Raw genomic sequence first — 144,179 nt, 5'->3', positions numbered from 1 at the left:
CCCCTATAAATCTCTACTAGGCAGAATACAGAATTCCATGCCAATTCTGCCACCATCTTACCTTCTTGGTTCTTTCAAGCCCTGTATCTGCCCTCAGTGGGACTTTAATTATCTCTCTGCTATCTATAGGGGAGTTAACAAATGTCTCCTGGAATCTGGGGACTCCAACCGAAGTCTATGAAAATCTTGTGGTTGCCTGTGCTGGTTCTATGGTTTCAGAGGGCTGGGGTTCAGCTCAGTGGCAGAGCGCATATGTAGCATGTGTAAGGCCCTGGGTTTGATTCCCCAGCACTGCAAGAGAAAAGAAACAAATGAAGACCAAACAAGAGGACCAAGGTTGTTGTAGATAGCAAAACTTTTTGAGACATGGAACTTTTGAAGACAAGGACAACTGGATGGACAGGTTAGATATATATGTTAATAAGCCTCTAGACAGTACTAAAAACTAAATCAATACTATGGATTTTTCCCTAACACCTACTGGCAAAAGAAGATATTAAAGATAATTTTAAGCATAGAGTACTCTGGCAAAAAGTCAAAGCCCAAGTAACATGCCAGGAGAAAGGAGGGAAGTGGAAGGCATGCCATGAAGTGGCAAGGAGGCCTAGCAGGGCTGACCTGAGAGGAGGTATGGCCACACTGGCCACACTCACCACCCATGTCCAGCACTAGGAAGCACTGTATGTACACACTGGACAGTTTTCCCTGGGCTCATCCTGGGGCTCAACTACCATACAGGGTCCTCTAGGTAAACAATGTGCATTGAGTTATAGTCAATGCATGGTGAACACATCAGACATGAAAAAGACAGGAAGTGGCTTGACTCAATTTATTGCAAACAAGGGACAGTTGAGGTTATTTTTCCACCCACATGACCCAAGAGCACGCATGTGGCCATGGACCCTCCATGCCTCCCCTTTTATAGCAGACCTGCTCTAGAACCCCAGTTCTTAGGGGCTGATCCAGGTTCTCTGGGTGAGCAGCCACTCCACTGAAATTCTCCCCAACAAGCACCTCCCAAAACTAACTCAGTGAGAGGTTTTGTCCCAAGGAATCCAAAAGAAGAGATAAAACAAAACATAAAGACTATTCTTTCCCCTGATGCAAAAGGAAGAAACTAAACCACCATGAAATCCAGTCCAGAGGCCAACAATCTATCTTCAAGTCCAAATTCATGTCCAGGTTGTTCCTGTGCAATCCACAAAAAATGGAGCAGGCTGGCCCCCAGGGTTCAGTTCAGGGTGGAACAGAATGTACGCAGATGGAGCTGGGATGTGACTACTGGAAAGGCCTCTTCCTTAAGTGGGAGCTCTGATGTTTGTCAAGGCTGGAGCTCCAGCTGAAACTTTTGCCACAGTGGGAGCATTTATAAGGTTTCTCTCCTGTATGAACCCTTTGATGTCTAGTAAAGTTTGACCTCTGAATAAAGCTTTTCTCACAGATGGGACATTTATAGGGTTTCTTCCCTGTGTGGATTTTCTCGTGGTGGCGCAAACCAGAGAAGTCACTGAAGCCTTTCCCACAGTAATCACACTTACAGGGCTTCTCCCCGGTGTGAGTTCTCTGATGTTTCACAAAGTCTGAGCTCCGCAGAAAGGCTTTTTTGCAGATGGGGCACTGAAAGTATGTCTCACCAGTATGGGTTCTTTGGTGAAAAACCAGCTGCGAATTCCTGTAAAAGGTCTTCCCACACTCCCTGCAGGTGGGGAGCTTTGGGGCCAGGGGGGCTCTCAGTTGCTCCTTCTGAGAGGCCTCTTTCTTCTCCTCCAGCCATAGGGCAGACAGCTCACCTGGAGGGGGAGGCAGGTAATGACCTAGTTGTTTCCCAGAACTCCTTGCGTGTGGAGAAATCTGTCCTCCTGACCCCTCACCCTGGAGGTTTTCTGGAGCCTCAGGGAGGCGCTCTCCTTCCACAAAGCATCCTGGCATATCTTCCTCACTAAAGAAGCCCCTGAGTGCCGCCTGGGGAGGGGCCTCCCCAGAAGCCTGACAGGGGCCTTCCAGAGCTTCCGGGGCCCTGTGATCTGCCAGGTTCAGGATCTCTTTGTCATTCTCTTGCCTTTCTCCTGAAAAGAGAAAGAAAAGTTTGAAATGGCTTCATGAACGCTATATAGTTGTCTATCTCATATTCAGTGATGGGGTCATCATAAAGTATCTTTTCTCTTTACCAAGAGAGCATCTCCGAGTGAGGAAGGAAAGCATAGAGCCTGAGCCCTTTGGACTCAGTTGCTCTGTGCTGGGTTTAGGGTTAAGTGGGCCCTCTCTGGAGCTGAGAATTTCTGATCAGTGCAAGAGGGCTTGCAGCAGGCTTCTCTGAGCCCTCCAGGAATAGGATGCATAAGTATAACATTATTTTTTTTTGGGGGGGGGGTCCAGTCATGGGGCCTGAACTCTGGGCCTGGGCGCTGTCCCTCAGCTCTTCAGCTCAAGGCTAGTGTTCTACCACTTGAGCCACAGCGCCACTTCTGGCTTTTTTTCTTTTTGCTTATGTTGTGCTGGGGAATCGAACCCAGGGCCTCAGGCATGCATGGCAAGCGCTCTACCACTGAGCCACCTTCCCAGCCCCAAGTATAACATTTTTAAATGATTGAGTTTTATCTCATTATAAGTAAAAGATAAACAATCATGCTCAAGAATTTGGAGGAAGAAAAGATTAAAAGGACTGGAGGTATGGCTCAAGCAGGAGACTGCCTCCCTGGCAAGCCCAAAGCCTGGAGTTCAAACCTCAGTATCACCAAAAGAAAACCAAATCAACCTCAACCATACTACTTAGGCAAGTCTAAGCACAGACATCCTTCTGGAGGTTTTCATTTAACCTGTACATATGCATAGATTGCTATTTTCAGATATAATTGATGCATTATATATAGTTCTGTATCTGGCTATGTATGTAGGTGGTGATTTTGGTCAGTGTAACATGGAGTCTCCCATTCACAAGTAACTTAAAAAATTCATGAAATTCACTAATGTGTCATTTCACTATAGGTGCAAGGCACTGGATGGAGCTACAGTGTGAAAGTGAATCCTCTAACACTCACTTAAATGCACATTTACATGTTTTTCTATCATCCTTCCATCTATCCATCCAGCCATGAATGAGACCAGATACCGCTGTGTTACCCAGACTGGCTCCAAACTCCTAAGCTCAAGTGATCCTCTTCTCTCAGCTTACACTACAAACAAGGGCCGTTTTCATAGCTATCTGTGCTTTATTAACTCACATAAACAGTTAAGGTTTTTCTTTTTTTTTATGACTGGTACTTAATGATGCATATAATAAATATTTTCATTTTGGCTGTAAGACTTATTTTTCAACTTTAAACATTACTTGATCCTTAGATCTGAAGAGACTATTTACTGCCAGGTGTGGTGGCACATGCCTGCGATACCCGGAATAGCCGCATGCCTGCAGCACTTGGGAGACTGACACTGGAAGTTCATGTCTGAGCCAGACTAGGCTATGTAGTAAGATCCTGTCTCCAAAATAAGCATATATCCTTAAATGAATACATACTTACTGAATGCTTTTCAAATATATGCTATTTAAATGGGTGAAAATGGTTTTACGTTGCTTTGGTTTCTTTTTTCCTTTTTTTTTTTGGGGGGGGGTGGGGCATGCCAGTCCTAAGGATTGAACACTGGACTTGGGTGCTGTCCCTGAGCTTTATGGCTCAAGGCTACCACTGAGCCTCAGCTTCACTTCCCACCTTTGGTAGTCTAATTGGAGATAAGAATCTCCTGACTTTCCTGCCTGGGCTAGCTTCAAACTGCAATCTTCAGATCTCAGACTCCTGAGTAGCTAGAATTATAGGTGTGAGCCAACAATGCCTGGCTATTTTAAATTTTAATTCCTGTTATAAAAGGATGGATCTTTTTTCCACATTTATGAGCTACTTCTTATACTCCAAGACTTCTGAACTGGAAAGCTACTTGTTCTTATCAACTTACTTTCATTTCTTCAATTAGGAAAATTAGGACTGGAGGTTTGGTGGAAGTGACAGGCCCTGAGTTCAGACCTACTAATAATAATACTGAATATTATTTACTATCATGTTCATGAAAAACATTTTTCACTATTTAATTCTGCTTGTTTTAATGTTTGGGGTTACTTTTATGTAAAGAAATGACTGAGGTTTTACTTTACAGACCTACTCAAATATAGTATTCCTTTCCTTAATGTTCTCATACTTCACCAGGCACTGTGCAAAGATCTCATTCATTCTTTTTCTTTACATTTTATTTTTTTCCAATTCATTTGATGTATGACACAAATAAGAAATAAGCCAACTCTTCCCTCTTCACCCACAGTATCTTTTCTCCTAGCTCTGTTCACTGAGAGTGGCTCAGGCCCATGTGTATGGCATCTTTCCTCAGCATATGCTAGCTCTTACACAGAGCACATCTCTTCCTGACGCTCCTTTTTCTGTTCCATTGATTTTTCCCCATCAATTTCTATATCATGCTCATGATATTTTAATTATCTTACCTTATATTTGTTAGATCTATCTAGGAGAACAGCCTCTCCCCCCTTCCTCTTCCTGAAAGACAGCATATAGTCTTACCAGAAATCACCTGCCTGAAACCAGTAATTACCTGTCAGCAAAGAACCCCAGACTCTGAGATCACTTCCACATCCACTGTGGTCACAATTCCCCACCTTCCCCTATATAATCCCCCTCAACCACAAGTTCCCTCCTCTTTTTCTCTTCTCTTTTCTCTCTGCACATCTCCATCTCATTCAGCTGGCAGTCTGCTCTTCCCCCAATAAACTCTTTTCTGCCTGAACCATGTGGCGGGCTCCTTCCGGCAAACCTTACAATATATACAACACATTTGATATTTCTATATCATTCATAAAACACTTTTCTTTCAAACTTTTTTTTCGCTATTCTTGCCTGTTATTTTTCTCTCTCTCAAAATCATTGTGCCAACTATTCATAATAGTCAAGTTATGGAAACAGCCTGGATGCCCAACAATAGATAAGTGGCTCAAGAAAACGTGGTACCTATACACAGTGGAATTGTACTCATCCATTTAAAAGAATAATACTATGTCATTTGCAGGGAAATGGATGGGCCTAGAACAAATCAAGTTAAGTGAGGTAAGCCAAGCTCAGAGAGACAAATGGCACAAGTTTTCTCTCATATATGGAAGCTAGATCTAAAACACAACTAAACATGATCAATTACATAGGGCTTTATGTATTTATACACAAACAAACAACTGACTAAAGGGGAGGAATCCAAAAACATAACTCCCCTGGAACAGCTAACGTACTATTTATCAACATGAATTCCAACTAAAGTACTATTTATCAAAATGAATTCTAAGAAATGGAAACATAGGCTATTTTTTAATGTTGTTTTCTTTTTTGTAGGGTAGGAAATGCAGGAGCACAGAAATGGAGGGAAGAAAGGTGCAGTCATTGTATTCAATATACACTATGTAGGAAGGGGAAAATGCGGCAAAGGAAGAGAAGGGGTGAAAATGCCCAAGAAGCATTGGACTCATAACCTGGCTTAGGAAATTATTACCATTTTGTACAGCTTCTTAAAATAACAATAAAAAATACCATTATACCAAGTAATTTTTAATCACTTGGGATTTTGGTGATAAGTGTGAGGATATGGCATTCTGAAGGTGACCCATGCTCGTCTGCTTTTGCTATGAGCTCTTCTTCCACAGCATCTCCATTCCCTTGTATATTTTCAATGTAATTTTATTGTTACTATCAAGGTGTTGTACAAAGGTGTTATCATTTTATAATTCAGTAATATGTACATTTCTCTTTTGGACAGCACCACCCTTTCCTTTGCTTTCCCCCAGTTCTCTTGTCTTTCTTCCCTAGATCTGACTATAGATCTAGAAGTCTGGCTAATTGTCATATTTCCTAGAACCATTACTTTCCAATCATGCTCCTGTATCTCCACTTTAGCCCAGTTCCCCTTTCCTGGGCCTCTTGCATTAACTCCACACAGGCTTCTCTCCTCCAACTCTCCCCTTCCTGTCTGTCCTATACATCACTACCAAATTAATCTCCCCAAAATTGCTTTCACATATCCCCCCAAGAACCCTGAAGTGTATCTTTTTGGCTATCAAGGTAGCCTAGCCTTCAAGGAAGAATCTAATGGAGCCATGTCAGCATGTAGGATGAGGGAAAAGAGAAAAGAAAAGGATGAGACTAAAATCAAAACAGAATGAGTTCAAACAGAATGGCCTAAATACCACACAGGAAATTCTACTTACACAAGGTACATTAGAAAAAAAAAAAAAAACTCTTGAACTCTGATCAATTTTGCGATGAACTTAAAAATATTCTAAAAATAATCAAGAAAAAAATCTTACTCACTGGCCATGAAGTGCACTTTGAAAAGTATTCCTCCAAAGGAATCTATGAAATTGTATCATGATAAACATATTGCTTTATATTAAAACCATGGCTAGGGTAAAACTCAGCAATAGGCCCCAGGTTCGATCCACAGCACCAAAACATAAATTTTAAAAAGTTTATATGTCTCTGTTGATGATTGCTGATATTACTATGTAAAATATTAGCAAATGATAACCAATTAATTATACTCCACTGGGGAATGTTATAAATATGCTCTCCAAGAACCACTAGAGTCATAATGATAGACATGAAAATAAACAATCAGCAATCTAAAATTTACTTTTGCAGAAGGGTACATCATCAGCCAAAAATCTTGCAGCAGGCCTATTGCAGCAGGCCCTGCCCCTTTGCTTAGATTGGTTAAGCTCAGGTTCACAATCTGCCCCTGATTGGCTGCTTTGAGTAGGATAAAATGAATTTATATAAGGTGACTTGGAAGTGGTGCTGCAGCTCAAGTGGTAGAGCACTAGCCTTGAGCTGAAGAGTGTAGGGACAGCACCCAGGCCCCGAGTTCAAGCCCCAAGACTGACCAAAAAAATAAATTTACAAAAATAAGGTGACTTTGAAATGGGTACCTAGGTAATCTCAAAATATAGCCACAACCTCTGTTATCTGTAGAGCAGTCTGAGGTGTGTCTTAATCCTAACTGGAAAAGAAACCAGTTTAAAACAAAACCTTATGTTTCAAAAACCCTTCCTTATCACAAAACAATTCATCTTTTCCTAAATAAGAGACAATCCTCCTGGCAGAAGCAGGGACTTTCAAGCAACACACTTCCATAGAAAAGACACTTTTTCTCACAGGAGAAAAATTGTGCTCATCACACAATTCCCATCCTTGGTATCTTTTGTTCTTCCTTTTCTTCCTCCAAGGTTCCAGAACTTACGGTATGTGTAAAAATATATGTGTGCATGTGTATATAGTTTTACAGCTAAGCTTTACACACATGCTTCAGAAAAGAGTATAGAGGGGGCTGGGAAGGTGGCTCAGTGGTAGAGCACTTGCCTTGCATGCTCAAGGCCCTGGGTTCAATTCCTCAGCATCACATAAGCAAAAAGAAAAAAAAGCCGGAAGTGGCACTGTGGCTCAAGTGGTAGAGCACTAGCCTTGAGCTGAAGAGCTGAGGGACAGCGCCCAGGCCCAGAGTTCAGGCTCCACGACCGGACCCAAAAAAAAAAAAAAAAGAGTATAGAAAGCAAAGGGTAGCTGCCTATTTACAATAAAGTAAGTTCAAATTTCTTCTTTCTCAACCTTAAGATATAATTTAGCTCAAGTGTTTGTTGATGCTGCTGTTTAACAAACATTAGGGCCATACCAATTAAATAAAACATATTTTCATGTTTATTTTGCCAACCGTGGAAGGCTATTACTATCACCAGGGTGAGGAAAGTCTAGTTACTCTGAACTTTCTCACTAGCAAAGGTTATTACATAAATCTTTATATAAAGGAATTCTAGCTGTTATCTGCATTGGCCTCTATCTATGGCAATCTTAATTCTAATTCTGTCTAAGAAGAAAATGTACCAAAACAGACAAGACTGAAGACAGCTGATCAAATGTGTGGCCTTCTTTTAACAACTGAACACATGTGCTAACATGTACTTAACATCTCCTATGACAAGGATATTCATTCACCTGTGGTACTCAAATAAGACCAGCTTAGACATGGCTGGCTGCAACCAAGGTAATAAAAGCAAGTCTTAATACCTTGTTTACCAACTCCAGTTTAATAAGAGGAAGTAAAAAGAAACTGGAGTCCCACAATCAATCACTGACCTGCACAGGTGAGTCTTGCAATCTTCTCACTAATATGGGGGGGCAATCCTGTCAGGTCTTTCCCAAGCTCTGTTGAATTAGGCAGGCTGGGTTTGGAGGTGGAAACACCTGCCATAGAGAGGAAGAAGTGTGTGGGTCTGGATGAATGAGGAAGTCAAGAGCTGAAGCTGTGTCTTTCAAAGGAACACCCTAAGCATGAAGGGAATTTTGAAGGCTCTGTAGTCCACTTGAGAAAACTCATATGAGAATAGTATGGAGAGCATGAAAGACACTGGTACTAGTGCACATGGCAAAAGCTCTAACAACCCGAGTCTGGACAGAGACTCTGTAGACCACTGACAGATAGGTGCAAGGATCAGGACAAGGAACTGACCAGTGGTTATTTTGAGGCAGTGTGATTTAATAGGAAAGAACATGAGCTCACTTAACTTTCATCATCCTTAAAAGAAAAATACCACCTCTCATTTTATAAAGATTTACTGCAGCACATTCAACCTGCCTGTAACAAAAGAAACTTGCAATATGAGAAGTTCTGTAGCTCTGCTAGCTGTAATTCACCCTAGTTCCCAACTGTTTCTCTAATGACTTTCTTTACCCTCAGACCCTGAAGTTGAGCAGAGGAAGCATAGAAAATGCCTTCCAGTTTTTCCAACTTACTCTAGCAAGCTAGCCTTACCTCCTGAGACCATTTTCCCATAGGTCTCCAGCATGAGATCCCAGTATTGCTCCTTCTGAGTGGAATCCAGATGCCTCCACTGATCCTGGAAAGAATATAAGAATGTCACATCAGTGAAGGTGTCTGAACCTGACTTCTGGGCCACAGGAAAGCTGAGAAGAAAGGGATATGCTGCAGGACCTTGGCCATCAGATGATCTGAGAATTCACAGGAGCCTGGACCAGGGAACAAAGAGGCCGAGGGGAAAATGACAGGTCCTTACAACAGTATTTCTTGCCATGGTTAGAGAACATTTAGGGTTTAGGTTTTGTGTTTTGTAAAGTCATATGCATTTTAGAGTAGAGAACAAACAGTAGGTTGAATTCTTTTTTATAGTGTTCCCTGTTTTAAAACTCTTTAGGGGCTTATATTATGTGTTTGTGAATAATAGGAAGCTGATGCTCACACTATGTAATTACAATTTGGGAACTCAAGAAAGCAAAGAAACTAAAATTGGTGGCTTTGAGAAAGGACGGATGTTGCAGCCATACATATCTGGACTCTGGACCAGTTAAATTGGTTTTAGTCCTACATAGGGAAGTAAAAATGCCACAATATCCACAAAGCCTTCTTACAAAAGTACAGCCTGAAGACCCAAAACTGAGAATGTTGCCTAGCTCGAATCTGCTCTTCTCAATTCAAAGTTTAATCTCCCCAGCAAGAAGCTGGCCACTAGAAACTGACTAGTTAGTGGACTATCCTTTGGAGTCAGACAGACTGGATTCCAAATGCCTACTGGCCACTTTCTAGCTGTGTGATCTTAAGCAAGCTTGTGACATCTCGGTGGTCACCTAGTGAGAGCACTAGGGTCTAAAGACTGTCAGGAGATTTGAAAGCAACAAGGTTAAGTGTCATGTTTTCACAGCACACTGCATGCTTCATTACTAGCACCCACACATTAAATATTTACATGTGCATGTGCATATATATGTATATACACTGACAAGTAGTTGATGAACTGTTGCCACTACTAGCATTAATTTCTCTGAGAAAGGTGCTCTGCTATTAACTTTCACTGTACTTCCTAAGTCCCTAAGACCCTGCTCACAATACTAGAGATACTTAATTTATGTCATCAGGGTGAAATACAACAACCCTTGGCTAACAAGTACTTGGTAGAATATAGGCAGGCAGGCAGGCAGGCAGGCAGGCAGGCAGGCAGACAGACAGACAGACAGACAGACAGACAGACAGACAGACATAATTATTACTATCATAGGCAGTCTCCTAGATCCATGCCAAGGCCTTGTGGAGACAATTAAGGGATTCTGCACCGTTTCTAGGACCCCCAAGTTGATATAATGGTTTATTTACTTTATATTATTGCTTTTAAGTAGTTGTACAAGGAGTTGACATTTAACAAAGCAGTTTATAAATGGAATATATATCACTCCTTTCAACATTCTCACCCATCCCTTCCTTACTACTTCTTCCATCATGATACAGTTGTTTATATCATAAATAGCCTGGCTACCGGGAACAGATGAGGAAAGGATTTTGGAAGTCATCTTCCTATTACATACAACATCCTGCTCAGTCAGGGAAGACATTTCCAGCCCTGACTCAGTGCTCTCCCTGCAGCACATCTAAAGATCGTGGAAATGGCTCAAGGAGAGAAATGTCAAAAATACTGAATTATCAGATGCTGAGAGAATGAAAGGAAGAAGAAAAAGAAGAGGAGGAAAAGGAGAAAGGATGGAGGAGGAAGGAGATACTGGATCTTTTAGTGTGGAAAAGGACTGGTAGCTGAAGCATTATCCCAATAAACATTATGTATACCAACTGTTAACTAAAACCATATTTTAAAAATGACTTTTAATGAAAAATATTTATTTATGTCCTGGGGCTTGAACTCAGGGCCTGAGCACTGTCCCTGAGCTTCTTTTGCTCAAGGCTGGCACTACCACTTGAGCCACAGCACCACTTCTGGCTTTTTCTGTTTATGGGGTACTGAGGAATCGAACTCAGGGCTACATGCATGCTAGGCAAGTATTCTACCACTAAGCCACATTCCCAGCCCCTAGACATTTAATTTTTAAAGTATAAATTGCTAGTGGTTTATTCTGCTAGTGTCCTATGAATGGGCTATTTAAATAAGTACCTGCAAAGAACCAACCGGGCAAACACTGATGAACACTGGAGTCCTCCAACCTTGGGGTCAGAGCATACAGATTCTGACTTCAGAGGCAGCAGAAGAAAAGTCTGGCATCTGCAGATAGGCTGTCTAGCCTGGGCCCAGGGCCTATCCATGGGTACCAGCACAGTCACTACCAAAATAGTACAAGGAACCTAAATCCCTAATCATCACAAACAGCTCAGTCTAAAGAACAAAAAAGTTGCTTCAGGAGTCTCTGAACAGAATACCTCCAGTTTAAGGCCACACTCAAAAGACTTCCAAGAAGCCAGGCACAGTGGCTCAAGTCTATGATCCTAGCTACTCTGGAGATGGAAGGTGGACTAGTGGATGGACATGGTGCTATCCATGGGTGTCTGTTGAAGTACAGTGACTGGGTACAGTGGGCACATGCCTGTCATTCCAATGACAAAGGGAAGTAAAATAGAAGGATCATATCCTGGGCCAGCCTGGGAATAAAATGAGACCCTAACTTGAAAATAACTAACATTGGCAGGATGGTTCAAATGGTAGAGTATCTACTTATCAAGCAAAAGGTCTTGGGATCAAACCCTAGTATTGCTGCTAATAGCAATAACAACTTAGCTCTAAGAAATTAGAAGAGTTTGGACACAAGCCCTACTTGAGACACAACACAAAACACCAGTGGCAGTCATCTTGCTCCTTTTTCAAATTTCCAGAGAAGGAATAGGCCTAACTTTCTATTCTGGAGGGAAGTATAAGGTTTGATATAGAAATACAGTGTCTCTATTTTTATGTGGAAATAGCACCACCTTGTGGGCTTACAAGCTATTACTACACATGAGAAATTACTTGTACTGCTGCAAGGCATGCATTCCACCCAGTGTAGGTCCATATGGGATCTAGAACTGTTAGACAGCTACAGACAGAGATGGATATATAAATGTAGATATATACACAGATAGGACATGATTCAATTGTGGGACTATTTGGAGGTCTGAGAGGAAGGGGTGGGGAACAGAGAATGAGGGGCATGAATTATATCCAAGCTTCGATGGTACAGTACTGGGTATAAGCTAGCTCCCAAATATACTATGTCTATGTATGAAGATGGTAGAATGAGTCCCACTGAACAACATGAAGAGAAGATGAGGAAAAGAGAGAACAATAGAGTGGGCTGATCTGATCAAGAATAATACATGCATGTACGGCATACCACAGTGAAGCAGGTTATACAATTAATAGATACGAAGAAAAACTACATAAACTCAGTAAAAAATGAAAATATACAAAGAAAAGGGTAAGCATCATTTGGCAATTTTCCATCTTACATAAAATTTTGGACAATGCAAATTATTGTATGGTAATAGAAAATAGATCAATAACTGCTGAGAAAAGCATGGGGTAAAAAGCAACAGGAATGAACTAAAAAGATAAAAATGTAGCCTGGAGCCAGGGACTGGAGGCTTATATAGGTAATCCTAGCTACTCAGGAGGCTGAGATCTGCAGATGGCGGTTCAAAGCCAGCCTGGACAGGAAAGTTCATGAGACTCTTATCTCCAATTAAACACCAAAAGATCCCGAAGTGGAGTTGTGGCTCAAGTGGTAGAGCTCTGAGCACAAAAGCTCAGGGGCAGCACCCAGGCTCTGAGTTTAAGCCCCAGGATCAGCATACTTAAACACAAGTAGACCACTGCAGTAGCTTATAGCTATAATCCTGTTATTGTGGCCCACCTCCGCTGTCCTCTCTACCCCCTAGCAACACTACATCCCTGTCAGTCCTCCCAACTGTGACTATGCTATGTCCTGGAAGCCTGGCTCAGCTTAAGAAAAGCAGAAGCTAGCTCACCTGTGGTGTTCCTGGGAGGAGCACTGCTCCCAAGTCTTGGTCTCCCAGAAGCCTGTCCTCAGGTCGTGCAGGAATCTGAGAAGCAGCTACAGCTGCAATGAGAAAAGGAAGTGTTCAGAATCCAGATGTCTTCGTTAACCACTCCCCAGAGAGCAAAGAGCAAACTCTTCAAAAACACTCTGTTCCACTGCCTGAATTTTCAGGCTTGTGTTTAATTCCTCTCCAAATTTCCAGCTGCATCCATGTCTGTCCTACCTCCTTGCTCAGGACCTCATATCCAAGTGGTCCAGACCAGTATCAAAGTGGTTTAAAATTCAAAGTCTCCAAGTCAAAATAGTTCTTCCCTGTCTCCAAACACTGTATTATTTCATTTCACACTCAGGCCTGAGCCCTACCCCCAAACTTCTCCAAGAGAGTGACTGTCCCCTCACCTAGCTCTGGTTCCTCCTTCACCGTGTGGCCAAGCAGCTCCCCAGGATCCAAAGGTGAACTCTCAAGTCCCTGCTTCTGATGTTCCACTTCTGGGAGGGGCTCCGCATCCCAGCTTGGAGATGCCTTCTTCTCTGATAAGATTTCTTGCCCTAGAACTTGAATGCTGATCTAGAGACCGGATAGTACTTGTTATTGAAGCATACACATTCAGGATATGGAGCTATCTTTTTTAAATGGATGAAACGATCTTTATAGCCATGGAAGAAAGAGAAAAGATCCAAGAACTAGTGAGAGAAATATCCCAAACGACACAAAAAAATGAGGACTGAACTAGGCCTGATACACCCTCAAAACTTACCAGCAATACTGAATTCTATTAGACAGTACAACTAAACATTTAAAAGTCAGAATGGGATGACTTTCTTTAATCCCAATGGCTATAAAGTATTAAGAGTCAGAAAGGACTTTAGAATTAGAAGAACTATATATAGAGCAATCCAGATTTGGTACAAGCCACATGTATTTGATCTTTGTCCTCAGTTTTTGCCACAGAGCTCCCAGAATGTCCTGAGTGATAAGAGTGAAAGAATGCATATACATTTGTCTAATTTGGGGAGGAAAGGGGCATAATAAAACCCTGAAACAAGGACACAAGATGACCCATTGCAACAATGATACCCACAAGGCAATATATTGGAAATGAACTTTACAACTTCGGGGTGGGAAGTAGGGAGGAGTGAGGGAGGTGGGGGAGAGAAGGAATAGTGGGAGAACAACAAAGGAGGGGATAACAATGCTCAACAAGAGAGGAACTCACTACCTTACTCATGTAACTGAAACCTCTCTGTACAGCATCTTTACAATAAAATAAAAATTAAAAAAAAAAAAGTGAAAGAAGTGCCAGGTGCCAGTGGCTCACGCCTGTAACCCTAGCTACCCAGGAGGCTCAAATCTAAGGACTGAGGTTTAAAGCCAGCCCCGGCAGAAAAGTCCATGAAACTCTTATCTCCAATAAACCACCAGAAAATCAGAAGTGGCACTGTGGCTCAAGTGGTAGAGTGCTAGCCTCCAGCTGAAGAGCTGAGGGACAGTGCCCAGGCCAAGAGTTCAGGCCCCACAACTGACAAAAAATAAAAGAGTGAAAGAAGTATTTATTACTCATAATAAAGACTCTCCATTCAGACCTGCTCTATGCTAATGAGGTTAACTCGAGGTGGGCTCCCAGACAGCTTCAGGAAGCTGTGGTAGGAGGAGCCAATGTACAAGTGGCTCAGGCCTATAATCCTAGCTACTCAGGAGGCTCCAATCTGAGGATCTTGGTCCAAAGCTAGCCTGGGAAGTCAAATCTGTGAGTCTATTTCTAATTAACCAATAAAAAGCCACAATGGGAGGCATGGCTCAAATGCTAGAGCACCAGCTGTAAACAAAAGAGCTGAGTAAGAGCACCATGGTCTGACTTCAAGCCCAAATACTAACTTTAAAAAAGGCAAGGGCAGGGAAGGCAGGCATGGTAGCACATGCCTGCATCCCAGCTACACAGGAGACACAGGTAGGAGGATCATGGTCCATGGTTGGCCCAGGGTAAAAGCACAAGATCCTGAAAAATAATGAAAAAGCAGTAAGGGCTGGAGGCATGACGCAAGTAGTAGAGTACTTGCCAACAAATACAAATCCCTGAGCTCAAAAGCCCAGGACCTCCAGGGGCAGTGTGTGGGGTGGGGGGTAAGAAGCAGTCCTGGAACTTTCAGTCCGCCCTATCCCCAACACTGGGAATGGGAGAAGGGTTAGACAATTTCAATCAATAATCTAATCAAGATGCCAAAACAGTGAAACCCCCACCCCCCAAAACACCCTTAAATGATGTTTTCAGGAGTACCCAGGCTAATCATGTCATCAAGATATAAGTGGTGGGATGGAAAGGTGGCTCAGTGGTAGAGCGCTTGCCTTGCATGCATGAGGCCCTGGGTTCGATTCCTCAGCACCACATAAGCAAAAAGAAAAAAGCCAGAAGTGGTGCTGTGGCTCAAGTGGTAGAGTGCTAACCTTGAGCTGAAGAGCTGAGGGACAGCGCCCAGGCCCAGAGTTCAGGCCCCATGACCAGCCCCCCTCCCCCCCAAAAAAAAGATGTAAGTGGTGTGCTGGGAGAGGACAGGGAGATACCTTTTGTGCCCCTTCCATTTTGTGTTTGGGAGTTGACACTTTGCACTCACCTGACAACATAAGAAAAGTACTTTCCTGAGCTCTTTACTGAATCCAAAAGAAACTGGAAACCCCCAGTCAGAAGGGCATCTGACCCTAGACACACACAACCAGCCTGGGAAATGGAAGTAGTGCTGTGTGCCCGAGCCATGAACATGTAGGGTCTGTGCTGACTGCAGATCATTAGTATCAGAATTAAACTGAATGACTAAGCCAGGGGCTGGTGGCTCACACCTGTAAACCTAGCTGAGACTGAGATCTGAGGATCACAGCTCAAAGCCAGCCTGAACAGCAAAGTCCATGAGACTCTTATCTCCAATTAACTACCAGAAAACCAGAAGTGATACTGTGGCTGAAATGACTGAGCGCTAGCCTTCAGTGACAAAGCTCAGGGACAATGCCCAGACTCTGAGTTCAACCAAAAACAAAACAACAACAACAACAAAAAAAAAAAAAAAAACCCTAAGTGTCTGGATGCTTGGTTTGTATTGGATAAACCGCACACTTCTGGTGCCATGAGTGACATCAGAAAGAAGATAAGCCTAGAGGTGGCCTGTGCCCATTCACCCCTACTAATCCCACCTGCTTACCCACTGCCACAGTTTCCGAGGATCGCCCTTCAAGCTCTCCACCAGGGTCACTGCCTCTTCTCCACTGCCTGGACACTGTTTCCGCACCCACATCTGGATCTCTCCAGGAAGGATGGTCAGAAATTGCTCTAACATCAGGATCTCCAGGATCTGCTCCTTGGTGTGGACCTCCGGCTGGAGCCACTGGAAACAGAGCTTCCGAAGTTGTTTCAGTGTCTCGTGGGGTCCAGACATCACCTGGTAACGAAACTGCCTGAACAACTGTCGAGCAGCCTCTGGGCTAGAGAGCTCCCCTTGAGAGGCAGCGTCTGGTCCAGAGAACAGGGAGTCTTCAGCCTGGGCTAGTGGAGGCAGCAGGCCTAGGGCCTGCCCCAGGTCAGTGGGCATCGTCTGGCTTTGCAAGGCCTCTTAGGTAAACAGCTTCCAGGGTGGATCTAAGCCTTCACAGCGATGATAAAGACGAGATGAACTCAAGTGCTGTTCAGGAGAGAAGGGCACATTCAGAAAGAACAAATGCACATACCATACTTGAGATACCCTGAAGTCAATTATGATCTTTTTGAAACTGCTCAACTCATATATTACTCCATTTTGAAGGACTGTAAATGTGAAGCTACAAAGCAAAGTACTAACCCATATCTACAGAGCTACAATCACCTGGTCTATCTGTAACATCCTCTGCTGGTCTTCAAGCGTCCAGACCACGAACAAAAGTGCAATGTGCCAAGTCAAAGCATAAAATACTTCTATGTTGCACCTAGCTAACTGCAGGCTGAAAAGTAAAGCAGGACAAGAACATAATGGCCTAGGGATCTCCTCAATGGAAGAATCAGATGCTTCCATAACAGGTGAGCACATCTCCTCTGCTACATGCTCCCACCACAATGAACTATCCTTTCATAGCCCAGCCCAAAGTGACAAAGTGTCCAAATATAGAAGACAGCAAGTGAGGGAGGCTGTGAATAGCATCACAGTTAACACAAAGATGTTTCAAAAGTACCAATTTTGCAGGGATTTCTAATAGTGAATCAATGGGTCAATCCATAATGTGGTGAAGAAGCTGGAAGGCATCCTTTCTCCATAACACAAAGGGCAACCATCAAAAACACACCCAACCACTTGGCATCTGGCCTAATCACAGGTGAATACAATACCCTAGCTGCATTTCTCTTGAGGCATAAGAAATGTATTTCCCTACCACTTCTCCCAAGTATATTCATACTACATCAGAAAAGCATGCAGCCTGATGTGGTGGGTCAGGCCTGTAATCTCAGAGCTCAGAAAACTGAGAGAGAAAAATGATAAACTCAGAAGTAGCGCTGTGGCTCAAGTGGTAGAGCACTAGCCTTGAGCCGAAGAGCTAAGGGACAGCACCCAGCCCCAGAGTTCAAGCCCTACAACTGACTCAAGGTCAGCCTGGATTATATGAAAACACACTGTCAACAGAGAAAAAGAAAAGAAAGTTAGGAAGAAAGGATAAAATTAAAGCAATTATAGAGAGGAGGACTACTGGGAGATAAGACCAAATTTTTTTCAGGGGTCCAACACAGAAAAGAATGATATAAAAATTATTAATTGAATGTTTCTCATTTGGACATCATCAGAAAAAAATTAAGTGAAACCTAGACTTTTTTCATTAACATCTTCATACAACACTGAAGAGAAATATACAGAGTGCTCTGGCTCTGACAGAGTAAACTGGTAATAGAAACTAAGCTTGCAACTGGAAACCACTACAAAACACCCATTAGAAAGAATATTGTGTCCCTTGTAAAGAAATAGAAAGACCTGGAAAAAATTATGTTCAGTGAAATCAGGTCCACAGAGAGACAAAGGATGCATATTCTACCTTATATGTGGAAGCTAGATTCAACTTGTAAGTAAATATGCTGGGTGCTTTGCAAGTGTATAAAAATTTATTAACTGAGATACAGCTGATTCAAGGGAGAACTCAGATAGTGTAATTCCCTAGAAAGGCAAAACCAAAGTTAAGCAAAATAAAACACCAGGACTCAGGAACTGGAAAGGGATGGAGTGGGGTAAAGGGAAAAGGGGTGGATGAGTGAAGAGGAGAAGAGGGGGAAAATGTTGTCAAGAATCCAATGTATACCCTACAAAATTAAGAAAAGCAAGGAAAGGGGAAGGGAGGGGAGGGATAGTGAACATGTTGAAAAGGGTGACATGGATCAATATATATGGCAATTCCTTTGTACAAATACTTAAAGATAATAAAAGGGAGGGAGGGAGGGAGGGAGGAAAGAAGGAAGGACGGAAGGAAGGACGGAAGGAAGGAAGGAAGGAAGGAAGGAAGGAAGGAAGGAAGGAAGGAAGGAAGGAAGGAAGGAAGGGCTGTTATAAATGCCTGTAGATGTTGGGATGTCAAGTAGGAATAAAGACACCAACTCAAAAATAACTCAGCAAGGCAAAGTGTACTTCTGCAGAAGGGTGAGCCATCAGCCTCCAAACCTGGCAAGCAAACAAAAGAGCAGGCAGGCTGTCCCTTTTTATCGCTAACTCCACAGGCCCTACCCCTCTGCTCTGATTGGCCAACCTCAGGTTTACAAGGTATTTACATAAAGTGACCATTAAAGACTTTTTGTTTGTTTTTGGTTTGGGTTTTTGGTTTGGGGTTTTTTGTTTGTTTGTTTGTTTTTGCCAGTCTTAGGGCTTGAACTCTGAGCTTCATATGCTCAAGGCTAGCACTCTACCACTTGAGCCACAGTGCCACTTCCTTTTTCTGTGTATGTGGTACTGAGGAATTGAACCCAGGGCTTCATGCCTGCTAAGCAAGCACTCTACCACTAGGCCACATTCCCAGCCCTGACCATTAAAGACTTCAAGATTAACAGTAACACAAATAATCTCAAAACATACTCTAGCCCACTATTATTTCCTAGAACAATCTGAGGTATATCTTAATTATTCACACTTCCTTGTACTTTCTTGTACAATCTGAGGTGTGTGTTAATTCCTCTCCCATTTTGGGACAAAACTTACATTTCAAAAATCCTTCCCTATCCCAAAAAATTTCCTCTTTCCCTTTCTTGACTTGATGATATTGTCTTAGCAGAATTAACAGAGCCAAACCACTAGGTCAAAAGCAGGAACCTTCAAGCAACCCACTTTGATAGAAAAGACAGCTTTTCTCACAAAACAAACATATCAAGCATCTGTTTTCACATACCACACAACTATGCAGTTAAGAATGCAGTTCCAATGAGAAAAGAAATCAGTGAGGTAACATAATCATCCTGTCTGAGGACAATTTTCCAACCACAGTGCAGAAGCCAAGGGACAGTAGAACATAAAGGTCTCGCTATGAGGCCTTTCTGTGAAGCAGAGTTTGAACATGCTGCTGTTGATACAGCTGGAAAGTGGAGAATGAGGCAGAAAGGGAACTGTGAGAAGGGGGTCTGATGTCAACAGGCTGTGTCTCCTATAAAGCCTGGCACAAGGCTTGCACGGCACATTAGCAGGAGGAAACTAGAATGTTTAACCAAGAGGGATTCAAGAGTAAAACAACTGTCAAAATGGCTCACGCCTGTTATCCTAGCTACTCAAGAGGCTGAGAATTATAGTTCAAAGCCAGCCAGGGCAGAAAAGTCCACAAGACATCGCCAGTTAGACACCAAAAGGCCAGTAGCAGAGTTGCGACTCAAATGGTAGAGGGCCAGCTTTGAGCACAAAAGAATGAGAGCTTGAGGATCTGAAGTAAAGCCCCACCCGGAAAAACATAAGTAAAATGCAGTTAAGGAGGGACATTATAGAGGGCTTTTTTTGGTTTGTTTTTTTGTGCTTTGTTTTGTTTTGGGTCCGGTGGTGGGGCCTGAACTCTGGGCCTGGACGCTGTCCCTCAGTAATTCAGCTCAAGGCTAGCGATCTACCACTTGAGCCACAGCGCCACTTCCGGCTTTTTTCTTTTTGCTTATGTGGTGCTGAGGAATCAAACCCAGGGCCTCATGCATGCAAGGCAAGCACTCTACCACTTAGCCACCTTCCCAGCCCCATTATAGTTTTTTTAACCACCCAGACTGAAAAGACTTTCTTAATACCCAAGGGGTCCTGAGACAGGAAGATTACATGCCAGGAATGGCAGGCCTACACCTGCCCTTACACCTAAATGAAGCTTCAGTAAGATTCACAAATGAGACCTCTCTACATCTTTAGTTTTATCAACTTACATGAATTTGGGGAACATGATCAACTTTCCAAAGATCTGGTCTATCAAAGCACAAAACGAGGTCTATGTAAGTTGAAAGGGATCAGTCAGTTAACTACAAAAAAAAAAAAAAATAATAATCTTCAGAGGAAGGTAATTAGGTCTGTGGCATCACTATGTGTTATCTACAATATCCAGAATGCAATCCAAATTACTAGACACATAAACAAAAGGCAGTACTGGAGTTTGAACTCAGGACCTCACACTTGCTAGGCAGGCATTGTACCACAGGAATTGTACCACTGAGCCACACCTGCAGAAAAAAAAGCATATATATATATATATATATATATATATATATATATACACATTATTCTATTAATTAAATATTAAATGATTTTGACTCTTGGATTTTAGATCATTTTAGAGTTCACATAGCAGAATAGTGATCTGTAGGGGCTGGGAAGGTGGCTCAGTGATAAGAGTGCTTGCCAAGCATGCATGAAGCCCTGGGTTGATTCCTCAGCACCACATAAACAGAAAAAAAGCTGGAAGTGGCGCTGTGGCTCAAGTGGCGGAGTACCAACCTTGAGCAAAAAGATGCTCGGGGGGGGGGGGGGGGGCAGTGCCCAGGCCCTGAGAAGCCTCAGGACCGGCACCAAAAAAAAAAAAAAAAATAGTGATCTGTAAACTTACTGGAATTTAGTTGGTTCCTGACCTGAGACAGCAGTTTCAGGTAACATTTCTGAAGTAATTACATTTAGGGAAAAAAAAAAAAAAAAAAACCACAGACCTTGCATACTATTGACATGGGGGAGGGGGTTGTTATTATACGACATACTTGGATATTTTATATCTATCCAAAAGTCCTGGCAAGAAGAAATCTCTGAAACGTTCGAAATGAGTTCACAAGTGGGTGGCAGTCCCAATTGAAAAAAAGTCCAGAGAATCAATCGGCTCTGGGTGACCAAAAGAAACGGAGGAGTGGTTACCCATGGCTATCTGGTTGGCCCGGGCTAGGGCGGCAGGTAACGAACCCCCGAAATGAGTTTTTAAGTGCACCCCCCACCCCCGCTTAGAGACACTTGTGACTCAGTACTCCCACTGTATCCTCAGTGGCCGGGGGGGGGGGGGGGCGGGGGGGAAGGAAAGCTGTCGATCCGATCGGGGGGGGGGGGTTAGGGGGCGCCTCGGGAGGGGGGAGCTGCCGCACTTCACAGCTCAGACCCTTGGGCCGAGGCCGGGGCACCCACACCGTGGTCGTCTCCATCCGCAAAGCCGATCGATCGCACCCCGGTAAAGGAGGCCTCACCCCCATCTCCCCCCCTTCACCTCCCCACCATCCCACCCCAGGGCTCGTCTGTAACCCTTGGGGGGGGCGAGAAAAGGGTTCGGTCCGCTCCCCGCGCAGAGCTCCGGGCTGGACGGCTTGACGTCGCACCCCCCCCCACACACGCACACGCACGCACACACGCCCTTCCCCGGCGCGGGAGGGCCGTGGGGCCTGGGGGTCGCGTGGCTGTGGGGCCCCGGGGCCTGAGGGCCGCGGAGCCGGGAGGGGGCTGGGCCTAGTCCGAGGCCCCCCCACGCGCCCCGAGGCCGCCCCTTCCTGTGTCGCCCGCAAGCGCGCTCACAGGCTCACGGGGGCGCGCGCCCGCCGTCCTCGCCGCAGCTTCCCGGGCTCTGGCTGAGGTGGGGCGGGGGGGAGTCACCCCCACGGCGGCATGAGCGCCAGGTCCGGACGGCGAGAGAAACCAGCGCCCCCGTCCCAGCTCACCTCGGCGGCCGCCGCGTAGGCTATAGGGCACACTTCCGGGAGTGAGGCGGCTGCGCGCGCCTCTGGCGGCCGCTGAGCGACGCGCGTCGCCGGGGCGGGGCACAGGGGAGGGGCTGGAGCTGAGATCGAGATTCCTATTGGTCTCCAGGACGCTACGCTCCGCCCACTCCGCCTGAGGTCCCAGCCTCCATTCATTCTCGCTGATGGTGTGCTTTCCCAGCTAGGTGTAGATTTGTTCACGGGGCTTGAACTCTGGGCCTGTGTTCTGTCCCTCAACTCTAACGCTCGAGGGTACTAGCACTCTAGCACTTTGAGCCACGCGCCACTTCGGTTGTTAGGTGGTTCATTAGAGATGAGTCTCACGGATTTTCCTGCCCAGGCTGGCTTTGAACCTCCATCCTCAGATCTCATCCTCCTGAGTAGCTAGGATTACAGGCCTGAGCCACCAGCTCCTGGCTTCCCTCTGGTTCTTGCTTAGTGTTTGTTTGTTTGTTTGTTTTGCTCCAGACTAGAGCTCTACCACATCAGCAACAACACTCCACCTCCAGCTCTTTTAAGCTAAGAATCTGGCATAACTGGCTCCTGTGGGCTTTGAGCAGTTAAGTCTCCAATCTCAATCTTCTGAGGAACTAGGATTAATAGGTATGAGCCACCAGCACCTGCCATATATTTTTTTAACTTTCATTATCTAGCAGACATCTTTCCCTATAACCATTATCTCTACCTGTACTTCAGCTCTGGTCTTCGTCGTTTCTGACCTAGACGTTGGCCACAACATTTTCACCAGTTTCCAAGTTTCCAGCCTTGCTCATTTTCAGGCCATCTGGCACTGAGCCACTACAGTCAGGCTGTATCATGTCCAAATCTGGGAGTTCACTCTTGAGCAATTGACAAAAGGAAAGAACTAATAAAAATAAAACAAAATAAAGGAGTTTTATAGTATTTACATGCAAAGGAATGAAAAGTCTTAAGACATCCCGGCATACACATGTTTATGGCTACAGTATTCACTGAACTGTGGAATACAGCAAATTGATCTTCAACTGATGAATCAATAAAGAAAATGTGTATAGCATACTTTCCCTTATTTTGGCAACTTATTTTTTTTTGACAGTCATGGGGCCTGAACTCTAGGCCTGGGCACTGTCCCTCAACTCTTCAGCTCAAGGCTAGCACTCTACCACTTGAGCCACAGCCTTTTCTGTTTCTGTAGTGCTGAGGAATCGAACCCAAGGCTTCATGCATGAGGGGCAAGTACTCTACCACTGAGCCACCTTCCTAGCCCCTGGCAACTTAAAATTTAAAGGGGTGTGTGTGTGTGTGTGTGTGTGTGTGTGTGTGTGTGTGTGTGTGTGTGTGTGTGTGTGTGTGTATACATAGTATTTGATTGTAACCAGGGCACTGTTTGAAGGCAATAAGAGAGATGAGGAATCCAGGGCCAGTAGCTTACAACTATAATCCTAGCTACTCAGGAGACTGAGATCTGAGAATCACCATTCTATGCCAGCCCAGGCAGGAAAGTCTATGACAACCCTTTCTCCATTTAACAACTAAAAAAAATCTAGAAGTAGAGGTATGGCTCAAGTTGGTAAAGCACTAGAAGACTTGAGCAAAAAAGTTCAGGGAGTGTGCCCAGGCCATGGGTTCAAGAACCAGGACCAGCACAAAAAAAAGAGGGGTGAAGGAGAGGGAAATAAATAATATTAACATATACTGCATCTACCCATAAAGATTGCATTGCATAAGGAATCTTACCGAAAGCTGTTAAATACAGGCAGTGAGGGATAGAGGAAAAGAGCAATGAAGGTGGCTGCTGTGATTAAATATTATCTATGTACATGTGAAGAGCTGTGATACTCCATGGTACAATTAATGTACACTAAAAAAGAATGAGTGACAAAGAAGTAAATGGGGCCTATTGGGAAGTGAGTAAGCAGCAGGAAGAGAGAGAGTGAGTAGAGGGAGAGAGGGTGGATGTGGACAAAGTACTTTAGATGCATATATGAAAACAAGACAATAAATACTGTTGAAAAATTTAAGGACAATGGTGTATAAAAGAAAGTGATAAAGGGAATGACACTGACGGAATATAATGCATGCATGTATGGAAATGTCACATACCCTTCCATAAAGAAGAATGACATCACAGTTGCAGGAAAATGGACAGAACTGGATATCATCCTGTTAAATGAAATGTACCAGACTATGCAAGACAAATATTTTATGTTGTCTCTCATGTGCAACCTAGAGAGCACCTCCCAAGGATGACATGTGTGTAAATCAGGACTTTAATTTTTGAGAGAGGTAACCTTGGAAAGGGGAAGAGTAAAATGAGAGGATGTGAAAGGGGATGAATATGAACTTATACATGTATGAAAATAGAATGATGACGGACTGGGAAGGTGGCTCATGGTAGAGTGCTTGCCTCACATGCATGAGGCCCTGGGTTTGATTCCTCAGCACCACATAAGCAGAAAAAGCCAGAAGTGGTGCAGTAACTCAAGTGGTAGAGCGCTTGCCTTGAGCTGAAGAGCTGAGGGACAGCGCCCAGGCCCAGAGTTCAGGCCCCATGACCAACAAGAAAGAAAGAAAGAAAGAAAGAAAGAAAGAAAGAAAGAAAGAAAGAAAGAAAGAAAGAAAGAAAGAAAGAAAGAAAGAAAGAAAGAAAGAAAGAAAGAAGGAAAGAAAGAAAGAAAGAAAGAAAGTAAATAGAATGATGAAACACACACACACACACACACACACACACACACACACAAACTATTTGAAAAGACAAAAAAGGGTGCCAGAGGTTCACTACACTCCTGCAATCATAGCTACTCAGGAGGCTGAGATTTGAGGCTCAAGATTCAAAGCCAGCCAGGACAGGAAAAACCCTGAGACTCTTTATCTCCAGTTAACAATTCTCCCCCCACCCAAGCCAATAAGTGGAACTTAAGCGAAAATGCTAAGAGACAGCACCCAGGCCCTGAGTTGAAGCTCAGTACCAGCATAAAAAGAGAGTGGGTGGGAAGCAGGAAGAATAAGAAAGAGGAATAGAAGGAGTGAATTGGACTGCAGTACATTATATGCATTTATGGGAATAGCACCATGAAAACCCTTTGTACAATTACTAGATACTAATAAAAAAAAAAAGAGCTGTGGAAACAGTGTAGTATTGGCTCTCTGTCCCAGTTTTAAAAAGAATTGGAGACAAAGAATGAAGTGTAGGAAAGGAGGATGATATGTTCATGTACCTGAAACCCTGACTAGTGGAAAAGGAATTCCAGGTGTCAACAAGACCCAGGGTGTGAAACAACTACTCAACCTAGGTTGACTAACAGACTAGCTTGGCCACCTACCCCCATACACCAAGAGATAAATAGTAGAGATATACCAAGAGATAAATAGTAGAGAAGGGCAGAGAAGAGAGACCTCCCTGAAGGTGGCCTTGGGAAACAGGCATTGTACCCCATCTTTGGGAAATACTGACTGACACTTCCAGCTTACAGCTGGGAAGAGTCCAGGAGCTTGCACAGATAATCAGTTTTAAACACCCCATAGTCTGATCTTATCTCAGCATGTGTTGGTGGAGCTTTGTCAAGATAACAAAGTCCTGACTGCCCTGGGGGTGGGGGTGGAGAGTAAGTTTGCTCCACTCATCAAGATATTTAGCATCTGTCCTACTGTTCTGGAACCCAACGTGGCTGTGGAAGAGAAAAAGACACAAGAGGAAAAAAAAAAAAAGGGGTTAAAGAGGCAAAAACTAGCACCAGAGAGGGACAAACCCAAGAGAGTTAAGTAAGTGAATGGCATTTTCTTCTAACTCATTCCAATTCTATGAGAGGGTTAAAGGCCAAGCATCATTTTCTACAGTATTTACTTAACTAACTGCTAAGAGGGGGAACCTAGGAATCTTGGGATGGAAGACCTTAAAACTTTGTTTCCTGTGCGTTTGGTTGGGGAAGAGATAGATTAAGTATTTAGGTATTGCAGGTTTTTACACAGATATTTCAGGCAGGATGAACATGCCTGTGTGCAGAGTTAAACAGGAGTCTGATCCAAAGATTTTAGACAAAGAAGACAGATGAAAAATGAAGTGAGGGGTACAAGGCTTTATATGGGAAGTTTAGTCAATGTATGGGCCCATTGAGGAGTCTGCGCTCCTTAGCAAAAGTGGTTTTTAAGTGAAAAAACGAACTAGAAGCTAAATAAAATTATAGGAAGGGAGGAAGGAAAGAAGGAAGGAAGGAGGGAAGGAAGGAAGGAGGGAGGGAGGGAGGGAGGGAAGGAGGGAGGGAAGAAGGGAAGAAGGGAAGGAAGGAAGAAAAAGAATGAAAAAGCAAAATTACCTCACTGGGGAGAAATAGATAACTAAAAAGCCATTATGTTCTTAGACTCCTTCAGATGAGAAAGAAATTGAGCTTTGTAATGGACTGACTGGTCCTCTCCATCAGGCATACGTTGAACCATCTTGGGTCCCAGGGTGGAATAGGGAGGGCAGGGGAGTCCATGAGGGAAAAGGAGGTCCAGCCCTTGAGAAGCTGGTGAGGGCCTACATTTTCACTTGCTTTCACTCTTTAATCAATTGATCTCCAATCTCACAATCCTCAATCCCTGAAGTGGACACATACTAGGAGCAGTGCACGTGTGGATAATATGGCCTAGTTTTAACTCTACTAACTGACAAAACAGACACATCATTTCACAAGTTCCCTGCAAAGGAATCTCAGTTTGTAGATAAGACCATAAATGTAGGCACAAACAAACAATAGGAACATAGCAGAACTTCCAACTATAATTCTAGCTCCAGCTCTTTATCAGACACAATGAGAATCAATGACAATGACAACCCAATTAGATCTGACCAAAAGTACAGCAAAATAGTGTGTGTGTGTGTGTGTGTGTGTGTGTGTGTGTGTGTGTGTGTGTGTGTGTGTGTGTGTGTGTGTGTGTGTGTGTGTGTTCTGGTCCTAGGACCTGAACGCACATCCTGGATATTTTCCCTGAGATTTTGTGTTCAAGGGTAGTGTTCTAGGACTTGAACCCATTCCAGTTCCAGGTTTTTGCTGGTTAAGTAGAAGTAAGAGTCTCATGGACAATCTGGCTTTGAACCATGTCCCCCAGATCTTAGCCTCCTGAGTATCTAGGATTACAGGCAAGAAAAATGATTTTATATATCAAGAAGTCTACTAGAAGACTAGGCATGGTAGTGGATTCTGTAATCCTAGTACTGAGAGGGATTGAGGATTGTGAGATTTGAGATCAATTGATTAAAGAGTGAGGCTTTTTCCCCGCCTGGTGCTTGTACTGGGCCTTGAACTGAGGACCTCACTACCGCTTACACCAGGCCACACCTCTACTGCCAGCTTTTTGCTACTCAATTGAGATATGAGTCTCATGGGTTTGTCTGTCAGGTCTGGCTAGGATTTACAGGAATGAGCCACTGGAGTCTGGCTGAAATCCTATCCTAAAAATAAAAGTCTATAAGAAGTCTGCATTTATATTTCTCATCATTAATGAACAATGTCACTTTACCTATATATGTGTATATATATATATATCAGTGTTTTATATTAGTATGTATAAATATATGTATATGCAAATACAATGAGTATGTATGTACACACATTTGTACTTTTGTGTGCATTTACATATATGTATATATGTACATATATAGTTATATAATACATATAAATCTGTGTGCTATGTGTGTATCTGTGCTATGTGTATAGATTATATAGACAGATGATAGACAAATAGACATTAGAAGGATGGCTAGATAGATGGATACTTAATATGGATAGATAGACTCAGAGATTATGTGTGAGTAAATAAATATATGTGTAAGTATAGTTTAATAACATGAAGACAGACTTTTCAGCATAATTTAAGGTCATATAATATGTTAGCCCCCTTCTGGAGGATTGAACCCATGGCCTCCAGAGCACGCTGTTTAGTGCTCTTCCACTGTTATACCACCAGCCCTATAAATAACTCTTTTACTCATGAATTGATCAAGGACACTTCCAACTTTAGGGAGTTCCATGCAGGCATTTGACTGATAGGCCTCACATCCCCTTTAAGCCTTTTGCCACACAAAAATTCCTCCTCTCTGGCTCCCACATGTACTTCCTCTTGATCTTTTGTTAAGTGACTTTTGCTGTTTGTGTGCTACTCCAGGGGCCTTGTTCATTTTACAGTGCCTGAGTCCTTGGTAGGCTGAGAGCTTGATGTGCTCGCTGGTTGCTGATGGACCATGTGAGGACGTTGCCCTGTGGTGACCTCTAACTCACCTTGACAGACAAAACTGGCAATTCCCTTCACCATAGAGCCATGGGAGGCCCCATCTGTGCCTGCTGCCTATGCTGGGAATAGCTGGATGCTTGCCCATGCTAAGAGTCTGCCTGCATTCCATCTTCCAGATTGAACTCATCTCCTTCTGACAGAAGTCTGCAGGAGTGTGCAATGGTTCCTGAAGGTCCCCTGGATCAATGAAAGCAGTAAGCTTTATTTTCCTCTGGAGAGATAGAAGACGAGTGGGTCATTTGTCCCTGCTAATGAGCTCCACAGGTCTGAACACTGGGTAACATACAGAGAGAAAAGGATTCACCAGACACCAGGGTGGTTTATCTGCTTTTGGTTCCTTATTTTCCAGAATATAGCCTATTCATTGTGTGGTATTAGGAGAGGAGAAAGACAATAAAGCTAGTGGTCTGATTTAGAAGATCTTAAAGAAGGCTATAAGAGAGAGCTGTGGATTGATTGTCCATGCAGGAAAACAACAACACATAACCAAAGAAGCTGCTTATGAAGAATTAGGCAAAAGCTTACAAAATTTTTATTTTGTTCTCTTCCCTGGTGCCCACATCTACTTTCCAAACCTAGAGTTGGAAACTGGCAGAAAGTATTATACTTGGCAAGCAAAGTTTAAAAATTCTTCCTTTGGGGCTGGGAATGTGGCCTAGTGGTAGAGTGCCTAGCATGCATGAAGTCCTGGGTTTGATTCCTCAGTACTACATACACAGAAAAAGCCAAAAGTGGTGCTGTGGCTCAGTGGTAGAGTGCTTGGCTTGCATGTATGAGGCCCTGGGTTCAATTCCTCAACACCACATAAGCAAAAAGAAAAAAGCCAGAAGTGGCGCTGTGGCTCAAGTGGTAGAGCGCTAGCCTTGAGCTGAAGAGCTGAGGGACAGCACCCAGGCCCAGAGTTCAGGCCCCACAACTGGACCCAAAAAAATAAAAATTAAAAAAAAAGAAGCTCAGGAACAGTGCCCAGGCCCTGAGTTCAAGCCCCAGGATTGGCAAAAAAAAAAATTTTTTTCTTACTTAGCAATGAAAAGTCATGATGTATGCATTTTGAAGTTCAACACAAATCTGACCATCTCTTAACATAGTTTCAGTACAGAACCATCATATGGCCCACAAAGGTATTTGGACATAATTGCTTCATAATATTCCCCTGGAAACAGAAGCATTAGGAGATTAGGATGCCTTATGTCTGTGCCTACTGGGGATGCCTGAGGGCTTTGTGGCCAGAGGGCCTTGCCTGTATGCAGGGAAAGAAGCAAAACTGGCTTCTGTAGACTGAGCAAGATGCTGTTCTTGCTATGTTCCTTATACCACAGTTCACTGGCTGCTGGAGACCAGCCTGTTACTGCAGCCAGATAGATGCCTCATAGCTGGGAAATTGAGTTAACTTTCCTCCACCCATGAGACAACAGATGTGCTCAGAGAATCAAACTGTTGTTGACAATGGCTTCAGGATCCACTGTATCCCTTGCCCGGCTAGTCCCAGAACCTCTTGCTCTAGGATTGCAAAGGGACCTCAGGGCAGCCACAGTCTTTTCTTGCCCCAAAGGTCATTTTTGTCCCCAATTGCATCATGGTGACCTGTAGAAAACAGCCTCCTTTGGCGGTGTTCTACCCAGCTCTGTGTTGTTTTTATTTTACTCATTTATTTTTGCAGTGCTAGGGATCAAATCCGGGGCCCCAATAAGATATATAAGCACTCTACCACTAAACTACAAACCCCTGTCCTGTGTTATTTTCTAAAATCATGGTTTTTAAAAATCATGCCTGACTTAATGACGGAGAGGGAAAAGAGATAAATCTCTTAACATTACTTCTTGAAAACTACAAAACTAAACTAAGCTATTTAAAAACATATTCTCGGGACTGGAAATGTAGCTTTGTGGTAGAGTGCTTGCCTAGCATACATGAAGCCCTGGGTTCAATCTCAGTACCACATAAACAAAAAAGGCTGAAGTGGCACTGTGGCCGAAATGGTAGAGTGCTAGGCTTGAGCAAAAGAAGCTCAGGGACAGTGCCCAGGCCCTGAGTTCAAGCCCCAGGATTGGCAAAAATTAAAATAAAAAAAACCATATTCTTAGACTTGGAGCACAGGGACTTGTGATACAGGGAAAATATAGCTAAAGGATGATGTGTGTTTGTGTGTGTGTGTGTGTGTGTTATTAAGAGAAGGTAGCTTAGAAAGCCAGGTATGCTTGTGCACATCTGTAACCCCAGCATTCAGAGGGCTAAGACAGAAGGATCTTGAGTTTGAGGCCAGCCTGGTTTGCATATCATGTTCAAAACCAGCCAAGGATACAGGGATACTTTAGACCTTACCTCAGTCTATCAATAATAAGCATAGACTAAATGTATTTTATAGTATTTTAAATTTCTGTTTCATATAATTGTTTGCCATTCACATTGAATGTGAGGTGATGATAAAACCTCAGTACAATACTTTTCTGGTGATTAAAGAAAAGAAAGAAAGGTATGATGTAAGTAATATAGCATTTAAGGAAAAGGGGAAAGGCTGGGAATGCGGCTTAGTGGTAGAGTGCTTGCCTAGCATCTATGAAGCCCTGGGTTCAATTCCTCAGTACCACATCAACAGAAAAAGCCAGAAGTGGCACTATGGCTCAAATGGTAGAGGGCTAGCCTTGAGCTAAAAAAGCTCAGGGACAGTGCCCAGGTCCTAGTTCAAGCCCCAAGACTGGCACAAAAAAAAAGGGTAATTTTTGTTTTTAATAAAACAGACTTTTCTGAAACCTTTATTTTTTTATATTTTGTGTCAGTCCTGAAGCTTGAACTCAGGGCCTGGGTACTGTTCCTGAGATTTTTTTGCTCAAGATTATTGCTCTACCAGTTGAGCCACAGTTCCACCTTTAGCTCTGTGTGTGTGTGTGTGTGTGTGTGTGTGTGTGTGTGTGTGTGTGTGTGTGTGTGTGTGTGTGTGTGTGTGTGTGTGTGTGTGTGTGTGGTTAATTGGAGATAAGAGTCTGGCTTTTCCTATCCAGGCTGACTTTGAACTGCAATCCGCAGATCTCAGACTCCTTAGTATCTAGGATTGCAGGCATAAGCCACCAATACCTGACTTCAAAAACTTTACTTCAGAATAAAAGATGATAAATATATGAACTGGGTGAAGTTGTGCATGCCTGCAATCCTAGCTATTCTAGAGGTAGACATAGAAGGATTGCAGATCAAGGCTGCATAGGCAAAAGTGTAACTCTATCTTACACATAGCTAAAGCAAAAGGAGTTGGGATCATTGTTTAAATGATAGAATATTTACCTAGTAAGTATGAAGCTCCGCTGTCAAATCCCAGTACTGACAAATCCCCAGTAGCAAATAACAACAACTAAAACAGTGGCTCATGCTTGTAATCCTACCTACTCAGGAGATTGAGATCTGAGGATTAAAGTCTGTGAGGCTCTCCTCTCCAATTAACTACCAAAAAGCCAGAAGTGGAGGTATAGCTTAAGTGGTAGAGCACTTAAAAACTAAGGGACGGCACCCAGGCTCTGAGTTTAAGCCCCAGTACCAAACACACACACACACACACACACACACACACACACACACACACACACACACACACACACACACACACTTATTGGAAAGACAAAAAAGCAGTCAATTATCACTCCTGATTTAGTAACATATTAACTTATTAATTTTCACTAAGCATTGCATTGCTTATATTCACAGTCTATGGAGGAACAGAATAAAATGCAAAGTCTCCTCTTAAGCCTCTGTCATCATCTGGTTCATCTCCCTAGAGACAGAACCAATGTTCCCAGATTTTGGTCGTCATGCAAATATACTTCGAAACAAGTTTGCGTATGTTAAAAACATACTTCTCCACTTTTATACAAATAGTAGTAAGTAGTGCTCTTCATCTGGATTTTTGTCACCTATACTAGTTAGATTGCCTCTGATTTATTGGCACTCATCCCCATGTCTCTACATGAAGACCCCCCCTCCTCCCTTCACCCCACTGCCCTCTAAACTCAAGGACACTTAAATTCATTCTAATATTTCATTATAAAAATACCATGCTTGATAATAATATGCATATGCTGTTTTTCATCCCTGTTAAAGTATTTTTATGAAGAATCTTCTAGAAAAGTTGAGTGCTGAGTTAAAGGCCCATATACATTTGCAAATATGACAGCCATTGCTAAATTCATTCAGTTCCACCAAATACACAATTTTCCTTGCTAGGTTCATACTATAGGTGTCTATAGTCATCATATTCTTGAGAAATTGCATCTCGATGCAACTTTAATTTGTATTTTTTTCAGCTTTTAGTGGCTTTGGTTGGCAATATGGAATTTGGGGGCTCTTCCATGATAGGCAGGGACGCTACCGATTGAGCCATGCCCTCACCTCCATTTTGGATTTTTTTGGGGGGGAGGGGCGGTCTGGTCGTAGGGCCTGAACTCTGGGCCTGGGTGCTGTCCCTCAGCTCTTCAGCTCAAGGCTAGCGCTCTACCACTTGAGCCACAGCATTACTTCCTGCTTTTTCTGCTTATGTCCTGCTGAGGAATTGAACCCAGGGCCTCATGCATGTAAGGCAAGCGCTCTACCACTGAGCCACCTTCCCAGCCCCTCCATTTTGGATTTTAAAAGATTCTTTTCCCACAGTGGCTGAATCATTTAGATATGGAGTTCTTTCCCACATTCCCAAACTAGAAACGTTCCTGTTTTGAGCAACAAGCTCTTAATGTACTCTGCTGAAAAAGTGTTTCATCAGTTACGGAGATTATAATTACTCACACCACAGTATTTGAAGAGAGCCAGCATCCTGAACCTATGGCTTAGAAAGAAGGCTTTCCTGAACTCTGATTGATTCAATTTGATGGTCTTATTGTATCAGAAGAGATCAGCAGATGGTCACAAGAGTTTATTGGTAGTTCTTGCTTGATAAGAAATGTACTCATTATCTTACCCATGTCATTGTAACCCCTCTGTACAGTATTTTCACAATAATAAAAAAAAAGAGTTTATTGGTAGCTCTTCTGGAAACAAGCATGTTTAATCTTAATTTATAAAAGATACAATGTCTGCTAATGTCCAGGTTAGTGGATATTGTCATTGAAATGCTTCAATTACAGTGTATAATTTCTGTATGATACTAACAATCGTTGGCCTGTGAATGTGCAAGTGTGTCTATGTGTGTAAATGCCTGCATATATGCGTGTGTGTGCGTGTGTGTGTGTGTGTGTGTGTAGAAACTGGAATTCTCATAGTGATTCAGCCACTGTGGGAAAGATTCTGGTAGTTCTTCACATGGTTAAATTAAACAGGGACTATAAGACCCATCAATTCCACTGCTAGACATGTACACAAGAGAACTAAAAACATGAAAACATGTCCCCAGGAGAACTTCTGCACAAATATTCACTTCAGAATTATTCATAGTAACCCCAAAAGTGGTAACAATCCAAAATATCTATCCAAGTACAAATATACAAACGTGCACTTTTTTTTTTTGGTCGGTTGTGGAGCTTGAACTCTGGGCCTGGGCACTGTCCATGCGCTCTTCAGCTCAAGGCAAGTGCTCTACCACTTGAGCCACAGCGCCACTTCTGGTTTTCTAGTGATTTATTGGAGATAAGAGTCTCACCGCCTTTGCTGCCCAGGCTGGCTTTGAACCAAGATCCTCAGATCTCAGCCTCCTGAGTAGCTAGGATTACAGGCGTGAGCCACCAGTGCCCAGCTCAAATGTGCACATTTGTAATTTGTATATCTCCAGGCATAGAAAGGGGTGAAGTAGGGCTGGGAAGGTGGCTCAGTGGTAGAGTGCTTGCCTTTTATACCTGAGACCCTGGGTTTGATTCCTCAGCACCACATAAGCAAAAAGAAAAAAAAAAAGCTGGAAGTGGTGCTGTGGCTCAAGGGGTAGAGCACTAGCCTTGAGCTGAAGAGCTGAGGGACAGTGCCCAGGCCCAGAGTTCAGGCCCCATGACTGGACCAAAAAAAAAAAAAAGAAACGGTGAAGTACTGATATATGTTACTACCTGAGTGAACCTTTAAAAACATGTGAAAAGAAATTAGTCACAAAAGCCCACCGGATATATGGCTCCATTTATATGGAATGTACAGAAAAGGCAACTCTATTACAGAAGCCTGTAATCCTAGCTACAGAGGAGGCTGAGTTCTGAGGATCTTGATTCAGCACCCACTCAGTCACACTAATGCTGGAAGCCCTTAGTGCCAATTAACCAGAAAACTTCTGAAAGTAGAGGTATAGCTCAAGTGATAGAGCTCTAGCCTTAAGCAAAAAAAGCTAAGATTGAACGGTGTTGAGTATAAGCCTCAGTACCAGCACAAGCAAACAAATTAGAATGTAGATTAGTGGTTTGTTGCTTACTGTTGGGGTGGGATGATTGAGGGCCACTGGAGAATGACTGTAAAGAATATAGTATTTCTTTTGGGGTTGATGAAAATGCTCTAAACCTGATTGTTGTGATGGTTGCCCAACTTCCTAAATATTCTAAAATCTGATGTATCATACACTTTCAGTGATCTAACTATAGCTTAGGAAGAATGGTTCAAGAAAGCTGTTATCAGTAAGATTCAATAAAACAAGTGTCAATAAACTCAAGCCAAATATTGTCCCTTGATCAACAACAAGACAGGCACCCAAACAACAAACTCTATCCATTACCTTCCCAGCCAATTCCCAAATGTCCTGCTGTAACAGAAGCACTTTCTTGTTTTTGATTATCTTTCTTGATTACACCAGGTCTCACTGTGATCTCAAACTTGCTATCCTCAGGCCCTAGTGTCCTAAACGCTGGAGTTAAAGGTAGATACCTTGATGCCCCCACATACTTTCTTTTTCCCTTCATTTATTTTACCCCTTCTTCCTTCTGTTTCTTCCTCTCTAAACTCAAAGTAGAGTTAGAACAGAGAATATATAATACAGAATCAGATTTGAGTGTAATTCCAGCAGCATAAGATCATATCTTTTTGGAATATATTTGTATTTGGTCAGATAATAAGTAATACTATAACTATGACATTTCTTTGGGACTAGTGACTTATGAGTGTGATATTTGCATTCTTTTATTTTTTATAAATAATGCTTATAAATATTTGTCTAAAAAGTTTATATGTATACATGATGATTACTAGCCCATATTAGTAATATTTTTTTTACCTGAATCTGGTTGAAACTTTGGTTCTTTTTTTTTTATTTATTTTTTTGTGCCAGTCTTGGAGCTTGAACTCAGGGCCTGGATGCTTTCCCTGAGCTTTTTCGTTCAGTGCCAGAACTCTACCACTTGAGCCACATTTCTACTTCTGGCTTTCTGGTGGTTAATCAGAGATAGGAGCTGGCTTTGAACAAATATCTTCAGATGTCAGCCTCTTGAATAGCTAAGAATACAGGCATGAGCCACCAGTGCCTGGCCGAAACTCTGGTTGTTTTGATGGTAGAAATAGGTCAAACTTCGCACATGGCCTATATTTCCAGTTAAATATGGTGCTCAAATGATGCACAGAAACCTGCACAGCCCCGTGCCCATTAGTCATTAGCTGGCCTTATCTTGAGTTCTGGTCATTTGAGGAAATGAATTTTGCTCAATGTCAACTGCTGAGCCCTTAAAGGAACTGTCTGGCCACTGTTTCAGCCACACGGAAGTATTTGAAGCTTCAGATTAATGTCCTACAGGCTGAATTTAGGTTTCTAAGGTGACATATATTTGTAAGTTACTTTTTATTTTTGGAACAAGAAGTAAAAAATGTATTTTTTTGGTCAGTATTGGGGCCTGAACTCTGGGCCTGGGTGCCGTCCCTACCACGTGAGCCACAGCACCACTTCTGGGTTTTTCTGCTTATGTGGTGCTGAGGAATTGAACCCAGGGCCTCATGCATGCAAGGCAAGCACTCTACTACTGAACCACCTTCCCAGCCCAAAAATGTGTTCTTAATCTAACCACTGAGACATATTAAAGAGAAGCTAGCAAGCAGCAAGCCTTTCTTAAGAAAGGCTCTCTAGGCAGGGGAGATATCAACATTACATGTCTCTCTCTGGACAGCATATTTTTATCTTTCCATGCTTTGCTCTTAGCAACAATGTTAATCTCTCATGCCAATCTTTTGATGGGAAACAGTACCTAGCAGACCAGACGCTAAAGAGTTAGGCCCATTTGAGAATTTCTTTAAGGATCACCAATAGATGTGAATTTTCTGGTTATTTTCTACATATTGCCTAGTTATCTTCCCATCTCCTCAAACAATGCCAGTGCTATTATTATCCCCCAAAACGTAAACTTCTTTTAAACAATTCTTTAAAAAATGTATAGTTTCAGTTATTAGAGGTACTGTAACAAAACACCATAGATTATGGTGCTTATACAACAGAGCTCTATTTGTCCATAGTGCTAAGGATGGAAGCCTGAAAGTGTTGGAAAGTTGATTTCTCCCAAGTTGATTTCTCTTCTTGGCTTGTGGTGCACTATCTTCTCCTATGATAGTCACCTAAATCTCCTGTGTGTGTCTGTGTCCCAGGCTCCTTTACAGGAACAGCAGTTGTGTTGGATTAAGGCCAACCTATATGACTTTTTACATCTGAATTAACTATTTGGGGAGATATATAGTAATGTAATAATATATAATATAATATATATAATATATAATAATAATTTTGGCATTATTACATTAAGTTTTCTTTCTTTTTTTTTTTTTTTTGGTTGCTCATGGGGCTTGGACTCTGGGCCTGGGCACTGTCCCTCAGCTCTTCAGTTCAAGGTTAGTGCTCTACCCATTTGAGCCACAGTACAACATCCATTTTCTGGTGGTGTATTGAAGATAAGAGTCTCACAGACTTTCCTGCTTGGACTGGCTTTGAACCGTGATCACTCAGATCTCCTGAGTAGCTAGGATAACAGGTGTGAGCCACCAGCACCTGGCTTGCCATTAAGTTTTATTATTTATTTATTTATTTATATCTCTAAGCAGTTATACAAAGTTATACAATTGAACACATCAGTTTCTGAGTACAGTGCATCTTGATTAATTACACCTTTGAAGAGCCTGTCTCCAAACACAATCACAGTCCTGGAGGTTAGGAATTGGTGGTGTGTGTGGAAGGGAGTGGGGACATGTAAAATTCAGTCCATAAGAAATGCAAAACATACATCTGCAAGAAAAATATAAACATATGAAAAGTAAGGAAGGATAGTTTTATTCTTTTAAACAAAGCAAAAGTCCTCTGTTGGTTTGTCCTATATTCACATATTTCTTTTTGTAGTTTTCCTTTGTTGTTATTGTTGTAGGTGTGTGTGTGTGTGTGTGTGTGTGTGTGTGTGTGTGTGTGCGTGCGTGTGTGTATGAGTCTTGGAATTTGAACTTAGGGTACGGGTACTGTCTTTTAGATTTTTTTGCTTAAGTCTGGTACTTTACTACTTGAGGTATACCTCCACTTCTAGGTTTTTGGTGGTTAATTGGAGATAAGAATCTTGTGGACTTTTCTGCCTTAGCTGGCTTTGAACCTTGATTTGTAGTTCTCAGGTTCCTGAGTAGCTAGGATTACAGGCATGTGCCACCAGCACCCAGCTTATCTTTGGTTCCTATCTTTTCATTTATAATACCCAAAGCAGTGTAAGTATATGTCTGTTTCATCAGGAGTCCAGGATTATACAAATAACCCAATAACCTGGTTAGTTGCATATTGCTCTTAATTCAATTTCCCTTAATGCATTTGCTTAGATTTGCTTGTCACTTACATGTTTTTCTCACATTTTCACTCTCTCAGGTCAACTTAAAAAAAACTCACTTAGCCGGGCGCTGGTGGCTCACGCCTGTAATCCTAGCTACTCAGGAGGCTGAGATCTGAGGATCGCGGTTCAAAGCCAACCTGGGCAGGAGAGACCGTGAGACTCCGATCTCCAATAAAACACCAGAAAACCGGAAGTGGCGCTGTAGCTCAAGTGGTAGAGCGCTCGCCTTGAGCTGAAGAGCTGAGGGACAGCGCCCAGGCCCAGAGTTCAAGCCCCACGGCCGACAAAAACAAAAAACAAAAAACAAAAAAAAACCTCACTTAAACTCTGTTTGAACAACTTGTACATACTATAAGACAATAGTGGGAAAATGTAACTATTCCACTAGTTGCCTAGCTTCAAGTATTTATTGCCTATGGGGGGATTTCTCTTAAATAAATATATATTTAGGTCTTATTAAAGAAATATGTTTCATTGCAAAAGGAGGTTTAATTTAAGCATCATACATGAACTGGTATGTCAATTACCCATGTCAAAGAATACAGGTAGAAAACTCTTGGTGCTTATAGGGTGGGAAAAGTCATCCTTCCTTCCTTCCTCCCTCCTTCCTTCTTCCTTCCTTCCTTCCTCCTTCTTCCTTCCCTCCCTCTCCCTCCCCCCTCTCCTCTCCTTCTTTCTGTCTGTCTGCATGCCTGTCTGTTTGTCTGTCTTGTACTAGTATTGGGGCTTGAACTCAGGGTCTTGAGCTCTTGTCTGGCTTTTTCACCCAGAGCTGGCTCTCTACTACTTGAGCCACATCCTCACTTTCACTATCCTTCCTTCCTTCCTTCCTTCCTTCCTTCCTTCCTTCCTTCCTTCCTTCCTTCCTTCCTTCCTTCCTTCCTTTTCTGGTTACTGGAGATAAGAGTCTCTTGGCTTTATCTGACCAGGCTGGCTTTGAACTTTGATCTTCAGATCTCAGCCTCCTGAGTCAGTAGGTCCCAGCATCCAAGCCATTTACTGGCAGCACTCTGAATTCTAGGAACTGCAAATAAGAAATGAGATGACACACAGCACAATCACCATCAGATGATAGGAGCAGGTTAGAAACACTACTGCAGGCATCAGAATAACTTTCTGAAGATTGCTTAATAAAACTGTCTGATATCTGGTTATCGTGCCTCGAATGTCTGCTGGTGACAGGATACAGCATTTGGAACATGGCCATCAGATTTGGGGAGGGGGGCTATTATACCATTTCCCAGTTTGCCAAAGTTTCCAGGGAGTTCCTTATTACTCTGCATCCATTTCCCCCATAATTCTGGGCAAGCTGTATTTATGTTTTGATAACCACCTTCTAAACTGCTCCCGTTCCTCTTCTATGAGCATTAGGCAGGAGTTGAAGATAGAATTTTAGTCTATATTCTGGGCTGAACAGCTTGGATGGATTTATTGGGGGGGGGGGAGCGGGGACCAGTACTGAAGCATGAACTCGGAGCCTGAAACGCTGTTCCTTAAGCTTTTTTTTTTTTTTTTTTTTTCCTGCTCAAAGCTAGCACTCTACCAGTTGAGCCACAGCTCCACTTGTGGCTTTTTGGTGATAACTTGGAGATAAGGGTTTGAGGATTTCTTTCTTGCCAAGGCTGGCTTTGAATCTCAGCCCTCAGATCTCAGCCTCCAAACTAGCTAGGATTACAGTGACAGCCCTGGGCTCTTCTAGCCCTCCCTCCCCACAACCTCCTCTGGCACTTAGTCTGGGCCAGGCTTGGTACCACAGCTGAAGCTGATTTTCCTCAGGAAGTGATGTATCAGATGGCTTTCAGTGTTACCATTCTGATGTTGGGTTCTGAGGTTCCAAGGACTGTCCTACTTTTAGGGGATCCTAGGCCTCTGTAGGCACGATGGAAGCTACCAATCTGCTCTTCTCCCCCACGCTTCTGATTCTGCAAACCACCAGGGCCGGAGACTGCTTGGCACACCCGCTGTCTGACCCAGGGGGGGGGGGGGCTGTCTGGGCCAGGGAAGCATCATCCAGCGCCTGGCTGTGGGTGGGTCCTGGCGGAGGCGTGTCCGGGGAGGCGTGGCTTGCGCCGCTCCGGGGGGCGTGGCCAGGGGGCGTGGCCGGGGCGGGCGCACGCCGCGCCCTCGCCAGTGAGAGAGGCCGAGCTTGCTGCATTGCAGCCGCCGCGGCGCCGCTCGGCTCCTCACTCCCAACAATGGCGGCTCCGAGCCCGAGCGGCGGCGGCGGCGGCGGCGGCGGCGGCGGCGGCGGCGGCGGCTCCGGGGGTGGCAGCGCCAGCGGCATCCCGGGTCCTGGAGGGTCTCCGGCGCCCGGCCACCCGGCCGTCAGCAGCATGCAGGGTAAGGACGGCGGGCGCGCCGGGCCCCGGGCGCCCAGGCGCGGTGGTCAGTGCGGTCGCGGCCTGTCTCTGCGCCCGGGGACGCTTCCCCCATCCCCGGTACCCGGCACCGGGACCCCCCCCCCCGGACCCCGGCGCCTCCTCACCTCTCCCCTCTTTCCCGCTCCCGCCTTCCCGGCTGCTCGCTCGGCCCGCCGGCCGCAGCCTCGGGGCCCGGCCTGGGTCCTGCGGCCGGCGCAGGCCCCGGGCTGCGGCCTCCGCTTGCTCTCAGCCCTCGGCCCTGCCCGGGCTTCCCCGCCCGCCCTGTGGGGCCCACCTGGCCCGGGGACCGCTCCCCCTTCCAGACCGCCGCTTACCTGGCGCCGATCGGACCCCCGTTTCCGGGATCCGAGGCGCACCCCCCCTCCCTTTCCCCTCCGCCCGGGCCTCGCTCGGGTCCGTCCCGGCGGCCACGCAGGTAAGGCGGCGGCGTCCCGGCCCCCCCGAGCCCCTCGGCCCCCCGCCGCCCCAGAGGGCCTTTCTCAGGTCCATCTTGCTTCTCAGATCGGGCTGAGTTGAGAGCAGACAGCCGGGCTGACCTCCGGGGGGAGGAACCCCCCACCCCCACCCCACCCCGAGGTGCTGCGGGGAAAGCTGCGTTTCCCAAGTGTTGCCGGCTGTCGGTGATCTCGGAGGACCTGTGCGGGGGGGGGGAGTGGGGGTCGCCCAGGCCTGTGCCACCTGTGAGGTAGGTAGACAGCCGTGGCCTTGGTCTGTGTCAAGCCGGAGCTGGGTGCTAGCATCGCATGCAGACAGACAGAGAATGCCAGAGTGGATTTGGTTTAAATGGAGACACTCAGAAACAGAACACGGTGGTGGTATTGGTGGGGGGGGTCAAAGTGTTAGTGTGGGATGCTCAGAGATGCTCTGCTCTCCTCATGAAGGGCCTTTCCCTCTGGCATGGAGGATGAGCTGACAGGGGGCCTGAGACTATTAGGAACCATTTACTTAAGTTTACTAGGGGGAATTTTGAATAATAATCCTTTAAAAAAATAATTGTGCCAGTACTGGGGCTTGAACTTAGCTCTATGCTTCATCACTTGAACTACAGCTCCACTTCTGGCTTTTTGGTGGTTAATTGGGAATAAGTGTCTCATGGACTTTCCTGCCCAGGCTGGCTTTGAACCTAGGTCCTCAGATCTCAGCCTTCCTGAGTAGTTAGGATGACAGGTGTGAGCCACCGGTGCCCGGCAATACTGCTATTTAAAAAAGAGAGCATCTGAGAGATATTTGACCACTTTAGCAGAAGACTTTGGATTGTTAGCAGAACTGGTTGGGTATCCTTGGTAATCACTAGGACCCCTGGTTACTTCTTGATCCAACTGTTCCTGAAGGGTTCTTTTTGTTTAGTTAGGGGCCAACAGACATATGTGGGCTATATTGTGTTTTGCGAAAGCATGCTGTGATTTAGGTAACAGAGATGGGAATTTTACTCCTCTTTACTGCCCTCTCTATAAGGTAAATTTAGACTGCATTAAAATAACTGTGATTGGTAGATTGGCTGGATGATGTCAGAGGTCTGATGACATGTCCTGTGCAGGCCCTAAGCTAATGAATTCAAATCAAGTTAGTTTTGGATGGTTGCTATGTCACACAGCACACTGACAAGGGGGAAGTACAAGACTGATTTCCTGATCTTACAGCTTCACAATCTAGTTGGTGTTAGGAATAAATGAAACAGCACAATGGTAGTTTAGGATTTATGACTTGTCCAAAATGGGTGGTTTATAAGGCTTACAAAAATATTTCAGAATTAGATTTTTGGAGGGGATTTTGAAAAAGCTGTATGAATTTGAAAAGCTGTATACATTTATTTATTTGTTTATTGTGCCCAAGACTGGGGCTTGAACTCAGGGCTTGGTTGCTGCCTCTTGGCTTTTGTGCTCTACCACTTGAGCCACAGATCCACTTCCAGCTTCTTGGTGGTTAGTTAGAGATAAGTGTCACTTGGATTTTACTGCCTTGGGCTGGCTTTGAACTAAGTTCTACATATCTCAGTTTCCTGAGTAGCTAGGATTATAGGTGTGAGCCACCAACACTTGACTTTTTATTTTTCACTGAAGGTAATTTTTTGTTGTTGTTGTTGGTCGTGGGGATTGAACTCTGGGCCTGGGCGCTGTCCCTCAGCTCTTCAGCTCAAGGCAAGTACTCTACCACTTGAGCCACAGCACCACTTGACTTTTTATTTTTAAGATGGGGTCTTGTTATATTATCTGCGCTTTTATGCCAACTCCTCTTTCCTCTCACAGTCTGCTTCTACTTCCTATCTGAAAAGCTGTCTTTCTGAGAGCTAATGCCTGTGCTCTTCCTTTCCTCATCATTTAATTGTGGACTTGTGGGATGCATCTTGCTCAGTAGACACTGGACATCCTTCTGTGGTCAGACACAGTGCTGGGCACTGGATAAACTTGCATACATTTTCATGGCTTGACCTAAGTGACCCAGGAATGGTCTACATTGGTGAACACTGTTTTCTTTATATCATAAAGCTTAATTGAGGAGAACTCTGGAGTCCTGGGTCTTATTGGCCTTACCAGGACTTAAGCATTTTATCAATATGAACAAGGTACTTAACCTCTCTAAGCCTCAGTTTAGTTTCTCAGTTGGAAAGCAAGAGTACTGCTTATCTTTCAAATACTTTGGGAATGCATTTATGCATTGTACATATAGTAAGGATGCAGCACAAGTAGCTGGTGCTCTTAGTAATAATCTTGCTACCTATAGAGGTCTCTTTTCATTCTACCTCCAAGTGCCAAACTTGGGAAGCTTTTTACCTTTACCTGTCAGTTCTTTCACTATTACTAGGTCCCACTCTTTTAACCTGTGGATGTCACCATTTTCAGTGTGGAACAATTCCTTTCCTAGACTATTCTGGAGGATTCTTTATTCTCAGTCAGACTTCACATTCATCTTTCTTGGGTCTGACGATTCTCAGATGGTTATAGTGAAAATGATAAGAAGTAGAAGTCACAGATTTGCTCTGCTTTTTCTTTTTAAAAGTGGTGTGTAGATGAATTACAGTGAGTTTGATTTGTAACAGTTATTCAGTTACATTGTCATACTAGCACTTGTGGGTTTTTTCTTTTCCTTCCCTTCCTCCCTTCCTCCCTCCCTCCCTCCCTCCCTCCCTCCCTCCCTCCTTCCCTCCCTCCCTCCTTCCTTCCCTCTTTCCTTCCCTCCCTCCCTCCCTCTCTTTCTCTCTCTCCCTCTCTCTCTTTCTTTCTTTCCTTCCTTCTTTTCTTCTTTCCTTCCTTCCTTCCTTCCTTCCTTCCTTCCTTCCTTCCTTCCTTCCTTCCTTCCTTCCTTGCTTGCTTGCTTTCTTGCTTTCTTTCCTTCTTTCGTACTCCTTTACCACTTAAGTCAAACACCAGTACAGGAGTTGTAACTTCTAATCTGGTAATTTTTTTTTCTCTTAATGTTCTTATCATTGTCCCTCAGATAATGGAAAGAGTTGTTAATTTTGTTATTCCTCAGGTATTTGTATGTTTTTGTTCATTCTGCCTCTTTTTTTAAACAAGTTGAATAGTTTTTAATACTTTGGTTCTTTGGTAACTAAAACTATCAAAATGTATGGTTCTTTGGTGACTATAACTATCAAAATATAGGTCAGCTTGTCATGTGAGGAAAATAGTTTTATTTAAAAAAACCAAAAACACTCCACATTAGGACAAGTTTGCTTTTCAGGAGAAAAGATATCCAAATGAAGTACTATGAGACCACAGTTTTATTCCTAATAGTTCAATAATACTTGGTCATTGTAGGTAAATGTAACTGAGAGGTTGTGTAGTAGAGTACTATAGTATGATTGTTTAGTCCATGAAACCCCAACCTAAAGTATGGGATTGACTTGTTAGTATTTGAGAATCTTCGTAGATTTTCTATGATGGCAAATCAAAAACTTGGCTAATGTAGCTAGGATAATGGAAGCCTGTGAAAAGAAGTGGATCCCACGTAATTAATCTCAGGTGGAATAGCCTATCATGGTGGATAGAGCGCTCCAGTGGAGAGTTCAGCAGCTCTGTAATGGAACTGCAAAGGCAGGCTGCCTTCTTCTGCAGCACTAGCTTTATCTTTGCCTGTAGTAGTGTTTTAGAAATGAAAACATTTTGAAGTGGGAGAACCTTGAATTTGGACCCAGGAAACCAAGGCTCAGAAAATTGCTCTACCAAGCATAAACTCTGCATCTTTGGGGGAAATTACCTTATTTTTCAAAATTTTAGAGTTTCTGATCCATTAAAACAGGGATAAGAAAATAACGAAAGAAAATAATTGGCTGTGCAAATTACATTTTTAATGTATACAAAAAGTGCCTTGAAAATTACATATCTAAGTATATAGTGATTATTAGACATGTTTGCCTGTTCTTGTTGGCTAGTCACTTAAATTTAAAAGATCCCTCAAACATCAGAAGTTAAGGACTTAAGTCTGAGAGAAAAATAAAGTGTTTGATGAAATGTTACTCAGGGAACTGAGAAATACCACTTAATTTTTTGTTTGTCTGTTGTGTTGGGTGCTAGTAAGTACCAGGGCTTCTACTTAGGACTTGCTTTGCTTTTTTGCTCTAGGCTGTTTTACTCATCTATCATGTGAACCACAGCTCCACTTCCAAAAAATGTTTTCTTAAAGTGGTAAAAATTTGTGTGTGTGTGTGTGTGTGTGTGTGTGTGTGTGTGTGTGTATTCTTTTATTCTCCTAAGACAGTGTCACTATGTAGTGTAGGCTGGCCTCAAACTTTCAGATTGACTTCAAACTTTGAATCTTTCTTGCCTTAGCCAGCTTCCTGAGTGCTAGGATTATAGGCATGCAACCCTAGGTTCACCTTAGACTCTACCATCAATTCTGGAAAATGCTGAACCATTTGTAAGTACTTTTTAAGGAAATAGATACAAAGTATCTGTGTCTCTGATTCTTGAAATGTGTTGCTCTTTTCTCTTAGGACTTCAATATTGTCTGATAGTCCAAAACTTCTGGTCCAGTCTTCACATATTTCCCCTTAGCTGAGCATGTTATTGATTAAGGTAGTTTTGGCATAGTTAGTCCCTTTCCAAAATTAGGGAACTAACATTTAGTCACTGTGCTCTCATAAAGGAGGGTTTTTACTTGTCTATTTGCCTTTTGTCTTCTTCTTAGTCTTTTCCCTTCTTAGCTTTTCCCTTATTACATGGCTGCATACAGGTTCTCTGAGCTCTATTTAAGTCATTTTTGGCTGTTCAAATACCATCAAAGAAGCTTTGCCGGAAGTGATGCACATTCAGTAGACACATAATTGGAAGCTCCAGGTTACTTTTTTGCTGTCTTTTTGTGTTACCCTCTTCTAAACTGTCTGAATGGTTACAGTGGCAATTTGAATTCAGAGGCACTTTGAGTGGGAATCTACAAATAAATAGAAAACTTTGAGTCAGGCATTGGCTCAGGATGCCAGTGTCGATTTCAAGAGAAACAGCATCCTTTTAGCAATATATATTTAATGCATTTCAAAAGTTAACACCATATGTTCCATTCTGACTAAATTTGTCATCAAATGACTGTTGTGCTGATGGACATACTCCCTGAAGTCCTACTGTATCTTCACATTCAGCCAGAAAGTATTCAAGGGCAAGAAGTCTTGTGATGTACTTAATTACAGCCACACAGGGAAAGGGAGCATTGGCTAGTATGTTAGTGCCCATCAAGATGGGTCAGGAGGACTGAGTGCCAGAGGAACTTTTCAAACTATATTGTTTCTCAGTCGAATCCTGCACACAGAATTTTCAAAAAGGCGAAACAAGACGTACCTTGAATGCATTCTGCATATAGGTTGCACTTATGTCTTCTTATTGCTTGGCTTTGCTAAAAAACAAATGACAACTAGTAAGACATGGAACTACTTTGGGCATTTCTCTGGAATCAAACTGAGATGCTTGTTGGAGGGTGTTTGGTTGTTAGTCCTCAGGACACCAGGCTGTGCCTAGGAAACATGTGGCTAAAGTATTCTGTCAGAAAAACAAAGTATCTTTTTTCTCTCTCACTCCTTTCACATTATATCAGTCATCAGAGACTTCTGTAACTTCAAAAGCTTTTTTTGATTGTTTTTTTTCAGTACTGGAACTTGAACTCAGGGCCGAGGAGTTGTTCCTCAGTGTTCTGGCTCAAGATTAGCACTCTACAACCTGTGCCACACAGCTCGACTTCTAGCTTTTGGTAGTTATTTGGGGATATGTGCCTCAGGTTTTCCTGCCTGTGCTGACTTTGAACTGTGATCTGCAGATCTCACTCAGTCTCCTGAACGGCTAGGATTACAGTAATGAGCCATTGGCACCTGGTCCCAAAAGCATTTTATTTTTTTGCCAGTCCTAGTGCTTGAATGCAGGGCTTGGCACTGTCCCTGGGCTTTTGCTCAAGGCTAGCACTCTACCACTTGAGACATAGTGCCACTTTTGGCCTTTTCTGTTTATGTGGTACTGAGGAATCGAACCCAGGGCTTCATGCATACTAGGCAAGCACTCTACCACTAAGCCACATTCCCAGCCCCTCAAAAATATTTTAAAGGTTCTACTTTGCAGAAGTATTATCAGATCGCACACTTGGAAGCCTTCTGTTATTTTGGAGTGCCATTCACAAACCCCAGGTGGTTTACCTTGTTTCTGACCCACTATCTATAAATTGGAATTCCCAAGCTGGAGTTCTGAGAAACATGTTTGCCAGTTTATAAAGAATGTTACGAAAGCTAAAGATAAACTACAGATGAAAAGATGTATTGGGCAAGATGTGAGGGAGCTTCCCTGCCTGGAGCCTCCATTCATTCAGTTCTCTGGAAGCTTTTTGAACCCTGTCCCTTTGGGGTTTTATGGAGATGTCATTGCCTATCTAATGCTAATGCTCTTGTTGGGAAAACCTAGCAAGGCCTGTCTGCTTTAGCATTTTGGCTTCTCTTCTCTCTGTGCACCAGTCTTGCCCCTATGCTTGGAAGGGAACCTAGACCTAAGGCCTCAAGCATGCCAAGCAGAAACTCTACCTCTGACCCGTACCTTTATCCCTTATCCCCCCAGCAGAGAATTGCTTTATGGCTATCTCCAAGACCAAAAGGCCAGGCAAAATTAAAAGTTCTAAGAGCCTCATGTGTGGAAGAGAAATTCTAGTTTCTGTGTCCTTACCTGGGGAGGGAGTCATGAGCCAGGAACTGTACATGGAAACCAAAAAGTATGCATTTTAGTTAAGTTTGTTGATTCATCACTGATGACAGAATAGGTTCTGAGATTGGTTTTTTGCCCTTAAACTAGGCATTGCTTTTATTGTATTAAAATATTGTTGACAGTCTACCATTTGTAGTTACATGTAACTTAAAAAATTCTCATGTGTGCTGGGTGCCAGTGGTTGACACTCAGGAGGCTGAGACCTTGAGGATCAAGGTTAGGGAACACCCCAGACAGAAAATTCTCCAAGACTCCATCTCCAATTAACCAGTGAAAATGCTGGACTAGAGGTGTGGCTTAAGTGGTAGAGCACTGACAGTTCTTTACCTGGTACCAACGCACACACACACACACACACACACACACACACACACGTAGAGCACTGACAGTCAACGCGCGCGCGCACACACACACACACACACACACACACACACACACACACACACACACACACACACACACACACACACACACACACACACACACACACACACACACACACACACACACACACACACAGCCAGAGCCAGCGAGTGAGCTAGAAAGAGAGAGGGGAGAAAGAGGGGGAAGAGGGGAGGGAGAGAGAGGGAACTAAACAACCAAAACATACTGATTCATTGATTTATGTAGTTCTGGGACCAAACCCAGCACTTTGTGCATGCCAGGCAAGTGACCTACCAATATCCTTCTTTTCTATTTATTGTTTACTTTATTCTGCACCTTTCTTTTTGGTCATACACCCTTAAATATATATCTAACTACTGGTTTTTCATACACTTCTCAAGTTTAGTTTTCATGCTCCATTCCTCATTTATACTGCCATTTTGTGCACCTCTTCTTAGTTTTTTTTTTTTTTCCTCTTTGCTACCTGGTAACAACTACTCAGGCTATTCAGAGCTGCAAAAGGAACAATTGCCTTAGAATTGTTTCAGCAGCCTCCTCTAGTTGTGGTAAGAGGTAAGATTTTTCCTTCCTTCTATGGCAAGCTTCTGAGCTTATAGAAGCCCCTAGTGCCCTCGCTCCTCTGATGCTGGCAGAGAAACCCTTCCTTCCCAAGTTGTACTCTGCTCTTTTTGCCTGGAAAGAGGCTGGCTGGCTTTTAGTTTGGGTTTGGCTGGCTTTCTTGATTTTCTTCCTGGATTCTCTTCCTGCTGCACTTGGGAAGGAGGCTGTGCAGCAAGTTGACCTGTCTGGTAAAGACAGGTCAGTGCCTCGATGTCCAGATTTGCCCCGAACTTGTTTTCCATGAAGGCTTTCTCCACTGCTACTTCCTACTTGTTTGCAGGGTTAGGAAGTCAGAAGTGGCTGCTTCCATGGTGCACCCAAGGACCTTCTGTGTCAAAGTAGCCATGTTAGCATTTTTAATTTTTGTACATTAGGAATGATAACTGTCTTCTTAGAATCCTAAAAATCATGGTAACTGGACAGTTAAATATACTTGTATCTACTTAAACATATCCTCTCTTTAATCATGGCTCTTAGTGTTACATATTTTGATTGAATTTGTATAAACAAACTTACTTTGTTTTCCCTACAACAGTAATATATACAAGCATAGGTAGAAGAGTACCCAGTAAGCTAAGAAATGAAAGAATATTTTATAAGGGTTTTGGACTTTTTTTGGGGGGGGGGAGGCCCAGAATATCAGTATGTCATCCAGTTGGCCTCAGACTCATGATTCTTCTGACTCCTGAGTGCTGGAATGGACATCTTCACCAGCGTGCCCAGCAATGACTTTTGTTTTAAATAACTTACTTTGCTAGATCCTGGATCCAAAAGAGACTCCAAGATACCCAGTTAAAGGAGCTTGAACTTCATTACAGCCCCATTGGGTAGTCTTCCTGGGAAAGGAGGAGCCCCGAACTCAGGGTAGGATGGGTTTTTATAGGGTTAGGTTACATGGAGTTACATAGACAAGCCATGCAAGGCAGGTTTGGCACATTTTCATTGGTTATGGGTATGTGACCTTTAACTTCATTTGTTCTGTATGGGAAATATCATACATAATAATTTGCAATAGGCAGCCCATAGTGGGACCACTTGGTGGTGGTCTGCAATTGTAAGACAGTGGCGATGTCACCTGTGGGCTTAAGGCCTTGCTACTGAGGCAAGCAAGCAAGGTTGCAGAAGCAACCATAGCCTTGAGTCACAAGAGCATAGGCAAAACATAACCTTGACTTGGTCAGCATGACCAGTACTATCAATGCTATTGACACTATTACAGCAACAACAACAATAATATAATAATAATAATAATAATAATAATATTATTATTTTGTCAGTGTGGGGCTTGAGTGATGTCTCTGTGCTCTTCAGCTCAAGGCTAGCGCTCTACCACTTGAGCCCCAGCACAACTTCCGGTTTTCTAGTGGTTTATTGGAGATGAAAGTCTTACAGACTTTTCTGCCCCGGCTGGCTTTGAAGTGTGATCCTCAGATCTCAGCCTCCTCAATAGCTAGGATGACAGGCGTGAGCCACCGGTGCCCAGCTCAGAAATGATTTTCATTATAAGCTCCTGACTAATACAGCCACTCAGTGCAGCTGGTGGTAAGCCTCAAGGTTGTTAGCAGCCTTCTGCAAAGCTGCCAGCTTGGTGAACTTGACTAAGGGAGAGATGTTCTTTTTTTTAATTTTTATTTTTTAAAGCAAGGATGGAAAAAGGGGCTAACGCTGACTACTAGTCAGCCTTTGCCAGGGTTTTTCTTTACCAAGAGATTTTTCCCTTTATTAATAATTTTGTTCTGTTTTCTGATTTTACATTCTAGTTCTCATGGATATCCTTCTTTTCCAAGGGAAAGGGAGGGGGCCCAGGAGAGAGAGTACATGTCCAACAGCAGGAGGCACTGAGGCCAGACAATAGGAGGAACTTTCTGCCAGTGAATAGCAACTCAGAGATTACAGATCCATTTTATGAAGAATCTGTATCTGTATATCTGTCTCTCATGCACACAGACAGACAGACAGACAGAGAGGGTATAAGGAGATCGGTTTGGACTTATAAAGTGTGTTTGTATTTGGCAGGAGATTTCACCCTTTCTTCTTGTGACTTCTGACATCTTACCCTGATCTTACAGTTTCCAAGGACACTCCATGCTCATTTAGGAGAATTTCAGCTTCTCCTCAGTAGTTCTTTGTCTTACCATTCAACATTAGTGTTTGAATAGAAAACTAAGTTGTCTTTTTATGTGTGGTTAAGTTTTATTTATTTATTTTTGGTCGGTCGTGGGGCCTGAACTCTGGGCTTGGGTGCTGTCCCTCAGCTCTTCAGCTCAAGGCTAGCGCTCTACCCCTTGAGCCACAGCGCCACTTGCGGCTTTTTTTCTTTTTGCTTATGTGGTGCTGAGGAATCGAACCCAGGGCCTCTGGCATGCAAGGCAAGGGCTCTACCACTGAGCCACCTTCCCAGCCCAGTGGTTAAGTTTTATAACTTATGAGTTAACTAAAGCTTTTGAGTCATGGATAGTAATTAATCACATAGACTTTCAGGCGTACTTCTAAACCAGTAATTTGGGTTGGTAAGATGATTTGTAATGTATTCTGAGTTTGTAGGTTGAAAACTGTGAAAATTGGAATATCTTGAACTATTAAGGGTTAAGTGATATTTTTGTTGAATATATGGGAAAAATAAAGATGAAGACAATGTCACACTAACCTTGATTCACTTTCATATATTATTATTAATTATTATACTATTACTATCATTATTATTTGGTGGTGCTCAGGGCATTGTGCTTGCTAGTCAAGTGCTCTTCTGTGAGCCATGAGCAAAACCCAAGAGCTGAGTTCTTAAAAGAAAGCTCTGGTGTTATCACCATGGTCTCTGTAATAGCGGAGGTAATGTGATTTGAACTGTTCTTGAATTACTTTTATTCAAAATGTAATATAAAAATGCAATGTCATGTTCTAATTTTGGTTTGTTTGATTTACAGTAAATGAACTGGAACTTATCTCTTTTACTTTAGGCTTTCAGATAAACTTCTGTGAAAAGGCACAAAGTAAGCTATATATTTTGATATTATGCTACTTATATTTTTTTCATATCCATCTTGGTATTGGGAATGTGTCCACTGTTGTTCAACTAACCAACCATGGCAGTTTTACATTTCAAGAGCTTCCATTTTTCATTCTGCCCCTCCCTCCCGAATCTATTCTTAACATGCTTGGCTAGAAATTGTTGTTTTTACTTGAAATAGAAAAATGGTGCATAGAGCTGGTTACGTGGAGCTGGCAGTATAGCTCAGTGGGAGAGCTCTTGCTTAGCATGTGTGAAGTTTGATCCATAGCACCTGGAATAAAAGGAACAAATATACCATTTACATAGGTGTAGGGAAATATAGTTATTTAGACTTGACTACAATTTAAATTACAGTTTGAAGGAAGATCTCTTTTAAGTTAGGTGCAAAAACTATCTAACTGCATTCATTGATATTATGCTTTAAAACTGATCTAATGAATCCTTTATTTATTTATTTATTTATCTATCTATCTTGTCTGTTGTGGGTCTTGAGCTCAGGGCCCGGGCACTGTCCCTGAACTTCTTTTGCTCTAGGACTAGGCTAGCACTCTACTGCTTGAGCCACAGTGTCACTTCCAAGTTTTGAGTAGTTAATTGGAAATTAGGCTCTCATGGGGACTTTTCTGCTCCATCTGGCAAACCATGATTCTCAGATCTCAGCCTCCCAAGTAGCTAGGATTATAGACTGAGCCACTGGTGCCTGGAAAGTTTTTTTCTTTAAAACAAACTTATTTCTTCTTCTCCTTCCCATTCTGAATTAGGATCTGAGTCTTCCTAAAATACAGAATAGATTTTCTGTCAAAAAAAAGAAAGTTTATAAAGCTGAAAAATGTATTTTGAATTTTTTTTTGGGGGGGGGGTCCAGTCGTGGGGCCTGAACTCTGGGTCTGGGCACTGTCCCTCAGCTCTTCAGCTCAAGGCTAGCGCTCTACCACTTGAGCCACAGCGCCACTTCCGGCTTTTTTCTTTTTGCTTATATGGTGCTGAGGAATTGAACCCAGGGCCTCATGCATGCAAGGCATGCGCTATACCACGGAGCCACCTTCCCAGCCCCTGTATTTTGAATTTTAAACTTGATTTTGTATACATTATAATCAAAACTTACGTCAAGGAAAATTCTCTTCATTTAACATACAGATATTCCAAAATATAATGTTTTCTATAATTGCATTTTCTTTATTCGTGGTTTGTGGAGGATGGGTTGCTACAGTGCACCATTCTTAAGTAAATTAGTGTAAAGGGAAAAATCTTATCTGGAGAGAAAACATTCTGTTATAATAGAAAAGTGTGTGTGTGTGTGTGTGTGTGTGTGTGTGTGTGTGTGTGTGTGTGTGTGTGTGTGTGTGTATGTGTGTGTATGTGTGTGTTTAAATTTAAAATGCTTAGTCTATTGGATGATTGTTGTGCCTTTCTGTGAAATATAGTGAGTAAAAATTTATTTCTTGAATAAACTCACGAAATAAATATGTGGTAAATAGCAGAAATAAGGCAGTTAAGTCCTAGAGCAAAAGTTTTTAGCTGATACCTTAACATCTTTCTCAGATGCTTCTATTCTGTTTTGAAGGGAAAAGAAGGGTACTAGGATTTGAACTCATGGCCTCATACTTCCCAGGCAGGTGCAGTACCACTGAATCTCCAGATTGTCACTTTTCTCTTACCATAAATAATAAACTAACAATAGTACATGGTTTCCTATAAATATGTAATATATACTAATAATGAAGTTATAACTTTTATGCTTTTTTTTTTTGTTGTTGTTGTTGGTCATGGTGCTTGGACTCTGGGCCTGGGTGCTGTTCCTGAGCTCTTCAGCTCAAGGCTAGTGCTGTGCCACTTACAATGCCACTTCCAGTTTTCTGGTGGTTAGTCTTACCAAGCTTTCTTGCCTGGGCTAGCTTTGAACCATGATTCTCAGATCTCAGCCTCCTGAGTAGCTAGGATTATAGGCGTGAGCCACTGATGCCTGGCTTTATACTGTTTTAATTTTAGTATAATGTGATTTTTAGCTATTTTTTTTGTCAGTTGTGGGGCTTGAACTTAGGGTCTGGGCACTGTCCCTAAGCTCTTTTGCTCAGCACTCTACCATTTTGAGCCACAGTACCACTTCTGTTTTTGAGTGGCTAATTGGAGATAAGATTCTCATGGGAACTTTTCTGCCCAGGCTGTCTTCAAACTGCAGTCCTTAGATCTCAGCCTCCTGAGTAGCTAGGATTATAGGCATGATCCACCAGTGCCCAGCTTAGCTTTTTATTTATTGTTTAACATGTCAACATAATATGTATTCTTTTTTTTTTTTTTTGGGTCCAGTCGTGGGGCCTGAACTCTGGGCCTGGGCGCTGTCCCTCAGCTCTTCAGCTCAAGGCTAGCGCTCTACCACTTGAGCCACAGCGCCACTTCCGGCTTTTTTCTTTTTGCTTATGTGGTGCCGAGGAATTGAACCCAGGGCCTCAGGCATGCAAGGCAAGCGCTCTACCACTGAGCCAGCTTCTCCGCCCCCATAATATGTATTCTATATGACAGTTTTAACTTGGACATAAAATCTAGTCTGAGAAAAAAGACTACATTTATTTTTATATTTTTATTTTTTGCCAGTCTGGGGCTTGAACTCAGGGCCTGGTCACTGTCCCTGAGCTGCTTCTGCTCAAGGCAACGACTCTCCCACTTGAGCCACAGCTCCACTTCCAGCTTCTTCTGTTTATGTGATGCTGAGGAATCAAACCCAGAGCTTCATGCATGCTGGGCAAGCACTCTATCACTAAGCCGCATTCCCAGCCCCTAAAAAATTTTTAATGAACTGGCCAGGCATGATGACCTATAACCCTAACTACTTGGGGGAAAGAGATCCAAGGATCTCAGCTCAGGGCCAGGCCTGGCAAAATGTTAGTGAGATCCCATCTGACCATAGTGGCCTGTGCCTGTTATCCCGGCTACTTGGGAGGCCATAGGTCAGAGGAGCACGGTCCAAGGCTGGCCTCAGGCAAAAAACAAGGTCCCATCTAAAAAATAATATGAAACTAAGCTCAAACATGGCATGCTACTTTCTCCCTAGTTGTATTCACACTATTGCTCTCCTTAGCCTGTACCTAATTAAGAAACAGTAAGTACCCGCATATACCTCTATGGATAGATCACAAACACCTTTGACCTTCTGAATGGCTCCCCCTCCCCTTTTCAACTGCTGTGGGAATGAGAGGCTTGGAGACCCAGGCAGGAGACTTGGGAGCTTCGCCCTGAGGGAGGGGCCTCACAGACACTGCTTTGCCTGCACTGGCTTCTCAGGTGGATGCTTTTTCCTGCTTTCCCCATCTCCCATTTTGCTTGTATCTCTTCCCCTTGAGAAGGTCTTCTTGATTTTCCAGCTTTGGGGATCCAACAGTTCTATCCATGCACCCATTCATGGAGCACATACGGGGAACTTAAGAACTGTACGTGAGTGAGCTTCTTGGACAGAATGGGTAGACTAGGCAGCTGCCCTTAGCAGGAGAGGGGTGGTGAACTAGAGTCGGTCCTTGGGGAATGATGTTCTTGTGAGGGACCAAGCATAGCGGGTGCTGGGGGGTCTCATCACCACTGCCTTTTTCTTTTTTGGGAGGAGTAGGGATGATCTCAGTTTGTTGCCCAGACTGGCCTCCAGCCAGTTTGTGGACTCAAGCATTCCTTCTGCCTCTCCCCCTGAAACAGCTGGGACTGCAGGTGCCACTGTGCCGCTACAGTCGCTGCTGTCTTTATCAGAAGCCAGGGTGCAGGTCTCCAACGGAGCACAGCCCTCTGTGCTGGCTGGTTCCGACCTCCCTGAGGGCTCAGGAAAAGGAGATCCCACCCCAGGGGGAGTGGGAGCTAGGAAGATGGTGGGGAAAGATGAAAACATTTATTTTTGTCCTAGCAGTGCTAATATTTTATGAACAATTTTCAGTTGCTACACATATTGACAGATTTTGGATTTTTTTTCTTCCAAATTTCATCTTACGGTTTTATGACTTAAAAAATTAAAAGTGCATATTTGTATGCTTGCACAAGCACTCTTTCAGTTAGCTCTGGAATATGGACATTGCACATTATTTTTGTTCAAAGTTATTACTGAGCCATGCACTATGGCTCACACCTGTAATTCCAGCTACTCAGGAAGCAGCAGAAATTGGGAGGATTGTGGGCAAGGCATTATGGGCAAAATATTAGTAAGACCAAATCTCAGTCAATAAGCCAGGCACGGTACCTTTGGTCTCACTAAAGCAAGAGGCCACTGATTGGAGGATCTTGATCTGAAACTAGCCCCAGACAGAAATACCAGACTTGTATTACCTTAAAAATAATGCATAAAGGAAACACACACACACACACACACACACACACACACACACACACACACACACACACACACACAAACACAAAAGCAGCTGTAGGTATAGTTCATACAGTAGACTGTGCAAGATCCTCAATTTAAAGCCAAGTGTCACCAACAAAACATTCCCCCAACCCCCCAAAAACAACAACAACCTCAAACAGTGGTTATTCATAGGCCATTTGTAATGACACCTACAATTTTCAGCTACTTAGGAAACAGAGATTGGGAAACAGAAAACCCAAGATCTAATCTGAAAGATAATTAAAGCTAAACAGAAAGATGTGTGTGCAGCTTACATGGTAGAGAGAGAAAGAGAGAGAGAGAGAGAGAGAGAGAGAGAGAGAGAGAGAGAGAGAGAGAGAGTGTAGGTGTAGCTTACGTGGCAGAGAGCCCATTTAGTAATGGGAAGACCGGAGTTCAAACCCCAGAATTGCTATTAAAAAAAAAAAGTCACTCATTTCTCTCAAAATCAAGGACTTAAAATCATCAGTGGAGTAGTTTCTCCCCTGTTGAGGCGTGTTCTAGTGCCAGGAGCTATGATTTTATTCTGAAAATGTCTAAGAATTGTCAGGGTAGCTTGCAATTTCATTTATCGGAAGTGATTACATACCATGCAGTAATTGTAGGTAGGGTGGAGACAAAGAGCACAAAAATTAGATTTTGTTAAAGTCGATTGAGTTTGAGTACTGTTGCTTCAAATGCTGAATTCCCTGTCACAAATCAAAGATTTATTGTCACATGATTCTGATGACTAATGGAAGCTCTGAAGGATTAATTTTTTCCTGTTGTTTGACTTTCACATAATTTTTATTCTTTATATTGCTACATCACTCTATTCCAATCAGCTTTTACAATTGCCTGTTGTAAAGTAATGGAATTTTATTGGAGAGGGATGGATATATTTACATGCACAAAAAGCGTGAAGTCACAGATTTAATTTGGGATCCAGATTTTCATAGACTTCAGACAAATCCACTATTCCTCATGGTGATCTTTTCTGTAAATTATAGTTTGTGCATTTATCTGATCTTTGGTTTTCTAAATATGCATGTTTATTTAAGATACTATATTTTAGATAAAATAAATTATTATATTTGTTTAGGACAACAATGCTTTATTTCAATCATTGAATTATTCTGAATGTTAAAATACTTTAAGGGAAAGTATCTTTTCATTTCTAAATGTAGAATTTCTACATTTAGAAGGTTCATGGATTAATCATTTGAAGATACGCTTTTGTACATGTAAAAGGGATTTGTGTAATTTATGACAAAGTTTGAATGATCATGCCTCATTGGCTTTAATGGCATAACTTATTGTTCTTTAGAACATGATTTGCTTTTGGTGTAAAATGAGATGTTGGGGGTAAAGCTGAAGGTTTACCTAAAAGCACTGAGTCTGAGAAATTCTTTTACAAACATCAGATTTGCCTGGTGTTTGTCAGAATTCTTTCTCTCTTTTTTTTTTTTTTTGCTTTTTGCATGAGAACATTGTCCTTTAAGAATCCCTGGGCATAGGGATTTTTCTTAGCCAGCACCTGAAAGAATCTTGTGATACTCAGTGTGGGAGTGGTTAGTAGTTTGTCAAATACTCCTTTAATAATTTAGTTTTTACGTAATGCTGTCAGGTGTTTATTTTTTTCCTATGCTTCAGTGTATTATCAGCCCATAGTCAAAGAGGTCTTAGTCTCTAAAGAAAATTTTGTGAATATTGAGTTTCTGTAACTTTGCTTCTACACGTTTGGTGACTTTAGGAATTATTTTACTTGGGAATGTTTGCGTAACAACTGGATCTTTATTTAGAAAATTATATGCTCCACAGCTATTACCTTTAATGGCACAAATATTTTTGGTGACACTGTACATCATTGTATTTGCAGAATGGAGACATCCTAATGACTGATTCTTGTTTATTTTTAATGTGGGATTTATTCATTTACTTTGCTGCTGGTCCTGGGGCTTGAACTCAGGGCCTGGGCATTGTCCTTGAACTCTCTTGCTCAAGGTTAGTGCTCTACCACCTGAGCTAAAGCTCTACTTCTGACTTTTTGGTGGTTAATTGGAGATAAGAGTCCCATAAGACTTTTTCCTATGCTGGCTATGAACTATGATCCTCAGATCTCAGTCTCCCGAGTAGCTAAGATTACAAGAGAGAGTCACTGGCATCAGGATCCATGTAGCTCAGGCTGGCCTTAGACGCTAAATTTTTATCATCCTGCCTCTTCCCTTCTGAGTGCTGGGACTAAGGGGATGTGGCATCATGCCCTTAACTATGAAATTGTTTTTTTTTATAAGAAATATCCATAATTGTTTACAATTGGTTATGATAAAAAAATCAACAAGAGGTATGCTTTGCAAATATTTCTAGAAATTAGGGGTTGATATTAAGCTTTCTGACCTGACAAGAGTCTCTAAAAGGTGTTGAGTTTATTGAAAATGATGTAAGAGAGCCAGGGGAATAAGGGAATGGAGCTCAATTCAAACTTTCCTGAATTTAAAACGAAGAGCTTGTAAGTTGTTGTTATTGTTGATTTTTTTTGTCTTTTTGGGAGTGCAAAAGGGCAATCATGGTATTTAATATAACACTATGTAAAAAATGAATAATGCAACTTGGGGGCAGGGACAGGAGGGGGAAACTGAGGTGAGTGAGGGAAGAGGGGACATTGTCCAAATAGAAATGGACTCATTACTTAAGAATTATAACCCTTCTGTACAATTCTCTAATAACATTAAAATTAATAATAAAATAATAACAAAAGTAAACCCTAAGAGCTTATAAAATTCAACTGATTGAACTTCTAAATCTTCATATTTTTCTTAGTAAAAATGTCACTTGAGAAATACTAAATTCAGTTGAGCTTTCAACAATATAAGGAAACAGTCGCTACATTTTATTTATTTATTTATTTATTCATTCATTCATTCATTGTCGATCATTGGGCTTAAACTGGGGCCTGGGCTGTTTTTCTCAAAGCTAGCACTCTACCACTTGAGCTACAACACCACTTCCAGTTTTCTAGTGGTTAATTGGAGATAAGAATCTCATGGACTTTCCCACCTGGGTTGGCTTCAAACTGTGGTCCTCTGATCTCAGCTTCCTGAGTAGCTAGGATTACATACATGAGCCACCAGTGTGCGACTAAATTTATTGCTACTGGATGATAGCAGAGTTTATTTACACTTATGTAGATGGTGAACTTAGTTGACAAATGAGAATTACATAGGATTAGCCATAAATAAGTTCAACTTAATTGTTCAGGTTCTTTGGTACCTTCCCAGGACTTTGGAATCAAAATTAAAAAAAAACAAAACAGATTGGTAAAGATAAAGATACATAAGAATTATTGGGTAGGAGGCTTGGCTCAGATGGTAGAGCACCAGCCAAACAGCAAAAGATAGTGAGTTTGAGTCCTGGTCTCAGACCAAACAAACAAACCCAAACAAACCCAAAAAACCAAACAACAAAAAGAGTTATCCTCCAAGTGGCACTGTAGCTCAACTGGTAGAGCACTAGGCTTGAGCTGAAGAGCTGAGGGGCAGTGCTCAGGCCTAGAGTTCAAGCCCCATGACTGACAAAAAAAAAAAAAAGACTTATCCTCCAGATATATTTAAAACTGAAAAATAGACAGACTGAACTTCTTGTGCCCAGTATGTATTTGCCCAACAGGTATCTAATGCTTTCTGAGCCAGTTCTCTTTTCCTTCTTCTTCTGTTCAGTCATCCAGCCTTAATGTATGATAGTCTTCTCTTATGATGTTCTCAAGTGGACTTTTTCTTTTACTTTTCATCACTAGATCATGAGTATGTACCAAGAAAATTAGAAACATTTCAGTCAGGGTATGCTTGTGCCCTACATACACAATGTAACACATAGCATGGTGAATACCATTCACTCTTGATTTTTCTTAATTTAGTCTAACTTTAAAAAAAGTATTGCAATCTATAGAATACATTTATGGGCAACAAGTCACTCTTAATTGTGTTCCCTAAGAAATGAAAGTCTTATTCACATCTTGATGTTTTTCAAATCAAGAGGTTTATAATGAGGGTCAAAATAAGCCATTCACGAGGGGGAGAGAAGTATAGCAGTGCTATGGTGACTGTTTATATGTGTACAATACTAGCTTTGTGTCAGGGATGGTTGTTCATTTTCCACCTCTCTTATTTGCCTTGGTAATAACACAGTTGGATTTTAATTTAAATTGGATTCTGATTTGTTTTCTTGAGCAAATGGATACTTTTCACTGTGAAATTGTCTATATTATAGCTTTATCCTAGTATATTTGCTAGTGAAGTTCTTACAGGATTGAAATCCTGAAGAATTAATTACATAATGGTGGGAAACTGTAGGTATTTGGGCCGATAAGGGAAGAATGGCTCAAACTCACTTTTGACAAGAATCTGGCTTTTGTGTGTGTGTGTGTGTGGTGGGGGTATGAATCTAAGCCAGTGTTCTAAGGAGCCAGGGGTGTGCTGCTGTAAATATGTCGCATGTTATTTGAGAGATAGATCTTAGCTATAAGGCCTGGAACCAATCAGTGGAGATCCGAGTCACTGTGCTTCAGCCAGGAAACATTTTCATGCTCCTTCATTGTGTTGAAGAAACCTTTCCATCATATACTATGGCATACATAACAAAGGTTTGGTAGTACAGAATGCAGAACTACTGATGGAGTAGTTAAAGAAATGTAGAGAAGATGCTTGCTTTGTTTATGAGTGGTGGAAAGTTAAATTTTGAATAGTCATTGTGTGTTATGGGGTTTGCTAAACAGGAAAAATGAATGTGACCCATGGGCCTTTTAGTTCTTTACTAGAGTTTAAGCAAGCCAGTCTTCCATGACTCTGTGTTTTAGTCATTTGCAATACAGGAGGAAACCTCTTAAAGTCTCCAGAAGTTCCTAAATAGCACTATAAGCTGGAGACTCCGGCTTTAACACATGATCTGGGTTACAGGGGGCATTTCATTGAAATTCTGAAACAGTTGTGTTTAATTTTTTTGTGTAGTTATACAAATTGGATAATTTTCATCTTAGTGGTTTTGACTGTCTGTTCTTTATTTATTTTCATGATACTGGGGTTTAAACTTAAGGATATATACTTATTAGGTAAGATGTTACCACTTGAGTCATACCTCAATGACATTTCATTCAATAAACATTTTCTCTATTAGGTCTGATTTTGGGCTTTAGGGGAATCCTCTTGCCTAAGAAACCTTGTTCATATCAATACTGTAAGATGTTTGATCGTGCCTGATTCTCTTTTGGAGCTAAGGGAATGCTTTGTCTATCTCTGTTGACTGGTTTGAAGCAGACAAAATGACAGTCCTTTCATAGGTGTAATGTCAAAAATTTGCAATCTTTTTTGACAAATTATTTTAAAATCTGCTGAACTAATATTTTAATCTCTTTGGCATCTAAAAGTCTGTCTCCTCAGATTATTTATGGTACAGTTAATTTCCTTTTGGGGGAAAAAAATCTTAAAATAATAGCCTATTTGTTTGTAGCCTTTGTGATTAAAGATACCTGGCTGGAGATTTAAAGCTATATAAGTGAAATTGCCTAGGATGTGAAGAGGAGAAGACCTTTTGTCTTATATCTCCAAACCCCAAAAAACTCTTTCCCCAGTAGGTTAGGCAAATGATACCCCAAGAATCAATGTTGTAGACCATTGAAAATTATCTGGGAACAGGACTGAGATCCCACCCAAGAGAACTTGGGTGGAAGGTACACTTTGCAAGCCAAATGCATGCACTGGCAGCGACTGCCAGTGTGGGCCCACCGTTTGCATCACCGGTCACCTGGTGTCAAATGGAGTGAGTTGAAAGTTGTTTCAGGGAGGTGAGAATTACACCAGTGGAGTGGAGAGCAGGCTAAGAGTCAGCAGGACTCTGAGCAACATGGCAGGTACTGCAGATCAAAGCATAAACCCTGAGCTGACAAAAGCAATGACATTGAAACAAACTAGAAGGCAGGCATCCCCAGTGACCTGGAATCAAGAAGAAAACCAGACCCAACATGGAATTGACACTTTCTGTTTACTACTTGTGCTTGGGGGTGTCAAGGTTAGGACCTCGAAAATGCCAGGTTGATAATCTGTCACTGAGCTAAGTCCCCAAATCAGAGAACCACCCGTAGTCTTAACTTGTTCAGACTTGAAACATTCCCAACAAACACACAACCAAACAATAGCAAGGAAATAATTTTTCTGTGGTTTGGAAGTGGAATCTACCTTCTTCAATAAGGAAGAATTTTTGATTGTTTTCGTTTTGTTTTTTCTTTGTTGAAGTTTTGGTGCTTTACTCTCTTCTGTTTTATATTTGCATATTTTAATGCCTGCCTGCCTGCCTGCCTGCCTGCCTGCCTGCCTTCCTTCCTTCCTTCCTTTCTTCCTTCCTTCCTTCCTTCCTTCCTTCCTTCCTTCCTTCCTTCCTTCCTTCCTTCCTTCCTTCCTTCCTTCCTTCCTTCCTTCTTTCCTTTCTTCCTTCCTTCCTTCCTTCCTTCCTTCCCTCCCTCCCTCCCCCAAGGGTTTTCACTCAAGATCTCAAATTAGTTCAGCTGGTGCTCTACTATTTGAGCCACATCTCCAGCTCAGCCTTTTGCTGGCTCACTGGAGATGGAATTTTGTGAACCCCTTTGCCCAAACTAGCCTCAAACCTTAGTCCTCTGGATGTCAGCCTTCTGAGTGGCTAGGATTATAGCCTTGAGCCACTGGCTCCTGGCTTTTTTACTACTATTTCTAGCACTTTCCCAACATATACTTTTCCCCTCTATATCTTGCTACTTCTGTGTTTCCTTTTCCTAGCCCCCCCTTCTTCTTTTTTTTTTATTAATTGTTTAATGCTAATATTTTTGAAAAGTTTAAACCTTGGTTTATTCCTTAAGTAGATCCTTTTCTTTATAAAGTCATTGGGGTTAATGTTTATGTTTTTTTTAGCTACATTTAAATAACTAATTTGTGGATATTACTACTTTCTGCTTTCTCTGTGTGACAGAAGAGAATCCAGCATCAGATGTTCAGATTTCAATGTAGAAACATAAATAGTATGAAAAAGGCAATGTGACTCCTCCAAAAGTTCTTAACACCTCAGCAGTCCTATCCAGAGAGAGATTAAAATGGCTGAAATGCCTCAAAAATAAAGAAAATAAGAATCGCCAGGTGCTGGTGGCTTGTGTCTGTAAGCCTATCTATTCAGGAAGCTAAGATCTAAGGATCTGATTTGAAGCTAGCACAGGCAAGAAAGTCTGTTAGACTCTTATCTCCAATAAACTACTCAGAACAAGCCGGAAGTGGCACTGTGAGATCAAAGAAGTTTCAAACAGATACATAAAGTAAGGAAGTCAACCTAAGATCTGTGAAACATGGTTGAGAAATCCAGCAAGGAAGTTGAGATTCTGGAAACAAACCCACAAGCAAAATAAATAAATAATAAGTAATAAAATAATGGTTGTAAAAAAAAGCTCAATAAATCTAATTTTAAAATGTATAGTGGACGGGGCTGGGAAGGTGGCTCAGTGGTAGAGCGCTTGCCTTGCATGCCTGAGGCCCTGGGTTTGATTCCTCAGCACCACATAAGCAAAAAGAAAAAAAGCTGGAAGTGGTGCTGTGGCCCAAGTGGTAGAGTGCTAGCCTTGAGCTGAAGAGCTGAGGGACAGCACCCAGGCCCAGAGTTCAGGCCCCATGACCGGAACACCCCCCCCCCCCCCCCGCAAAAAAAAATGTATAGTGGAAGTAGACTAGATCAGTTAGTGTAAAGCTTATTGGGGATTGAAGACAAATTCATGAAAATAATATATTCAGCAATAAAGAAAAAACAACAGTAAATATTAAATTCTCTTAAAAAATTCTAGGGTATTATAGCATATATTTCACTGGTAAAATTCCCTAGCAAGCACAAGACCCTGAGTTATAGCCACAATAGTGCTAGAGTGTGTGTGTGTGTCTGTGTGTGTATGTCTTTGTGTGTGTGTCTGTGTGTGTCTGTGTGTCTGCGTGTCTGCCTGCCTGCCTCCTGTCCACATTCTTGGACATAATTAAGACACCATTGAAATTAAAGGAGAAAATTTCCTAATTCTAAAGTATGATATGCACATTTAAGTCAGGCATTTAGGACCCCAAATACACATGATCAGAAAGTACCTTTCCAAGCCACATTATAGTTAAAAAGCCACGACTACAGGGTGCAGGGAAGGATTGTTAAAACTGCAAGAAAAAAAATGCTAACTTATGTACGAAAGTAAAGCAATAAGAATTACCCCTCCACCTTAGTGTAAATAATAAATGCTAGAAAAGTGTAGAATGAAACACTCAAGTTCTGAAAGAAAACTGCCAACCAAGATTGCTATATCCAGCAAAGTGGTCATTTAAAAATGATGGAGAAGTAAAAACAAGCATAAGTTAAAGCAATTCCTGACCACTAAGCCAGCATTACAGAAAGTATTTAAAAGAGCATTTCACATAAATGAGACAGAAAATCATTATAAACATGAACAGAAAGGAAAAATTTCAGGAGAGAAATTTTCAAAAAAGAGAAAAAGAAGAACCAAACATGCTCAATTTGGCAAAGGGCCTATAAACTCTTAAAAACAAGAAAGAACTAAAAACTAGTAAAATTCAAATCAACCCACAATTATAGGAATTGGTAAATACGTGTTGATGATGATTTTAACTCTTCAGTAAAAAGTTGCAGATTGGTTGGTTGGTTGTTTTTACAGATTTTTTTGTTTTTTATTCAAAGATCCACCGGGCACTGGTGGCTTATACCTGTAATTCTAGCTACTCAGGAGGCTGAGATCTGAGGATTGTGGTTCAGAGCCAGCCCAGTCAGGAAAGTCCATGAGACTCTTACCTCTCTCTAATTCCAAAAGACTGGATGTGGAGCTATGGCTCAAAGTAGTAGAGTGCTAGTCTTGAGCAAAAGAGCTCAGAGACAGTGCCCAGGCCCAGAGTTCAAGCCCTATGACTGACCAGAAAATAAATTCAAAAAACAAAACAAGTACATCTCTTAGCGAGATACATAACTGAGAGTAAGATGCCAATACCTGTCACCAAGCAGGAGCCAAAGTTAGTGTTAAAGAAGGACACTTACAGATTAGTAGAGAGAAGAATTCATCTAGAACATATATCAATTATAAATTTATATGCATAGAACTTCGGTGCACCTAGTGCAATAAAACAAATGCCACTGGACAGAAAGGTACAGATAAGACCAGGCAGAATAAGAGTAGGTGACTTCAGAATCTCGCTATCATTGGTAGAGAGAACTTCTTGATGAAAATATCAAGAGAGATTCTTCAGAGTTAAGCTGTACCATGTATCAGATGGATAATACTATGGACCTGTAGTTTTCATCCAGGAGCTACAGAATAGACATTTTCAGCAGTTTGTCGAATTTTTACAAAAGAGTCACATTTTAGATCATAAAGCAATTCTTTTATTTAAAAAAATTGTACTTTATTGTTATTTTAGAGGTGACATACATTTATATGAAGCGGAGTAATAAGTGTATTTCCTTTTGTACCGTTTCATCTGTTCCCTCATTCTCTCCCATTCCCTCCCTTCCATCTCCACTCATGAATTGTATAGTTCACTTTCATCAGTGCCAATGTGTTGCACTGATGAACTTTTTTTTTTTTACCCTTTTCCTTTGGATTCTGTGTCCTCACTAGTGTGAATACACTAGTAAGGTAAAGAATACAGAATCCTCAGAACAAAACAAAAAACAAAAAAGATTTTTGTTTCCATATCTATTTTATAGAGTTTGTTTTGGTATGTATATTATTTTATGTAAATATGGAGGTGCTTAGACATTCCACCTTTGTGATTATCTCCTAAGACTCTTTGATCTCACTGTATGTGTCTAGAATCCTGTGTATTTTGTATCAGATTTCCACACACCAGGGTGAACATGCACCGTTTGTCTCTCTGAGCTTAGCTTACCTCACTTAACATGATTTGTTATATAGTTCCACCCATTTTCCTGCAGATGGCATTATTTTAATGGCTGTGTAAAATTCCATTGTACATAGGTATCAAATTGTTTGGATCCACTTGTATATTGTGGGGCATCTGGGCTATTGTGAATAGTGCAGTGATGAACATGGATGTGCAGTTGTCCTTATATCCTGGTTCATGATACTCAGAGTAGATGTCAACAAGTGTTATGGCTGGGTCGTAGGGAAGATCTGTGTTTAGTTTTTTTGAGGAAACTCCAGACTGTTTTCCAGAGTGGTTATACAGGTTTACATCCCCACCAACATTTGTTGTTGTTCGAATTCAAAATGTTAGCCAATCTAACTAGGAAAAGATAGAATCTCAGATGTTTTGGTTTGCATTTCCTTTATGGCCAGGGATGATGAGCATTTCCTCATGTGTTTTCTTGCCGTTCTTACCCCTTCTGAGACGTCTCTCCTGAGCTCCATTACTCATTGAGTAATTGGTATATTAAGTTTGGGAGGAGTTAGTTTCTTGAGTTCTAGTACATATTGGATATTAGGCCTTTGTCTGATATGTTGTGGGTAATGATTTTTTCCCAGTTGGTTGGCTGTCTTTCTAGTTTAGTAACTATGTCCTTAGCTGTGCTGGAACTTTTTATTTTAATGTAGTCTCACTTGTTGAGTCTCTCTCCTATCTATTGTGCCTTTGGGACTGTTCAAAAAGTTTCTGCTTCTACTTATAAGTTGTAATGCATAAAGCAATTCTTTTTTTGTCGGTCATGGGGCTTGAACTCTGGGCCTGAGCGCTATCCCTCAGCTCTTCAGCTCAAAGCTAGCACTCTACCACTTGAGCCACAGTGCTGTTTTCGGTTTTCTGGTGGTTTATTGGAGATAAGTGTCTCACGTCTCACGAACTTTCCTGGGCAGGCTGGCTTTGAACTGCAATCCTCAGGTCTCAGCCTCCTGAGTAGCTAGGATTACAAGCGTGAGCCACTGGCACGAAGCATAAAGCAATTCTTAACCAATACAAAAACATTAAGATGATTTCCTTTATCTTAATATGTCATAATTGAATATAACTAGAAATTAAGAGAAATTATGATAATCACACAAATGTGGACATTGAACAACATACACATTGATTAGAGGGTCAGTGAAGAAAATAATTTATAAATTATTTAAATTAAGTGAAAACATAGTTTACCATAACTATTAGGACACAACAATAGCAGTAATAGTATAGATTATAGCTATGAGTGACAACATTTAATAGTCAGAATTGGGGCTCTAAGTGTGACTTAGTGGTAGAGAACCTGCTCACAATCATTAAACTCCTCTATTTGCACACAGAGAAGACATACTGAATATGTCTTCTAATGAAGTCATACTTTAACAGCAGTTAGGTTGTTAAAGCACAGTAACTCAAGTCTCTGAATTTGAGTAGGAAATCTTAGCCAGATGCTGTGATGGCTCAGCCTACCATACTAGCTACTCAGTAAGCTGAGATCTGAAGATCAAGATTTGAAGCCACCCTGAACAGACAAATATGCATGTCTCTCTCTCTCTCTTGCCCAGTATGAAGCCATAAATGGAAGTGTGGCAGCTGTGAGCCCAAAATCCAAGGGAGGAACTGAGTTCAAGTCTCAGTACCAATGTACCACAACACAAATTGGAAATCTTAACATAACAATGCACTTCATCCTCTTAGCAAGACAAGTATAAGTCAAAGTCCAAAATTATAGATGAGAAGAAATAACGAAGATCAGAGCACAAGTTAACAAAAGAGTAGGTTCTTTGAAAAGATAAACCCAATCGACAAGCCCTTAGCCAAACCAACCAAAAGAAAGAGAAGACTCAATTAGTGAAATTTAAGATGAAAAGAAATATTTCAGCACATAACCAAGTAAAGAATATTTTGGAAAGAAATATTCTAGTTAACTGGAAACTCTAGAAGAAATAGATAAATTTCTAGACACTTGTGGCAAGGACATTGAAGCAATAGCCAGCTTCCAACAAGAAATTGGATAGATTCACTGCCAAATGCTACCAGAACTTTGTTTCATTATTTTTGCTGGTACTCAGGTTTGAACTTGGGACTTGTACTTGCTCAGCTTGCTCAATTGACTTGTGCTGTCCACTTGAGCTATTCTAGCCTAGGTTTTTGCTGCTTAATTTGAAGATGAAGTCTCTTGTACTTTTCTGCCTAGGCTGGTCTTACATTGTGATCTTCTAGATACAGCCTTCTGAGTAGGTAGGATTATAGGTAAAAGCCACTAACACCTAACATGCACTAGGACTTTAAAACTCAGCACTTCTCAACCCGTTCTATGAAATAGAAAGAGACAGAATGCCACTAAGCCCATTCTACGAAGCGAGTATTTACATGAAACCAAAATGGAATAAAAATGCAGCAAAAAATGTCTAATTTCTCTGATGAACATAAATACAAAAGTTCTTTATCCAAACTGAATTCATCAACACACTAAAAAATTATACACCCTGATCAAGGTGGCTTAATTTCAGTGAAGTAATGATGGTTCATCATTTATAAATCAATGCATATAATGCAGAATATAAAATCAACAATAGAAAAAAATCATATAGTTATCACAACAGGAGCAGAAAAAGCTTTTGACAAAATGTGACATACTTTCACAACAAAAGTCCTTAGGAAACTAAGAATGTAAAGAATATTCCCTAATACAATAATAGCTACATATGACAGATACATTGTACTAAATGGGAAAAACCGAAACCTTTTCCTTTAAAATCAGATGGTTTTTTCTTATTCAATATAGTACTTGAATTTTTTATTAGCTAGAATTATAATGCAAGAGAAATAAGGAATACAAACAGGAAAAGGAGTGGTTAACATCCCTGTTTGCAAATGATAAAATCCTATACTTGAGAGACCTTTAGGACTTTATCAAAACATTTTAGACCCTATAAACACTGTTAGCAAAATAATAGGATACTAATTCAACATTCAAAAATCAGTAATGGGGTTGGAGGCATGGTTCAGTTGATAGAGTACTATCCAATAAACAAATGCATCAGGTATGGAGTTCGAGTTCCAATCTCAGACCTTTAAAAAAAAACAAAAAATCAGTAGCTTTTCTCTATAGTAAGGATAGACTTGCTGAGATGTACTTGCTAGAACATAGTCCATTTATAATAGACTTCAAAACTAGAATAAAATACCGTGGCATAATGGTGTTAAAGACATCTAAAGTGATAAGTGTGAAGCACTGAAGAAAGACCTGAAGCAAATTCTATAGGATGAATTGTGTTCATGGGGAGGATTAATGTTATTTAAATGATTACACTACTGAATGTGCAATCCCTAACAGAATTCCAGTTTTATTCTTTACAGAAATATAACAATCCTAAAGTTCATAAGGAAGCATAAAAGACCCTACATAGAAAAAGTCTTAAATAAAAAGAGCAATAATGGAGGTATCATCATATCTGTCCTTAATTTACACTACTGGGTAATGGTAAAATTTACCAACATAATACTGCCCTGCCAACAAACCTACAGACTTACTGAACTAGATTAGAAAACACAAAAATAAAACGGTACTATGACAGCCGTCTGATCTTCAATACAGCTACCAAAATCAGATGTTGAGGACACAGCTCTTCAACAATGGGTTGTAGAAAATGACTGTCTACATGGATAAGACTTGAATTAGATTCTTACCTTTCACCCTGTTCAAAAATCATTTCAAAGGTTTTAATACCAGACTTTGAAACTACTGTAGCAAAACATAGTAGAAACACTTGAAGACATAGGCACACAATCAGTGACTTTCTGAACAGGACACCAAATAGTTGAGGAAATAAGAGCAAGAAATAGGAAATGAGATTGCAGCAAACTAAAAAGCTGCACAGCAAAGGAAATAATTACCAGAACAAAGAAACAGCTTACAGAATGTGAGAAAAATCTTTTCCAGCTGTTCGTCTCACTAGAGACTTAATTTCCAGTGTATATAACACATTCAAAAAATTAAACACTGAAAGAACAAATAATCCAATTAGCGAATGGGAAAATGAAGTTCAAAAGAAGAACAAATGACTAATAAATACATGATTGTGTGAAGGAAATACAAATAAGAAGCAATGTGTGGCACATATATATATATATATATATATATATATATATATATATATATATATATATGAATTGTGTGCTTCCATCAGAAAAAATGACCACCCCATTTTTAAGGAAATGGAAAGACTTGGAAAAAAAATCATATTAAGTGAAGTAAACCAGACTCAAACATAGATCCATGGTTTCCCTTATTTGCAATAATTAATATACAGCTAAGATAATCTTAGCAGATGAACAGGATAGCTCAGTAACTATGTACATATGACCATATAAGATGATGCTAAGTGAAATGAACTCTAAGACATGGATATAAGGGGTTTTACTTTGTTGTTGTTGTTTTTAATGAACGATGTGATTGTTTCTTTCATTCTTCCCCCTATGATACATCCCCCTATTGTTACTGTATTTGATTTTGGTGCCCTGGTATTGTATATATGTTTGTTTGAATTAGGGAAGGGAAGGAGAACAACAGAATGGTGAGACAAAGGACAATGAGGAACCAATGCAACAGCGGTATACACAAGATAATATGTTGAAAACGATCTGTACAACTTGGGGGAGGCTAGGGGGAAGAGAAAGGAGGAGAAAAATGAGGGAAGGTGTAACAAGGTTGATGAGAAATGTACTAATTCTCTTACTTTATGTAACTGAAACCCCTCTGTACATCACCTTGACAATTAAGACAAAAAACAAAAAGCAAGATTGAAATTCAGTCTCACTTCTGTCATGAAGGAAAAAAGCAAATTCTGATGGGGATGGAGGAGGAAGAACCCTTGACCACTGCTGGTGGGAATGTAAATTAGTTCAACCACTGTGGAAATCAGTACAGCGTTTGCTTTTTCTCAGACTACATTATGAGTTCATCTTAAAGTGACCATCATTTGGAAAGTTGGGGTACACACATGAGAAATGTGACTCAATCTTATCCCAAATGCTTCAGCAAGAATTTTAGGTTTTCTTTCTCATTTATGCTTAGACTTCAAACCTTTATAATAATTTAGTATATCTTATTAGTAAATGACTATAATATATAGTTGTTTTCAAGGAAATCACAGATGTTTCTTCTCTCTCTCTCTCTCTCTCTCTCTCTCTCTCTCTCTCTCTCTCTCTCTCTCTTTCTCTCTCTCTCTCTCTCTCTCTCTCTCTCATTTTGGGGCCTGAACTCTGAGCCTGGGCACTGTCCCTCAGCTCTTCACTCTACCACTTGAGCCACAGTGCCACTTCCAGTTCTCTGAGTGGTTTATTGGAGATAAGAGTTTTCACAGAGGGCTGGGAAGGTGGCTTAGTGGGAAGGTGGCTCAGTGGTAGAGCACTTGCCTTGCATGCATGAGGCCCTGGGTTCAATTCCTCAGCACCACATACACAGAAAAAGCCGGGAGTTGCGTTGTGGCTCAAGTGGTAGAGTACTAGCCTTAAGCTGAAGAGCTGAGGGACAGCGCCCAGGCCCAGAGTTCAAGCCCCATGACAGACAAAAAAAAAGAATTTTCACAGATTTTTCCTGCCTGGGCTGGCTCTGAACCATGATCCTTAGATTTCAGCCTTCTGAGTAGCTAGGATTACAGGTGTGAGCCACCGGTGCTGGGCTCACAGATATTTCTTAAACATAGATGTATTTAAATCTAATTTATGCTAGTTATTCTGTTCATATTGAGTCATTCTGTGCATATTCTTATGGAGTAAATAGCCTTTGTAGCTTTCAATTTTTTATTTTATTTTTTTGTGTGCCAGTCCTGGAGTTTAAACTTAGAGCCTGGGCAGTGTCTCTGAGCATTTGTGCTCAAAGCTAGTGTGCTCTACCACACTCCACTTCCAGCTTTTTAGTAGTAAATTTACACTTGAGTCTCATGGATTTTCCTGTCCAGGCTATCTTTGAACCATGATCCTCAGATCTCAGCCTCCTTTGTAGCAAGGATTAGAGATGTGAGCTATCAGCACCTCACTTCTAATTTCTTTTTTTTTCAAAATAAATTACAGTGATAAGGATGACTGTTTTCCATTATAAAAACAAATGCTAATGTTCAATAAAAGTTTTGTTGTAGTTCTACATTTTAGTATTTGTCTGCAGAGGTTACCTCCGCCCTCTCTAAATTGAGCTTGTGAAGGAAGGAGCGATTTTGGTGTTTTCTTCGCATGGACTTCACAGTGGTTCTATCTTTGTTCCACCTTTGATCAATTAATCATTAATCAGTTTTTTCCATATGAAGAAACAATGAATGGTTTTTAACGTGTGATCTCAAGACAGTTCGTGCTCAGTGCATGATGTAGGGAGTTTAGTGGTGTTGAGCTTATTAAAATACACGATTTTGGGCTGGGAAGGTGGCTCAGTGGTAGAGCGCTCGTCTTGCATGCTTGAGGCCCTGAGTTCGATTCCTCAGCACCACATAAGCAGAAAAAAAAAGCCGGAAGTGGCACTGTGGCTCAAGTGGTAGAGTGCTAGCCTTGAGCTGAAGAGCTGAGGGACAGTACGCAGGCCCAGAGTTCAGGCCCCATGACTGGACCCCCCTCCCCCAAAAAAATATGATTTCAAAAATATTCAGCTTAATTGTCCTTGCTAACACTCTGCTTGGTATAGGAACACTCATGAGTTTCAGGAGTTAATAACTGGTCTCTAGGAGCCCCTCTTTAGCCCACTAGAATGTACTCAAATATTCACTTATTTTCCATGTGCAGAATACCTTCACGTTATCTTAGCATCTCACAAGATTTGTAGTTATTTTGGTATTAGAGATTGAACTTGGATCCTTGCTTTAGCTAGGCAAGCATGCTGCCACTTGAACTTTTACATTTAGTTGGTTTTTAAATAGGATATTATTACATCCTGGCTCATCTGGTCTTGGATGACAATCCTCCTGCTTTTTCCTCCAAGTAGCTGGGATTGCAACCAGGTACTGCCATGCCTGGTTCAAAGTTTTATCTCATTTTATCATCAAGTCAGATCTAACCCCGCTTAAATATTATCAATTCCCAAATGTTTTCTTAGGTAGGGCTGAGACTCAGCATTTGGTGCCTTCTGCATTGTACTCTTACTCCATTTATGGACCTAGAAACTGAAAGGCCTCCTTGCTTCTAAAATATAGTGGTAGCATTGGCATTGGGCAACAGACATTCCAATTCAAAGACGGAGAAAGCAGTAGGACTCAGGAGTCTTAAGCAATTTTAGAATTTAGTACAGCAAGTTCCATTATGTTCAGGGTCTGGGAATAATTCTCTGCCTTTGAGTATTACAAAGACACATTTCTAAGAAGCAAAAGGGCTTACTCAGTATGGTTGTTTGTTTTTTTTGTGTGTGTTTGTTTCTCAAGTTTGTTGCCCAGGCTTCTAACTGTGATCTGCAGATTTCAGCTTGAGTAGCTACGATTACGTGTGTGTGTGTGTGTGTGTGTGTGTGTGTGTGTGTGTGTGTGTGTGTGTGTGTGTGTGTGTGTGTGTGTGTGTGTGTGTGTGTGTGTGTGTGTGTTTGTGTGTGTGTGTGTGTGTGTGTGTGTGTGTATGTGTGTGTTAGTCCTGGGGCATGAACTAAGGGCCTGAGTGCTGTCCCTGAGCCTTTTTGCTCAAGGCTATTGCTTTATCACTTGACCCACAGCTCTACTTCTGGCTAACCACTAAACAGTGGTTAATTGGAGATGAGTCTCATGGACTTTCCTGCCTGGGCTGGCTTTGAACCACAATCCTCAGATCTCAGCCTCCTGAGTAACTAGTATTATGGGTATGAGCCATGGGCACCCATCTTTGTACTGTATTATTTATTTATTTATATATTTTTGTCTTTTTTTAAAATAAAAAATATCGTAAAAGTGATGTACAGAGGGGTTATAGTTACATAGGTAAGTTCATTAGTACATTTTTTTGTGGTCTTTTTTTTTCTTTTGGTAAGTCATGGGGCTTGAACTCTGGGCCTGGGCGCTGTCCCTCAGCTCTTCAGCTCAAGGCGAGCGCTCTAGCCACTTCTGGTTTTCTGGTGGTTAATTGGAAATAAGAGTCTCATGGGCTCTGCTGCCCGGGCTGGCTTTAAACTGTGATCCTCAGATTACAGCCTCCTGAGTAGCTAAGATTACAGGCGTGAGCCACTGGTGCCTGGCTACATTTCTTTTTTCAACCTGTAATTTTTTTTTTCTTAATGTCTGTGTGTTTGGTGTTCCTGGAAGTCCCATTGTGCTGTAGCACAGCCCATTCCTGAAAGCAGCAAGGAGGTCAGTGCTCTCTTGCTGTATGAAGTCCTTCTCTCCAATATGCCAATCTCAGGTCTACGTTTTGAGCTGTTTAGTAAATCTTCTGAATCCATTGGGGCCAGAAAATGTTTGGATTTAAAGATTTCTTAAAAATGGGTAGATATAGATGTAGTAAACTCTTTTGCAAGTTTTTTCAGGCAAAATACCTTTCATATGAACATGAAACCAAGATTTGTTGCAAATATTGGTGTCATGCTGTTATAATGTGTCCATGTAAATTCCAAAGAAATGATTCTGTGTGATGTATCAATACAGAAAGAAATGTAATGAATGATGAAAGTGAGTAAAAATGGTAGTTTGGGCCCAGAGACAGGGCTAGAGAAAGAGTGCCTTGCTTAAAGCTGGGTGCCCGTGGATCATGCCTGTAATCTTAGTTACTCAGGAGGCTGAGATGTGAGGGTTGTGGTTCAAAGCTAAGCTTAGGCAGGAAAGTCTGAATCTTATTTCCAGTAAACTACTAAAAAAGCTGGAAGTGGTGCTGTGGCTCAAATGGTAGAGTACTGGCTTTGAGCAAAAGACGCTCAGGAACAGTGCCCAGGCCCTGAGTTCAAGCCCCACAACTGGCATAAAAAAAAAATTAAAGAAGGTATCTGCTTAGCATTCACAGGTTTTGGGTTCCAGCCCCAGCACTGCAAACAAAAACAGAATCACAGGAAATAAAAACTGTGTTAGGGACTCACTTAAATTTTAGAGAACGAAATACATCTTATCTACTTATAGGGAAAGAAGGTATCAACAGAAGGGAATAATCTTGAAGGTGGTAAGTGGATTGATAAGTCTGTACTTAAAAATTATGAAATGGTAACACCTGTATAATACCTATATAATAAAAATAAAATTATATTATATAAACCATATATTATGTGGGCAGGTATCTGTAAAGTTTTATTTTTAAATATATTTTTGCTTTTTCTTCTTTGAAATTCCTGTTTTTTGTATAGCAGACATGTTTTATTCATGTGTTTAAAAAAATGGTTACTATCTCTCACCCCAGTGAAGCTTCCTTAAGGAGATAATTCTGTTGAGTACTTACGATAATAGCATGGAATAGACTGTACCATAAGTTAAAAAAATATATATATTATTGTAAAGATACTGTACAGAGGGGTTACAGTTACATGAGTAATGTAATGAGTACATTTCCTATCCAGCATTGTTACCCCGCCTTTGTTTTTCCCCTTCCATCCCTTCTCTTCCCACCTTCCCAACTCTTCCCCTTTCCTCAAGTTGTAAAGTTTGTTTTCCACAGTGTCTTGTACATCTCATTGTTACAGTGGGTCAACCTGTATCCTTGTTTTCAGCATTTTGTTATTTCCCTTTCCCTTTTCAAATTAGAAAAATGTATATACAAGATGCAGTGTGCCATGATGTTTTTAGACCATTATGGTTGTAGAATATTATCTTTCATTCAGGTGTGAAGTAATATTGTTCTTGAGGGGAAATTTTTTTATTAGTCGACAGGCATTATAAGGCTGAGCAAGTGGTGATATTTAAACTTTTTTTTTCTTTTGCAATATCTGCTGAGAAAAATGACTCTTGGAGTGACTGGTATTTTTTTTTTCAATTGTGTCACAGCCTCAAACAAAGTGGACAGGGGTACTGAGCATCTTTATGTCCTGGACTGTTGTATTAGTAATAGCTATAGAGCATTTTTATCTGCTTTTTGGCAATTCTGAATAATTCATTTTTACCTTTCAAAATGTTGTCCAGCAACTGTTTGTGCAAACAGGTTTTTCTGCCTTTTTGTTTGAATTTCTTATGCCCTTATAAGACCTGTTTTAGGGTACTTGAAGCTTTTACTTTTTATTTGTTATTTCTCAGGTAAACGCAAAGCACTGAAGTTGAATTTTGCAAATCCACCGGTCAAGTCTACAGCCAGGTTTACTCTGAATCCCAACACAACAGGAGTCCAAAATCCACACATGTGAGTATTTTTCCGTGACCAAATCAAACGCCCGAGTCACATAAAGGGTTTAACATGATGGTGTTTCATACATTTTTCTAAACCCAATGTTTGTTATTTCTGTTTTCTTACGATTTAGAAATGTTATCATGGGAACTTAATTAGAAAATTATTGGTTCTCCATTCTTGAATCGATAAACACAGTTTCCCCTTTTAAAAGTTTCCTTGTGGAACAAAAAGCCAGAAACAGATACATTTGTATGGTTTGAATAACTCTTACTAGACTTCCTGCAAATATCACTTATCCTCTTCCTCCTGGATTGCCAGTTAAATGGCAAGTTGTATTTTGCAGATTAAATGTCCTCTCTCCACAAATCCTCATCACTTACTTGTTGACAAAATAGATTGATTCCATTCTGAAAAAACTCAGTTCCTCTAAGATTACCATGTCATAGGACATTGAAAGTTGTGTCCATCTGAGTGTACTGGTGTCAGTGACCTTTTTTAAAAAAATTGTATAATGAATGTTTTAATTAAAGAATAGAAATGATATCATAGCATCTTACTGGAAATATCGTTAAAAATATGTTTGTGAATTTAAAGTAACTTCCTGACAATGTTTTACCTAGACCTTCAATTTAAGTGAAGTGACATATTGTATAATAATTGTCCCTTCCTCTAAACCTGTCATATTTATGCTCAGATTCATGGAGAGACTTTTTAATCTAATCCTGGGACTGTAAAGCAAGCAGTGAACGGTATGTGTTAATGAGCATAGGCAAATCCAGGCACTGTGGTGCACAGCTGTAATCCCAGCTACCGCAGACAAAGAAGTAGGAAGATTGTGGTTCGATGCTAGTCACTGGGTGAAACCACGAGACCCTATCTATAAAGAATCTATAGGCAAGGCTGGGTTATGGTTCAAGTGATAAAGCAATTTCCTAGAGGCTTGAGTTTGTCAATTGTGGATACGTCCATAAGGCAAAAACAAAAACTAAAAACCAAAAACTATCACAGAATACATTGTTTTGAATAATTTCTCAGCAGTTTGGATGTAAACCTTACTAGACTTGAAATGTACTTAGTTTTCTCAGAGACACATTTATTGTCATTTTCTTTTCATTTAAAAAGGTCAGTATATATTTTACTTGCAAAGAGTAATAAGTTGGCTGATGGTACAGTGTACTTTGACACGAATGCCTGAGTATAAATACTTTGTTATTTTTGACACTCTCCTGGGCTAGAAGGGAGGAGTGTGCATGTGTGAGTATATACTCCTGCTTTGACCTGTAAATTTAGAATGAAAACCACATTAAATGAGCACTGCAGTAAGCTTATTTCACTAGGACTGCAGCTACTGCAGAAAAAGAGATTAGAAGATTGTGGCCCAGTGTGGGCCCCTGGGCAAAACCTTGAGACCCTATCGGTAAAGAAACTAAAAGCAGAAGAACTTGTTCTGGTTTAGAACCATTCTAGAATAGAATGGTGTTCATTAGTCTGTTTCTCTATAGAAACCAAACATTATCCTGTCTCTGAAACATCTGTATTGATCAAGAAACCTTATATTTTTCAGTTGGTTATAACAGAACCCAAGCAACAAGAAAATGCTCTCCCAAAAAACCTTTCATTGTTCATTTCCTAGAATTCTTCATGAAAGCTTGTATGAAACTACTTCTTCAACAGTTTAATCCTGTTACCATGGTTACTGGCCAAGCATGTATTTGAAGCCAGACAGAAAAGGCTTATGTAGTAATCATCAAGATGATCCAATCTTTCTCTTTTAAAAGCACGTTAGTAATGAATCACCAAAATTCTTAGGTCTCTCTTTTTGTTTGTTTATTAATATTGTTACTATATTCTTTCTGGTGACAATACTAGGGCTTGAACTTGGGACCTGGGAGCTCTTGCTTAGTTAGCATTTTTGGTCAAGGGTACACCTCTGTTAGGAGGTGCTTAATTGAGGATAAAAGTCTCCTGGACCTTCTTGCCCATGCTGGCTTGGAATCTTGATCCTCAGATCTGTCTCCTGAGTAGCTAGGATTGTGTGAGCCACTGGTGCCCAGCTTTAAATCTCTCTGAAAAGCTGTTATGACCAGGGGAATGCTACTAACTTAAATTTAGAACTGGAACAATATTTACATATTTGAAAACATTCTTTTCTCCGCAGATGCTTCATTTATGGAAAATTCATAGACAAAAATCCCTTTTTAAAATATTTTAAACAAGTAAGTAGGCTGACAACAACCCCTTTTTATTTTAAAAATTGAACGGATTTGGTTTTAAGTCTTACTCTTTTAACTAGTGCTTAATAATAAGTCTGTAGCCAGCTCTCAGTGGTCCATTCTGTCTCTTAACAAGTGTAGAAGTTTGAGGCTATTACCAGAACTGGTGATGTTCCAGGAAGGGGGTCTCCCAGAAGGAGGAGGCCTCTGCCTGCCTCTCTTCCATATTCATGCTCAGTTCCAGAGCACAAAATTGTTTGAGTTGCACAGACAAGGTCACATAGAAAGAGCTACTCTCTCCTTCTGCCTTTTTTAAAAAATTCATTTTACTAAATGTTGCAACTTATTGGGGGAGTTTAAGACTGACAACCAAAAAAATAAATAGTGTCAGTGTGCTTTTAGTCAAGCTATGCATTAACACAATATTTATCTCTTATTCCTGGCTGCTGTTTTCCCATGTCTCATTTTCCCTGATGTCCCCTGCCTTAGGAGGACATGTGGTCAAGAATTCAATGTATATCCTCCAGAATTAAGAAAAGTGAGGGAAGGGCTGCCCGGGGAGGGAGGGCTGGGTGAGAATGGTGAAGGGGGTAACATTGATCAAGGTGCACTGTATTCCTAAACTGCTTTGCTAAATGACAACTGCTTGAAGACAGTTTAAAAAAAACCCATTAAAGCATGGGATTGAGAAAGATGAAAGAAAGATTTCAACCAAGAGTTTGTTGGATTTGTTGTTACACAGGTCTATATGGTCTGGATTAGAAGTAGGCCATTTACTGGAATTGATAGATAATTGTTTTATTTCCAAGGCCAGCGTGTCTGGACGTCCCCAGGCTCTTCATAAGGTATCCTTTTGTTCTCTTCCTCTGTGATATGTACCAGAAGCACTAATAAAAAAAAAATCACTGTTGCTGTTTAGAAGTACTTTGCAACTTAGAATCCATGACTTGATTTTGTGAGAGCTTTGAAGTAAGATCTCTCTTGCTATTTATGTATGTTTTCCTCCTGAAATTTCCATGAGCTTTAGTAGGATTGTAAATGTAAACCCTCATGAATTTAAGAAAGGAAAGAAGAATGACGTTAAGATGTGTCCAGGAACTGCTTTCAGATCTCAATGGGCATTTGATACTCTCCTGAGTGCAGGATCCTTTGGAAGATTGTAAAAAGTAAAAATAAAAAATAAAAAGCAAGAGTGCATCAGTAACTTCTGAGAACCAGTAGTTCAAATGAAATGCCAAGGAATGACAGTTGAAGAAGTACAGCATAAGGTAATGCAGACAGAAATGTCAAGTGAGACACAGGGGCAGGGGAGGTTAGATCTATTACTTAGTGAAAAATTTCACAGAGTAGCAAGGTTTGAATTGGACTTTGAAAGATCAAGAAGGATAGGGGAAGAGAAGCGGAATGGCATTTTGGTGAATTAAGTGTAAATTTGGAGAGCCATTTATGTAGATCTGTTTAATTGTGGCAGGATATTGCTTACAGATTGCCTTGTACCTCTTGTTGGAAGCTTTTAGCACTATTTTTGTATTATTGGTGTTCTATAATTGTATGAGAATATACATAGGTGTGGACCCATGTCTCTGGGTAGCAGAGGGGCCATTTTATTTTATCTTAAATTAAAAAAAAATGGTACTGGTATTTGAACTATACCTCCAGCATAGCTGATTGTTATAGATAAGCTTGTATCACCACACTGGGCTTGTTGGTTGAGATAGAGATCCTGCCTAACTAGACTCAAACTGTGATCCTCTTGATCTCTGTCTCCTGAGTAGCTAGGATTATCAAATAAAGACTTAGTTTAAAGATTCATGTATCTGTTTTTAGCTTTCCTTTTGCTGTCTTCCTTCACATTGTTCTAGGCAACTAATGCAAGTGAAATCAGAACACAGGTGTTTTGTTCCAAGCTCACTGAATGGAATGTCTTCAAGGACCATCCTGTTGTAGTACATGTCAGAATCTCCTTTCTTTCTGAAGAGTGAATAATAGTTTACTGTATATACATACACAATTTTCTTTATCCATTCAACTGTTGGTGGCCACTTGGGTTGTTTCTAGCTTCTGCCTGCAACAGATAATGCTGCTTGTGTGTATAATCTATTAAAGCTTTTTATTATACTTGTGAAAGCTGTAGTTCACTGATAATTCAATATTGTCCATTCAGCAGTCTGTCCATACTTTTGCTCTAAACTGGAGTGGGTGCTCTTTAGGACTTCTTCACAATTGGTGAATACCTGGTTTTGATTCTCTGTTTCTGCCACTTCATGTTTTCTTTGTCCTCCTGTCCTTCTCCTCAACATTTTTGTTTTATGTGCTGGTCATGAGGCTTGAACTTGGGGCCTGGGCACTGCCCCCTGGGTTTCTGTGCTCAAGGCTAGTGCTCTACCACTCGAGGGACAGCTCTACTTCCTGCTTTTTGGTGATTAATTGGAGGTAAGAGTCTCATGGACTTGCCTGCCTGGACTGGCTTTGAGATGCAATCTTCTGATCTCAGCCTCCTGAGTAGCTAGGATTGCAGGCTTAAGCTACCAGTGCTCAGCTTCTCCCCAACTTTCTACCTTGGTTTGGTAGAGTATACTTTCTAAGTCTTCCTGAGGAGTTCTGTCTTAATAAAGAAATGTTTTTTGGGTCTTTGAATGTTGGAAAAATGTCTTTATCCAACTAAATTTTGAAATAAGTTAGAACTTTTTTTTTTTGGCTATGGGGCTTGAACTCAGAGCCTGGGTGCTGTCCTTGAGCTCCTTTATTGAAGGTTATTGCTCTACCACTTTCAGCTATAGCTCGACTTCTAATTTTCTGGTGGTCAATTGGAGATAAAAGTCTCATGGCCTTCCCTGCCTGGGTTGACTTCAAACCATAATCTGCAGATCTCAGCCTTCTAAGTAGCATGAGCCACCAGTGCCTGGCAGGTTAGTACTTTAATTGGCTATTGGATTCTGGAGTAGATTTTTTTTTCCTTCAAAATATTGAAGGTATTACGCCAATATTTCTTGTCTTCTAGGGTTGCTGTAGAAAGTCATATAAGACTATCATTTCTCCTCCTCCTCCTCCTCCTCCTCCTCCTCCTCCTCCTCCTCCTCCTGCTCCTCCTCCTCCTCCTCCTTCTTTTGCCAATCCTGGGGCTTGAACTCAGGGCTCTACCACTTGAGCCACAGTGCCACTTCTGGCTTTTTCTGTTTATAGGATACCAAGAAATCAAACCTGGGGCTTCATGCATTCCAGGCAAACACTCTACTACTAAGCCACATTCCCAGTTCCATGACTGTCATTCCTAAACCTTGGTGACTTCACTATTATCTTTGTGGTGTTTGGTCTTTTTTTTCCCCCAGAGACAGAAATCTCATGTTATTCTCTTCTTTCCCCTTTATTCTTTTTATTTGGCCCTTAATGGTCTATTTCAATTTAGAAACCATTGCCTTTACCTAGGCACTGGAGGTAATTAATGGCTCATGCTTGTAATTATAGCTTCCCAGGAGACTGATAACTGAAGGATTGAGGTTTGAGTCCAGCCTGGGCAGAAAAATTTCAAGAGATTCATCTCCAATTACCCAGCACAGAGCAGGTCTGGAGTTATGGCTCAAGTGGTAGAGTCTGTGTCTAGATGTATGCAAGAAAGCTGAGGGATAGGTCTGGAGTTTAAGTCCTAGTGCATGCACGCGTGTGCGTGCACACACATACACGGCTTCTTTTGTTTCATTATTTAAGAGCAAGAGGAGAATAAACACATGCATATCTAGAAGTCTTTTCATTGAGTGGGTTTGAAAATTAAACTCCTTGCCTGATGCAGTGGCACCACCTGTAATCCTAGGTACTCAGAAGGTGGAGATTAGGAAGATCACAGTTCGAATGTAGCCTGTGCAGGAAGTTTGTGAGACTCCATTTCAGCCAATAGAAAGCAGGCCGTGATTGTCATCCCAGTTGTGCAGGAAGCATAAACAGGAGGACTGTGGTCCAGACTAGCCTTTGCATAAGTGGGAGCCCTTATGCAAATAATAATGGAAGGAAAAAGCAAAACAGTCAGGGGACGTGGTTCAAATGGCTAAGTGCCTGCCTAGCAAGGGCTAAGCCCTGAGTTCAGATTCTTGCACTGCCAGTCCCTCCACCCAAAAAACCAGAAACCAAAACTTGGACTAAAGAAGGAATTACGTGCTCCTTTTTATCTATCATCTGAACGTTTTTTTTTTTTTTTCCCCATTTTCTTTTGAGGGAATAGACTGAGGATTTGAGCTAACATCTTCCTAGGTATCCTAAGCAGGCCAGGAATTCTTGGGTATCCTCAATTCATTGCTGCCTCAGCTTCCCGAGTGCTGGGATTATTATAGGCCTTCCCTGGGCCTGGCTGTACGTGTGTTTTGATTCCGAAATTTTTCTTTTAAGGAAATGGGTGTGAATTTGAGTGCATTTGAGGAAGAATGTACAGTTCTTAATAAATCAGAGAAAACAAAGTAATGATAGCGTTTTGGTTATTTAAATTCCTCAGCAAGGAACTGGGTATAATCGTTAGAAGAGTAACGAATAACACAAAGGAAGTATGTCAAGAAGGTGAATTTAACCTACAAATAATAGAAGAAAATAACAGAAATCAACTCAGTAGAAGATGGATGAATAGTGGTCAGCCATTTTGAAAATTGTGCTTAGCAGATCAGTAAATAGCTGGGTGTGGTGGCACACATATGTCATCGCAGTACTCATAGGCTTCAGCAGGCTTGATTCTCGATGACATATACATAACTACCATGTTCTTTTTTGTTGCTATTGTTGGTCATGTGGCTTGAACTCTGGGCCTGGGCGCTGTCCCTCAGCTCTTCAGCTCAAAGCTAGTGCTCTACCACTTGACCCACAGTGCCACTTGCTTGACTACCATGAGTTCAGCTACTATGACTGTAGAAGAGTATTTTGACAATTTTTCTCCTCTTGTTTCATTTCCCTTATTATGATGTCTGAGGAAAAGCCAGGGTGAGATCTGATTATTTTAGGATGTTCTCTGGGATGTACCCAGGGCCTCATGGATGCTATCAGTTACTCACTTTGCCATGCAGGTACACCCTGAGCTCCAGAGTGGAACTTGAAGAAGCATCATTGAGAATTAATCTGGAGTGCTTGTGGCATCACAGGAGGTGTAGTGGATCCTCTAGAGAACTCAGACATTTGTGCCCTCATTGTGCTTTCAGAAGAATATGTATAAGCCTGGTATGGTGTCACATCCCTCTAGTCTCAGCTACTCAGAAAATTGAGGCTTGCTTGAGCCAGGTGATGGAGGTCAGCTTGGGCAACATAGTGAGATGCTTTCTCAGAAACAAAACAAAACCATTTACTAGTCTCTCTTTCTTTCCCTTTCTCTTTCTGTTTCTCCTCCCTTCCCCCCTTTCTTTCCCTCTCCTTCCCTCCCTCCTTCCTTTCCTTCCATTCTTCCCTCTCCTTCCCTCTCTCTTTCCTCTCCTTCCCTCCCTCCATCCCTTTCTTCCTTCCTTCCTTCTTTCTGAAAAGTATAAAGAAGAAAAACAAAATGGCTCATAATCTTATCATTCAGATAGTTCATAGTACCCTTCTAAAAATGAATAATACGCTAGGTGCTGGTGGCTCACGCTTATAATCCTAGCTACTCAGGAGGCTGAGATCTGAGGATCACGGTTCAGAGCCATCCCAGGCAGGAAAGTCCGTGAGACTCTTATCTCCAATTAACCACTAGGAAACCAGAAGTAGTGCTGTGGCTCAAGTGGTAGAGTGCTTGCCTTGAGCTGAAGAGCTGAGGGACAGCACCCAAGACCTAGAATTCAAGCCCCACCACTACCACCAACAACAAAAAAAGAATAATGCATACTTCAGGTAAGAGTATTCAATTGATGCCGAAAGTTAAAGAATAAGAAGTAAGCTTCTTGCTCTAGATAATTCTCTCCTAACATAAGCCTACTAAGTACAACATGACCTTGCAGAAAAATGTTAGCAAAATTTATAATTTATGCAAATCCTTAAAAATAGCCACTCAAAAGTTCACTGTATACTACTTTGTAGCTTGATTTTTTGCTAATACATCTAGAAGATATTTCAAACTTAGTACATTCCCTCTTTTCTTAGTTTGTTATATGACATTCTTTGCATTGCACTTTTTGTTTAGTTCCTTATCAGTAACTATTTAGATTATTTTCATTGTTTCAAAGAACAGCTTGTGTTGATTCAGTGTTGTTGTTTTTTTAATTTAAAAACATTTGTTGTTTTATTGGTTGGTAGTTATTATTGCCTTTCCCCGATTTTAGGATTGACTAGAAATAGCTACTTTTTTTTGACCTTGATAGTGTGGGCATCTTAGGCTGGATAATGTCACTGTGGGACTATCCTTTGCATGATCAGATCTTTAGCTACGTCTCTGGTCTTTACCTAGTAGATGCCGGTAGCATCTCCTAGTTGTAATAAACAGAATGTCTCCAGATACTGTTAAGGTGATCTTTGGGATGCAAAATTTCCCTGAGTTGAGGTCCTCTGGCACACAATGCAAGCTGGTTACTATCACCTTTTTTTCCCCAGAGATTGAGGATATACAGAAGTGAGTCAGATGTGAGAAGTCTTGGAGCTGGAATGGATGTAAAAAAAAAAAAATGTGAGAGCGTGGTGAGTGGGTTTTGGGATATCATATAGCATCTGGGAAAACACTTTCTGAGCAGCCGATAGGTGTCAGAAACCAAAGCAGCCTAGTAAACCTTTTGCTGTTCATTCAGGCAGTATTTGTTGAATGTTCCCCATGTGCAATTCCCTGTGGTATAGACATGGCTACTTCATGATCAGAGATGTTATTGGTACTTCAGTACTTCATGTAACTTGGTGTTTAGAGATAGACTCTGTGTGTATATGTGTGTGTGTGTAAAACTATAACAACGCATATGCTATTGAAGGAAATGAGCCAGGTCCTTCCGTATCATAAGGGTGTTGAAAAAGTAGTCACTGAGGCTTGTAAGCCAGAGTGTATCTTAATTAGATTGGTAGAATGGAGTGTTGCAAGTGGAAGCAGTCACAGGCATTTGGAATTGCCAATGTGCTGAAGACTCAGCTTCTCATGGAGTAGACAGGCAGCCAATTGGGATGGAGGATAATTAAAAGAGGAAGGAAAAGTGGATTCGGATCAAGAGTAGAGATAGGATGGGGAAATGGGCTACATAATGTAGGGCTTTCTAGATACACAACCATGATGACCCATTGGGTGCCAATCTCAGTATTCAAGAACTTGAGACAGGAATATCACAAATTTGAGGCCTGCCAGGGTTGCATATTGAGACCTTGTCTCAAAAACCAAGCAAGAAGGCAAACAAACAGGCAACAACTCAACAGACAAATGCTGGGGATGTACTCGAGTGGTAGAGTGTTTGTCTAGCATTCCCAGGAGCTCAAAGAAATTTTAAAAAAGACAAAAGACATTTGCAGTGTTTGGAAACAAGGTTTAAGAAAGAAATATGTGTGCGTACACTCAAACACATAAAAACGTATGGCTTTTTGGCAATTAATTGGAGGTAAGATTCTTGTGGACTTTCCCGTTGAAAAGACTTCAGAAGGCTGAGAGCCTCAGATTTCACATCCTCAGATCTCAGCCTTTCCCAAGTAGCATGTTCCCTAAAAGCTGATATTCTCTATCAACCATACTCACTGTTTACCATCACAGTAGTTTTTGGGTTCTGCTTCAAGTAAGAAAAGTTAGGAAAGCTGCCTCAAACCAACATGAGATCAAGATGCATTGTACTCATAAATTGAATTGTTCCCTGAAATCCCTTTGTACAGCTACTTTGACAAGAAATGTACTTTTTTAAAAAATACATATTTTTATGTATTTTTTTGTATTTTATGTATTTTACTGTACGGAGGGGTTACAGTTACATGAGTAAGGAAATGAGTACATTTCCTATAGAGCATTGTTACCCCCTCCTTTGGTTTTTTCCCCTACCGTCCCATCCCTCCCTACCTTCCCAACTCCTCCCTTCCCCCCAAAGTTGTAAAGTTCATTTCAACATGGTGTCTTGTACATCTCATTGTTACAATGGGTCAACCTGTATCCTTATTTAAGCATTTTGTTATTTGCCTTCCCCTCCCCAAATTAGAAAAATAGGTATAAACATACAGGGCATTGGAATCAAATACACTGAAAACGGGGGTTATACCATGTGGAGAAAACATACAAGGGAAACAAAAAAAATCACATAATACATTAGAAACAACAGCAACAAAGATAAAACCTCTTGTGTCCCTATCTTGGGGTTCATTTTGTTTAGCATCATCTTATATGGTTATTTGTACATAGCCTTTGACCTTTTCTGCTTGTCCTAGACATATACTAGTTATTGCAGATAAGAGAAACCATGGGACCTATGTTTCTTTCGGCCTGGCTTACTTCACTGAATATGATTTTTTCTAAGTCTTTCTATTTCCTAACAAATGGGGCAGTATCATTCTTTCTGATGGAGGCATAGAATTCCATTATGTATCACATAAGAAATGACCCAGCAATCCCACTTTTTGGCATTTACCCAAATGATCACAAACAAGACCATACTAAAGCTACCAGCACAATTATGTTTATTGCAGCATTATTTACTATAGCTAAGATATGGAACCAACCCATATATGCCCCTCAGTAGATGAATGGATCAAGAAAATGTGGAATATATACACAATGGAATTCTATGCCTCCATCAGAAAGAATGACATTGCCCCATTTGTTAGGAAATGGAAAGACTTGAAGAAAATTATATTAAATGAAATAAGCCAGGCCCAAAGAAATATAGGTCCCATGGTTTCCCTTATTTGCAATAACTAGTATATGTCTGGGACAAGCAGAAAAGCTCAGATAAGATGATATTAAGCGAAATGAACCCGAAGATAGGGACACAAGTGGTGTTTTCTTTCTTGCTATTGTTTCTAACGTATTTATAAGGTACCATGTGATTGTTTTGTTGCTTTGTATGTCCCTCCCCTATGGCATAACCCCTGTTTTCACTGTATTTGATGTTGGTATAATTTGGGGATGAGAAGGGACAAAAAATGTTTAAGTAGGGATACAGATTTACCCATTGCAACAATGAGATGTACAAGACACTATGTCGAAAAATGAACTTTACAATTTAGTTGGGGTGGGCGAGTAGGGAGGTGGGAGGTGTAATTGAGGAGGTGGGAGGGACGGGATGGTAAGGGAAAAACAAAAGAGGAGGCAACAATGCTGGATAAGAAATGTACCTTGCTCATGTAACTGTAACCCCTCTGTATATCACCTTGACAATTAAAAAATAAATAAATATGAACCACCAAAAAAAAAAAAAAGACCTTTTTTTTCTGTCTGGGTCCTAATGTCCACCTTGTGTTAAAATTCTTCATCTCCCACCCACCCTCTAAGAAATCAGTTCTCAGCCGATTCTACCAGCAAAGCAGCCATAGCCAGGTTCTCAGAGCATCAGACATAGCAAACCTTAACCCTTTTCCACCTGCTCTGAAGTAATGCTGAGTTCTGTAACATTCCCAGTTTCTCCCTATCTTTCAAGTGCCAATTATTCTTACCCTGTACTGTTTCTAAATGTTACACTTCTCTAGGGCTCAGCCTTGTATATGCCTTCATATAAAAACACACTGTCATTCTCCGGTCTTATTACTGATACATTGACAACTCACATTATTTTATTTTATTTTAGTTATTTATTTTTTTGGTCCGGTTGTGGGGTCTGAACTCTGGGCCTGGGTGCTGTCCCTCAACTCTTCAGCTCAAGGCTAGCGCTCTACCCCTTGAGCCACAGCACCACTTCCGGCTTTTTTTCTTTTTGTTTATGTGGTGCTGAGGAATCGAACCCAGGGCCTCAGGCATGCAAGGCAAGCACTCTACCACTGGGCCACCTTCCCAGCCCTCGCATTATTTTAATCTCCAGTTTCTACTCCCTCCTCAACCATCACTCAGACACTGCAACATCAGGGCAAAATGTGTGTGTATATGTCACCTGACATCATCTCAGTGGGCTTGTCCATGCACATCTCAAGCTTAATGTGTCTAAAATCCATTCCTTGCCCCCTTCCAGATTCCTTGTCTAGATGCGCCGCATCAGCAGTCTTCATCCTAGCCATGGCCAGAAAACCCATTCATTCAAAACAACCTCTAGCATTCATGATGGATGCTTCCCCTCTTCACGACCCTCATCCATTTTCTCTGACTTCAGTGTCGTCAGTTTAATTTCACTGTGATCCATCAAGTGCCAGCTCCTGAATTCCATTCTTGCCTCTTCCTAATCTCTGTTGGTCCCCTACAACCACCATCAGATAGTGCTGCTCACCTGTTTATAACCTGTCCATAGCTCCCCACTGCATTATGCTTGTTATCCCAATTATTATTTTCTTTATATTCTTTTTCAGTTTAGACAGGATCTCACAGAAGGATCAAGCTGGCCTGAGATTCTTGATCCTGTGTTAGCCTCCATAGTGCTGGCCTGTTGCACCTTGCCTGTGTGATATTATCTGAAAATAATATGAAAATGTTAACATTTCTATTTGGAGTTTGGAGCTGTTCTTCTGGACATCTTTGTTTTTCATTTTTTACTTTTTGCTTCCTGTGAGTTTGAGGCAAAGATGCTCATTTTCTGAGTAGTGCTAGGAAGCAGGCAGTTTCCATGGTAACCGATAGGCAGCATTTACTGTGGAAATTTCCGGAATTAACAGAGCTGCATTGCAGAAGGATGCAGAAAGCAGTATTTATCTAGAGATCCTTGGACGCAGAAGAACACTTGCCGTGTTTTGAAGGGTATGTGTTGTGTTTTTTTTTCTTCCTCTCTAAGGAAGATTAGTGGTGTTATATATGTACATGCTAAGGAGTAAAGGATTTTCGAGGTAGTTATTACATGCTGGCTTGATAAATCCAAGGTTGCTTAGAGGGAAAAGAAGAAAAGAAATGATTTGTTAAGGAGGATATGCTTGTTGCATAAATGAGAGGGACGAATGTGATAATAAAACCATCTAAAATTTGTCAAATAATACAGTGTTGTTATAATAGTGGCTTTTAGGCACAAGAAGACATTTACCAAGAGAAAAAAGTAGGCATTTGGTATGAGAAATTGAGTTTTCATGTCCAGGATGAAGAAATCTATGATGACCGTACTTTAATACCTGTTGAAAGGTAGGTAGATAGGAACAATGTCCAAGGAGTTTTGCTGCTTTTTTTATTGTGCTTACCTCAGTGATGAGAGAATTTGGGAAGGGCAGTTAGATCTTTGTCCTGTTCACTGTCATACTTGTTTTATGGGAGATGGTTAAGGAAAATTCCAAAATGCATTTTTTTGTTAATTTCTGGATCTTAAGCTGGCAGATTTGAGTAGATAATTGGGGTTTCTTATACAGCATCATTATAAGCCCGAGAGAAATGAAAGATACAGGAAATAAATGGATATGATTTAAGTCACTTAAATATGATAGGTATAGTTTAGATGCTTAGCCATTGTGGTATCCATTCTGTCATGCAGTCAGCAAGCTATATAGCTCACAAGCTGTATCTGGCCCATTTGTTTCTTGCCTGTAAAGTTTTATTGGACTTTAGCCATACTCATCAGGTTGTATATTTGCGACAGCGATGTATTGCAATTTATTACAAAGTCTCTGGTGAAGCCTGAGATACTCTGCCTCTGAATCCTTATAGAAAAAGTTAGGGACTCGTGGTTTAGGTTTACTGAATTACTCAAACAGACTTGGTGGCTCAAAGCCAACAGAAATTTGTTCTCTCATAGTTCTCTCTCTCTCTCTCTCTCTCTCTCTCTCTCTCTCTCTCTCTCTCTCTCTCTCTCTCTCTCTCTCTCTCTCTCTCTCTCTCTCTCTCTCTTTTCCCCATTCCTAGGGCTTGAACTCAGGGCCTGGGCATAGTCCCTGAGCTTCTTTTGCTCAAGGCTAGCACACTATCGCTTGAGCCACAGCACCACTTCTGGCTTTTTCTGTTTATGTGGTACTGAGGAGTCGAATCTAGGGCTTCATGCATGCTAGGCAAGCACTCTACCACTAAGCCACATTCCCAAGCCTCTCACAGTTCTTGAGGCCAGAAATCTGAAGTCAAGGTGAAAGATCCTTCCTTCCTTCCTCCTGCTCATTCAAAGTCTGGATGGAGGCTGAGTCACATGCCTATAAATGCTGCTTTCATCTGCAATTGGTCCTTTTCTCCAATCTTGATCTCCTCTCTCTCTCTCTCTCTCTCTCTCTCTCTCTCTCTCTCTCTCTCTCTCTCTCTCTCTCTCTCTCTCTCTCTCTCTCTCTCTCTCTCTCTCTCTCTCTCTCTCTCTCTTTGGCCTTAGAAGGATGGTTGTCTTATTTAGGGTCCATCTTAATCTAGGATGCTGCCATTTGTTCATTCAAATTGATTCACTGATTCATCATTCATTTCTTCATTCATTCTAGCTTACATTAGTTATACAAGGAAGCATCTCATTATTACATTTCCACCCATGATCCTAGCATGTTCCAGCCCATTTCATCCCCTCTGTCATTCTTCTCTCCCACTTCTCTTTCCCAAAACAATTTCAACAGGTTTCATAGTTGCTCAGTTTTCAGAGTTGCAAACAATGTGTTTCAACCGTATTCATCCCTTTTCAAACCATGTTTCAAAATTCTTCACTCTAAGTCGTTCTTGGACTTTTAATAATATTTGTAAAGAGTGCATTTTGAAGTTCCAGATGAATCTATATATTAAAGAATTGGGTTTAGGTTTCTTTTTTTTTTTTTTCAGGTAAGGGGTAGGTTTATTCATCGTTCAGGCTAGCACCAGGCCATCTTGGTCCTCCATGTGGTGGGGAAAGGTCTGGGAAAGAGAGAGCTGGGAAAGAGAAAGAGAGAGAGAAAGCTGGGGAAAAGAGCTAAGAGCGAACTAGAAAAGAGAAGAGCTAGAGAAGAGCTAGAAAAGAGCAGAGAGGGGGTTTAGGTTTCTTAAGCTACATTTTATGTTACGAATACCAGTTCTTGGTGAGCTTTCTTTGGAAACCTGTGAAGAATACACTCTGTAGGAGACTTGAATTACTGGGAAAGATGTTAACTCACTTCTCAAGGCAAGGACCATCTAGGCCTACTTAAAACTATAGAATGTGGTACCTATGATGCATAAGCAGGAGGGAAGAGGTAGTGCTAGAATATCTAGAGGACAGTAAGATAGTCTTTGCAGATAGATGAAGACCAATGCCTGAACCTTTATATCCTTTTCTTCCTATCTCTTCATGTCTTTTCTAAGCTCTCATCCCTAAAAAACAGCAAGTAAGTAGATTATGATAATAGAAAAATATGATTCAAAAGACATAGGTATAATAAATAAGCAGCAGAATGTCAGTGTAGAATGTATACACCAGTGTACAGGTCTCAGACGTTGCTCCTTGGAGAGTCCTTCTGTCACTGTAAGAGTATATAAATAATTAACTGAGGCTGGAGATGTCAGTGATGTTTCCTTATATCACATAGGCTCATTTATAAAGCCGTAGTAATGATAGTAATCTATGATGTCTGAATTCCCAGAAGATTGGTATAGTATATTTAGCTACAATTTTGAACTGTTTCAAAGTAATATTTGCATATAGTATCGAGCCAAATACTCACCCAGGGATTCTAGTGTGTGTATACTGGAAAACTTTTCTCATGCTGTAACTTGATAGCTTATGCCAATATTCTTACCTGTGCACTTTAAAATGAAAACTCTTGGCTAGGTGCCAGTGGCTCATACCTGTGATCCTAGCTACTCAGCAGGCCGAGATCTTACGATTGCAATTCAAAGCCAGCCTGAGCAGGAAAGCCCCCATAAGGCTCTTATCTCCAATTAACCACTGAAAAACTGAAAGTGGAGCTGTGGCTCAAAGTGATAGAACACTCTCCTTGAGCAAAAGAACTCGGGGACAGTGCCCAGGCCCTGAGTTCAAACCCCACAACCAGTAAATAAAATAAAATGAAACCTCTGGAACAGGCTTTATGAAATAATCATAGGCACTAGGTGAAAAATATTTAGAAGTAGATTTTAAGGTAAGATTCAGCAAAGATGAGCATACCAGACTAGTCTAATATATTTTCCTGAAAATGTTAGTGAGATTGTAGATCAGTTTGCCTTGGACTGGGTGTCTCTTGATTCTTGATACTTAGCCCAGATGGAAAACACAAAGCCAATCCAGAATTTTCCAGAAGAGTTCCTAGAAAGACAGGCCTGAATGCACTCTTTGTTTCCTTTGTGCTTGAATTGTTCATCTCTGAATATTTGGTGCCCTGAACATCTAATTGAGATGGTAGGAAGCCATGAGAATGAGTTTATTTTTTTTCCTTTAACAAAATATTTATAATATTAAATTGTATGCTTAAGCCTAAATACCTTTCCAGAAAGACTCAACTTCCCTTGAGTCCAACAATTTTAACTTTGGTGATCCTGAGTATGTGTAAGAATATCATAAGGAAATACAATAAAGTCCAATTTAAAGCATAGTTGGGATTATTTTAAGCTGGTCAATCACAGTTCATATATTCAAGTTAAAATTTAAAAATATAAAGCACTCAGAAGAGCATAGACTTTTGAGTCTGGCTGAGTAAAATGCCCATGTTCTTAAATTTGTCTGCAAATGAAATCTATTTTTGTAAAAAAAAAAAAAAAAATCTCATTGATTGGTTTGGTAAGTGTCCCCAAATGATGAAAGTGTACTTGAGAATGTAGTGGTTTACTAGTTAATGGCTGAGAAGAAAATTCATATAGTAAGTGTATTAAAAATAAGTGAGAGGGTAGGTAATTGATGATTCATACCTTTAATCCTAGCTACTCAGGAAGCAGGGATCTGAAGATAGCAGTCTGAAGCCAGGAAATTGTATTAGACTCTTATCTCCACTTAATTATCAAAAAGACAAAGGTGGAGTTATAACTCAAGTGGTAGAACCCTGAATGAAAAAGCTCAGGGATAGCCCTCAGGCCTTGAGTTCAAGCCCCAGTACCAGCACCAATAAACAAATAAACCGATTCTTTTTTTTTAATATATATTTTTTATTGTAAAGATACTGTACAGAGAGGTTACAGTTACATGAGTAAGGTAATGAGTACATTTCTTTTCGAGCATTGTTTTTCCCTTACCATCCCTTGTCTCCCCACCTCCCCAACTCTTTCCTCCCCCCCTTGCAAGTTGTAAAGTTTATTTTCAACATAGTGTCATGTACATCTCATTGTTGGTCCCATGGTTTCCCTTATTTATAATAACTAGTATACATCTAGGGCAAGCAGAAAAGGTCAAAAGCTATGTACATAGGACCATATAAGATGATGCTAAGCAAAATGAACCCCAAGATATGGACACAAGAGGTTTTTATCTTTGTTGCTGTTGTTTTTTAATGTACTTATAATGTACTATGTGATTTTTTTTTTGTTTCTCTTGTATGTTCTTCCCTCATGGTATAACCCCTGTTTCCACTGTATTTGATTCCAGTGCCCTGCATCTTGTATAAACAGATTTTTAAGGGCAAGTAGTTGAGATTTTGATTCTTACTTGCTTCAGAAGCTAACCTTCTAACTTTGGAGATACTATTTCAGGTGCATAGCACAAAATGATGTCTGAGTAATATTTACTAAGAACCAAGATGAAAATATAAACTGAAAATTAAGACGTTTGTGCTAAGGTGTTTTTTTTCTTTGCTTTTCTTTTTTTTAAACTGAGACAGAGTCTCACTAGGTAGCCCAAACTGACCTAAAGTTCAAAATATTCTTCCTTACTGGTACGCAACCACCCCTGACTCTCATACCAAGCTTTCTATCATAATGCAGCCAGAATAAAGAACAAAAAATTACCTTTGGCCCACTAGTCTCAAGCACAGAACATCTTTATTTCACTTACACTCATTTTCTCCACAAGAAATAATGCTTCTCACTTGATCTCCATGGGGAGAAATAGATGGTGACACATTTTTGTCTGGGACATTTAGACTCAAGTTAATTAGTTCTAGTACATTATGTAGTAGTTATCGGTGATTGCTTTTTTTTCTTTTTCTTTTGGGAATGTGTGGATTTGTTTGGGTCAATGTAAACATGACAATGACTTTGCTGAAGGATTGAATCATTAGTGGACATGTAGGTCCCTAGAAGATCAATGACCAGAAAAGACAAGCATGGGGGCACCTGTATAGAGATGATAGTTTTCATATTTTTTTATGTAACAAGTCCCTGATTTAAAAACTTAGCTACACATTATACTTTAGTAAGTCTTGCTTGGTATGCATTGAAGTCCAATGTCAAGTATTCTACCCCTAAACTTGCCTGTTTTACAAATGTCAAGTATTCTATCCCTAAACTTGCCTGTTTTACATAAGTTACATTTATTGACACACATTGGATTTTTTTGGATGCCATGGCATGTGTCAGTGTATTCTGCTCATGAGTATACATGTGTGTTTACTCTAGAATATGGAACAGTTGTGTCTCTGCAACTAAGAATTATTCATCAGCTCCAGGATTCATTTGGTATCTAAAAAAATCAGAGATCCCAGAGGTCCGAATTCAATTCAAGGAAAGTGCTTCTGGTCAGAACAGGTCTGTGGGTTTGGAGAGGTGTAGCATTTGGGGCTTCTAGCCACCAAGTACTAAAAATTCACCCCTGTCAGACCTTGCCTGCCCTGTCTGCCTTACTTCCAGGTATTGGATGGGGTTCACTGGGATTCTCAAGAGCATTGTGGATGACAAGAGCTCTAGTGGTTTCTGCCATTGTAGGAAACGGGATGTGGGTGGGGACAAATAAGGCAAAGGACTTTCTTTCTCGCTTGTTTGTATTTGCCATCTCTAACTACAAGGATGGCTGATACCTTAGCCTGGCCTGACATCAAAATAAAAACATGAAAAGAAAAACCCTAAGATTTGGTGGTTTAAACAACAGAATTTAACTTCTCCTAATTGTGGGGGCTCTGTACTCAAAGAAAAAGTGACAGTGGGGTGGATTGTGTTCAGAGGCCTCTTCCTGTGGCTTGTATGTGGAAATTACCTCACTGAGTGCTCACTCATGTGACCTTATACATGAATCTCCTATTACAATGACAATCCAGTTGGATTAGGGCCCACCTTCTTTTTTCCCTTATTACCATCTCTTCTTCAGTATAGTCTGATTTAAGGGTTAGGACTTGATCATGTGAAGTTTGAGAAGGAACATAGTTCATTCTGTAAGCAGGTAAGACATCAGAAGTTAATACATTAGCTGGGTACGATGCTGTCCCCACCAAAGGACAAGAAAGGATCAATGGAGAGTGGACATTTTTTGGTGGGGGAGGGGAAGTAATAGTTGGTTACTTCCCCAGGTTTTCATGATGGCTTCCCTGTTGACAGAATCTTGTGGATCATCTAGTGAAGGCAATGAAGGACAATCTGTCTAACAGTATGCATAGAAAATTAGGAAGGGGGAATGAAGGCTATTTGCAGATTAAAATAAAATACAGTCCCTTTCTCAAGAAATACTGCTTTTCCAAGGAAGAGTCAGAGAACATTTTTTTTTCTTCTTTAAGACTCTAACTGTAAAAAGAGTACCTCTTTTCTCTTTTTTGGTTTTCACTAGTATTCTCAGTGTTTTGGGTTTTTTTCTTCCATGTTTATTTGCTTTCTTTCATTGGCCCCTAAAGTCATTGTGGGTGTCAGTTGACTGCTAGAGTTTTAATGGTTAGGCAAACCATTGCTCTCTTACAGTCTTCCTTTTGAAGCCATCATGGTTGTGCTGTTGAAATCAGAGCTATGAAGCTCCCTCGGTTTGAATAGGAAGGTGCCAGGCTATAGAGATGAGTAAATGAATGAACAAATGCCATAGGAACATGTTGTGGTGATGTCATCGCTATGGCATGTCTTTTTGTGCTTTTCACAACTTTTTTGTCCCTGTCTCAATGAGAAACCCTTTTCTTTCAATAGCTTTACCAAGAGAGAATCCACAGGTCCTGTAATATACATATTTAAGGTGTCTTATTTAGTTGTGTTTGAGCCTATTCACAGTTGTATATCTTAACGAATACTTAGTTTTTGGACATTTCCATTAGCTCAAAAGATACGTTGCATCTATTAACTGTTGAAGTGTTCACTTTCTTTCTTTTTCTTTTTTTTTGGGGGGGGGGTCCTGTTGTGGGGCCTGAACTCTGGGCCTGGGTGCTGTCCCTCAGCTCTTCAGCTCAAGGCTAGCGCTCTACCCCTTGAGCCACAGCACCACTTCCGGCTTTTTCTCTTTTTGCTTATGTGGTGCTGAGGAATCGAACCCAGGGCCTCATGCATGCAAGGCAAGCGCTCTACCACTGAGCCACCTTCCCAGCCCGAAGTGTTCACTTTCAAGAAGAAAATAAGGAGCCAAACATGAAGTCATACTTTTATAATCCTAGATCCTTGGGAAGCAGAGGCAGGAGGATCACAAAATTAAGGCCATCCTGTGTCAGAAGTTAACAAGGAGGGCTGGGAATGTGGCTGAGTGGTAGAGTGCTTGCCTAGCATGCATGAAGCCTTGGGTTCAATTCCTCAGTACCACATAAACAGAAAAAGCTGGAAATAGTGCTGTGGCTCAAGTGGTAGAGTGTTAATCTTGGGCACAAAGCTGCTCAGGGACAGCACCTAGGCCCTGGGTTCAAGCCCCAAGACTGGCAAAAAAAAAAAAAAAAAGAAGATTAAAAAAAAAAAGTTAACAAGGAGATCCTATCTTAAAAACAAATGGTAGAATGCTTGCATATCAAGTGTGAGACCCTGGGTCTTCAATACCACAAAGAGGTATCACCAATAGCACAAAGGGGGGAAGGAGGCTTTAGAAGCTACAGCAGACTACATTATCCTAAACCATTGTCAGAGATGTTTCATAATTCTAAAATTGAATCTCAAAAATGATTGAAAATATAATAACTTGATATTCTATGATATGTGCATAGTAGTGAAATATTCATTTCAGTTCTTGGAATGCTAGCAAGAAGTGTTACGTAACATCATCCAATCATGAGAGTGTCATCTCACCACATTTACCATATTCTGTTAGTTTGAAATAAGTCTTAAGTCCCACTGACACTCAACTCAAAACTTACACTAAACCGTACAGCCAATACAGTGTAGCTATTACAACCCACTGACAGCCTGTCCACTACAGCTTGTACATTAAAGAATAAAAGTAAAAATGTGGCTTCCAATTTATAAGTAGTTCCAGTTAACTTTTCTCAGCTACCCTCGGTGTTGGGCTGATGCTGTATGTTTCAATGATGATAACTTAGCTACAGAGTGGGTGTTACTTCCCAATGCTTGCAGAACAATAATCTCTAGCAGTGGAATTCCTCTGTGCCAGTCGATGTCCTCTTAATCTGTTTACTTCATGAAAAAGGTTACTGTGAAAGTGTTCATGCCTGCATGCAAGTTCCTTATTTAAAAGATCAATCCTAGCTTTGTACCACTTATTTCTGGGCTTCTTGTGACTCTAGATACTTCAATATCAAATGAAGTGAATGAAATTTTTTTCACCTACTATTATTCATTTTATTTCTTTTTTTTATTGTGAAAATACTGTGCAGAGGGGTTACAATTATATGGGCAAGGTAATGAGTACATTTCTTATCAAGCATTTTTGCCTCCTCTTTGTTTCCCCTTCCTGAAAATTTTTTTTGAATTGAAAAGCAATTATAAGAATGAAAACTGAAATCATAGGTTACTAACACTAAGATTTGAATATCTGTTATTTGGAACATTGGTTCTTTAAGTTGTTATGTAGACAAACTAATCTTTGAACTCTCAATCCTGGCTATTAATGTTAGTACTAATGTAGTATAAAATAACAATACAGCAAGAGAGATTTTGACACATCAAAGTTTCGAGAATGTTAGAAATAGCTACATTATATACTATTAGCTACATTGTATATATTAGAAATAGCTACATTGTATATGTTTGGAGATAAAGTTCTAAGCTCTTGGGATTCTCACTTGATAATATGATTTTGTCAGGCTTGGAAAGAATCTACTACCTAATACAAACTGACAGCATTAGAGTTGTCAATGAATGGAAATTTTATGAATGTCATTGAAGCTGTTTCTACAGGATATGTAAACTTAGTTTATATCTATCTATCGATCGATCGATCGATAGATAGATAGATAAAAGGATGATAAACCCAAAACCTAGAGGATGGACTGTTTTACTTTATGAAAAAAAAAAAAAACACAAATTTTCTCACACCTTAATCAGTGCTAGCGAAAAAGAAAACGTTAAAACCTGTTTAAAATGTGGAAAAATTGCTTCCCAATATTTTAACAGAGAGAGACTGAGAACACACAGCATTGAGTCATCAGGAAAACTGAAGATCTCCCCCGAGCAACTCTGGGATTTCACTGCAGAGGACTTGAAAGACCTTGGAGAGATTGGACGAGGAGCTTATGGTTCTGTCAACAAAATGATCCACAAACCAAGTGGGCAGATAATGGCAGTTAAAGTAGGTGATGCCATGATTACTTTTGGTACTTGAAATCCATTAGGGGGAATTGTGTGGTCCAAGTAATCCACTGTGTCATTCTGTTCTTACATCTCTGGCTCATAGGGGTGTTTAAATGACTGTCTCTCTTGACTTCCTGGAGGCTGTGCTGTGTAGAGGTTGTCTTGTTGGAGGCATGTTTTCTTTCTCTGGAAACATGAGTGTACAAAGTGTGTATGTTCATTGCACTTTTGGCACGATGCACTAACAGGTCTTTAACCAGCCCCTTCCACTGCCAAGGTGAGTTCAGGCTGGGCGGCTGCACCCTGGGAGCAGGGCAGGGCTGCTCTAAGCCAGGCGGGCGCTGGAGGAAGAGGCAGCACACTGGGCTAGGCAAGGTGCGGGGCTAGGGCTAACAGCAGTCTTGCAGAAGGTTTCTTGGAAACCACACACATGCTGTTGCCACTAACCTCAACCTTACTCAGTCCTGACCGGCTCGGCTTCTCTTTGTTTATTGCATCTCTTCTACTCAGTACTGCCCTGTTCCCTGGCTTCAAAAGTTGTATTGAAATGCATACCTTGTAATGATGCTGTCACATGCTGTCCTTCCTGTGAGTGTCACGCCACTTGCTATGTTCATGTAACAACAGGCCAGAAATGGAGATGTGGCCCATCGATTGGTGCCTGGGATGAACTGGTAGTGTCCATTTGACTCCTGTTGGGTGTGCATAACGATACTCTGTTTGTTTGTTCTGATGTTTAACAAATATACTTGTTCTATGTGAGGCCTGTGAGGAAAATCATCCAATAAGGGGACAATTTAAAAAGTTTACTCCGCTTTATTTTCCTTTTTTAGCAATCTGAGTTAATTGTCTTCCTATTAACCTCCTGCTTTTGAGAGGTTTGTTAAAGTGGCATTTGAGTCTGTGTCACAAGCCTTAAACTGTTAACTAGCTTAATTAATAGTTAACTAGTTAAGCACATAACTAGTTTTAAACACATTCTGTGTGGAAGTCTGTTGCAAACAGAATTTCAGTGTTAGCCTGGTGCTGGTAGCTCACGCCTATAATCCTAGCTAGTCAGGAGGCTGAGATGTGAGGATTGCAGTTGGAAGCCAGCCCAGGCAGGAAAGTCTGTGAGACTCTCATCTCCAATAAACTTCTCAGAAAAGCCCAGAAGTGGCACTGTGGCTCAAGTGGTAGAGCACTAGCCTTAAGCAGAAGAAGCTCAGGGACAGTGCCCCTAGGCCCTGAGTTCAAGCTCCTGGACTGGGGTGGGGGGTGGGGAGGGAGGGAAGCTTATGGTTAACTTTCTTATTTTCCTTTATTGTAGAACATCTCTGACTTTGACTCATGTGAAAGTAATTAAATAGTGTTAGGGTTCTATGTTTTTGATCATGTTTATTATACATTTTTCATAGGAAGATGTGGACACACCAACAGTTTTGATTATGACTGCAGACTTCTGCAGGCCCCAGACCTCTGAATTATCCATTAAGATAATTTTATTTTTCTGGGAATGGGAATTGCTTTTGTGTTTTGCATTCCTGCATTGTAAGTGGGAAGAGATTATTTTATTGGAACTTTTCTGGATGTATGTTTAATTTTCCATATTCATGTGTGATCTCTAGTTTCAGGGAACTAAGTTGTAAGGGAAATCTTTCCTATCTGCCTAACGTCCTAAACCATTTGATCAGGATCCAGAGGATGCATTTTAAAAACAAAACAAAACAAAACAAAAAACTCCTACTGCTTTTTATAGTTAGTGTTGTGTGTGCTGTATTGAGCAACACTGTAAATTACTTTAGTAACAGATTTTTTTCCAAGATAAAGGATTTAAAAAGTAAAGGAAGTACTTTAATCTTGACATTTAAAATAGTTTCCCCACCCCCTCCCAGTGATTAACTTGGTTACATTTTAGTTGGTGTCACTCTCTAGTTTTGAAGAAATTTACGAGTGAAAATAGGGAATTATTTTCCAGCCTTCAAAATGTAATTTGATCAGTGACTACAGTGAGAACTGGGGTTGGATGTTGATGTAAATCCCAACTCTTTAAAAGGTGCTGCCCTCAGCCATGGGACCTATAGACTAACCACCGGAGTCACATCAGTACCCGCTAGGGGGCGCCATTTGTTTACAGCCTGAAACAGTTGAGCTTGGGTAGAAGAGCATGGATGTATGACCAATATCAGACCAATATCAGTCCATCTGTAGGTGAGGCATGCATCATTGAATTCTATGACTTTTGTAATAATGGAAGAACATTATTCAATGGAATATACATTGAAATATGATATCAATTGATGATGGATGTATAGGTCCCTGATGAATTTTTAAATGTATCGTTGCATTCTACAAGGGTGTGTAGTCTTTGATCACACCTGGGAGTGTGTTCCTTCATCATCGAGAAACCTGTCAGATTGACTTATGTTTGACATGTTACATTTAAGGGGACTGTGAGACAGTTACTGATGAGAACTTTCCATTGCTGTTGGCAATGGAAACAACACTTTGTAGTTAGCTCTGTGCTGACATTTTAATATATATTTCGGGAATATAAAAAAGAGGCTGGCTTGGAAATTATCTTTTAAGATTTGCTTTCAGTAGCTCTATAAATTTTTAAGTGTTTCTTCATTTTGTACTTCCCTCAAATTAATTTTGTCACATATGAGATGTATGAATAGTTGAATTCTTAGCTACAAGAAATAATTCTCAAAGACTGGTCTAAAAATACCAGTTTAAGGTAAGTATGATAAGTCAGATTCAATAAGGCATATGTTTAGGCTGCCAGCGAGGTTCTTTGTTAGGACCTTAAGTGTGGACATTGTAAAGCCCCTGATTTTTAACTGAACATAACTAGAAAAAGAGACTTGACTGTTTATGGAGTGGGGGTGATTCTACTGGTTTGTCTACCTGTGCCTGATGTCTGAGCCCTGGGGCTGCCGTGGGCAGAGCCTTTGTTGCCGTGGGGATGTCTTGAAGCTCAGGGAAGGGAGCTGCCCATCTGCTTCTTACTTTCACCAGCACGATACACAAAATAACTTAATGTCCCATTTTTTTCATTTAAATTTAGAACATTTAAATGAGAATGTATAAAAACATAGACTGTCCATATTAGGAAGTTAACATGGGGTTTTGATACACGAATACAGGTGTAATGTTGAAAACAGGTTCAACAAATCCATTCAGACATGTCTCATTTCTTTATGGTGAAAACAAACCCCTTCTAGATTTTTTTAATATATGGTATGCTATTAATATCTGTAGTCTCCCTGGTATATAATGAACAGCACACCAGAGCTTCTTATTTGCATCGAACTCTAACTTACTTCCCATTGATCAGCAATTCCCCATCTATTTCCTGAGATCCTTTCTCAGCTCTTGTTAACCACCATTGTACTCTCAACTTCAATGACATCAACTTTTGTTGTTGTTGTCAATGAGAATTGAACTTAGAGCCTCATGTTTACAAGACAGGTGTAGTTACTCTACCACTTGAGCCATTGCTCCAGTCCCTTTTTGCTTTGATTGTTTCTGAGGCAGAGTCTTGCTTCATGCCCCAGCTGGCCTGGGCTACTTGTGCTTCCCCAAGTCATTGGGAGTGGCAGGCACACGCCACCACATCTAGCCATTGTGCCTTCCCTGTAGCTGGAATCATAGGTGTGCACTACAACACCAAGCAGTTGATTGAGATGGAATCCTGTGAATTTGTATACCTGGGCTAGATTCCAGCCTTGATCTCCCAATGTTTAGCCTCCCAAGTAGTTAAGATTACAGGTTTGAGCCCTCATGCTCAGTGAGATCAACTTTTTTAGATTCAACAAATAAGAACCCTACCATGTTTATCATTCTGTGCCTGGCTTATTTTACTTAACACAATCCCCAATTCTACTCATATTTTCCTGACTGACAGAGTTTCATTCTTTTGTCTGGCTGAATGGTATTTCATGGTTTGTGGGAACCGCATGCTCTCATCAGTTGATAGATGTTTGGGTGGTTTCTGTCCCCTGGATATTGTGAAGATAGTTCTCCAGTAAACATTGTAGTTAACTCTCCATTATGCACAATGGTGGCATAACCACTGAATGTGAGATTGGAGACTAAAGTAGGCTTGCTTCTCTGCATAGCAGTTTATAGTGATTATTTACTTGGGTGGTAGAAGCCAGAGTTCAGACTCAGTGTTTGCAAGATGAGTCAGGATTAGGTTTCGGAGCTATGGTTAGAGAAAATTCAGGTCTGCTAGAAACACACAGCATTGTTAGGGCTAAGCTGATTAGAATTAGGATGAAAAAGCAAATCCCAGGATTCAGGAGAAGAATGACAAAGAGGAGATGAAGTGCCCAGTTCCGATCCTTGGTTGAGACAGAGAGTATTAAGCTGATCACTTACATGGATTGCTGAATGAGGGAAGGCTGATTGACAGCGCAGTGTGAGTTTCCCTGTTGTTTTCCAATAGACTTGTATGCAAGTCAACTTGTTGGAGTTGTATGTGCCCCCTCCACATTTATAGGCTATGAGAGAACAACCGGGGGAGTAGGGAAAAGTTGGAATGGAAGTGGGATTGCTAGGATCTAGATTGTTGTCTGAGGGACACCAGGCCCTTGTTGCTGGGGTACAGCTTCCATCTCATTGGAGAACGAAGCTCATAGGAGCTCACTGGAGCTAGGGTTTGCCTGTGTAGATAGGTTCTGTTAAGGTAGTGGCTGCTGATTATCATGATGACTTTTTTTAGTCCTCTGCTTGGGAAGTTCACTTGGGTTAGTCAGGAAAGCAGATTGCTTGAGTTTACATGCGGAGGCCAGACTTGAGCTAGCAATCTGATCTTGCGTGGAAGGACTGTTAGTGACCTACCTCACTTCTCTTCTTCCTCCTACCCTCAACTCTTCTCTCCCCTCTTCTTGTTCATTGATGTAACTGCTTCCGATCCAGGCTTGGTTGCTCGAACTTTGGTATTTGGAATTCTGTTCATGTATTTCTGGTGGAAATAGGGTTTGGGCTCAGGTCTTTGTGCTTGCTAAGCTGGCTCTCTACCACTGAAGCCGTGTTCTCAGCCTAGTATGTGGATGTTGAGTTCAGTGTTCTTGACCTGGAATCCAGACCTATCTTACCTCTGACACTTGTTGGGAAGGATTAGGATTCTCTGTGACAGAATCAGCAGCCCTCACCTCAAGCCCTTCTCTGTTTTCTGTTGGTTAGTACCCACCACTCTTCTTGGTGTAGATGACAAGATTATGTAATCAGAAAAATAGGTCTTTGCTTGTCTTCCTACCATACCGCTCTCATAAACATACCCCTTCTGTCGAAAGTTGCATGAACTGAATGATTTTGAGGGGACTGTGATGGTCAGTAATAATAGGAGGTCTTGTCTGTTATTCTGAAAACACTAGAATGCTGTGTGACAAGGGTGTTTTTAAATTAGGAAATGTGGTATAGGCAACTGAAAGACCATAGTGATGGCATTTGGTTATTCAGGTGTCTATGAGATGCAGATGTCAGGGCTACATTGTTTTGAATAGAGAACAGATTCTATTATCATATGCTTATGATTGGCCAGATCATATGGCATCATTTAGAAATTCATGACTGACAGAGCCATATTCTTTTCCATTGTCCTCTTCTTTTTTTTTTTTTTTTTTTTGCTAGTCTTGGGGCTTGACCTCAGGGCCTGGGCACTGTTCCTGAGCTTCTTTTGCACAAGGTTAGCAGTCTACCACATGAGCCACAGCCTCACTTCTGGCCTTTTCTGTGTATGTGGTACTGAGGAATTGAACCCAGGGCTTCATGCCTGATAGGTAAGCACACTACGCCTCAGCCACATTCCCAGCCCCTGTTATCCTCTTTTTTTTTTTGGTGTGTGTGGGGGTCAGTCATGGGGCTTGAACTCTGGGCCTGGGCGCTGTCCCTCAGCTCTTCAGCTCAAGGCTAGCACTCTACCACTTGAGCCACAGCGCCACTTCCAGTTTTCTGGTGGTTTATTGGAGATAAGAGTCTCATGGTCTTTCCTGCCCAGGCTGGCTTTGAACCATGATCCTCAGATCTCAGCCTCCTGAGTAGCTAGGATTATAGGCCTGAGCCACCGGTTCCTGGCTTATCTTCATTTTTTATTTAGTAATTCATACATGTTTTATGATAGATTCATTTTCCCAAACAGTGTAGCAATTTCATGTAGCTATCATTTTTATTTGCTTTCAGTGGCATGTATATGGAAATTATATACATATATATACACATATATATACGTATATATATATATATATATACACACACACACACACACACACACACACACACATATACACAAGAAGTGCAGGCATCTTAACTACATAGGGCAGAGTCATCTTTTTTAAATACTTTCTAATGTGTATGAGCTGTGGTGTTTCATATGGAAAATGCAAGTGGAACTCTTCCCAGAGTGGGTAGATTCCTGAGATGTGGTCAAGGGCCCTCCAGGAACTCTAGGCTTTGAATTATATGTGTGTTTCCTTTGCTTTTGCTTCAAGTCTATGGTTTTCAGACTGTATACTGTTTGTGGAAAACAATAAATGAAATACGATAAAATCAGTACTACTCTGGTGGATGTAGAGAGTAATAAGAGTAATAGAGAATAATAGGAGGTAGCTCACTGGTCGAGTGCTTGCTTTGATATGCTTGAGGTCCTAGATTTAGTCCTCAGCACCCCTTTTCTGTCCACAGTCCATACACAAAGAGAACAGGAAGTAGAGATCTTACCTATCTATACTGGTAGCCCCATTAAGACACTAGCTGAGAGGGAGCATTGGGTTACAAGTCGGACAGTCTGGAAATGTTTGTTATGGGCAGATCTTTTAGACATATTGGATATTTAGTTTCTAAAACCTACCATTGCTGACTAACCTGAGTGCCTTTGGACCATGTCTCAGCAGACTTAGTTACTTGGAGAAAAGCTAAGTTCATTTATGCCACATTCTACATGGGGGTTGGTAATCTGAACTAGTATTTGATATGTTATATCTAGTGTTGTTGTCTTGTGGTCACGCTTCTTGAACTGCTGCTCATACATCAGGTTTGTACTTTTGCCTAACTTTCTTGTCATGGGTTCCGATGCACATTACATATTTAGAAAAGCGGAAGAAGATGCCACCCTGTGGCAGGCCTATTCCATCAACTCTGTCCTCAGGACAGCTCCTTCTGTGATGTAATGTAACATGTGCTTTTGCAACAGATTTGCTAGGTTCTCTGGTAGAGAATGACAAAAAGAATATTAATTAGACACCCCCCCCCCACATCCTCAGTGAAAAGAATGGGAAATGCTACTACTACTAATTAATTTGGTGAGGATACAACTGAGAGTTCACTAAGCTGATTTCAGAGACTTGGATGGTTTTGAAGTTAAGAATTAGCATCCTTTCTATTGCCTTATTAAAAGCACATGCCTTCATAATGTAAAACAATTGACTTAATGCTCTCCCATTTGTTGCTTTGTGACATGAAAGGAAATTTTTCCCCTGTAATCAGTATTCTACCTGCCTTGTCTTGCCTTCTCTTTCTTTTCTTCTCTCTTTCTCTCCCTTTCCTGTTTTGGCTACTGTTGCTATCTTTGTTATTAATGATGGGATTGTAAGACATTGTGTGTGATCTCTGTGGAAGTCTAGCAGCTAAGGATGAAACTCATACAGCTAGAATGTACTTGCTACACCTGTGACATATATAGAATCTTTGTTTTATAAATCAGGAAAATAATAATTTCTAAGACTTCCTGTGGCTCAGAGAATACTGTGTGTTGCAGTGGTTTCTTGGATTTTTCCTTCTATTAGAAGTGAATTCCAGTCTTTTCTATTGGGAAAGTAGCCTATTTGTAAGGCTCAGAGTAGTGGGGTAGTGGGGTTACCTTGGGATCTGAGGTTATCTTTTCCCTTTTGTGTTTTCCTTCACATCTTTTAACCATAGGAGGGTTTTTAGCAGGGAACCTTTAGTGAACAAAGGTGTGTTTATGGCATAACTGTATTGGTGTTTGTAGATTACAGGGACTGGACATATGTTTTCTTCCCTTCCTATTATTTCCTCTCCTCCTCTTCTCTCCCTATCTTCTCCTGTTTTCTTTTCCTTTTCTCCTCTCCCTTTCTTTTCTCTTATCTTTCCCTCTCTTCTCCTCCCCTTTTTTCTCTTTTCTTTATTGTCTCCCTCCTTTCTTCCCTGAATCCAGGGCCTCACACATACAAATCATGCAATCTGTCTCTAAGCTACACTCCCAACCTCTGGGTGCATCTTTAAAATAGTCATTACACCTAATATTAAGAGAATGTGGTTCTTGTCATCTTTTGATTTTCAGTGTGACACTTGATCTGGTATCACTCTTCATTTCTTTAGAGAAAATACGTAAAGTTCCCTATGGTGCATTTGCTTTTGTGCCCATTCTAGAATTCCTATTTACCAGCATGCACTTAATACAGAAGAAGACAGCTGTCTTCAGACTTTTGGTTTGGCTTTTGTCAGAGAAGTGGTTTTGTTTTTGGTCATCATACCAATTGGGGAAGATGTTTGGCACTTGCTTGAAATATGGAATACAAATCCTTAAGTAACAGGATGACAATATCTGCTTATGTAGAGGAATGTGCCACATGTACTGAACTGTAAGCTTCAGCTAACTATGTGGTGGCAGGTGCCACCTAGTTTTGCTGAAGAGCAGCATACTTTTTTTGTGTATTCTGGGTTTGGTTGATGATAAATTGAAAATGCAACTTCTCCTTGACAATGGACAATTTTCTAGTAGATTGCATTATCATATTTTAGTCTCAGTACTCATGTCTGATCACTAAAACCTTATACTTATTTCCTCTCTAGTTGATGGGAGGACTTTCCAAAAATACTTTGAGCTTTCTTGTGGACATTTCATCCCATTCTTTGTAAAAGAAAAAATATTTTCCAAACCCATATAAGCATTGCCTTACTAACTTAAATTTATGATGTAAATGAAGGAAAAATTCCTAGAATTTGGTTCAATAGATGTGATCTCGGAGCATGTCACCACAAGAGAATTTATGAGGATCAGAATTGTCTTCTCTTCTGCACTCGTCTTCTGTGCTCCGATGAAGGACAGATTTATAAGGGGAAGGGAAATTGGTTCTCATTAATATGCGCTACATAGTTATGCTACCTTAAAAGCAAATGATTCTGGCCTCACTGTTTCTAATGGTTAAAATCTTTCCCACAAATAATTGTCTTCATTTCCAACAACAACAACAACAAAAGAAAAACCCAAAAATTTTCCTGGTAGTGATCTTTGTTACTAAGTGTTCACTGATTGGAGACATTGATTCTCACTAAGTAGTCTTCAGTCTGATCATTGTAGATGTGTGCTTGTACTTAAGCCCCATTTTGGGGTCCTTGAGGCCTTTGGAATTAGTCTATTTTATTAAGTGCTCTGATGTTACAATTCAGCCTTAAAACTGGTGTAATTACGTAGCTAGCTGTTAGTCCCAATGAACGCAGATGCAATACTATCATATAGCTGCCTTCCTATCCCCCTGGCCCGTCTCTTTGGACAGAATGTTCAGAGAGCTTGTTGAAAAGCAGCCAGGAGTTCGGTCAGTCTCATGTTAGGCCAGTGGACTATCCAGCTGCTGTTGTGGATTGAAAGTGGGATTGGAGAATATTACAGATGAATGGTTTTTCCTGCCATGTGATAACAGGCAAAGGTTAGAGCTCTGTCAGGCTTTCCTCTACCTTCTGCTTCATAATAACTCTGTCAGGGATTTCTGTGAGGCCCCCGAATTCATGTAGTAGGCTGAAGTGGGGGTGACAGTGGGGCTTTTGGAAATCCTATTGCAAAAGCAAAACCTTGATAACTGTTGAATAGTCGGGTTGGGAAGGTGGCTCAATGTAGAGTGCTTGCCTTGCATGCATGAGGCCCTGGGTTCGATTCCTCAGCACCACATAAGCAGAAAAATCCAGAAGTGGCACTGTGGCTCAAGTGCTAGAACACTAACCTTGAGCCTTGAGCTGAGGGACAGTGCCTAGGCCAACCGACAAAAACAAAAACAAACAAAAAAACAAAAAAACCTGTTGAATAGTTTCCTGTAATGTGCTTTCCAAGAATTGCATAAGCACCTGGAACAGATGTAAATTTAAGAAACCATAAAAACAATTCTGGAAAATGACCACCAAAAACTAGCAAAAAGGATAACTCTCTCAATTGTGTTTTATGAGCATGTATGTTAGTTTAGTTCCATTTGGCAATATATCTATGCAAATAAAAATTTAAAATAATAGTGAGAATTCTTTAGTAGGTAGATAACCTTTGTAACCGAAGGGTGATTTTAATGTTTTCCTTTGCTTGTCTTTAATTACCAATTCTTTGTCTTAAATTTAGATGTAATTATGGAGAGAGACCCTTTTAAAAACAGTCAACTTGAATAAATATTTTCACAACCACACTCTGAAAGTTCAATTTTAAAAACAGGAATAAATAATTATAATGATTGCAAAAAATTGTCATTGTTGTGTTTTGAACAAACACATCTCTGGGCTACTTGGACTTTTAGAAAACAATCTTTGTTGGAAATGGAGGTATGGCTCAAGAGGACCAGAGTACAAGGCCCTGAGTTTAAGCCCCATTGCTGGCACTAAATAATAAGTAAATAGAAAATTTTAAAAAATATCTTTTGGGAGAAAGTGTTAGGCTGATGATTTAGACGCAAGATGATTAATTCCCAAACTCTGAAAGTACAGAAATGAGAATGAGAATAGGAAAGATTTCCTATCTTTTACATTACTAGTTACATTTTTTAATATTTTTTAATTCTTATTTTTATCCTTATTAATATGACACTAACATGCCTTGTAAAACTTTGAAATAAACCAGTGTATCTGAGGAAGATACTTGTTAATACTTCTTACTTGGTATGAAATACTGTCGCTGAGCCAGATGCTGGTGGCTCACGCCTGTAATCCTAGCTATTCAGGAGGCTGAAATCTGAGGATTGCGGTTCAAAGCCAGCCAGGACAGGAATGTCTGTGAGACTCTTATCTCCAGTGAAGCACCAGAAAACCAGAAGTGGTGCTGTGGCAGAAGTGGTAGAGTGCTAGCCTTGAGCTGAAGAGCTGAGGGACAGCATCCAGGCCCAGAGTTCAAGCTCCACGACCAACCAAAAGAAAAAAGAAAGAAAAACTGGTGCTGGCAAGGCATAAACATTAATTAGCAAAATTAATTTTTGTATTTGAGTCATACGGAATACCTCATGTAGTGTCAAAAAATGGAACTGAGAACCTATTTCTGTTCTCATGTCACATGGAATGCACCTTTTGTATTTCTGTACCTCTGGTTTCTCTTCTGTACAATGAGCTCAAGAACTTAATTGACTGCCTTCATCCCTTTTCAAGAACATTGAGGACAGATAACCTCGAAGTCTTTGGAGGACAAATGCTTCCTTGTGTATTTTTTGATACTAACTTAACTTGTAAGTATGTGCTATGTGTTGTATACAGTGGTGCAGTGTGACGTTGTGAGCTTTCTTATGAGAACAAAAGTTGTTTGCATGCCTTAATGTTACACTCCAGTTCATTATTAATGTGTTATGCTTTCTGATCTTGCCTCTCTGCTTTCTAGTACAGTCGGGATGGTTCCTCTGAACACCTATGCATTTTATACTCTCCCTAGATAGGAGGTGGGAGGTAGAGGAATTAATGTTTTCTGCCCATCTCTTAGAAATGTTCAGAGAAGTTGGAAACCTGGGGGAAGGAAATGTCCAGGTCCACAGTACACAGAACAGTTTAGGTCTCAGCTCAGGAATCATCACACAAAAAGTCCTCTATTTCTTCCTTTAGGCTTTCTTTCACAGGTTTATGTTGACTTGAATGTTGATTGCTAGTTAGAGTCAGGTAGAGCTTTTATTATTATTTTTTAATGTATAGGAAGTGCAGTATACCAAAAGAGTCAATAGTCTAGGATTTGAGAGAGCTAGAGTTTTGTCTGTGTACTACTGGTTGCTATAACTTAGCACTCAATCTTCTTGTTTTGGACCATTTCCCATGTCTCATGATTGAGGAAGGAAGCTGGGATAGGCAGATGTTAGGGAGTGAAGAGACTGCTCTTAAATTGAGTGGTAGCTCCCCTACAGTTCTCAAATAGCGATTGTGCATTTACAAAGCCATCTACAATTATAGCACAACTATATAAAAACTGCTGTCGCTCATTATAGTTTTCTTTATATTTGCATGTGGATGTTAAATCTTACTTGCCTACGACTTGTGCTGCATAACTTCTGACATTACCAGTGAATGCCATGCCATTTGAAGCATTCCTCAGTCTTACTTTGTTAAAATGTCTATAATCAGAATTCTTCCTGTGAAGTAGAAGCAAGATGATAACTTGTGTGGCTGGTTAGCATTTGTAAAGTCTGATAACTTTCTGCTACTGTAGAAGTTTTGTTCACAGGGTTTTAAAACTGTTTTATGTTTTTGTGACCTCTGTTGTCATTCTTTTCCAGAGAATACGGTCAACGGTGGATGAAAAGGAGCAAAAACAACTTCTTATGGATTTGGATGTAGTAATGCGGAGTAGTGATTGCCCCTACATTGTTCAGTTTTATGGTGCACTCTTCAGAGAGGTAGGAACAAATGGGTTGGGTTTTAGCTGATGAACGGGTATGTGATTGGGACAAGTTAGAGATGGCAACATTAGATTCTAATCTTTAGCCAAGTGTCACGGGTTAGCCACAAGCGTTGAGGTATGAAGCCATGTTAATCTATGCATTAACCCTACTGCTTCTTACCTAAGGACTGAGGGTCATTTATACCTATAATACATACATCTGTATTTATAGCTTTTCTTTTTCTCTCTCCTTCCTTCCTTCCTTCCTTCCTTCCTTCCTTCCTTCCTTCCTTCCTTCCTTCCTTCCTTCCTTCCTTCTCTCCCTCCCTCCCTCCTTTTTCTTTCTTGCTTTCTTTCTCTCTCTCTCTCTCTCTCTCTCTCTCTCTCTCTCTCTCTTGCTTTCTTCTTTTTCTTTCTTTTTTTTTTTTTTTTTTTGTGTTGGTCCTGGAGCTTGAACTTAGGGCCTGGGCACTGTCCCTGAGCTTTAGTACTCAAAACAGATGCTCTATTGCTTGAGCCACAGTTCCACATCTGGCTTTTTTATGCTTAATTGGATATAAGGGTCTCATGGACTTTCCTTCCCTGGGCTGACTTCACACCATGATCCTCAGATCTCAGCCTCCTGAGTCACTAGGATTACACACGTGAACCACTGGAACCCAGTGTATTTATAGTTTTTAATTTCTGAATTACACGATTACTCTTTATTTGCATATATTTTCTGTTAACCTGGCAAATCTAAATAGTATTCTAATGTAGGTCTAGATACTATTCCTTTTGGCTTTGTGCTTTCCTGCTTTGGGCTATATACCCTTTGGGTTCTCAAGTATACCTGCATTTAATGTTAACATTTATTCTCCTCTACCCACAATCCTCAATTATACCTATCAAACTCCAGACATGAAAGCTAATAATTCAATGGAAATTATTTTTTTTTAATTCTCTTACCTAGATTTTTCTGTGGAACTGTTCTTTTCTCTTCATTTCATGATCTCGTTTCTTCTTTGAGCTTCTGTGTTGGAAAACCTTGAAGTGAGGTAGGACCAGGAGTCTGATCAGTCTACCACAGATTAGCTATGAGTGAAATGCTTCATGGTAGGCTGGATTGCCATTAAAAATGGTGAAGGACTTGAGTTTAGTATTTCATACACTCTAAAAAATAACCGTTCTCATCTCTACATGGTAAGATGTTCTGATTGTTGTTAACTTGATGGAAGAAAAACTTTCCTGCTCCTCTTCTTTTGAAGGTAGGGGCAGTGAAGGTGTTGGATAAGCAGGTATGACATTTTTATTTCTCTGCTCTTTATCAACTGTAGTAACAGTGAAATGTTACTTTACCATAGATTCATTTCTTGGTTAGATACTAATTCTATTCTGTACCTCATAAGCTAACCTATCTCCCTCCCTCCCTCCCTCCCTCCCTCCCTCCCTCCCTCCCTCCCTCCCTCCCTCCCTTCCTTCCTTCCTTCCTTCCTCCCTCCCTCCCTCCCTCCCTCCCTCCCTCCCTCCCTTCCTTCCTTCCTTCCTTCCTTTGACACTTCCAATTTCCTGTGGTTAATTGAAATAAGAGTCTCATGGACTTTCCTGCTCAGGCTGGCTTTGAACCACAATCCTCATATCCCAGCCTCCTGAGTAGATAGAATTACAGGCATGAGCTACCAGCGCCTGGCTTCATGAGCTTTCTTTCTACCTTTGGTACTCTTTAGTCACTTTCATATTAATTTCTATGACCAAGTATATTGAATTTATTATTATTAGTTCACATCTATGTTACATAACACATTTTTAGGTACATGACAGTATATTGGACCTAAGTATTATCTAATGCCACACTATTTGTAAAATCATGAATCTGGAACTTTGTTCAGGTTGCAGAAAAATTTGATCTCCTCTTTCCTGCATCCCCAACCTGTGAACTATTCTTTACAAACATTAAATCACTTGGTCACTCACTTTGTCTCTTAAGCAGAATAATTAATTAGGGACTGAACTTGATGTTTTCTCCTAAATGAATTTCATAGCCAACCTTCCCAGACTGCATTCCCTGTCACTGCACATAGCCACTGGTTCTGTCTTCCTCTCAAGCAAACCTGATTGTGCTGGAATTTGCGCTTCATTTCCCCCAATTCACTTAAGCAGCACTTAACTATACATATGTATATATCCCTGGACTGGAGGGTGTAAGCTTCTGGTTATATGAAAGGGAGTAAGTAATATCTATGGTTGATGAGGTATTTGATACAAAGTACCAATGTTTAGATTAGTGTTTAAATAGTATCTTTCTATTTTCTATGGACATTTGAGAAAAATGTTTTCTGTCTCAAGAAGATTGAAGGGAGTTGAAACACACAGCCCAAAGCACCTAGATATAAGTACTTTATAGTTTTTTTTTAATTGATTATTTTTATAGCAGTCTCAGGATTGGGTAGCATTAACTCTGTTTTCCAAAGAGGAAAATGAAATCTGGAGATACACACACACACACACACACACACGCACACGCACACGCACACGCACACGCACACGCACACGCACACGCACACACACACACACTATTGAAATCAGAGCCTCAAGCACTCTACCACTTGAACCGTGCCCCTAGTCCAAAATTTAGATTATAAATCTAACAAAAGTTAGACATAATAACTGATAGAAACAACTAAAAAAAAAAGACAAAAATCTCACCCTTTCTTCCACTTATCAGAAATGTTGCATAGATGAAGAACTTTTAGCTTTCCATAAAAATTAATCTTTTAAATATTTTAATTTTTCAGAAGACCAAATAAAGGCTTAGGAACTACATAGTCAAGGTGTATAAAGTCACAAAATGTATAAGTAGGTAAAACATGTTCATAAAAATCTTAGGAAAAATTACAGATAATTTCAAAGTAAAAAAATAAAATGAAGTTTTAGAAGAGCAGAAAGTTTGTGTTAAATTACAAGGCATTAAACAGATTTTGAAAGGGCTTAGAGAAACATTTTTCTTTTCAGTTTGATAACTTAAAAGAAAAAGCATCTGGGTTTTTGTTTTGTTTTGTTTTGTTGAGAGAGGATCTTACTATCTAGCCCAAGTTAAACTGTTGATTCTCCTGTGTCAGCCTGCAAAGTGCTAGGATTACAGGTATCCACCACCATCCCCTGCAAAAAACATCAATTTTTTTCCTTTTTGCTTATGTGGTGCTGAGGAATCGAACCCAGGGCCTCATGCATGCAAGGCAAGCGCTCTCCACCTTCCCAGCCCCAAAACATCGTTTTTTGATGATGCTCAGTTCCAACAATAGATGAAATTCTGGATTTATGAAAGAATTAATAAGCCTGATGGGACACCCAAGAGGTGGTATCTTTCATTCCTGTCACTGTGTGAACCTCTTATTATTAATTTCACAGAATTCATACCACTTAAGACTTGAGCTCGTGCTATGTTTCAGTCACCTGTCGGGAGCTTTCAGATCTTCATAAGGTTGCCATTAATCTTGCTTTTGGATAGTACTGAGCCTCCAAAAGCTCTGAAACTTCATTTGGAACTGAGTTATTCTTAATACCACGCTTGGTCACTTGCATGTTCCATCATCTTTAATTAGAATGACACTGGACTCAAGAAGTTTAGATTTAGAGGATGGCCAATGGCACAGGTTTCTGAAAGACATTTTCAGACTTTGTGGGTAGGGAGGGAAAAAAAGGAGCTTGATAGTATTGAATAATGGAAGTAACTTCGAGCTTCCAGTTTACAAAAAAGTCTTCTACCTACTATTTATTTTGTCATGACAGGGACCTAGTACCACTTGAGTGCCTAGAGTTTCAGACTGTAGTAGTGTGTAAACCTTCATTGTAATCATGTTCTATATTCTTTTTGATGCTGAAGGCTGAACCCAAGGGCCTGAACTGTCACTTCACTGAGCTATACCCATTGTCTATTTCAAATATCTTTTGAAGTTGGGAAATAAATTCTAGGGCAAAAGTGCTGTTTTGAGTAACATGGATATAGAACATGGTGATATTAGCTGAGTTTAGTTTATTTTTCATACCCCTCCCTTTGCCTGTCCCTTTCTTTGTCAATATACCTAATAGATGTAAAAATGACTACAGTACACTGTACACATTGAAAATGTACGGTTTGATGTTTGTGCAAATGTAGACATCTGTGGAATTATCACCAAAAATTAAGATCATCAATATACTCCCTACTAACAGTTTCTTTCTTCTGTAACAAAGGCCAGTGGTCCAGACATCATCCATAGAGTCCTCCATCCTTTCCCCAATATTTGCTTTGTTATACCTCTTCTGTGTCATAGCCTTCATTGATTCCTTAAATTAATTTGGAGAGAATCTGATGTCTTTATGATCTTGACTCTTCTTATTTGTATGTCTGGCCTACCTCCCCATTTGGTTAGGTTTATTAGATCCTTCACTTTACATTTTCCATAAAGGCTTTTGTCTATTTTGCTAGTTTTATTTCTGTGTGTCTGTCACTTTCATTTCTGTTATGAATGGTGTACTTTTAAACATTTTGTTTTTTATTTTCCAACTGGTTATTGTTATCTAACTATGTTACTGGGTTTATGGGGATATTACCTGTAGGAATCTTACCTTAGTAGCTGAGCATTTCATCACCTTCTTTTGAGTAGTCCAACCATATTTCATCTTCTACCTTTCCTTTTTAGTAATGCTGAATTCTAGGCTTGAGGCTGTCCCATGTTTGGTTTGAATGTGGAATTAGTTGCTGCTACTACTTCTGGCAAGTCAGGACCATTCCTTTCTTGTCTTTCCTGTTTTCTTTAAATGAAGCTCATGTGTTGTTTTCTATTTTTAGTTATGACCAAAAGAAACTGTCAAAGAGATTAGAAGTACCTTAGAAGCTACAAGGTCCTCCACCTCTGGAGCCATCTGTTTCTTTCTACCTCTCCCTTTCAACCAGGATAATTCTTACCTATATTCCTCCTGCTCCTATGTCTTTCTCCTTTGTTTGCTTACTGTGTAGCCAATGTTTAACACCTGCCATATTAACCCACTAGATTTTGGTCACAGAATCTGATGAGGATGGTGGGGCATTCTCAGTTCATAGACAGGAAATGAAGAAGCCTAGCCAACAGAAATAGATAGTAGGAGAGGCAAGATGCTAAGTCAGGCCTTTCAGATTCATAACATAAGAGATCTTTACCACTCTAGGGGTTATGTTCCTTCCTATTTTTGCTTTCAGTGTGCTGTATTTCTCTAATGAGGCATGGCAGTTGAGATTTTAATATAAATAAATAAATTCAAGTTTCTGTTTTGGGTGGAGAGTTTTAATTTTTTTGTGAGAGTCATTCTCCAAAGCAGTCACAAGAAGCAAATTTAGAGAAGGATGACTTACAGAAAATATTAGTAAACGCTTACTTTGTCAAGCTCACTGTGTTATACAAGCTTTTTTTCCCCCCTGGTCCCGAGGCTTGAACTCAGGGCCTGAGCATTGTCCCTGAGCCTCTTTGTGCTTGAGCCACAGCACCACTTCCAGTTTTCTGGTGGTTAATTATGTGCTTGAGCCACAGCACCACTTCCAGTTTTCTGGTGGTTAATTATGTGCTTGAGCCACAGCACCACTTCCAGTTTTCTGGTGGTTAATTATCGATAAGAGTCTCTCAGACATTCCTGCCCGGGCTGGCTTTGAACCATGATCCTCAGATCTCAACTTCCTGAGTAGCATGAGCCACCAGTGCCTGGCTCACATAAGCTTTCTTCTACAAACATAGACTCTGTAGCCACTTAGTTATTTTCCAACTGGTTATTGTTATCTAACTATGTTACTGGGTTTATGTGTACATGAGTGTTCTTGCCCCCAGTGGATTATGACAACTTGTGCTCTGCCTATACACACTGCTTTGTAAGTGTTGGCCGAAGAAAGGCTTAAGAAAACTTCATTCTGTCAATCACTTTAAAGTCATTTTACCCCATGAGCCATTCATCTCACACAGTCATCTAGACTTGAGGGATAGAAAGTTGGTGAGTAGAAAATCTTCAAAAATATAGCTAGTATCATAATTTAGTAACATAAAAATTGTGTGAGATCATTTTCGTTTTCTTCCTAAGAGTATTTTTATTTTCGGAAGGTGTGTCATAGTTCATCTGGGTGCACACAGACTCTCACAAGGTTATCATTGTATTTGAGCATGTTCTTCATTTCTGCCTGCCTATCATGAATACTGACTGGGAACAACATAGTTTTTCAAGTTTACTTTTATTTTTATTTTTCAAATTTTTCTGTTGTTATCTTTAAGTAGTTGTACAAAGGGATTTCAATTCAACATGTCCATTTATAAGTACAATGCATCTTGATCCTTGTCACTGCTTTAATCATTCTCCATCTCTCCCAACTCCTCTCATCCCAAGTTACGTGGGTCCATTTTCATGTATGTACTTTGAATATTATGGCTATTTTCACCCACTCATCCTCTCTCTCTTTGTCTTGGGGAGAGGGGGTCCCTCCCCGGAATACCCTTCTCCCTCCATTCTGCCAATATGTTTCAGTTTCTTGGTATTTTTGTTAAACTATAAGCTAGTTGCAACCCTCTCCTGTGAATACCATATATTAGACAGTAGATGTATGTTTATATGCAAATGACCCTGTGTATGTTTTCATATGTTGATAATTTAGAGCTAACTTCCACATATGAGGGAAAACACACTCCTTTGACTCTCTGAGCCTGACTTCACTTAGAGTAACATTTTCCCAGCTTCATCTATTTTCCCACAAAGGACCTTTTATTCTTCCTAACGGATGAATATTATATATCTGTAATATGTATATACGCACAATAATCATATTTTCTTAATGCATTCATCTGTTGTAGGACACCTAAGAAGTTTACTTTTAGATAGTCACTTGAGTATGAACTGGTCTTTTGTGCCATGATTCAGTGTGACTCCTAGTTTTGCTTCTCTCTCTCTTTTCTTTTTGTAATCTCTGGACTAATGCAGGCCCAGTTCTAGTAGTAGGATGGCCCCATCTACCAATAGCCCCTCACTTCTAGCTGTGTTCTTCAGGGGATGCATTCTGAGGTGTTTAGTGGAGGCCTACCCTCAGATATTTCCAAACCCTGTGTAGACTTTTTATCTTCCTCTACACAAACACACCTGGGAGAAAATTTAGCTTATAAATCTGGCACAGAAAGCCATTATGCCTAACAAATAATAATAAAATGACAACGTTCATCACCTACGGGGCTGCTTGAGCATGAGCTGCCCAGTTCTGCACCAGTAGCTGTGGCAGATGGGGATGGCCGCAGATGGGAGTACGTGGCACAGACTCGTGGCATAAGGTCCAGTTAGTTACATTCTTTTCAGAGGGGGCAGGACAATGGGAGGTGCATCACCTTGCTCACAACCTTGCACATTTAAAAGCTCAGAAGTCAGTTAATTCTGTTTTGTTTGTTTTTTTTTCACTTAGTATTATCACATTAGAGTTGGCTTAGGGGGGCTCTACAGTATTTATCTTGTTTCTTTGCACAGTTGCTTTCTTACTGATGTAAAACAATCGGTAATTCTGCAGGATGTGTTTGAATGAGTCAGTTTAATGACAGCCATCATTCCTTTACTGAGCACCTGACCTGGGGGTGGGCGAGAGGGGGTGGTAAAGTTCAAGGTCAACCTGTGACCTACTCAGAAGATAAGTAAGTTACAGGCCAGGTAAAGCGGTAAGGGCAGCACAGGAGAGGTAGGGTTAAGGAACACTAGGTGACATGACTTGTATCTCATGTCATTTGGCGTAGACCTCAGTGAGAAGGTGGCATATGAGCATCCTTGCTTTATATATGTTTTTTCTTTCTTGCTAATTTGAGAAGTTTCATTTGTCTCTCAAGAGTACTGTCTGCCATCTCCTTTTCTTTTGCAGTAAGATTGGTTTCCCACACTTTTCTTAATTTTGTGTTCAGTGATGGCAAAATTATGATACACAAGTTTTTTTTAATTGTGAAAATGCTATACAGAGGGGTTACAATTACATGGGCAAGATAATGAGTACATTTCTTATCAAGCATTGTAGCCTCCTCCTTTGTTTAGCCTTCCCATCCCTTCCCAGCCTCCCCCCAAATCCTCCCTGTCCCCCCCCCCCCCCGCACCAAAGTTGTAAAGTTCGTTTTGGACATAACAACTTGTACATCTCATTGTTGCAATGGGTCCACCTGTATCCCTATTTAAACAATTTGTTTTTCCCCTTCCTCTCCACAAATTATACCAACATCAAATACAGTGAAAGCAGGGGTTATACTGTGGGGGAGGGACATACAAAGCAACAAAGAAATCATCTTATAAATGGATACACAGGTTTTTATGTAGTACTATTTATACAATTAAGTGACCAAATTTGGCCTTTTTTTCCCCCCTCAAGTTAAGAAACTTCAACTCAGGGCATTCTTGCACATGCCCTGTCCCTCGAGCCACACCCCAGCTCTTCTTGCTTTAGTTATTTTTCAGATAAGCTTTCACAACTTTTGCCCAGAACCAGCTTTGGATCACAGTCCTCCCACTTAACACATTTCTACACAGCTGGAGTTGTGGGCATGCATCACCATACTGGCTTTGTATGTTGAGATGAGATCTCACCAACTTTTTCTGAAGATGGATTCAAACCATGCTCCTCTTGATCTTAGCCTTCTGAGTAAAATGTGTGCCACCACACCTGGCTGAAATTAGCTGTAGCCACTCATTTTATATTTAAACCTTAGTAGAATGTTTTTCCTAGGGCTTTAATAAGGAATTACAAATTATCACCAATTCAAGCTTCAGTATGAAAAAGAGCATAACTTTTTTCCTAATTACATTTCTATTTCAGGTGAGGGCAAGGAGGTACTTCATCTTGACACGTAAAAATAACAAATGTTTGTTGTTTTGTAGGGCGACTGTTGGATCTGTATGGAACTCATGTCTACCTCGTTTGATAAGTTTTACAAATATGTATATAGTGTATTAGATGATGTTATTCCAGAAGAAATTTTAGGCAAAATCACTTTAGCAGTAAGTATCTGGTTTTCAAATTCTTCCTTGTATGTATACCCATATAAAAGAGTTGCTAGTGTCTTCAGTGCAGATATCTGATGGTGCTTCCTAGCCTTAGCTTCCTAGCCTAGCTTCCTGAACACATCATAAGAACACTTTTCATATATACATATACATATATATACATATATATGTGTATGTATATGTGTATGTACATGTAAATGTATATATATATTCTGGGCAAATAATTCAATGTTGTTTTCACTCAACTCTCCAGGAACCACAGCAGATCAAGCTTAAATAAAACTAGAAAAAGCTACTTTTTGTTCATTTTCCCTGTTGCCCTAAACCTGTTTCTAAATGCAATATATTACTATAGGTGGCCCTAAGTTAATCCGAATTGTAGAGATCTAAAGCTTCTTCACTGAAAGGCTGAGCAAGTGCACTGGCTCTGCAGGAGCAATTTGGAAGTGTGGGGACCCCATGAGGGTGGGGGATTGTCAGGAGCTGAGATTGGTCAGAAGTTTTGGTCATTGCTATTGCAAGCAGAACCCATTCATTGGCGTTCTTGTACTATTTTATTCTTGAACAAGGTTGAGGTACAAAATATGCAGTGCAAAGTTTGAGTGGCCTACTGAATGAATGATGCATTGTTGCTTTTTTAATCTGTCCGAGAGCACTTTTTTTTCCTTTTTATTATTTACTTATTATTTTACTTTTAACATTTATTTTTATTACTATCTTGAAATAGTTGTACAAAGGGATTTCTATTAAAAAGCATAGGAAGTACCATTTGTGCTGTTGTATATGATAAACTGTTATGCTATTTCATTAAAAAAAAATCCTTGTGCAGAGAATGTGGCTTAGTAGTGTTGCCTAGCATGCATAGTTCAATTCTTGGATTCAATTCCTTGGTACTACATCACCATAGAATTAATGAAAAATAACCATTAAATTATTGTTAAAAATCCTTTACCTCATCTCTCTTTGTTCCTCCTAGACTGTGAAAGCACTAAACCACTTAAAAGAAAACTTGAAAATTATTCACAGAGGTATGTATAGATTGCTGATTTTTCCTTCCTTCCTTCCTTCCTTCCTTCCTTCCTTCCTTCCTTCCTTCCTTCCTTCCTTCCTTCCTTCCTTCCTTCCTTCCTTCCTTCCTTCCTTCCTCTTGTCTTTTCTTTTGTTTTTCTTTTCTTTCTTTTTTTTTTGTGCAGGTCCTGGAGTTTGATCAGGGCCTGGTGCTATCTTTGAGCTTTTGTGCTCAGGCTAGCATTCTACCATTTGAGGCACAGTTCCACTTCTAGCTTTTTTGGTACTTACTTGGAGAGTGTCAGACTTTTCTGCATAAGCTGGCTCTGAATCCTGATTCTCAGATCTCAGCCTCTTTAGTATCTAGGATTACAAGAATGAACCACTGATGCCCAGCCTGGATTGCTTTTTTACAGAAGAGGAATTAACATCTTTTCCCTTTGATTGTTTTGGAAGTGTCATATGCCTATCTGAACTTTTCACTATATAAACTTATCTGAAATATTTGTATTTTTAGTAAAAAATATTCTGTGTGCTCTAAAAAGCTTTAGTTGAGCCTCTACATTAGGCTTCTATAAATTTTATTCTTTTAGTATAATAGTATTTAACTATTTGTATATTGGACTTAGGAATTTCATTTTGCTGTAAACTATTCCTATTAGTTAAAAAATAATTGCTATCCATAATGGTACCTATTATTTTGTACAATTAGTATATAGTAGTAAAAATAAATAATGGAAAGGAAACAAATTAAATGGCTATGGGATCCTCATTTCCTTGATAGGTAATTGATGTTTCTGTACATACAAGCAAGGCATCAAGGTGGCCATGTGGACATTCAGAGACTAGTTGAAGGAAAAGTGTACTACCTTTGCATTCTTTTTCCTTCCTTCCTTCCTTCCTTCCTTCCTTCCTTCCTTCCTTCCTTCCTTCCTTCCTTCCTTCCTTCCTTCCTTCCTTCCTTCCTTCCTTCCTTCCTGTCTTCCTGTATTCCTTCCTATATTCTTTTCTGTCTTCCTGCTTTCTGTCTTCCTGCCTTTGCAGGCGATTGAGCCCAGGACTCTGTGCATGTTGCACAAATGCTCATTATTGAGCTACATCCCCAGACTTTACACTAAAGAATTTTTTTTTATTTTTTAAAAATATTTTTATTGGGCTGGGAAAGTAATTCAGTGCTTGCCTCACATGCATGAGGCCCTGGGTTCGATTTCTCCAGAAGTGACATGATGGTTCAAGTGGTAGAGTGCTAGCCTTGAGCAAAAAAGCAGCTCAGGGATAGTGCCCAGGCCCTGAGTTCAAGTCCTGGCAAGTGTGTGTGTGTGTGTGTGTGTGTGTGTGTGTGTGTGTGTGTGTGTGTACACGATAAAGGTGATGTACAAAGGGATTAAAGCTTCGTAAGTGAAGTATACACTGAAGCATTTTAAAGCCAAGATACTGCCCCAACCAGTATTTCTTCTTCACTTAAGAGAGTGTTTTGCATGATGTATTTATAATTGAATACCTAATGGTATCTCTCTCTTGCAGATATCAAACCTTCAAATATTCTTCTAGACAGAAGTGGAAATATCAAGCTCTGTGACTTTGGCATCAGTGGACAGCTTGTGGACTCCATTGCCAAGACAAGAGATGCTGGGTGTAGGCCATACATGGCAGTAAGTGTGGAGTCCAAGGCTTCTCGCTGGATAGCCAGTGCACAGAAGCTCTGTGCCTTTTAATGTTGACTGTAAGGAACCTGCCATTGCTTGTGGAGCTTTACCATGCAGGCAGATGTTCTTTTCCCCTAAACCCAAGCTCAGGTTCTAGCTTCTCCCTGAACCTTTGCTTAATTACTTCAGTGAGCTCTGGTAGTCATTGTCTTACCCCAGCTTTCTCTCATGGTATTTAGCATTTATGGTCTTTACTGTTTTTTGTTGTTGTTTGTTTTTTCCCCCCACCTTTTTCTTTATATTCAGTTTAGTTTGTCACCAACATGGTATGCTTTCTGAAAGCTTGTGTTTCTTACCCTCCTGAACTTGCTTATTGTCATGGGTAATCAGTGCATGCTGAGAATGTGTCCTGGGCTGCTAACAAACACTATTTCCAGTTACTGAAGAATAGGAAGACTTGGGTTCCTAGCAGAGCACATACACCTCATGTGTAGCTGTGACTGAGTACTGTCAGTTCCGGCTTTAGGAATGGTAGAGAAACATGCAGACGAATTTAAGGCTGGAGCTCTCTAGGCATTTTGCAATCTGGAGCCTCATTACCCACAGAGAGACGAACAGTGTCCTCTCAGAGCTGTCATGTTCCCCTGTCCCGTGTGTCTGCCCTTCTTCCCACAGCCTGCACTCTAATGTGTATTTGAATTGGAGTTTGGTGTCAAGATTTTAAAATATTTCCTTAAGGTGTTAGTGTCCTCCTTTAGTGTCTCTGTGGTTCTTTGGAGACCAGGACCCATCTTTAAATGGTGACAGGTAAGGTTCTGATATTTTTGTGTTTGTGCCTGTGGCAGTCCTGGGGGATAGACTTTAGTGCTTTTCCAGATTCATAATTATTTAAGAAGTTGAACAAATGTTAGTTCACACATGATTTGTTTTTTTTTGTTGTTGTTTTTGTTTTTTTTGGGGGGGTCCGGTCGTGGAGCCTGAACTCTGGGCCTGGGCGCTGTCCCTCAGCTCTTCAGCTCAAGGCTAGTGCTCTACCACTTGAGCCATAGTGCCATTTCTGGCTTTTTTCTTTTTGCTTATGTGGTGCTGGGGAATTGAACCCAGGGCCTCAGGCATGCAAGGCAAGCACTCTACCACTGAGCCACCTTCCCAGCCCATCACACATGATTTGAAAGTAAGTCTTTTACCAACATTCCTTTTGCTTCTGTTTACCTCTCAATGAGTAAATCTCATGAAAACCTGCATCACAGAAGTTCTCTGGTCATGTGTAGATGTTCACTTTGTGTTTGAACAACATTGCACTGAAAAGTTTCAGTATTGGCAGGTTTTTGTTCTTTTGTTTTGTTTGTTTTTTTTGCCAGTCCTGGGGCTTGGACTCAATGTCCCTGACTAGCATTCTGCCACTCGAGCCACAGTGCCACTTCTGGCTTTTTATGTGTGTGTGGTACTGAGGAGTATGAATCCGGGGCTTCATGCATGCTAGGCAAGCACTCTACCACTAAGCCACATTCCCAGCCCAGTATTTTAAAATTCTTGCATTTCAGTTTTGTTAGACAAAGGAAAAGTGTGTGTGTGTGTGTGTGTGTGTGTGTGTGTGTGTGTGTGTGTGTGTGTGTGTGTGTGATATGTGTTTCAAGATTTTAAAAAGATATTTAAGTTCTGGGCTTTGTGATTATTCACTGGCTATGCAGATTCTTCAGACATATTTCTCATCATAATTTGGGATAAATAGCCCAACAGCTATGAAACTGAGTGCTAGGATTGCAGGAATAAAACACCACATTTGGCTTGAAATTATTTCCTTCCTTCCTTCCTTCCTTCCTTCCTTCCTTCCTTCCTTCCTTCCTTCCTTCCTTCCTTCCTTCCTTCCTCCCTCCCTCCCTCCCTCCCTCCCTCCCTCCCTCCCTCCCTTCCTCCCTTCCTCGCTCTCTCCCTCCCTTCCTTCCTTCCTTCTTCCTTCCTCCCTCCTTTCTTTTCCTCTCTCCTTCCTTCCCCTCCCCTCCCCTCTCCTCTTCTCCCCTTTCCTGTCCTTTCCTGTCCTGTCCTTTCCTTTTTTGTTGGTTGTGGGGCTTGAACTCAGGGCTTGAACGTTGTCCTTAAGCTCTTTTGCTTAAAGCTAGCACTTTACCACTTTGAGCCACAGTGCCACTTCTGATTTTCTGGTAGTTAATTGGAGTTAAAAATCTCATGGACTTTCTTAACTGGGCTGGTTAAGATCCTTAGATCTCAGTCTCCTGAGTAGGATTACAGGAGTGAGCCACCAGTGCCCTGGCATGAATTATTTCTTTGTAAAAGTGAGACAACTACCCCTCATAATCTGGTCTGACAGTTTTCTTCTAAGTTGGATTTTCTCTTCCATTTTGAAGTAAATTTAAATTTATTGCTAGATGAAGCATATAGCAATAGTCAGGTAGAGATTCTAAGTTTGATGTAGTCCTCTCCATAGGCTGCTTTAAATTTAAATTTATTGCTAGATGAAGCATATAGCAATAGTCAGGTAGAGATTCTAAGTTTGATGTAGTCCTCTCCATAGGCTGCTTTAAATTTAAATTTATTGCTAGATGAAGCATATAGCAATAGTCAGGTAGAGATTCTAAGTTTGATGTAGTCCTCTCCATAGGCTGCATATAAATTTATATCCCCAAATGGTATCATGTGCTATTGTTTGTGTATAGTAACTGGATAATTTATCCTTAGTCCCTCATACCTTTCCTTAATAAAGTAATTATTTTGTATTTCTATTTTTGTAATAATTGCATGTGTTTGAAGAGTTGTACATTGATAGTTTTATAGATGTTTTTATTAAAAAATATTAAAATCAAGAAAGAATACACACATACTTCATTTCATTGTGCTTTGTTTCCTTGCATTTTGCACATATTTTGCATTTTACAGACTAAAAGTCAGTGGCAACCCTATATGGAGCAAGTCTTTGGTAACATCTTTCCAATTTGTGCTTACTTTGTCTCACATTTTGACTATATTTCACACTTCTTCATTATTAGTGTATCTGTGTGATCAATGACCAGTGATGTTTGAAATTACCATTGTCATCACTTTTAGGTACCATGAACCATGCACATGTAAGACAACAAAGTTAATGTGATGGTAGCCCAATTAACCAGATGCCCCTGAGTCCAAGCCTCCCTTTTTGAAGGGACATGACAGTATTGAGATTAGGTCCATTAAGGTACTCTACATGGTCTCTATTTAAGTGAACAGAAGAGTCTTGGGTTTCTCTATCTTTACATCAAAGCTAGAAATAACTTACTGAGGAAGAAAAGCATGCAGGAAGACATAGGCAGGAAGCTAAGCCTCTTGACACCAGTCAAGTTGTAAGAGTAAAGGAGAAGTTATCCAAGGAAATTGAAAGTGCTGCTCCAGTGAACACATGGAAGAATAAGAAAGTGAAGGAGTCTGATTACCAATACAGAAAGTTTTAATGGTTTGGATGGAAGATTAGACCAACCAAAACATTCCAAAGCCTCTCAAAAGCAAGGCCTGAACTTTTGTCCATTCTGGAAAAGCTTCTACAAAACAGTTTGAAGCTAGCTGTGGTTGGCTCACAAGGTGTAAGGAAAAGCAATTTCCTATAGCAGATAATGTAGGCCCAATACCAGTGACTGATATCTATAATTCTGGCTACTCTGGAGTCTGAGATCTGAAGGCTAATGTAGAAGTAGCTCTGGCAAGGATTTTCTCTAGTTACATAAGCTAACCTTACAGTTTATTGATTGTTTCTTTTGTTTATTTGTTTTGTTTTGTTTTGGGTCTGGTTGTGGGGCCTGAACTCTGGGCCTGGGTGCTGTCCCTCAGCTCTTCAGCTCAAGGATAAGGCTCTACCACTTGAGCCACAGTGCCACTCCCGGCTTTTTTCTTATGTGGTGCTGAGGAATTGAACCCAGGGCCTCAGGCATACAAGTCAAGCACTCTACCATTGAACCACCTTCTCAGCCCCTGATTGTTTCTTTTGATGTGCAGAAGCTTTTTAATTCAACACAATCCCATCTGTTAACCCCGCCCCCCCTTTTTTTGTACTGGACTTGGGGCTTGAACTGAGGGTCTTGAGTGCTGTCCCTGAGCCTTTTTTAAAATCAAGACTAGTGATATACCACTTGAGCCATAGCTCCACTTCTGACATTTTTAGAAGTTATTTGAAAGAAGGGATAGTGGAACAACAAGGAAAGAAAGGGGTAACAATGATCGACAAGTAATTCATTCATTGCCTTACTCATGTAACTAACCCCTCTGTACAACATCTTAACAGTAAAATAAAATTTTGTCAGTTGTGGGGTTTCTGAACTCCGGGCCTGGGCACTGTCCCTCAGCTCCTCAGCTCAAGGCTAGTGCTCTACCATTGAGCCAAAGCTCCACTTCCGGTTTTCTGGTGGTTTATTGGAGATAAGAGTCATGGACTTTCCTGCCCCAGCTGGCTTTGAACTGCGATCCTCAGATCTCAGCTTCCTGAGTAGCTAGGATAGTACAGGTGTGAGCCACTGGTGCCCAACTCTCCCTCATACATAACAACTTTAGATATTATTTAAACATTTATTCTTTCAAACTCTTATTTAAAATGAATACCTATATGCTAAATTTTTAGATTTGGACCTGTTTTTCAGGACTTTGTAACACGTAGTTGTCTGTATTTTTCGGATGATGGTAGCATCTTTATAAAAACTCAACCAGAATCTTATTCAATTGTAAGTTTATTTAATTATTGCTGCTTTGCATATCTAGTTTTGCCAATATGATACATTATTATTTCTCTCCATTCATTCAGGCTATCTTAATGTTCCTTGTTATTCTTTTCATATAATCTGTACATGTTTATTTCCCATCACAGGTGTTTTTAATCTCCTAAGAGCTAGGTATACCAGTTTTCTACACATTCTTTCATTTTCTTACGTCTGTTCTCTTTGGTTTTATATACCATTTCAACAATTGTCATCAGAGTAAACATTTTCCATGTTGCCAGAGTCAATCAGTGGTCATAGTCCTCCTTGATTGACTTGAATTTATTTAAATTAATTAAATTAAGATAATTAATTTAGACTGTGCATGTGCCAGGATTGGGACTTGAACTCAAGGCCTGGGTGCTGTCCTTTAGCATTTTGCTGGAGGCTGGTGCTCTACCTTTTGAGCTGCACCTTTACTTCCTGTTTGCTTTGTTTTTTTGTTTTTGTTTTTGCTAGTTAATTGGAGATAAGAATCTCACACTTTCCAGCCTGGGCTGGCTTTGAACCACAATCCTCAGATCTCAGCCTCTTGAGTAGCTAGGATTACAGGTGTGAGACACTGATGCCCAGCAGTTTCTAAGTTTTGATGTAATTAGTTGTATAACAGCTCACTAGTACAAAGTATCTCATTGAGTTTTTACTCCACTTCCAACTTTTTGCAGATTCATTAGAGATAAGAGTCTCTCAGACTTTTTACCCAGACTACTCTCAGCCTCCCATGTCCCTGGTTTATAGGCATAAACCATTGGTTATATTAGCATAAGCATGGGCTATATTAGTCTTTTATACTACTTTAATTTGGATGAAAACTTGAGAAAAAGGTAAATATTGGTAATAGTGAATTCAGGGTGATAAATTTAGCTTTATCATGGAGAATAGGTAGGAAAATTATAGCAACTTTGCCACCTGTTTTTTTGTGCATTGTATGAGTAATGTTTGGCCCTACGCACTGATCCAAAGATTGGTAAAAATCACAAGTTTTAAGTCTCTCTTTTATCTTTTTCTTCCAGTTTATCATTAATTGCAACTAGTCTGATCCTATAATTCTTTACTTTGCCCATTCTTTCAATGTTTTTCCTTTCTTCTTGTCATTCTCAGTAAACAGTTTGGAATGTTCTAAGAGGAAATTATAATCGCTATTCTTTCCTGGAATAGCGATTGAGTTGAGTTTTGTGGTTGGTAGTTTGATTTTTATATGATAACTTCCTATTTATTACTCCCAGCCTGACTTAGGGCATGGATTCCCTAAGAAGATGCTAGCATTCTGGCTACCTGCTGTGGCTCCCAGGTGTCTGTTCCTTGATAATCTTGAATTCTCTTTGTATTCTAGCCTGAAAGAATAGACCCCAGTGCATCTCGACAAGGCTATGATGTCCGTTCTGATGTCTGGAGCTTGGGAATCACATTGGTATGCTATCTTGACTCTGCTGTATCTTGTACTAATAAGATAATTAGAGCGAAGAACACACAGAAAGGCTAGTGAGAAAGATACAAATTTGTAACAGGAGAGCACAAATAACCCTTCTTCCTTATCTGTGGACTGTATTGCATTTTTAATTTTATTCAAAAAGTACCTGCCTTAGTTTGGGCTACTTTAACAAGATACCATAAACTGGGTATCTTATCCAAAATGGAGATTTAGGACTGGATACTAACTTATTTATGGATTGCTTGGGAAGCATGTACAAAGCTCTGGATTCAATCTCCAGCATCAAAAAAAACAACCACCACAATAAACACACAGAAACCCTAGAAATGTATTTTTTGTAGTTGTGGAGACCAGGAAGTCCAAGGTCAAGGCCCGGAAGGGTTTGTGTCTTTTGAGCTTCTTTCTAGCTCACATATGGCTTTGGACCATAATTCTCCAACCTATCATGCCTGTGTAGGGTGGGGTTACAGTGCTCCACTTGGTTTGTTTGTTGTAATAGGGTCTTGCTAAACTTTTATTTTGACTGGCCTTGATCTATGATCCTCCCATAGTCTCTTGAATAGATGGGATTAAAGATATACTTACCATCCCTAACCTGACTTGATTTTTTTTTTTTTTTGTCAGTCATGGGGCTTGAACTCTGGGCCTGAGTGCTGTTCCTCAGCTCTTCAGCTCAAGGCTAGCACTCTACCACTTGAGCTACAGCACCACTTCCAGTTTTTCTGGTGGTTTATCGGAGATAAGAGTTTCATGGACTTTCCTGCCTGGGCTGGCTTTGAACCGTGATCCTCAGATCTCAGCCTCCTGAGTAGCTAGGATTACAGATATGAGCCACCGGCACCCGGCTTTTTTTTTTCCTGTCAGTTGTGGGCTTGAACTCTGGAGGCCTGGGAGCTCTCCCTCAGCTCTTCTCAAGGACTAGCACTAACTCAAGACTAGTGCTCTACCACTTGAGCCACAGTGCCACTTCCTGTTTTCTGGTCATTTATTGGAGATAAGAGTCTCATTGTCTTTCCTGCCCAGGCTGGCTTTGAACCACAATCCTCAGATCTCAGCCTCCTGAGTAGCTAGGATTACAGGCCTGAGCCACTGGCGCCTGGCCTGACTTGATTTCTTTATTGACAATAAAATCTGGTAGTGGTTGAAGTTTGTAGTAGTATAAAAAAAATAGCTGTAGTCTAGAATTCATATGTTGTTTCCTAGAGCTCAGGTTGGACTTTGCTCAGCCTTGTTTTTTACCTTGCAAAGTAATTTGACAGTTGTTCTGGACTATTGCATCCCATGTAGGTGACAGCAGATTGTGCAGAGCCTGTATTTGAAAAGTTCTAGACTAAGCCTTCCAGACTCTCTTACTTAAAATGGGGTCGAAGTCACAGGTTTCCCTGGGGCTTGCATTGTGGGACATAGGTTAGGCATAAGCTAGGTATTTAACTGTAATCCAAGTCCTTGCATTTGTTGACATACAGTTCTCTCTATTACTTTAATTTCTAAGTGTGACCTCCACTTCGTCTTCATGGTTCTGAGGATTCTGTCTGAACCTGGAGTAGGGTTTGATTGAAGCTTCAGAGGAAGTTTTGTTTGAAATTTAGATTGCCAGTATGCCGTTCCAATGAGGAGTACATAATGCCCCGTGCTTTTGCTGTGTTTCCTCTGTTCTCTTTAGTACGAGTTGGCCACGGGCCGATTTCCTTATCCAAAGTGGAATAGTGTATTTGATCAGCTAACACAGGTCGTGAAAGGAGATCCTCCACAGCTGAGCAACTCTGAGGAGAGGGAATTCTCCCCAAGTTTCACCAACTTTGTCAACTTGTGGTGAGTATTTGTTAACCAATGCTCCGACACAGCTGCGAAAACAGGTCACGTAATCTTAGCTACACTGATGCTTTGTACAGCAGAGGGACCCTTTGTCACATCTCCCTGCCTTCCAAGGTACGGCTCTGGACCACTGCAATGTCCTGGAAGGCTCTAGCTAGCCTGGGGAGGCAACTGCTTCTTATTCTATTCCTCAGGTATTGGTGAAAGACACCTGTGGGTGGTAGAGTAGCTGCTTCCTCCAGACCTCCTCTACCTTACTGCTTGGTGAGAGTTATCTTGTTCTGGTGTAGTTCTCACCACAAAATACCAGAATCACCAAGTTTTTAGATCCGACTTCCATGTGTGTGTATGTGTCCTGTCCTGTGACCACATTGCACACAGTGGATTATGTGTCTTATGTGGTAGGATTTGGCCCCTCAGCTTCATTGGTATATATTGGTTCTTGGAAACTTCATTCTGCAGAAGGTGTGAATTCCACACCTGTCGATGTTGTCTGCCTTCTTCTAACCATTCTTTTTATTTGATTATTGTACCTAAGGATAACTAAATGCAAATGTGCCACTGTTATAGTCATGTCTTAGATTGTTGCAGTCTGTTTTAAGTGGAATCTTTTTGTGTTACCATTTGAATACCTTGGGAATTACTTGTCTTATTGAACATGGTGTAAAGATGTGTTTATGAGCGTAGTGTATGCTGTGGCTATCTTCTTCCTTAATCTGAAACATGGTTTGTTTCTCACCATTTTTTCCTCACAGGATTGCTGCTTATGTGTTCCCTTTTTGACTATTAGAAAGCAGATGCTTTGACTATTTTTCAAATCCCTTTCATCTTCTCTAATCATACCTCATGTGGATCTTTTCAGGGGAATAATCTCAGGTTTTAGGTAAATGGCCACCTGGCTGACCCAAATTGGCTTTTTATTTTTTTCTTTTTAAAAACAGTCTGTTATTTACCAGTCTTTACATGTACATACAGTGCCTATAACTGTATAAATACCATTCTATAGAATGCTTATTTGAGGGGCTGGGAAGGTGGCTCAGTGGTAGAGTGCTTGCCTTGCATGCATGAGGCCTTGGGTTCGATTCCTCAGCACCACATAAGCAAAAAGAAAAAAGCCAGAAGTGGGACTGTGGTTCAAGCAGTAGAGCACTAGCCTTGAGCTGAAGAGCTGAGGGACAGCGCCCAGGCCCAGAGTTCAGGCCCCACAGCCGGACCCAAAAAAAATAAAAAAAGAATACTTATTTGAAAGAACCAAAGAAATGTTCTAAGATCATCACCTGGGAGCCTTCACCAGGGTGGGGTAGCTGTAAATTCCTAGGTATCTGTTGGATATTTTTTTACATATATGATGTACTTGTGTTATATTTTTTAACTTGTTTCCCACAATGCCTTTATAGATAGCTTATAAGTATCACTGTCTCATTGTTTTCCTTAAGTAGGTTAAGAGTGTCATGTCATTCCAAGTAATGAGATTTAGAGTTGAAAGATACTCATAGCTATGACATGCTCATACTAGTTTTCTACATTCACCTAGTCTCCCTGCCACTGTCCCTGACTTGTGTGTCAACTCTCACTCTGGTCTAGGTCATTTCCTTCACAGTCAAAAATGCTTTGTTCATCTGAGCACCAGCAGCGCACACCTCTAATCCTAGCTACTTAGGAGGCTGAGATCTGAGGATTGCTGTTCAAAGCCAGCCAGGGCAAGAAAGTCTGTCAGACTTACTGCCAATAAACTATTCACAAAAATCTGAAAATAGTACTGTGGCTCAAGTGGTAGAGTACCAGCCTTGAGCCAAAGAAGCTCAGGGATAGCACCCAGGCCCAGAGTTCAAGCCCCAGGACCAGCCAAAAATTAAATAAATAAAAAAATAAAGCTTTGTTGCAAACTACTTTTAAATTGGAGCTATGTTTTTATGATACTTACCCTCTTCATAAAACTATGTAGAATAGGCATTCTTAATGTTTTCCCTAAGGAAACAGAAGCTGAGTTGGAGAGACAGAAAATTATGGATCATGCATGGGGTTTGTAGCCCTATAAAGACTTACAGAATAGAAACAGATGTGCAATGTATCTATGATATTTTAAGTTCATGGTTGGCCAAGGGAAAGAATGAAACAAACAAGAAACACTGTCTTGTCTTTAAAGTACTTCAACTTAACCTCGCTATCAAAGCCCATTCTGAGGTAGATGTGCTCTGTTGCTGCTTGCATATTTCTTATCATTCCACTTGAATTATTTTTCCTGCCAAACTGAATTTCTACACTTGTATAAATTAAAAAGCATTTAGATGATAATGTGGGAAAATGTTTGCATTACCTTTGGATACAGATTTCTTAAACAGCACACATAGAACAGTTGACCATAAGAGAGAAAATTAAATTTCATTATAATTATGAACTTTATTTTAGCCAAGCACTAATAACTCATACCTGTAACCTAGCTACTCAGAAGGCTGAGATCTGAGGATCATTGCTCAAAGCCATTCTAGATAGACAAGTCCTCAAGACACTTGTCTCCAGTTGAGCAGCAAAAAGCTGGAACTGGAGGCATGGTTCAACTGGTGGAATACCATCTATGAGTGAAAGAGCTAAAAAGAACATGAGGCCTGGAGTTTATGCCCTGGTAACAGCACAAAAACAAAACACAAAGCTTAAAAACACTGAATAAAATGCCAAACCAAACAGTGGGAGAAGCTAGATATCTTTCATCTAGATGTTTGGTATATAACTTTTATAAGACTATATGAAGAATACTTACAAAGCACAAAGATGACACACTTAAAAACATAAGTAAAAAATAGTAAAATAATAAAATTGTCCTTAAAAGGATGACACTGAAGATGATCAATAAGCATTAAAAAATGTTCATTCAGCATTATCAGGCTTTGGGGAAAACCAGATCACAGCTATAGTGGAATACTGCTAAAATCACCAGATTGACTACCACATAAGAAACAGTTCTAAGTGTTGGTGAGAGCCTGAAACATCTAGATGTCTCTTACATGACTTGTAGGAATGCAGATTAAGGCTATGCTTTTGGAGCTGATCCAGTTTAGTAGATAACATACCCCACAGGTAGCAGTTCAAGTCCCAGATATATCCCCAATAAAAGTATGGACAGCAAAATGCTGAGAGATACCTATAAGAATGCTCATCAATTGCTTACACTTATCATAACCCACAGTTAGCAAATGTATCAAGTAGAGTGGGAAAATCATACATTTTTCATACCTTGGAATATAACATTAGAGAAGACCAAGCCTTGCTTACACTCAACAACGTGGAAAAGTCTTGCAGGTGATGTTGAGTACAAGAAAATGTCAAAAAGTAGGGTTCTATTTAAATGCAAGGTGAAAGCGGACAGAACTCATAAAGGCAATGCACATCTGAGAGAATTTTTGTGAAACTATATAGATGAGAATGAGTTCAGGGTGGATTCACTAGTCCAGAGTTTGTCAAAGAGGAAAGTGTCACATGAATAGCTCCCTGACTTCAGACAGCAGCGACCCAAGAAAAGATGCCTTGCAGGATAAATAGAAAGGAAATCTCAATCCTAAAAGCATTGTAAGGTTCTTAAAGATCTTAAAAATCTCACAGATCCCACATGCACTGAGATTGTGTGTCAGGGAATGTAAAGTATTCGTTATCCAAAATGTTTAAGACCAGAAATGCTTCCGATTTCAAAATATTTATATCTACAAAGTGAGTTATTTGGGGGATGACACTGAAATCTGCATAAGAATTTGTTTCATATATACCTTATTTTATATTATGCATAATAATAGCTTTGTTAATAACTTTGTTCATGAAACAAAAGGTTCCATGGTGTGAAGTTTTTACTTGGGGTATAGTGTTAGCAGGTATAAAGATTTGAATTTTGAAATATTTCAGATTTGGGGATAAGGGATATGTTCCCTCCTGCTGTCTTCCACCTGACAGGAAGGACCTATTATATAGTAAAGGCCAAGCTTGGTTGAAATAACGACACACACACACACACACACACACACACACACACACACACACACACACACACACACACACACACACACACACACACACACACACACACACACACACACACACACACACACACACACACGTACCTTAAACAGTTTGATGACCCTTGTGTTGGTTAGAGGATGGGAACAAAGCACAGAGTTATTATAAAAATCCCAGAAGCAAGTCCCTTGGCAGGTGACTCTGCCACAGTAATGGCTCCGCATTTCTGTGTATCTCAGAATCTCCTAGAATGGTATCTGAGGCTAGCCTGTTGCTTGGTAAACCTGGATGTCCTTTTACAGATGAAGAAATAAAATCATGCCCTAATCCTAGCTACTCAGGAGGCTGGGATCCAGAGGGTCAAGATTCATCGCCATCTTGGGCAGAAAAGTTCCTGAGAGTCATCTCCAGTGTGACCAGCATAAAGCCAGGCTGGAGGGATGGCTCAAGTGCAGAGCACCAGCCCAGCAGGCAGGATGAATTTGAGGCCCAGAGTTCAAACCCTGGTACTGCCTCTCCCCACCCAAGTCACTGAGAAATGAACCGTTCTGTGGTTCAGAGAATTTAAACATATGTTTTCCTGTGAAATTGTCACTGAAAAAAAAAATGAGGGAAATCATCATCAGTAGGGAATATTTTCAACTTTTTTCTGGGGGGGGGGTTGTTGCTGCTGGGGCTTGAACTCAGCCTAGGCATTGTCCATACTCTCAACTTCTTTAAAAAAGTAATTTTAAGGGCTGGGAAAGTGGCTCAGTGGTAGAGCGCTTGCCTTGCATGCCTGAGGCCCTGGGTTCGATTCCTCAGCACCACATAAGCAAAAAGAATAAAGCCGGAAGTGGCACTGTGGCTCAAGTGGTAGAGCGCTAGCCTTGAGCTGAAGAGCTGAGGGACAGCGCCCAGGCCCAGAGTTCAGGCCCCACGACTGGACCCCCCAAAAAAGATAATGGTAAGCCTCTGAATGCATCTCCTAGTCTTCCCCTCAAGTTGATGGGCAGAAGCAAAAGCAATCCTTTGAATTTAGGACTAAAGTATTCCAAAGATAAATTTACACACACACACACACACACACACACACACACACACACACACACACACACACACACACACACACACACACACACACACACACACACACACACACACACACACACACACACACACACACACACACACACACACACACACACACACACACACACCTCCATATCTATCTTAAACAGTTTGATGTAGCTAAGGGAAAGCTAATGACATCCTAACATTTCAGGAATGGAACAACCTAAGAGATGATTGATTGTGGTGTTTTGAAAGAAAAGCAAACATAGAAGGAAGGTATCATAGACTGAGTCCCCAGAAAGTAGGTTTTAAGACCGAGGTGTTGAGGGAGTCAGTCAGTCAGTGGTGAACTTGGGATCCACATGCCAACGGGAAAGCATTCAGCCTTAGTGAAGACTACAGACGGCTGCTTGGTGGCTAGGAGTCTGGGGTGGCACTACATACAGTGTCAGCCTGACACAGAGCAAAGATCTGTGTCCATCTGCTCCCCGAGGAAGGCCAGAGCAGCGCTGTGTAGTTGTGGAATGCTAGAGAGGATAACAGTGGAGACATGTCAGCTGAAACATTGCTTGCAATGGAAGACCTTGTCTTTCATTGTTAGAGGGAATCCATGTTGCACATTACAGGTAACTTTATGAAAGATGTGGATAAATTAGTGAAATTCATTATAGAGTTTGCCTCGCAGGATTACTGGATTGCTGATTCCTTCCATGGTGGCTATTAAAACACACACACACACACCACACACACTTTTCACACACACACTTTTCACACACACACACTTTTCACACACACACACACACACACACACTTTTTCCCTAATGATGAGTAATTTTGTCTGATTTTTCTATTTTCTTTTTTTTTTTTTTTTTTCTTGGTCGGTTGTGGGGCCTGAACTCTGGGCCTGGGCGCTGTCCCTCAGCTCTTCAGCTCAACGCAAGTGATCTACCACTTGAGCCACAGCCCACTTCCGGTTTTCTAGTGGTTTATTAGAAATAAGAGTCCGACGGAGTTTCCTTCCCCAGCTGGCTTTGAATCTCGATCCTCAGATCTCAGCCTCCTGAGTAGCTAGGATTACAGGTGTGAGCCACCGGCACCCGGCCGGTGATTTTACTATGTTTACCAGGCTGAGGTCTCCTTGGTTGCTTTGGATCTGAAGAAAAACTTTGATTCTTTGTAACATTTCAAAACTACTCCGGAAAATTTCTCATTTTGATGCTATTGTTTTTGTGTTATTTTAGCCTTACGAAGGATGAATCCAAAAGGCCAAAATATAAAGAGCTTCTGGTGAGTATGAGACCTGAGAAACTTCAGATGTATTCCCATGCCGAGTCCTCTAGGAGTAGCTTAGAGTAGTCTGTGCTAAGACTAGCATGGGGTTCACCAGGCAAGAAGTGTGGTTTGTCAACTCGGTCTTGATGAGTGCTTTTTCGATTTGTGGTGTACATGTGCCAGTACTGGGGCTTGAACTCAAAGGCTCACACTCACTTGTCTTTTTTACCACACCTCTATTTCTGGCTTTTTTTTTTTAAATCTGCTTAATTGGAAGCAAGAATCTCTCAGATTTGTCTGCTGACTGGGCTGGTTTCAAACTGTGATCCTCAGATCTCAGCCTTTGGAGTAACAGATTACAGGCATGAGTCTCTAGTGTCTGGCTTTAAGATATTTTAAACACTGGAATTTGGAAAGAGAAAAAATTATATTTTCCTACTAATTTATTAATAGGAAAATTTTCATGGGCAGCTTTGGCCTTAACATGTTAATTGCTCCCAGAAAATCCCAGCTTTTACTTAAGAAGCCATTTTCTACAGTATAGCCATTTTCCCACAGTATATGTAACTTGCCCATTAGAAAAAGTTAATGAAGCTGGGCACTGGTGGCTCATGCCTGTAATCCTAGCTACTCAGGAGGTTGAGATCTGAGGATTGCGGTTTGAAGTTAACCTGGGCAGAAAAGCCTCCATGAGGCTCTTAGCTCCAGTTAACTACTCAAAAACTGGAGCTGTGACTCAAGTGGTAGAGTGCTAGCCTTGAGCACAAAGAGCCTCAGGAATAGCACCCAGACCCTGAATTCAAGCTCTGAAACTGACAAAAAAACAAAAGAAAAGAAAAGCTTATTGCACTCATTCTGCTTCTATTAAATCCTTGGGTGCAAATATTTCACATAGCCACTTCCTGGTCCTTTAGAAGTTCTCATTCATCTCAAAGCATTTGGATATTAGAGTGTGGTATTGTTCTAAGCAAGGAAGAAAGTACTGTGATCTAATGATATAGGAATACTTTAATTTTATTTGTTATCTGTAAGTAGTTGTACAAAGGGGTTTCAATTCAGGAAGTCTATGAGTGCAATATATGTTGAACAATGTCTTGATGAACAAATTTGTCACATGTAGCTTCTAGTTCTCCAAGAATGTTAAGTTCGTCTATGGCTCACTCAGCATACCAAGCAGTATACTTAGAGAAACTGAAAAGAAACATGTTCATAGCCACAGAGGACAGAAAGATGGTTGGTGATGCAGATACTGGGCCACAGGTTCAGCAGTGCTCAGGGCACAAGAACATAGGCCAGGACTTAATGCATCCTATCTGGACACCACGCCTGGTATCACGTCTGCATAAAGCACGCAGACTCTCCTTGTCTCTCCCACGGTAGCATAGATTGGGAATCTGCACTTCTGTGCTTTATTGAAATTGAGGAAAGTTCAGCCTGGGCTGGCACACAGACTTTTGATACTGCTTTTCCAATTTTCTTCCAGAAACATCCCTTTATTTTGATGTATGAAGAACGTACCGTCGAGGTTGCATGCTATGTGTGTAAAATCCTGGATCAAATGCCAGCAACTCCCAGCTCTCCCATGTATGTTGATTGATACTGCTGCTACATCAGACTCTAGGGAAAAGGGCTGAGAGGAAGCAAGACATAATGAATTTTCATCCTGTTACCACAGTGTTTTTAATTGCTCGCCCAGACACCACGTGCAATAAGATTGGTGTTCATTTCCATCATGTCTGTGTACTCCGTCACTAGGACCTGCATCCCCGTAATGCCCGATCGATCACACAGTGTTAGTGCTGGTCAGAGAGACCTCATCCTGCTCTTTCACGATGAGCCTACTCATGACATGTGGAAGCCCGTACGATCGAGTTGTTGACTGTGATTAGATCACATCTGAAATCCATTTCTAGACTCGAAACCTGGAGATGCAGCTATTGGAATGGGGTTTTTGTCTTGTGACTTCCAAATCCTGGAAGGGCACAGTGATGGATCTTTGAACATAGAGACTCCGGGGCTTGAGTGACAAGAAGAGCTTGCACAGCCGGTGAGACACATTGCCTTTCTGGAGCTGGGAGACAAAGGAGGGATTTTACTTTTTTTCTTCACCAAGTGCAATAGATTTACTGATTTGTTTGATATTCTGTTGCTTTACCAGTCCCCGTTGATGTTTAAGGAATCGATGTGCTCAGCCAAATTTCCTGTTTGAAATACCATATTAAATTAGAATGAATTTATCTTTACCAAACAAAAAAAAATCATGTGTTCAAAGAGGTGAACATTAAAATATCAAGACAGGACAGAATGTGTTCTTTTTCTCCTTTACCAGTCCTTCTGCTCTTTGCTGGGAAGACCTGGAGTTTGCCACTTGTCAAAGAAGGTGCTGATCCTAACAATTTTTCCTTCTCAGAATTCAGTGTGCTGCCAACTTCATGTTCCACCTGCCACAAACCACCAGGACTGAAAGAAGAAAAAGGTCCAGAGGGCAAAGTTTACAGATATTTTTAATTCTAGTATCTTATCCAGGAGGGAAAAAATAAATAACTAAATATATATATTTCCCCTTGGCCCCAAGCCTGATACTTTAGCCATCATAACTCACTAACAGGAAGAATTAGCTGGTAGCAATGTGCCTTGATTGATTAAAGATTTCTTATAGGCAGCAAAAGACCAAATCTCAATTGTTTGCTTTTTGCCATCACTGCTTCCAAGTCTTCAGTTTCTTTCCTGTGGTCTGTTGCCATCATGTGAAATTTGCCTAATCCAGTGTTTTGCCATATATATATATATATATATATATATATATATATATATATATATATATCAGAACCTTTTATGATTACCAGAAAATTACCAAGGATTTTTAGCCCCAAGTCTCACATGATCTAATGTTTAAATGGCTAAGAAGCCAAGCATTAGTCAGTGGCTCACGCCTGTAATCCTAACACTTAAGAGACTGAGATCTGAGGATCATGGTTCCAAGCCAGCCTGGGCAGAAATATCTGTGAGACTCATCTCCAATTAACCAGCAAAAAAGGGCAAAGTGGTATGGCTCAAGTGGTAGAGTGCTAACATTGAGCCAAAAAAAAAAAACAAAACAAAACACAAAAGCCAAGTGAGATCAGAAGACTCACACACACACAAAAGATGGGGTTCAGCTGATACAGGTGGGAAGAAGCAATTTTTTCTGGAAACCCTAGTGATCAGATGAGGATCTGAAATGGCAATCTTTGAGATAAACTTGTCACCCGCTACATCTTTAGCAGTTTACCATCATTTCTTTCCATTGGGATTCCCACTCCCTCCCTGATCTTCCCCCCAGTGAATAAAAGGCAAAATTAAAAACACTGGATAGCAAATACCATAATTTGCTCTTTGTCTCCACCTCCCCATTAGCCAGGCTCTCAGTCGGTTGTGCTTTGGCCCCCTGGCACTGAATACTGGGTTTTGCAGAGCAGTGAGGCCGTATAGGGAGTGGTCCAGGCACACTGGAAGCCAGGACAGCCATGGTCTGAGACACAGGTGATGATGCCATTACAGAACCAAATCCTTGTAGGTATTGGCTGTGTCTCTTCCCCGAGTGACAGCCACAAATACTCATACAAAACTAAAGGGAGAATGGTGCTGTTTCAAGTTAAATCCCTGTGAATTGCAGAACTCAGAAATGGTTTGTCCCTGGTCCATTGGCCTGCTTTCCCTGTCTCTCACCCACTCCCCTGGCAACCTCACCCTTAGACTTCCCAGTGTTCTGAAAGGAAGCATTGCTGTGTCTTCCTTCAACCGTACGAAGCCATCGTCCTCCGTGGCTCCCAGGACTCAAGAGGAATTTGCTTCTCCGCTGTCACCTTCCTATCTGGCTCAGTGTAGGCTCCCTTTGCCATTATGCAAATGGAAATTAAAGTGATTCTGGCTGTCCAGGAGCTACTCTGACCATTTTGTTGTGTGGATGACCACATTAAAAATAAAAAGGCAATTTTAGTGTATTAATCATAGATGATTATAAACTATAAACTTAAGGGCAAGGAGTTTATTACAATGTATCTTTATTAAAACAAAAGGATGTATAGTGTTCACAAACTGTGAAAATAGTGTAAGAACTGTACATTGTGAGCTCTGGTTATTTTTCTCTTGTACCATATAAAAGTGTATAAAAATTATCAAAAAAGCTAATGTGCAGGGATATTGCCTTATTTGTCTGTAAAAATGGAGCCCAGTAACATAACTGCTTCTTGGAGCTTTGGAATATTTTATCCTGTATTCTTGTTTGAATTCCTCCTCTATTTAAGATATATACACGGAATCGAAGTGTTTATGTAATAGTTCTATCCTTTTGCCTGCAGGTCAGTTGTAATAAATCTAGGATGTGATGATGACTTTGTAATTTGATTTTCTCAAGCCAGACTCTGGAAGGGGAGGGTGGGGGTGAGGGAGCCAAGTAATGATACTACATTCTTTGTGCATTTTACATTGGGGGAAGAAAATCATCAACTTCCAGAAGTGTTAATGACTGCTTTTCCCTTTCTGCCTATTGGAGATTGCATTTTATATTCTTAAACCACAACTTATCTGGGCACCAATTGTTGCTCAAGCCTATCATTCTAGCTACTCAGTGAGCTGAGATCTGAGATCACAGTTCAAAGCAAGCCTGGACTGCAGACAAAACTAAAAAACCCGTGTCTCCAATTAATCAGCAAAAGTCACAAGTGGAGCTGTGGCTCAAATGGTAGAGGATCAGTCTTGTTCAGAAAAGCCAAGTGAACACAGCTCCCCACAAAATAAAACTTGTCTGCTCTCTGTTTAGACAAATGTAATGCAGTCTTGTGAAGCACTCTGCTCAAATTTCTTTCTTTCTTTTTTTGGTTGTGGGGCTTGAACTCTGGGCTCTGGGCGCTGTCCCTCAGCTCTTCAGCTCAAGGCGAGCGCTCTACCACTTGAGCTACAGCACCACTCCCTCAAATTTATTTCTTTGTGGGTTGCCCCAACTCTTAATGCCAGAGGGGTATGGGCAGTCCTACCCATGTCACGATGGATAAGTTCACTTTGTAAAACCAATCTGCCTCACATGCCAGCCCGGCTTTCTTCTTGGTACTGTGGCAGGAAAGTGAGCATTAGATCCTAGCTGTCAAGTTGGGGTTGGGGTGTGGGGGGGGCATGAGGAGATTGGTGGGTTCAGAGGGGTGGGAGGAGTCAACTGGGAGCTGTGTGCATGGGAGGTGAGCAAGGAGTCAGAGGAGCCTGGGAGTTGTTGGAGCGGAGTGCATCAAAGCTCCGTCACTAAATTTGTTTTATTGGTGGCAATAGTAGCACAACTTCCGGTAGTAAGTGATGTCCCTAGTCTGGTCAAGCATGGATTGATTACTCTGTTATTGGGTGTGCTGCTCTCTTTCTGTACCTGCTTCGGAAGGTATAATGAACTCTTGGGAGATTCCAATTGAGAGCCCAATGTGGGTAAGTATCATACATTCTCCATAGAAATGTGTGGGAGAGGGAAGCTGGTGTGTGCCACTTGACCTGCCAGCATACTGTTTCGAACAAAGTCATGTTTGGTGAAATGAAGTTCTAGTCCAGTTCCTCAGGTCTGTAGGGAACAGAAGTAAGACTTGAAATCTACAGCTGTCATACAAAATAATTTATATTAGTTAAAAAACACTACCATTAAAGAGAGAAGTGTAGAGCTGAGAAGTAGAAGAATGAAAAGTAATGGGATGCTGTGTTTGTATTGCAAATGCTACGCTACCAGGGCCTGCTCTGTCATCTTGGAACAGGTTCAACAGGCTGGAGTGGACTTGATGATCCAAGCAAAGGCAGCTGGGTAGTTCCCTTAAAAACTAGGTCTGAAAGTTGGGCGCTGGTGGCTCACTCCTGCAATCCTACCTACTCAGGAGGCTGAGAGCTGAGGATCATGGTTCAAAGCCAGCCTGGGTAGGAAACTGTGAGAGTCATCTCTAACTACCAGAAAACTGGAAGTGGCACAAGTGGTAGAAGTGCTAGCCTTGAGTGAGAAAAGCTCAGGGACAACACCCAAGCCCTGAGTTCAAGACCCATGACCACCACCACCAACAAAAAATATCCCCCCCAACCCCAAAAAAACCTAGATCTGAGAAATGAGCATAGAAGACTTGTATTAGCATAATAAAAAATGGGGCAACTGCAGTAAAGGAACTTCTTCTTGTCTTTTTAGCTAGTATTAATGTTCCCTTTCATGTGTGAATTTTACCCAACTGTCTTAGCAGTAGGAGGATAGAGAAAGGATGCTTGGAACTCTGGGCAACCACTCCAAATTGGATGCTCAGCTCTGGTGTCTTCAGCTGCTGGCCAGTCACCAGATGGATGTATTGCCTATACAGCCATTAGCGAGCCATCTCATTTAATACTGTTGCTTGTGGGTAGACTGAGGTAACTGTACCTTCCTATCTACCTCTGAGAGCTGTGTTCACATTTCACCTGTATAAATAAGTTCTATGGAAAACCTTAAGTCCCTCCATGTAATTCTTCAGCAAAATGCATATGTGGACACAGACTCCAAAATCAGATGAAAATTGCATTTACTATATATCATAGTTAATGTAGATTGTTTAAATAGGCCACATTTTATATTGATGAGGTATAAACACATTTGGGCACATCATTAGAAAAAGATTTCAAAATTGGAACAGAGCTGTTCCGGATGCTGGTTGACATTTATTGTTTGAGTATATTGCCTACTGCTGATCCCACCATACACAGATGGACAGAAAGTGGAGTCCATTTTAAATGAAGACAACCTAATTTCTTGTCCTTTTTGCAGAATGGAGTAGCTATTCTGATCCCATGCAGATCTTAGGGTAAATTATCCAGTTGCTGCGAAGAAGTTCCCTGAGAGTCTCAGAGGGATTGTGTTTAATATGGATCAGGTTAGAGATCTATTTACTACCTTAATGATCAGTCATCCACGAATATGGGATGCTTTCTAACCCCTTTAGATCTTTTTTTTTTTTCCTA

General features: G+C 40.8%; 2 protein-coding genes and 1 long non-coding RNA gene across 9 annotated transcripts; 2 read left to right on the top strand and 1 right to left on the bottom strand.

Moving 5' to 3' along the window:
- Positions 1 to 815: 815 nt before the first annotated feature.
- Positions 816 to 22,052, bottom strand: Znf18 (zinc finger protein 18). 5 transcript variants are annotated; one of them, XM_070026939.1, is made up of 8 exons: positions 21,986 to 22,050; positions 20,231 to 20,323; positions 16,050 to 16,526; positions 13,260 to 13,428; positions 12,829 to 12,920; positions 8,845 to 8,929; positions 8,169 to 8,276; positions 816 to 2,066 (listed from the first exon to the last, which is right to left on the bottom strand). In XM_070026939.1, the coding sequence occupies exons 3-8, from the start codon at positions 16,434 to 16,436 to the stop codon at positions 1,279 to 1,281; spliced, it is 1,629 nt and encodes a 542-aa protein (XP_069883040.1). In that variant the 5' UTR covers positions 16,437 to 16,526; positions 20,231 to 20,323; positions 21,986 to 22,050; the 3' UTR covers positions 816 to 1,278. The 5 variants fall into 5 exon arrangements, with proteins under 5 accessions (XP_069883040.1, XP_069883041.1, XP_069883042.1 ...); XM_070026940.1 differs by lacking the exon at positions 21,986 to 22,050 and adding an exon at positions 21,843 to 21,857; XM_070026941.1 differs by lacking the exon at positions 20,231 to 20,323 and having other exon boundaries at positions 21,986 to 22,052.
- Positions 21,419 to 22,797, top strand: LOC138830560 (uncharacterized). Its single transcript, XR_011373033.1, has 3 exons — positions 21,419 to 21,504; positions 22,493 to 22,627; positions 22,721 to 22,797. It is a non-coding gene; the product is annotated as an uncharacterized lncRNA (long non-coding RNA).
- A 17,362-nt stretch (positions 22,798 to 40,159) lies between these two features.
- Map2k4 (mitogen-activated protein kinase kinase 4) lies at positions 40,160 to 141,568 on the top strand. 3 transcript variants are annotated; one of them, XM_070026936.1, is made up of 12 exons: positions 40,160 to 40,329; positions 51,502 to 51,534; positions 75,992 to 76,094; positions 98,526 to 98,700; positions 111,143 to 111,262; positions 120,112 to 120,231; positions 121,214 to 121,265; positions 122,770 to 122,897; positions 128,958 to 129,035; positions 130,720 to 130,868; positions 137,168 to 137,213; positions 138,682 to 141,568. In XM_070026936.1, exons 1-12 carry the CDS (start codon positions 40,185 to 40,187, stop codon positions 138,793 to 138,795), a joined length of 1,263 nt encoding a protein of 420 aa, XP_069883037.1. In that variant the 5' UTR covers positions 40,160 to 40,184; the 3' UTR covers positions 138,796 to 141,568. The 3 variants fall into 3 exon arrangements, with proteins under 3 accessions (XP_069883037.1, XP_069883038.1, XP_069883039.1); XM_070026937.1 differs by lacking the exon at positions 51,502 to 51,534 and having other exon boundaries at positions 40,161 to 40,329; XM_070026938.1 differs by lacking the exons at positions 40,160 to 40,329; positions 51,502 to 51,534; positions 75,992 to 76,094 and adding an exon at positions 88,975 to 89,051.
- Positions 141,569 to 144,179: the final 2,611 nt, after the last annotated feature.

This window comes from Dipodomys merriami, unplaced genomic scaffold (genome assembly GCF_024711535.1).
Source record: "Dipodomys merriami isolate MVZ:Mamm:240054 unplaced genomic scaffold, mDipMer1.0.p SCAF_19, whole genome shotgun sequence".
In the NCBI taxonomy this organism is placed as follows: domain Eukaryota; kingdom Metazoa; phylum Chordata; class Mammalia; order Rodentia; family Heteromyidae; genus Dipodomys; species Dipodomys merriami.
The sequence above is the reverse complement of the archived record's forward strand: the minus strand, read 5'-3'. Positions and strand labels throughout refer to the sequence as shown.

Coding starts and splice junctions, on each gene's coding strand:
- Znf18 (XM_070026941.1), bottom strand. CDS start 16,436: ATGCCCACTGACCTGGGGCAGGCCCTAGGCCTGCTGCCTCCACTAGCC. Junction 12,921..13,259: donor GAAGGAGGAACCAGAGCTAG/GTGAGGGGACAG, acceptor TTCTCATTGCAG/CTGTAGCTGCTTCTCAGATT. Junction 8,930..12,828: donor TCCTCCCAGGAACACCACAG/GTGAGCTAGCTT, acceptor TATTCTTTCCAG/GATCAGTGGAGGCATCTGGA.
- Map2k4 (XM_070026936.1), top strand. CDS start 40,185: ATGGCGGCTCCGAGCCCGAGCGGCGGCGGCGGCGGCGGCGGCGGCGGC. Junction 121,266..122,769: donor CTTGAAAATTATTCACAGAG/GTATGTATAGAT, acceptor TCTCTCTTGCAG/ATATCAAACCTTCAAATATT. Junction 122,898..128,957: donor GGTGTAGGCCATACATGGCA/GTAAGTGTGGAG, acceptor TTTGTATTCTAG/CCTGAAAGAATAGACCCCAG.